Here is a 117,637-nt window from a genome sequence, read left to right on the forward strand (position 1 = left end):
CCCTAAAAATGTCATCCTGATCTCTTGCTCTGGAAAAAATAAAATTGTATTTATCGTCAAAAGAGATCCAGGCCAGTGTAAGGGAGGAAGATTTTTTTCTTCCGTCCTTCAAGGTCTTCTAGCTGGTTTAGGAATTAAATTGACATGAGACAGTTTGACAGGAGAAAAAACAAAGTTTTATTGCATGAACACAGTGGCCAAATAATGACAGTGACACCTCAAGAAATAACCAAGGCATCTCTGAGGAATTGACAGGGCAAAGAAAACTTGTGTTTGGGAGCTTCGATTCAGAAGGAATTCTAAACAGAATTTGGGCTGGGGTAGTAAATTAGGAAAGGGTGACAAGGGGTGTTTACACAGCCCTCTCTGCTCTATGGAGGATGTCTCTTTACTTCCTGGTATAGGGAGGGTAACTTTCACGATTTATTTCTTGCTTTTTTGGAGACAAAGGGGACTCAGGGTGTTTTTTTTTTGTTTGTTTGTTTGTTTGTTTGTTTGTATTGGCTGTTAAGTAATTTTTATTTAAAATAATCAATATGCCAGGGTGCCTGGGTGGCTCAGTCAAACATCTGACCCTTGAATTCAGTTCTGGTCACGATCTTATGGTTTGTGAGATCAAACTTGGCATCAGGCTCTGCACTGAGAGCTCAGAGCCTGCTTGGGATTCTCTCTCTCTCTCTCTCTCTCTCTCTTTTTAATTTTTTAATGTTTATTTATTTTTGAGAGAGACAGAGCGCAAGTGGGGGAGGAGCAGAGAGAGAAGGAGACAGAATCTGAAGCAGGCTTCAGGCTCCGAGCTGTCAGCACAGAGCCCGGCATGGGCTCAAACCCACGAACCTAGAGATCATGACCTGAGCCGAAGTCGGATGCTTAACCGACTGAGTCACCCAGGCGCCCCTCTCTGTCTCTTGCTCTCTCTCTGCCCTCCCCCGCTAGTGCTCTCTCGCTCTCTCCAAATAAATAAACATTGAAAAATAAATAAAAATGAAATGAAATCATCAATATTCCAAAGTGGCACATTTTGGAGTCGTCTGTCCTTGGCCCCTATACCAGACTGAGGGCTCTATGGTTCTCTCTTCAAGATGTGTTTCGTAATGGGGTGCCTCCATGGCTCAGTTGGTTAAGCATCCGGGTCTTGATTTCAACTCAGGTCATGATCTCACGCTTTGTAGGCTGGAACCCTGCATCGGACTCTGTGCTTTCAGGGTGGAGCCTGCTTGGGATTCTCTCCCTCTCTCTGGGTTCCTCCCCGACTCACGCTGCTTCGGTCTCTCTCAAAATAAACAAACTTAAAAAAAAAAAAAAAAAAACATGTGTTTTGTAGATGCTTTGGGAGGTGTTAATATCCTGAACATTACAAGCAATTTCTAATACTGAGTCCTATGCTTCGTATTGCACATGATTCATCTTCTTTTTACTATGGCAACCATCAGTGTTTTCAGCATCATCCTGTGAAAGAAATTAAACAATTGGTGGGGGCCTTTGTAAGACGTATGCACCTTGCCTACCGTGCCTAATGGATAAGCATCGCTGCAGGATGGGTCAGAGATCAGCTGAAACATGGTGATTGACCAAGTCACGTTTAGAAAAGATGTCAAGGGGGGGGGGGCGCCTGAGTGGCTCCGTCAGTTGAGCATCTGACTCTTGATTTCGGCTCAGTTTGTGAGTTTGAGCCTCGAGTCAGGCTCCATGCTGAAGCATGGAGCCTGCTTGGAATTCCTTCTCTCCCCCAAAAATAAAATGAGCATTTTTTTTAAAAAAAAATTTTTTTTAAAGAAAGAAAAGATGTCAAGGGATGGCGATCCCACGGCCTCTCTCTGACTTTAACCAAGATGTTTCGTCCTCAGGCTGACTCTTCCGGATTATGCAGGCCTCTCCCTCCCTTGGCTAGGATCCCGATGATGAATTTTCAGTCTTGGATCGGTTGTTATGTGGGAGAAATACAAGAGTTTTCCTCACGGCTTGCATTAGACTAGCTAGAGCAGCTGTGACGTCTCAGACGTGTCCTCGCACATCTCAGTCCGCAGTGTACTCCCCCGTCATCTAACCCACAGTCCCTCGTGTACCCCAGGCGAGCGTTGCCCGAACTCCATACCACCCACGCTAGTATTTATTTACAATTTTAAAGCTAAATTTAATCTACTTTTTATTTTAAACTTCAGGTGGGGCCCTATTCTTTTTTTTTTTTTAATTTTTAATGTTTCTGTATTTTTGAGAGAGAGAAAGGGACAGAGTGCAAGCAGGGGAGAGGCAGAAAGAGAGGGAGACAGAAAATCCAAAGCAGGCTCCAAGCTGTCAGCACAGAGCCCAATGTGGGGCTCGAACCCGTGAATCGCGAGATCATGACCTGAGCCGAAGCCAGGCACTCAACCGACTGAGCCACTCAGGCGCCCCAAGGGGAGCCCTATTGTAAGCGAAAGTAGCCAGGAATCATGATCTGGTGTGACAGGTTTATGAGAGCAAATCTGGAGCCAGACTACAGAGGTCTAAATCCTGGCTTCACTCACCACTCGCTCTCTGGCTAATCTGGCAAGCTGCGTATTCTTACTTTGCCTTGGTTTCATCATCTTTAAAATGGGAATGACAGGGGTACCTGGGTGGCTCAGTCGGTTAAGTGTCCGACTTCGGCTCAGGTCATGATCTCGCGGTTCCTGAGTTCGACCCCACATCGGGCTCTCTGCTGTCAGCGTGGAGCCTGCTTCGGATCTTCTGTCTCCCTCTCTCTGCCTCTCCCCTACCTGCATGCGCTCTCGCTCAAAAATAAATAAGTATTAAAAGAAGAAGAAGAAGCATGTAATAACAGTGACCATGCATTAAATGCCTATTCTAGGCCACACAGAAGGACAAGCACTATAGAAGTTATAGTCACCGGCACAACAGGGTCGAATTCATATTTTCAGCATCAGATCATCCTGGCTTCCTCGTGTAGAATGGTCGTGGGAGAGAAAAGGTGAAAGCAGGGAGCCAGGAGGCTAATGCAACATTCTGCTTTAAGATAACAGTGGTTAGGGTTAAGGCATGCGGGAAAAGTGAAAGGTTTGGGGATGTGTGTTTCAGGTGGAGTTAAGAGGATTTGCTGATGGATTGGAGGCTTGGAGCGAAGAAAGAGGTTACATGCATTCTTCACTCATTGGACCCTCACGAAAACCCAGTGAGGTAGGCACTGTCATTCTCCCCGTTTTTCGGTGAGGAAGCTGAGAGACGGGCTCATGCATTGGCCCGGGATTCACAGCGAGCCAGGCTTTGGACCTGCACTCTTAACTGTCTCTTCCCGGTTATTAGTGGCCTTTTTTTTTTTTTTTTTTTAATTTTTTTAATGTTTATTTATTTTTGACAGAGAGAGAGAGAGAGAGACAGAGCATGAGCAGGAGAGGGGCAGAGAGAGAGGGAGACACAGAATCCGAAGCAGGCTCCAGGCTCTGAACTGTCGGCACAGAGCCCGATGCGGGGCTCGAATTCACAGACCGTGAGATCATGACCTGAGCCAAAGTCGGATGCTCAACTGACTGAGCCACCCAGACACCCCGTTAGTGGCCTTTTCCTGCTCCCCACGATGCACCTCTTTTCCTATTTCGTTTCTTCTTATGCTCTTTAAGTACTTTTTCCCTCCTTTCTCCCTTGACTGAGGATAAAACCCAGGGATCTCACTGAGACCAGTGAGGGTCAAATAGTTAAAGACGCAAGTGAGCGAGTCCCGTCCTGTGGATTCCCTAGATGCAGCAAAGGGCTTGAGGGCCTTTCCATGTTCTGAATCACCACGAAGACCACATTGGTGGGCCACAGACTCAGTGGGTCTATCTCTCTGGTTAATGTGCCAAAAACACAAAACGAAACAAAACAACCGATATTTGTAAATGCAGACAGAAAGTTTAAGGGTTTTTTCCATTTTATTTAATTTTTTTTAATTTACATCCAGATTAGCATATAGGGCAACAATGATTTCAGGAGTAGATTCCTTAGTGCCCCTGACCCATTTAGCCCATCCCCCCTCCCACAACCCCTCCGGCAACCCTCAGTTTGTTCTCCATATTTACGAGTCTCTTTTGTTTTGTCCCCCTCCCTGTTTTTATATTATTTTTGTTTCCCTTCCCTTGTGTTCATCTGTTTTGTCTCTTAAAATCCTTCTATGAGTGAAGTCATATGATATTTGTCTTTCTCTGACTAATTTCGGAAAGCTTAAGTTTTTAAGTATTATTATTTTTCCTTTTAGAGAGAGAGTGCACGTGGGGGAGAGGGGCAGAGGGAGAGAGAGAGAGAGAGAGAGAGAGAGAGAGAGAAAATCCCAAGCAGGCTCCATGTGGAGCCCGACATGGGACTCGATCCCACGACCTGGGATCATGACCTGAGCCAAAATCAAGAGTCAGATGCTCAACCCACTGGGCCATCCAGGCGCCCCACATACAGAAAGTGTAAAAGAAAATATAGCATCACTTCAGAGCACACTCACACGATTTTCAGAAAAAGAAAGGATTTGTGGGGCACCTGACTGGCTCAGTTCGAGGAGCGTGCAGCTCTTGATCTTGGGGTCATGAGTTTGAGCCCCACGTTGGGTGTAGAGATTATTTAAAGAAATAAAAACTTAAAAAAAAAAGAAAAAGAAGGATTAGTGAGCTGTTAACCCTCAGAAAGGGTTTCCATATCCTTCCTCATGACAGACTCTAGGGTTTTTCTTTGTGATTTGGCCTATTGGGGGCAGGAGCGGGGGAGGCTACATCATTCGGCGTGTGTATCGTGCCAAAGGGGGACCCAAGTCGAATGAGCGGCATATTCGTAGATATCCTGAATCTTGAGTGTTCGCAGTAGATGTGCCCTTACCCGAACTCTCCTGGTGCTGCCCCCTCCACTCTTTTTTTCACTAGCTCCAATCTTGTGTTCGAAGCCCTGTTTGCCTGTCCTAAGAGCGCTCTGCTGTACCATGAGTATGGGTCTCTCCTGCCTAGGCAAAGATACTCAATCTCGGACTAGCAGATTCTGCCCCGTGTTTATTTTCACCCGAAGACTCTTCTGACTTATTCAAAAGCCTCCAACATTGTGTAAAATCAAAGATAGGCTTTCTGAAAATCAGCCCTGGGCCAGGCAGCAGCTAGCTGTGAGTGAGTATTGGAGAAGTCCCTTATTTTTCCTTATGTTTCTGGACGTGACCCACGTCTGCAAGAGGAGATATTTAGATTTTGGACATTCAGATATTAAGACTCGTTCTTAGGAATCTGCCAGGCAGGCTGGCAATTCCACAATTCTATCGATCTATGCTCAAAAGAAGCTTATCAGGCTTCTATGAGTTTGCTCCCTTAAAAGAAAAAAAACAATAGCCTTTTCTATTATCTTATTAACGCTGTTCCCCATAGATCATTAAAATGTCTTTTGTCCAGAGGTGGCCGGGTGGCTCAGTCGGTTGAGTGTCTGACTTGATTTTGGATCAGGTCACGACCCCGGGGTTGCAAGATAGAGCCCTGCATGGAGCTCCACGCTGAGTGTGGAGCCTGCTTAAGTCTCTCTCTCTCTCTCTCCCTCTGCCCCTCTCCCCTGCTTGTGCTCTCTCTCTCTCTCTCTCTCAAATAAAAAAAAAGAGGGGTACCTGGGTGGCTCAGTCGGTTTAGCGTCCGACTTTGGCTCAGGCCATGATCTCATGGTCTGTGAGTTCAAGCCCCACATTGGGCTCACTGCTGTCAGTGCAGAGCCCGCTTTGAATCCTCTGTCCCCCTCTCTCTTTCTGCCCCTACCCTGCTCACGTGCGCTCTCTCTCTCATAAATACATTTTGAAAAACATTAAAATAAATAAATTAATTATTTTTTTAAAAAAGCCCTGGGTGGCTCAGTCCATTAAGCATCAGACTCTATGGTTCGTGATGAGTTCCAGCCCTGCATCAGGCTCTGCACTGACAGCGTGGAGCCTCCTTGGCATTTTCTGTCTCCCTCTCTCTCTCTCTGTCCCTCCCCAGGTCGTGCTTGCTCTCTCTCTCAAAACAAACCAACCTTTTAAATAATAAAAAAAAAAAATGAAATATAAAAAAAAAAAAAGAGCTTAAAATGCCTTTCTTCCAGAGTGATAAATCTTTGAACATGCTCTGGGCCCAAATGTTAATTTCACATACATTTCTTTAACATTTGTGCATACTGTGTACAAGACATTATGCAAATACTTTCCAAATAGTAACGGATTTTTCTTCACTACAACACTCAGTGGGAAGGACCCCATGCAGTGTAAGTGTTTTTGGAGGCACTAGGCACTGGGCAGGAATCTGCAGTTGAACTCTGACATGAATTCATTACTAAGACTCTGGGGCACTTAAGCCTTCTCAAGTGGCACAGTGCGTGTCTTGCAGAGTGCATATGACCACCCGGAGAGCCAGACCAACCCAGCCCCGTGATTCTACCTACTCCCAGAGCTCTAGGTAGCATGGAGGGCTTTGACTTCAGCAAAATTACAAATACAAATTCGAGCCATCCGGGCGCCCCAAAAGCCATTCCTTTTACGATATATCTTATTAGTGCACACAATTCTTTTTTTTTTTTTTAATGTTTATTTATTCGTTTGGGGAAAGAGAGAGAGGAAGCGCTCATGAGTGGGGGAGCGGCACAGAGAGAGGGAGGGAGAGAATCCAAAGCAGGCTCCTCGCTGTCAGCCCAGAGCCCGACTTGGGGCTCGAACCCACGAACCACGGGATCATGACCTGAGACGTTATCAAGAGCTTGATGCTTAACCAACCGAGCCCTCCAGGTGCCTCAGTACACACACTTCCAATGGCAAATATATTCTTTGCCACTCAAATACTGTGCAAAATTTATATTTGTAAATATTTCACATAATTTTGTGGCCACACCTGGACATTTGTGCACCAGCAGGGTCCCATCTGCCACAACTGGTGGTGAGAAAGCCAATAGTCAACGTCTTACGTGTTAGTCCGAAGGCTTTGAACCTGAAGCCGACACACCGTCACTGAGGCCAGATACTCCAAGAGGACCCTACTCGGCGGCTAGTTATACCTCCACCAGATCATAGATCCCCGGGGACCCCAGCACAGTCTGCAGAGAAGCAGAGCTACATCGACAGCACTGAGGACAAGGAGCCTTCACCCAGACGCAGCAGTGATGAAACTGGTCGTTTAGGAGTCAGGGAGGACCAGGAAGGACGGCACGGTCAGTGCCTGGACGGTGACAGGTGCTTCAACAAACTCTACGAAACGAACTTTCTCTGGGACAGCAGGATGGACTGAGCTGTATCTGCTGCTCTTAGTTTGGGGCCCTGGGCCTCCTCCTGCCCTTGAAGCCAGGCATTCAATATCACGATCTCTCTCTTTGCCTTTCCTCCTCTCCAGATGCGAACCCTCCTGTGATCCTCGCAATTGCATCAGAAGATGAGGAGGAAATACACTGTGAACCTAAGGAAAGAGCAGCAGCGCCGGCAAAAGGCCACGGCCGTGCAGGAGCTCCTGGCCCCATGGACAAACAGGACCCAGAGGGTGCTGGGTTGAAGCTCAGGCAGCTTGGGGACGGGCAGCAGCCCCACTCCCACGCCACTTTGAGCCCGTTGCGGCTGCAGGAGCAGGAGGGCGTTTTACAATGAATTCCCCGCTTGCACATGTTGCCACGGTAACCGGCATGCACAGGCAGCATCTGCTTTCCCGGGAGCACTGGTTGAATCCACCCTCATTCTCTCTCAGGGAGCCTCATTTTCTCCCTTCCTGAGCCAAAGGCTAGGGGGGGGGGCCAAGGCCACTAGGGCTCTCCTGACCTCAGGCACCAGGGTGGAGGCAATGCTTCCTGGGCACCAAGGTAAATATTTTCATGCAGCATTAAAATGAATCAAGCAGTGTGGGTGGTACCTGGGTGGCTCAGTCAGTTGAGCATTCAATTCTCGCTTTTGGCTCAGGTTATGATCCCAGGGCTGTGCGATCCAGCCCCACGTGGGGCTCTGCAGTGACCGTGGAGCCTGCTCAAGATTTTCTCTCTCTCTCTCTCTCTCTCTCTCTCCCTCTGCCCCTCTCTCCCACTCACGCTCTCTTTCTCTCTTTAAAAAAATAAAATAAAATGAATCAAGCAGGGAAATGTTAGCACGATGCTAGCTAGGTTTTTGTAAACAGTCTTTGAGTGAAATCAGGGTGAGGAGAGTAAGGGGTGGCCAGCTGTCTAAGCGAAGGGTCAGATTCTGCCTTTCTTTAAAATTGTGACACTTTGTTCATAGTAATGATTATTTTTTTTTAATTGTGCAACAGGTATGTTTTATCAGGAATCTGGAGTTTTTGATGCCCTTTCAATTTAGTGTGGAGGAAAAAAACATTCCTAAAGCAAGGCCTCAATCTGAATACTACAGAACAATGTACTGGGGGAGAGGTGTTGTAGAATAGGTATGTACGTATGTAAGTAAACTCTACTCCCAACTTGGGGCTTAAGCTCATGAATCCTGGATCAAGAGTCACATGCTTGGGGCGCCTGGGTGGCTCAGTCGGTTAGGCGTCCGACTTCAGCTCGGGTCATGATCTCACAGTTCGTGGGTTCGAGCCCCGCATAGGTCTCTGTGCTGACAGCTCAGAGCCTGGAGCCTGCTTCGAATTCTGTGTCTCCCTCTATCTCTGTTCCTCCCCCGCTCATGCTCTGTCTCTCTTGCTCCTTCAAAAATAAATAAAAACATTGATAAAAAATTAAAAAAAAAAAAGAGTCGCATGCTTTACTGACTGAGCCAACCAGGCACCCCTGGAGTAGGTATTTAAAAGCATGCATGAACTGAATGTGATGTATTTCATTTCCTCTACAACTCCTGATACTGAATGTTTGTGATTCACTCACCTCAGAAGGGAGCTTGCAAGATGCATATGCATGTGACTAAAGCCAGCACCCAGGCTAATATATCTGAAAAAAAGTATGTGGTGAGAAATAATTAGCCATGTTTGGAAAGTAGGTTTTTTGTTTGCTTTTGAAAAGGAGTTTATTTTTCAGTAATCTCTACACCCAGTGTGGGGCTCAAACCCACAAACCCGAGATCAAGAGTCGCATGCCTCATGGGCTGACCCAGCCAGGCGCCCCTGGAAAGTAAGTTTCGAACCTTGGGTCTTTGTGAGTGGAAAATAGGATATATAATCCCCGGTTTATGGGACTTTCCCATTACCAGAAGGAATATGATTTCTTCAAAGTAAAAAAAAATAATAATGAGGGTCACCTGGCTGGCTCAGTTGGAAGGGCATGCAACCTACATTTATTATATTTATATCTACTTTAATGTTTATTTACTTTAGTATTCATATTTATATGTAATATTTAATGTGTAAATTTAATTTAATTTACTTATGTTTATTATCGATAAGGATAATATATTAATGAATAAGGATAATATATCAATGGTATATAAATATTATATATAAATATATATTTTCTCTTTTTTTTTTTTTTTTTTTTTAGTAGGCTTCACACCCAGCGTGCAGCCCAACGCGGGACTTGAACTCGCGACCCTGAGATCAAGACCTGAGCTGAGATCAAGAGTCAGACGCTTAACTGACTGAGCCACCCAGGTGCCTCCAAACCACGTATTTGCATGTGCATATGCATGTATATATAAATTAGGGTGGACTTCTGTGCGGAGACCCTCGATAAGATGGGGGGTAGCAATGTCCCTGCCATAGAATTGGTGAGAGGACATAACATATTTAAGTACCTGGCACAATGTCTGGCCACAGCAGCAGCCCTCAGAAATGCCCACTACTACTATTTCATAACACGTCCTATTAGCACAGCATAACCCGCGGTGTAGGTGGCATGACGGAAAAAGGCATGATTAGAAATGACACATTCTCGGGGCGCCTGGGTGGCGCAGTCGGTTAAGCGTCCGACTTCAGCCAGGTCACGATCTTGCGGTCCGTGAGTTCGAGCCCCGCGTCGGGCTCTGGGCTGATGGCTCAGAACCTGGAGCCTGTTTCCGATTCTGTGTCTCCCTCTCTCTCTGCCCCTCCCCCGTTCATGCTCTGTCTCTCTCTGTCCCAAAAATAAATAAACGTTGAAAAAAAAAAATTAAAAAAAAAAAAAAAAAGAAATGACACATTCTCTGGGCGTCTGGGGGGCTCAGTTCGTTGAGCATCTGACTCCTGATTTCGGCTCAGGTCATGATCTCACTGTCAGGAGATAGGGTTCCGTGCTGTAAGACCCCATTGGGGATTCTCTCTCCCTCTCCCCCTCCCTCCACTTCTCCCCTGCATGTGCGTATGCACACGCACACTCGCGTACTCTCTCTCTTAAAATAAGTAAACGTTAAAAAATTAAAAATTATAGAAAAGAAATTACACATTCTCATTCTTTTAGAGACACTGAAATATCTACGAATGCAACGATGTGGTGTCTCTATTTGCATCCAAATAATTATGTCGAACTGGTTAGGGTATTGATGAAACAAGGCAGGCTGTGAATAAGTTGAGACTGAGATTAGTCCATAAGGTATGTCTTGTGATTCTCTCTGCTTTTGTGTACGCTTGACATTTCACATAATAAAAAACATGTTTTTATGTTTTTTTTTTAAGTTTTATTTACTTAAGTAATCTCTGCGCCCAACGTGGGGCTTGAACTCATGACCCCAAGATCAAAAAGTCACATGCTCTAGGGGCGCCTAGGTGGCTCAGTCAGTTGAGTGCCCGACTTCAGCTCAGGTCATGATCTCACAGCTTGTGAGTTCGAACCCCGCATCAGGATCTGTGCTGACAGCTCGGAGCCCGGAGCCTGTTTCGGATTCTGTGCCTCCCTCTCTCTCTGCCCCTCCCCCACTCACGCTGTGTCTCTCTCCTTCAAAAATAAATAAACATTAAGAATTTTTTTTTTTTTAAAGTCACATGCTCTTCCAACTGAACCAGCCAGGCGCCCCTAAAAAACATGCTTTTAAATGATCAGGGTTATAAACTCAAATGCTGACAGACGCAGGTGACAGGGACCAGCAAGGAGAGTGGAGACTGGTGAACTGAGAAAGAACAGATCTTTTCCAAAGGGGATGGCCAGTACTCAGCTCCAGCTGAGTGTACTGGGGGGAATGTTGGGCCAAGGCTACTAGATTTTCCAGTTTGTTTGTTTTTTTCAAGACTGGCCCCAAATCCAAATGTTTATATGAAACCTTCCATTCTTTAAATGTTGGCAACTAACTGGGGCGTCTGGGTGGCTCAGTCAGTTGGGCGTCTGACTTTAGCTGGGGTCACGATCTTGCGGTTCGTGAGTTCGAGCCCCGCGTCGGGCTCTGTGCTGACAGCTCAGAGCCCGGAGCCTGCTTCGGAGTCTGCGTCTCCCTCTCTTTCTGCCCCTCCCCACTCACACTCTGTCTCTCAAAAATGAATAAATGTTAAAATTTTTTTTTTCAGTGTTGGCAACTAACTGAAATATGTATCAAGAAGTGTGCTGGTCTCTCTCTGCCCCTCCCCCGTTCATGCTCTGTCTCTCTCTGTCCCAAAAATAAATAAACGTTGAAAAAAAAAAAAAAAAAAAAAGGGGCGCCTGGGTGGCGCAGTCGGTTAAGCGTCCGACTTCAGCCAGGTCACGGTCTCGCGGTCCGTGAGTTCGAGCCCCGCGTCGGGCTCTGGGCTGATGGCTCAGAACCTGGAGCCTGTTTCCGATTCTGTGTCTCCCTCTCTCTCTGCCCCTCCCCTGCTCATGCTCTGTCTCTCTCTGTCTCAAAATAAATAAATGTTAAAAAAAATTTTTTTTAATAAAAAAAAATTTAAAAAAGGGATTTGACATTTATATTTATGTATTTTTAAAAATTTTTAATGTTTATTTTTTTAAATGTTTTTATTTATTTTTGAGACAGAGAGAGACAGAGCAGGAGCAGGAGAGGGGCAGAAAGAGAGGGAGACACAGAATCCGAAGCAGGCTCCAGGCTCTGAGCCATCAGTCCAGAGCCCGACGTGGGGCTCGAACTCACAGACCGCGAGATCATGACCTGAGCTGAAGTCAGACGCTTAACCGACTGAGCCACCCAGGCGCCCCTAATGTTTATTTATTTTTGAGAGAGAGACACACACACACACACGGAGCGTGAGCAGGGGAGGGGCAGAGAGGGAAGGAGACACGGAATCCAAAGCCGGCTCCAGGTTCTTCTGAACTGTCAGCACAGAGCCCAAGGCAGGGCTCAAACCCATGAACTTCAAGATCACAACCTGAGCCGAAGCCGGAGTCTTAACTGACTGAACCACCCAGGTCCCCCTACATCTTTTTGTTTTTTTGTTTGTTTTTTTTTCAACGTTTATTTATTTTTTTGGGGACAGAGAGAGACAGAGCATGAACGGGGGAGGGGCAGAGAGAGAGGGAGACACAGAATCGGAAACAGGCTCCAGGCTCCGAGCCATCAGCCCAGAGCCTGACGCGGGGCTCGAACTCACAGACCGCGAGATCGTGACCTGGCTGAAGTCGGACGCTTAACCGACTGCGCCACCCAGGCGCCCCCCCCTACATCTTTTTGTAAAAAAAAAAATGTTTATTTATTTATTTTGAGAGACAGAGAGAGAACACGAGCAGGGAAGGGGCAGAGAGAGAAGGAGATAGAGAGAGAATCCCAATCAGGCTCTGTACCGTCAGCACAGAGCCCGACTTGGGGCTCAAACTCAGGAACTGGGAGATGATGGCCTGAGCTGAAATCCAGAGTCAGACGCTTAGCTGACTGAGCCACCCAGGTGCTCCTGACATTTATATCTTAAAAAAAAACAGTCTACCCTCTTACCAAATTTCATGTATCAATATGGTATTGTTAATGTACTCACCATGCTGTACATACGGTCTCTAGAACTTATTAATCTTGCATAATTAAAATTTTGCACCCTTTGTCCAACATCTCCCCATTTTCCCAAACCTCAGCTTCTGAAAACCACCGTTCTAATCTCTGTATAAGGTGAATTCTTTTAGATTCCACATATAAGTGAGATCATGCAGTATTTACCTTTCTGTGTCTGGCTTCTTTCTTTCTTTCTTTTTAAAATTTATTTATTTATTTTGAGATAGAGAAAGAGAACCAGCAGGGAAGGGGCAGAGAGCAATGGAAACAGAGGATCCTATGTGGGCTCGGTGGTGACAGCACCTTTGTCTCATGCGGGGCTGGAACTTGAGAACCATGAGATCGTGACCTGAGCCGAAGTCAGATGCTTAACTGACAGAGCCACCCAGGTGCCTCCTGGCTTATTTCATTTAGCATAACGTCCTCCAGGTTCATCCAAGTTGTTGTAAATGACATTCCCTAATTTTAAAAGGCCAAATGATATACCATTACACACACACACACACACACACACACACGCGCATTTATTTATTTCACCACATGGAGCCATGAACAGTGGTGATTCTACAAGTTTCTGGGTCATAATGGTCTAATATATCAAACACAATTGAAAGAAAACTCAATGAATTTTACCCTTAACACCAGATTACAGCAGAGGGACACGGTGTACCAGGCTCTAGACTGGAATTTAATGTGCAAATGATACAGCTTCCTGGAACAAACCTGAAGAGTCCATGGTGTCCCAAGATAGGGCAGTGAACACAAAATCTGCTTAGCTTTTTAAAAAAAAATCTTTGGGGCGCCTGGGTGGCGCAGTCAGTTAAGCCTCCGACTTCAGCCAGGTCACGATCTCGCGGTCCGTGAGTTCGAGCCCCGCGTCGGGCTCTGGGCTGATGGCTCAGAGCCTGGAGCCTGTTTCCGATTCTGTGTCTCCCTCTCTCTCTGCCCCTCCCCCGTTCATGCTCTGTCTCTCTCTGTCCCAAAAATAAATAAATGTTGAAAAAATAAATAAATAAATAAATAAATTAAAAAAAAAATCTTTATTTTTGAGAGAGAATAAGTGGGGGAGGGGCAGAGAGAGAGGGAGACAGAGGATCCCAAGCCGGCTCTGTGCTGACAGCAGAGACTCAAATGCGAATGCGGGACTCCAACTCACAAACCATGAGATCCTGACCTGAGCTGAAATCAAGAGCCAAAGGCTGAACCGACTGAGTCACCCAGGCACCCCGGGTCTGTCTATAACTTCCTCCTCTTCATTCTTTTTTTTTAAAGTTTATTATTATTTTTTTTAGTACTCTCTATACCCAGTGTGGGGCTCAAACTCATGACCCGGAGATCAAGAGTCACGCGCTCTTCCCACTGAGTCAGCCAGGCACCCCACCTCCTCCTCTCTCTAAGGCTGGAATTCTATATGCAAATAACTCCATTGAGATCTCTATTTCATCATTGCAGATGCAACAAAGTGTAAGTTCTAAAATTATTGAGGTAATCAGGGAAATCTAAATGTAGGCGACTGGGCGATGATTTCAAGAGATTATTGTTGTCACTGTGCTTATGTAGCTGAAATTTCTATGTTTGTTTTGGAAAGTCCATACAAATAAAGATGTAGAGATGAAAACACATATTGTCTTGAGGTTCTTTTATTTTTTTAGAAGATTTTTTAAATTTTTATTTAAAAAAATTTTTTTTAACGTTTATTTATTTTTGAGACAGAGAGAAACAGAGCATGAGCGGGGGAGGGGCAGAGAGAGAGGGAGACACAAAATCCGAAACAGGCTCCAGGCTCTGAGCTGTCAGCACAGAGCCCACACGGGGCTCGAACTCACAGACCACAAGATCATGACCTGAGCTGAAGTTGGACGCTTAACCGACTGAGCCACCCAGGCGTCCCTAAAGATTTTTTTTTAATTTTTAAAAAATGTTTATTTTATTTGAGACAGAGCACGAGCAGGGGAGGGGCAGAGAGAGAGGGAGACACAGAATCCGAAGCAGGCTCCAGGCTCTGAGCGGTCAGCACAGAGCCCGATGAGGGGCTCAAACCAACAAACCGGGAGATCATGACCTGAGCCGAAGTTGAAGTCTGACGCTTAACCAACTGAGCTATCCAGGTGCCCCTATGTTTTTAAAAAAGATTTATAAAAAAATTTTAAAGTAATCTCTACACCCAATGTGGAGCTCGAACTCACAACCCCGAGATCAAGAGTCGCATGTTCCACCAACTGAGCCAGCCAGGCACCCCTTGAGTTTCTTTGAAATTGTCACAGCAAGAAGAGAAGAATGAATGGAGGAGAGGAGGATAAAAGGAAAGAATGGACAGAAGGAGGGAGGAGAAGATGGAGGAAGGAAAGAGAGAGGAGGAAAGGTAGGGAGAGAAGGAAAATGGAAGGGAGGTAGGGGAGGGGAAGGGAGGGAGGGAAGGAGACAGGAAGGGAGAGGAAGAAGGAGAGAGAGAAGGAAACTGTTTTTCCAAACTTCATTCCGACTTCCTAAGAATTCTGTGAGTTGACCATCATTAGTTTAGTAAACAGTGGTAGTAATAGGAAGAGTTGCCCTATTTCCAGTTGGGGAAACGGAGGCACAGAGACAGGAAGGCTTGCCAGTGTCATGAGGTGAGAATATACCGTGAAAGCAGAAGAACACGGCTGTGCCCGGAAACCAGACACGTGTGCTCCACCCAACTCCAGAGCCCGCTCGCTTTCCTCAGCCCCCTGTTGTCTGCTATAATATTTATGAAGGCGGAAGGGGGGGGGGTTAGGGGCGCGGTCGCCACTCTAGCTGATGAAAGGTGCACACATCACCGTAATGCCACCACACACACAGACGTTTACATTCCAATTCCAGGGGACGCCTCATGCACCTTGTGGACCGATGTGGCCTCCAAGCAGGGACTCTGGCTCTCCACCTTGATCCCCTAGCCCAGTAACTGCAGTGAGCCGAACCCAGAGCCAGCTGGGACTCCCCTCCAAGAACCCCATCCTAAAGCACTGTTTTCATGAGTCTCGCTTGCCCCAAACTTACAGGGTTCCATCCTCCCAGATGCACATATCCCAACACCGCCCTTGAATTCGACCCCAACGTAATATTTAAACTTGATTTCCCTGCTGGATATGGAGTTCTCTGCAGACTCTTCTCTAGCTCCCTCTCGAGGTCACGCTCCACAGCCACCCTGGCTGTGTCTGGGTTTCCCGAGATCAGCTTTCTACTTCTTCCTTCCTGGGGTTGCTCGTAATACCCTCTCCTATTGTCTTTGTTGGCACGGACGTTTGTTTATTTAGAGAGCACGCACGCACGAGTCGGGTAGGGGCAGGGAGCCGGAGAGAGAGAATCCCAAGCAGGAGCCACGCTGGGCCGGAGCCCCACATGGGGCTTGATCTCACAACCACGACTTCACGACCTGAGCCAGTACCAAGAGTCCGTCGCTTAACCGACTGAGCCACCCAGGCGCCCCTCTCCTCCCCCCTTTGACTGCAGTTCTGCGCACGGCCCGCTTAGCATTTACCAAACTTTGGCTCACTCTGAGACGTGAGGGAAGCCCCACTACTCCCCGAAAGCCAACTCCGCTTCTACCGGGGGCTGCCAGGGACAGTCTTCAGAGGTTTGGACCCTTGCCCACTTCCACCGAGCTGCATAACCTTGGGAAGGTCACCCAACCTCTCCAAGCCTCCGTCGCCTTGCCTCAGTAAGAAACAGTGATGCCTCGCACCACTCTCCTCCCCTCCCCGCGGACAGCTGCCAGAGTCGTCGGCCAGGCCCCGGTGCGCAGCCAGCACTCACGGGAGGTCACCGGCACGGGCAAGCACGGCCACGTTCACTCCACAGGCTCGCGCATCCACCCAGGGGCAGGGGTTATGCTCCACGTCCGGCACCTCCGATCACAGCGAGGGCCCAAGCACGGCCTGAGCCCCCTCAGCCCTGACCCCTTACCTCCAGCACCAGCTCCGGTCGTCTGAGCCCGTCCTGTGGGCCTCACTTCCGTTACCTCGTACACTTCTCAGCTCAGGAGAGGGGGGACCATCGTGATCCCCATTGTACAGATGCGGCACGGGAGGCACAGGGATGTCAGCTGATTTCCCTGGGCCACAGAGCAACTTAGCGGGGGTGGGGCTCCACCATTTTCAGCGTCTTTCTCTCCTGTGGGCTGATCCCTCTGCTCAGACTGGGAGAAGCCAGGGCACAAAGGCTGAGTCTGCGCTGGAGGCACTGCCCACACTAGCTGCCACGGGGCCCTGGAAAGCACAGCAGGCCCCGAGGTTTGGTGACTGGAGCCCAGGTAGGTACAAACAGACATGTAGCGGGGCGCCTGGCTGGCTCAGTTGGGGGAGTGTGACTCTTGCTCTCAGGGCCATGGGCTCGAGCCCCACGCTGGGTGGAGAGATTACTGAAAAAAAGAGTTAAAAGAACAAAGACCCCAAATGACGTGTAGCCCTGGAGACCTGACGGTCACGAGAAAACTTCCTGTCCTCGTTGTCAACTGCCAGAGAACAACCAGCACCTGTCTTCTCTCACGGACCCTTGCGAATAAAGAAACACAAAATTGGCTGGAATCAGAAATGTGAGACGGTGCGGTGTGGCCACCGGAAATACTTCATGTCTGTCACCTCAGTTACTCCCGCAGCACCCTGGTGAGGTGGTGGCTATTGCTGTCCTCGTTATACGGAGGAGGACACCTGAGGAAACTGAGACTCAGCAACTCAACAGGTGCGCCAGCTAGCCAGGGCGAGCAAGCCGCGACGCAGACCCCGGCAGGCTGGCTCCGGAGCGCCCACGGCCATAAACCCGGCACATCGAACCCCGGTCGTGGCTATTTTTGCTTAGGACGAGGCTCCGTTGGGTTGTTAAGGTTTGCAAAGTGTGAAGTGACTGAAGAAAATACTACCACAACTGATGCCAAGGTGGGGCGATAGTTGTCTCGGGACACGGGAGGGACTGAGATGGAGCCAGCGGGAAGGCTCCGTGGGAACGGGAGACACGAGAGAACGCGCCCCCTCAGCGGTCACGGATAATCGCAGCTAGTCCAGCACGAGCAGAATGAAAGCCCTCGTAGGTCGCTCCCGCAATAACTAATCTCGAGTCGAAACTGGGCATAGGGTGTCCAGCCGAGGCGGGGGAGGTGCCTGCGGCATTCAACAAGGGCCTCCCTGAGGAGGAAACATCTGGTTAAAGTCGTCAGGAGGACGCAGTCACCTTGCATCCCTTACCACCTCTTTGAAAACGAATTGGTCCGCAAACCTCTTTTAGTTAGTTTCTTACCCATCCTCCAGGGGCATGAGGCAGGGGCCCTTATCCCTGAGGCTCAGCGGGTGAGGTGACTAGGGCCCGTGACGCATTTAGGAACCCACAGCAATGATGGAGCGTCTGAATTCAAATGGGGGTGAGGAGAGTGGCCGTGGGGTAAACGAGGGATATAAATCGAGCACGTTGTCGAGCATAAGGCCCATTGTGGGAAGCTGTTTTCAATATTTAGGATATTTTAACGAGTCTTGGAACATCAATAAAACAGTTCTGGCGGGGAAAACCACAGAGCCCTCAATCTGGTCTGCTCCCTTTTATTTGACAAGAAATAAGCATGCATACCATTAAGTGGAGTTCAGTATTTGCTTACAGGTTTCCTCTGTTGATGTAAAAGTGACATACAAAAGAGTGCACAAATCTCAAACTTACATTGGTTGAGTTTTGACAAACTATATAAAACTATGTAGAGTCACTCTTTATCACGGATTCCTTGCTATACCCCAAATCTCTTGTCCCTTGTCTCTTTACTCACCTGGAGAAACCAAAACCCTACATAAATTCAACTCTCCGACCAATAAAATGTATCCCTGCCGTAAGAAAAATAAATAAATGAAAAAGGAAAAGGAAAAGAAAAAGAAAAAAAACAACCAACAAGAAACGAAATTTATTTAGGGGTGCCTGGGTGGCTCAGTCGGTTAAGCATCTGGCTTTGGCTCACTTCATGATCTCTGGGTTCATGAGGTCCAGCCCCCCATCGGGCTCTCTGCCTTCAGCACAGAGCCCCCTTGAGATCCTCTGTCCCTCCCGCCCCGCTTGTGCTCTCTCTCAAAATAAATAAACTTAAAAACAAAAGAAGTAAACTTCATTTATTCCCTCAGCAAGGGCTCAGGAAGATCTTTCTAGAAAACCCGAGAGGCTGAAGGAAGGGAGAAATGGCGGCGGGAAATTACCCGCGTCCCAAAGGTCCCAACCCTGGAGGGACACGCATGCTTGTACAGAGAAATCTATAGCTAGAGGCATAGCTGCTGTGCAGGAATGCTTCAGGAGAGGCGGTTACAATGAGACAAAGAAACAAATATTTGAAAAAGAAAAATTGCAAGAAAAAAAAAGCAGGAGCTTTGTGCACTTTGAGCAGCCTTGAATGCACTGTGCAGGCACCGAGATGTAGCTTCATGACTAAAATTCTGGAGGCACCGGACTTTCCCAAGGGGCACGTGTGGTTTTATTTGCATAGTGCATCTGAGCACCAGGCACGATCAGCAACCCCAAGCCCCAGCTCCTGTTCCCGGGTACCCGGGAGTTTGGCGGGCTCTAACTTCGGCATCTCGCTGAAAAAACTCAGAGTGTGCCACCTCAGAGCTGATCACATTCCTTTGATGACTATTCCCTGCTTTGTACCGGCTGCTAGGTCCAGAGGTTGGGGGGTGGGGGTGGGGCTGGCCCAAGAGAGATTGTCCCAACATTTCTGCCAGGTCTCGACCTAGGGTGAGGTCTGTCTCTCACCCTACGGAAATAGGCAAACACAATGCCGCACAGCCCCTTGCTCGGGAGTGGGGGAGACATGCCGCCAGTCTGGGGGACACGAGCTAAGTTACAACCGAAGCCGCCAGCTCTGCTTACCCATAGTCCCCTCCGATGCCTTAGAGCAAGTGCTCCCCACCCCAGCCCTCTTGGCAGGAGCACCCGCCCACTTGGTGCCCAAGCCCAGCCGCATGCGCACCTCGGCGAGCCCAACCCCCACTAAAGGGTGGTATATATAAAGCGCCTAGCCGGACGCTGGGTAGCTGAACTCGACGGCACGGCAGCGTAGCCACCGCTTCGTGTGTGACCCGGCGATCCAGCAGATCCAGACGCAGATCCACACAGGACGGCAGAGGGATACTATGGATCCTCTCAACCAATTCAAGCGCGAAGTCACGGGCTTCCCCAGCCTGGGAGTCGACGAGGACCGCGAAGAGCTGCGTGGTCTGTGCCCGTCGGGACAAGCGTCTTCGCCACGTCCCAGAAATGAAGGGTCCCTGGGCGAGGGGAGCGGTCTGGCCACCCCTCAAATGCCTGCCCTGGTCTCCTCCCCACAGCCCGGGCTCTGATGCTGATATCTGTCTCTGGATTTCTTCTTTTGCAGAAAGCAAGCAAGTGCGGATGTCGCTTACCAGAAACGGAGAGGCGGAGAAAGCCAGGGCCGAGTTCGCACCTGAGCAGCAGGCGGCAGGCATACGAATCAAGGAGGAAGAAGACAGCGGCGACGACGGTGCTGGTTATGGCCACAGCAATGGCAGAGAAGGGGCCGGCAACGTGGGCGCTGGATATCCGCGGCCCCCGGACCGCGAAACCCGCGATGTGGGCTGCGGCCGCAGCCCACGGCAGTTGGAGCTAGTGGAGCCGAAGCAGGAGGAGAATTTGCTCCCCGCCGCGGCTCCGGCTCCGGCTCAGGCTCCGGCTCCGGCTCCGGCTCAGGCTCTGGCTCCGGCTCCGGCTCAGGCTCCGGCTCCAGCTCCTGCTCCAAGAGGGAGGCAGCCGGCGGGCCCCCGCATCGTGTTCACCCCCCTGCAGGTGCGCCACCTGGAGAGCTTGTTCCGCTACACCCAGTATCCCAGCACCATCATGCGGTAAGTGGGCTTCTGCGCTGGGCGCCGGTGCGGGGTTCGGGGGGAGTGGCTGGGGTTGGTGGGGACGGCGCGGGGGGGGGGCGGGAAGAACGGGGTGGGTCTGTGGCGGGGGGAGACCGCGGCGGAGACTGGCGGGGGGAGCGACGGCGGGAACGGGATGGCGGCGAGTGGGGGGGGGGGGGGTGGCGGCGCGGAGGCTTGTCACGTGTCTCTCTCCTCGTGGCTGAAGTAAAACCTACCGGGCCCTCGAGGCTGCCGGTCCCGCGCCTCCCTTGGTTTAGGCGGGAGCTGAGGGCTCTGCGGGTGGGGACCAAGCGGGACGTTCAGGTGGAGTGGAACATCTGGAGCCGGGAAACTGTCCGCTGCGGCTAATAGAAGAAAGTCCTAGAAAGTCCTACTAGAAGCGGGGGGGGGGGGGGGGGGGGGGGGGCGAGAAGTCTGAGACGCGGGAGCAAACGGGCTAGTAGGATCCCGCCTTTGCTTAAAATGGTGATAAATCTGCTCGTCGTGGATTATTTCTGCACCGGTTTTTAGTGTTATTTTTAAATTTTAGTGTTATTTTTAAATTATTTACGTATTTAAGGTAATCCCAACTCACTAAAGCAATCCCAATTTATGTATTTTAAATACACCCAACGTGGGGCTGGAACTCATGACCCTTGACGTCCAGAGTCACAGGCTCCTGCAACCGAACCCGCCAGTCGGCCCTGCCCTGATTTGGATATTTTTAAATAGTGCGCCGGAAAACGGTCTCGAGTAGTGAATGTTCTGCATTCCCTTAACCTTTGCTAGAGGTCTTTAAAAATAAATTAAAATTTAAAGAAGAAGAAAAGGGGCGCGGCTGGCTCAGTCCGTAGAGCATATGAATTTTGATCTCGAGTCGTGAGTTCGAGCCCCATTTTGGACCCGTAGCCTACTTAAGAAAACCGTAAATCGGGCGCCTGGGTGGCTCAGTGGTAGAGCGTCCCACTTCGTCAGGTCGAGAGATCTCTCAGCGTTCTGGGATTCCAGCCCCACCTCTGACTTTGCCTGAAATGCTTTGGATTCTGTCTCCCTCCCTGTTCACCCCTTCCACGCTTGCGCGTGGCGCTGTCTCAACTATAAATACACATTTAAAAAAAAGAAAAGAAAAAATAATAAAATTGAAAAAAAAATTAAAATTAAATCGTGCCGACGGAAAAACTGCCCTCAAAGGAAGCCTCAAGCTACCCCTTACAGAATAGTGGGGGTGGGGGTGGGGGGGGGAGTGTGTGTGTGTGTGTGTGTGTGTGTGTGTGTGTGTGTGTTGGGGGGTGGATGGTGGATGGCAGGGGGGAAGTTAGTGATAGAAAAATGTAACAAAGCACGACCAAGGAATAAACAGCAGTTTGTGCCATCCTTTAGCCTCTGGTGGGCATGTACTCTTAACTGGGTTCATTACTGATAGATAAAGAGAGATGGGAGAGGGGACAGGATGGGAGGGGAGGGGAGAGACAGAGACAGAGAGAGAACACATGTTGTTTTAGGGCTCTAATTTATCATTATTTTTTTATTAAAAAATTTTTTAAAGTTGATTTATTTTTGAGACAGAGAGAGACAGAGCATGAACGGGGGAGGGTCAGAGAGAGAGGGAGACACAGAATCTGAAACAGGCTCCGGGCTCTGAGCTGTCAGCATAGAGCCGGACACGGGGCTGGAACTCACGGACCGCGAGATCATGACCTGAGCCGAAGTCGGACACTCAACCAACTGAGCCACCCAGGCGCCCCTTAGGGCTCTAATTTAACCCATAAATTGGGTAAGAGCAATGACTGAAAGTCCCCACAGATAGTTCCTCAGTCAGATTCTTTTTCATTTTGGTGTTGATAACACTAAAAGAAACTGAATTAGAATGTCATGTGTTCTTGGGGACTGTGCCTCCTTTACCCATCAAGACTTGGCTTCCCTTAAATTCTTTGTCAACTGAACCTCACTGTAAATCCTGAAATGGCGTGACTTTTCCTAGTGCAGAAACTGGCTCATAAAATGTCACTGACATCTCCCCAAAAACAATTTTTCAAACGATGAGTGAAAAATCCTATGTTTTAACTCACCGCCAACTCCATATACTGATCCTTGCGATTTTTCTCCCTCAGCCTGGAACTTTCGAGATTCATGAATGTGCCTGTAGCCAGAGTGCAGGTCAGTAAACCCGAAAAACACAATTTCGCTGGGAGCCATTTTAAACCTGTTTCAGGATTTGGGGCACCTTGGTCACAGACTTTCTCACGTTTCTGTGTTTTCGTTGCCTTTTTTAGATTTGGGAAATAAGTGTTGAGCTTTTGGGTCTTGCGGAGGGGAGGGTGGGATACATAAAGCCCAGGTTTTGGAAATTGCCCATTACCAGAGGGAACATGATTTCCTAAAGGAATGAAAAAATTGGTATAGTATAGTATCCCTTGCACACACATATATATACACCTTTGTCTAAGCTACACCTTACTGTATGTACCTTCATAGGTCACTAAAGTAGACTTATAATACACATATTTTTATAATTATATGTCACATGTATAGTATACTGATTTTTATGTGCAATATATATTTACGTGCTAATATAACTATATATGTATTTTACATATATTATAAATACAAAAATATGTGTGTGATGTAGTAAATATAAATTATATAAGATATACAATACATTTAATTCATAGAATAATGCTTATATTTATCTAAAGTAGAAATACACTTAATATATAAATGTACATATAAAAAATACGTAGTATATTGCACGTATATTCCTTTTTTAAGTTGAGAGAGAGAGAGAGAGAGAGAGAGTCTGTGCGAGCAGGAGAGGGGCAGAGAGAGAAGACCAAGCAGGTGCTGAGCTGTTAGCACAGAGCCTGACATGGGGACTTAATTTCCCGAACCCTGAGATAATGACCTGAGCAGAAATCAAGAGCTGGACGCTTAACCAACTGAGCCACCCAGGCGCCCTATGTGGTGGTTTTCCTTTAGAATATGATCTTTTGCTCTAGGATCCAGACTAAAGCAATTTTATTTTTTAATTATAAAATTCGTTTGATTTATTTTTTAAATTTTATTTAAAAATTTCAAAAATGTTTTTTATTTTCACTGCTTACTGCTTTTAGTTAAAGTGCCTGGGTCTCCTGTTGTTGGTTTCCTTTTGTTTTGTTTTGTGTTTTGTTTGTTTTTTAACATCTATGATTTGTTACTCTAGGATTTGGAGTAAGGCAGTTTTATTTTTTAATTAAAAAATTATTTTATTTCAACATTTTTAAATTTAATTAATTCCAATTTGGAGCTGTTGCTTTTAAGTGTTTGGTAAAGGGGTGTGGAGAGTGGCAGGCCTCCACTTTAATTTCCCAGAATTCTTTGATCTGTCAGCCTGAAAACATAGTTAAAGAGTAGATTGTGCATTATGGTAGACGTGGGAGGGGGGGAGTCGCAACCTTTGAAATCTGCCCAAGACAAAATAAACTCAAACCACAATTTCAAACAAGGTTGCATCAACTCAACAAAGGGGGAAGCCAGTCTAACGAGGTGGAGGGTAAGGGGAGAATTATTTGGGGACATCACTCACGTTCCAATTTGTGAGAGTACCAAACGCATTAGCGAATGGTCCTTCGAGGAATGTCTAACACCTGAGAGTTTGGTCTTCTTTTTCTGTTTTTAAGTGTACTTATTTATTTTGAGAGAGGGAGAGACAGGGGGCACAAGAGCAGGAAGGGGGCTCCCAGCTGGCCGCTGTCAGCGTGGAGCCCTCTTGGGATCCTCCGTCTCCCTCTCTGTCTGCCTCTCCGGCCTCGCCTGCTCGCGCTCTCTCTCAAAAATAAACAAACGTTAAGAAAATTGAATCTCTTAACTGCCATACATACCACGTGGCAGTGTTAAGTCTAGTCGTCACGTTACATTATCTTCCTGGTACGTATTTATCTCAAAAGTGGCAATTTTTACCTTGTGACCGACTCTAGGCCCTTCCTCCACCCACCCTTCTAGCACTCACAGATCCGATGTTGCTCCATGAGTTTGTTGAGCTTTTTTTCAGATTCCACATATAACTGAGAACATAAGGCGTTTGTGTGAAGAACATTTTAATGGGTGTCCCCTCGACTATTTTGCGAATACAGTTAAGAGTTGTTTTGATAACCCACCTCAGTTAGGCTGCTTTGCACTTGTGTACACTTGGCCTCTGGTAAACTTGGATCCCCCAAAAGGAGCTCCCAGCACTGGTTTCTTTAGACTTTTCATATTCAAGCAGCAGAAAGACCAAGTAACTACTAAGCTGGGAGAGGGAAAATGAGGCAACAGAGAGAGTAGAGGACCTTAGTCTCAAGTAACCTTTGCCAACTGGGAATGTCTACAAATATTAAATACAAAGGAATTCCATTAATACGATGTGGAAAGGACAGTGGAGTCCAAAGGACAGGTGTTTTGTTTTGTTTTGTTTTTTGTACTGTTCATAGCTGGCAGATAGGCGGCAGGAGCCATTTTGTGACTCCTCTCCCACATGCTTAGCTGTCTTCCTAAAGTGTCAGTTTCGCCTTGTTGCCTTAAGAATACCATATGATTTCACTTATGTGTGGAATCTTACCGAACAGACAGAACAGAAGCAGACTGTAATACAGAGGAGACTGGAGGTTGCGGGGTAGGGGGAGAGGGACGGGCAAAATAAGTGAAGTGGATTAGGAGGCGCCAAGTTCCAGTCATGTAGTAAATCAGTCCCGGGGCTGAAAAGTACAGCAGAAGGAATATAGTTAAAATACAGCAATGACTTTGTATGGTGATGATGGTGATTACACTGATCGTGGTGAGCATTTTGTAAGGTAGAGGAATGACGAATCACTGTGCTGTCCACCTGAAACTACTATAATATTGTATTGTCAGCTATGCTTCGACTCAAACAAGAAAGGAGAAGGAGGGATGGGATGGGGCTCTCCTGGTTGAGGAGAGGGACTTAGGGGGCCCTGCCCTGCTGGGCAGCAGTGGCTCCTGTCCAGGGTCCTGGAACTGTAGCCAGAGCAGAGGGCGCTGACCGGGTGCTGAGCCCAGGGAAGGCTGGAGAGTGGGGCAGGGTGGACGGTGCAGAGTGGACAACGGTGGTGTGCCTCTTTGCCCCCGAACTGTTGGCTGGGCAGAGATTTTGAGAACTTGAGTAAATGTGGTCCTAGTCAGGCTAAACCTTCGTTGCCCCCGAAGTGTAAAACATCCAGGTGCTGTCCGGTGCTTCAGCTTAACTTGTGTCCCAGCAAGACAAGCCACAGGCTCCTGGGCCCTCCAAGCCCAAGCCTCGCTCACAGTACCATCCTTCAACTACGAAGAGGTTTCAGAAAATGAATGACCCTTTAGTCATCCTTCAAAGAAACCTTTGGTTTCAAAATCCCACACGTGTCTATGGATTATTTACTGCACACTGAAGACGGGCTTTGCAAACTGGGGGTTGTCGCCCCAGCAGGACTTTATGCTGAGCTTCCCCACAAGCAGGGTGACACTAGCCTCGTGATTAGGAGTCAGTGGCAGCTGGACAGCTGAGGGCCAGCTGTCAGGACACAGCCCAGCACGTGTAAGAGTAACAGCAGGGACGGAGTGCCATTCCTCAGCTACACCTGTTTGTCAGGGTGGGGAAAAATAATACGCAATTGGGAGGACAGAGTGAAAGCAATAAGCCAAGCCACAGCCTGGCACATAGTGGGTGCCGTCTGAGGGTGAGCTGAAGGGAGACCCCTCGGTGGTAACTTTCCTAGGATAATTTAGCAACAAGGAAGTAGCTTCCCTGGTGCAGTTTAAAACCCTGAGGGTGTAGAGAGTAGCCTGCTGTTTTGTTTTTTTTTTTTTTTTTTTGCATGTATGACATTCAATGCTCAACATACTAAAACGATCCTTTTTTCTCTCTGATTGAAGGTTTGGTTTAAGAATAGGAGGGCCAAGTTGAGAAGACAGCAGAGGGCACTGAGGTACAGAAACGTGCCTCCCATGGCCATGGTCCCCCCTTTCAACTTTAACGTGGGTGGACCCTACCGTGGCATCTTCAATCGGGGGCCAGATTGTGTGTGGATGCCTCAGGAGCCAATGATGCCTGGGCCACCTCGCCCGCCCATGCCACCCTTTCCTCCTATGTTCCTGCCTCCTCCTCCCTGGTTGCATCCACCACCTTTCCCTCCCTGTGGCTGCCCTCCACTGTTTCGTCATTGTGGCTGCCCTCCACCTTTCCCTCGCTATGGCTTTCCTCCTATGGCCCATCCTGGTGCTGTACCACCGTGGCTCTTCCTTAATCCTTTTCCCAAAGAATGGGATCTGTGGCAGTTTTTTTCCGAGGTGTTTTTGAGCCAGTTTCAAGTTTCTGTATCTGTCGCCATAACGAATAGTTCATTCAATGTGTGCTGAATGTATTAAAGAGAAATCAAATTCACTGACCCTCTATTTTAGGGCACTTTTTACATTTTCAATAAAGTTGTGAATTCTCTACAATTGTTTTTGCGTGTGGTGTGGGGTCAGTCAGTTGCATGGGCAATGCCATTCATAGGGAAAGGCGAGGACACCTGCTCTCACGCAGTACTGTCCCTGAACCACCATCGGCAGGCCGGGCACATCCCCGAAGGTGCCCACGTGCCCGGGGCAGGGTTACAGAGACCCACCCTCTCCTCGGCCACCCAGTCCTCCCACCCCGCGTGCAAGCCCGACCCCGCAGAGGTGCAGGACCGGGTGGCGTCAGACCCTAAGGAGGGACCGGCGGGCTTCCGGGCGGGGCTGGGCCCCAGTCGCCCCGAGGAGCTGGGGCACAACCGAGCACTGGCAGGGAAACTCGGAAGGGGCTACTCACAGCTCCCGGAGAAGCGGCAGCCGGGTGTGCATCTGGTGCTCTCCAAGTTGCGTCCGGCGCCTGCCCCGCGGGCGGACCAGACCGGGCCGCGCGGCCTTCCAGCGGGAGGGTCCGGCGCCTGCGGAGGCACCGCGAGGCGAGACCCCCTTCCAGGCCGGCGCTGGGCTCGCTCTCTCTCCCCTGTCCCCCACTCCCCAGGGGTGCAGGGCCCGGCATCGCTCGGCCCCCAGCTCGCAGCTGCCCGGCACCTTTCCGCGAAATCCTTCCTATGGCCCGCCGTCCTCGCGTGCGGTCATTTCAAGTCCGCAGCTGAGAAAGGACCTGGGTCTTTGTCCCCTCGGACTTGGGGTGGCGGAGGGGCTCCTGCGGAACCCAGACCGTGTACCTGGTGCCCGATCGGGTTGTTTACACTGGCACACACAGCCCTTCTCGTTGCCAGGACGACCCCGGCCCCGGGGACGAGTTTTACCGGTGCACCCAAAATGTCTCCCCCCGTCCCCCAGGTTTGGGTTGTGGCGCCGCAGCGGGGTCTGTGAGCCGGGGCGTCGCAGATCTCCCGGATCTGATATCGGGGGCCACCCCCCCCCCCCCCCCCCGCGGTGGCGATGGTTCCAGGCCGTGGCCTCGGGTTGGCGGAAGCGTAGGCTCCCATCGAGGCTGGTCCCCCGCCCCCCGCCCCTCCCCCAGCGCTGAGAAGCTGCAGGCTGTCTGCGTAGCCGCCGCCGTGACTCACCTTCTTCTTCCCTGCCGGGACCTGGACGGCCTGGGTCTGTAGCCGTGGGCCCTCCACCCAGGCTCCGCAAGCCCATCCTACATCTCCCCGGGCAGGTGTGTTTGCAGGAACAGTCTGGGCACCATCGTCGTTTCTGACCCCAGGATCCTTGCGTGTAAATAGCAATTTTTGAAACCACTTCTGGTATGTATCTTGGTTGATAATCGCGCTATTTCTTTTATTTGTGCATTTTAATAGTGCCAGACGCTGGAGGGAAACTGGGTATTTTAAAAATTGTATTAAGTAGTATTCTATTTTACAGCTTTCTATTTTAACGTCTTTGCCTTTGTTATATATTGTAGTCATTTTGTGCATTGTGTATTGTATTTCGCAGTGCATTTTATATTCTATTTTATCGTTATTTTTATCTAATTTATTATTTTATTTTAATTTTGAGTGTATATTTTTGTTTTTTATTTCAAAAAATTTTAATTGAAGTGTACTGGATCTAAAAAATATTAATTTCACATTCACAGCGTAGTGATTCGACAATACGCATTTGGAAATGCTAGCCATGGGGGTGTAGTTAACCATCTGTCACTATACGAAATTTGTGCCATATTATTAAGTATATTTCATAATCTATACTTTTCATTTGGAGTCGTATTTAATTTTTTAACTGGAAGTTTGTACCTCTTATTCCCCTTCACCTATTTTGCCCATCCCCCCAACCCCTCCCTTCTAGCAACTTCGTTCGTTCTCTACATTTTTGATTCTCTTTGTTTTGTACATGGATTTTTTTAAAAAGATTTCACTTAAAAGTGAAATCATTTGGTATTTGTGTTTCTCTGTGTGACATTTCACTTAGCATAATACCTTCTGCGTCCATCCATGTTGCCACTAGTTGGTAAGGTTTCATTCTTCAGTATGGCTCAGTAAATATTCCATTGTGTATACATTCAACCTTTTCTTTATCCGTTCATCCATAGAGGGATACTTAAATTGATTCCTTGTCTTCGCTGTTGTAAATAATAGTGCAATAAACATAATAGTGAATATATTTTTTCATATTAGTGTTTTTGTTTTCTTTTGGGTAAATGCCCAGAAGTAGAATTACTGTATTGCATTTTTAGTGTTTGAGGAACCTCCACACTGTTTCCCATAGAGGCTGCATCAATTTACATTCTCACCAACAGTGCACAAGGCTTCCCTTCCCTACACATACCCATGTATCACTTGTTTTTTCTGCTTGCGACACTGGGCATTCTGACTGGTGGTAAGCGATATTGTGGTTTTGACTGCATTTCTCTGATATTTAGTGATGTTGAGCATCCTTTAATGTATCCATTGGTCATGTTTTTTTTTTTTTTAAGAAAAATGTTTATTTAGGCACTCTTCCCTTTTTTGATTGGTTTTTTGTTTTGGTGTTGGGTTATATGCGTTGATTATAAATTTTGAATATTAACCCCTTATGAGATATACAATTTGCAAATATTTTCTGTATTCTGGAGGTTGCCTTTTTTGTTGTTGATGATTTCCACTGCTGTGCAAAAGCTTTTTAGTTTGATGTAGTCCCATTTATTTATTTTTGCTTTTATTTCCGGTGCCCGGGGAGACAGACATATCCAGAAAAATACTGCTATGGCTGACGTCTGTAAATTTACTGTGTTTTTTTAAAGGAGTTTTATGGTTTCAGATCTTAGATTTAGGGCTTTAATTTATTTTGAGTTTATGTTTGTGTATTGTGCAAGAGAGTGGTCCAGTTTTATTCCTTTGCATGTAGCTTTTCATTTTCCCAGCACCATTTATTGAAGGGACTATTTTTTCCCGTTGTATGTTCTTGTCTCCTTTGTGATCGATTAATTGACCATATAAGCTTGGGTTTATTTCCGGGCTGTTATGTTGTATTGACCTATGTGCCTGTGTTTTTGCCACTTTGCTTTAATTACTATCGCTCTGTAGTATAGTTCGAAATCTGGGATTGGGATACCTCCAATTCGTTCTTAAGATTGCTTTGGCTAGTCTGATTCTTCCGTGGTTCCAAGATATTTTAGGTTCATTTGTTCTGACTCTGTGAATCCATTCCCAATGACATGGATGGAGCTGGGGAGCATAATGCTATATATATATACTCATATGCAGAATTTAAGAAGCAAACCAAATGAGCAAAGGAAAAAAAGAGAGAGAGGGAACAAGCCAAAAAATGGACCGTTAACTGTAAAGAACAAACTGTTGGTTACCAGAGGGGAGGTGGGTGGAGGGATGGGGGAAAGAGGTGACGGGGATTAAAGACTGCACTTGTCTCGTTGAGCACTGGGTGGCGTATGTAATTGTTGAATCATTATATTGTACACCTGAAACTAACGTAACAAAACACACTATGGTATTTTCATAGTGATGGCATTAAAGCTGTGGGTTGCTTTGTGTATTATAGACATTTTAATCATATTAATTCTTCCAATCTCTGATCATAGTATATCTTTCTATTTGTTTCATCTTCAATTTCTTTTTTCATTAAAATTTTTTTTTCCTTTTGCTTATTGAAGTAGTTGACATACAATGTTATTAGTTTCAGGTATACAACTTGGTGATTGGAGAATTCTGTACATAATGCATTATGTAATGCTCATCACATAAGTGTAGTTATCTGACACCACACATTATTACAATATCATTGACTATATTTTCTATGCTGTACCTTTCATCTCTGTGACATGTATTTTATAACCGGTAGTTCCTCTTTTTTTAAAAATTTTTAAATGTTTATTTTTGAGAGAGAGAGAGAGAGAGAGAGACGGAATGTGAGCTGGGGAGGGGCAGAGGGAGAGGGAGACACAGAATCTGAAGCAGGCTCCAGGCTCCCAGCTGTCAGCAGAGTGCTCAATGTGGGGCTCAGACTCACGAACCGCCAGATCATGACCTGGGCCGAAGTTACGCGCTTAACCAGGCGCCCAGTAGTTTCTTCCTCTTAATTCCCTTCACCTATTTTGCTATTCCATCCCTTACCCCCTTTCCTCTGGCAACCACCAGTTTTTTCTCTGGGTTTATAAGTCTGTTTCTGGTTTATCTTTGGGTTTGTTTATGAATTTGTTTTTTAGAATCCACATATAGGTGAAATCATACGGTATTTGTCTTTCTCTGACTTATCTTATGCAGCATAATACCTGTAAGGTCCACCCATATTTTTGTGAGTGGCAAGAATTCATTCTTTTAAAATTTTTATTTATTTTCAGAGAGAGAGTTGGGGGGGCATGAGCAGTGGACGGGCAGAGAGAGGGGGAGAGAGAGAATCCCAAGCAAACTCTGTGCTGTCATGCGTAGCCTGACTCAGGGCTTGATCTCCTGAACCATGAGATCATTACCTGACCCCAAATCAAGACTTGGATGTTTAACCCACTGAGCCACCCAGGGATCCCAATTTCACTCTTTTTTATGGCTGAGTGATATTCCATTAAAATGTGTATTTCACATCTTCTTTATTCATCTATCAGTGGACACAGGTTGCTTCAATATCTTGCCTCTGTAAATAATCCTGCAGTAAAGATAGGAATCCATATATCTTCTTGAATGAGTGGTTTTACATTCTTTTGTATATACCAGCAATGGAATTATTGGATTATGCGGTATTTTCTTTTTCTTTTAATCTTTATTTATTTATTTTGAGAGAGAGAGCGCGCCAGTAGGGGGGAGAGGCAGAGAGAGGAGAGAGAGAATCCCAAGCAGGCCCCATGTTGTCAACACAGAGCCTGATGCGGGGCTCGATCTCACAGACTGTGAGATTGTGACCTGAGCCGAAATCAAGAGTCAGACCCTTAACTGACTGAGCTGCCCGGGCGCCCCTGGATCATACCTATTTTCTATTTTTAGTTCTTTGAGGAACTTTCATAGTGTTTTCCACAGTGGATGCACCAATTTACATTTCTGCAAACAGTGCGCAAGGGTTTCCTTTTCTCTACACCCTCACCACCAGTTATTTCTTGACTTTTTGATATTAGCTATTTTGACTGGTGTGAAGTGATATCTCAGGTTGTTTTGATTTGCATTTCTTGAGAACTAGTGATGCTACGTATTTACCATCTGTATGTGGTTTTTGGAAAACGTACTGTTTTAATTACGATAGCTTTGCAGTATAACTTGAAATCTGGGATTGTGATATGTCCAGCTTTGTTCTTTCTCAGGATTGCTTTGACTATTCGGGGTCTTTTGTAGTTCCATACAAATTTTAGGATCATTTGTTCTAATTTTGTGACAAATACTATTGGTATTTTGATAGGCGTTGCACAGAATCTGTAGATTGGTTTGGGTAGTAATGGACATTTTAACAATATTAATTTTTCTAATCAGTGAGCAGGGAATATATCTTACCGTTTATTTCTGTTGTGTTCAGTTTTTTTTTAAATCAGTGTTTTATGGTTTTCAGATTATAGGTCTTTCCACTCCTTGGTTAAATTTATTCCTAGGCAATTTTTTTCTGATGCAATTGTAAATGGGATTGTTTTCTTAATTTTCTTTCTGACATTTTGTCATTATTGTGTCTAAACACAATAGATATCTCTATATTGATTTTGTGTCCTGCATGTTTATCGAATTTATTTATTAATTCTAGTAGTTTTTTTGGTTTTTTTTTTGTATACATAGTATACTCTATAGTGTATAGGGTCACATCATCTGCAAATAGTGACTGTTTTACTTCTTCCTTACCAATTTGGATGCCATTTATGTATTTTTTTTGTCTGATTTCTGTGCTAGTACTTACAATACCGTATTAAGTAAAAAGGATCCTTGCCTTCCTGATCTTAAAAGAAAACCTTTCAGCTTTTTAATATTGAGTACAACGTCTGTTGTTTGTCATACATGGCCTTTATTGTGTGACGGTATGTTCCTTTTATACCTGCTTTGTTGGGAGTGGTCCTCATGAATGGATGCTGAATTTTATTCAATGTTTTTTCTGCATCTATTGAGATGATCCTATGTTTCCATCTTTCATTTCGTTTTTTTAAGTTTATTTATTTAGAGAAAGAGAGAAAGAACATGTGGGGGGGGGAGGGGCAGAGAGAGAGAGAGAGAGAGAGAGAGAGAGAGAGAGAATCTCAAGCAGGCTCTGCACTGTCAGCACAGAGCCCAATGCGGGGCTCGAACCCAAGAACCGTGAGATTATGAGCTGAGCCAAAATCAAGAGTCTTTTTCTTCTTGATGAGACTGGAGAAAGGTTTATCAATTTTATCTTTTCAAAGCATCATTTCCTAATTTCCTTAATCTTTAATATTGTCTTTTTGGTCTCTAGATCATTTATTTCCACTCTTTATTATTTCATTTATTCTGCTAAATTAGAGCTTCATTTTCTCTTTTACTAGCTCTGTTAGATACATGGTTAGACTTTTTTGAGATTTTTCTTGTTTCTTGAGGTAGACCTATATTGCCATAATCTTCCTTCTTAGAACTACTCTGCTATGTCCCATAGGTTTTGAATTGTTGTGTTTTCAGTTTCATTTATCTCTAAGTATTTTTTATCTTTCCTTTTTGATTTCTTCATTGACCCATTGGTTGTTTAGTAGCATGTTGTTTAGTTTCCACATGTTTTGTTTTTCTGCGTCTTTTTTGGTAACAGGTTTTGTTTCATAACTTTGCGATCCATCTTTAAAAGATGCTTCTGTTATGATTTCAGTCTTCTAAAATTTATTGAGACTTATTTTGTGGCCTACCACAAGATCTATCCTGGAGAATGTTCCATGTGCACTTGAAGGTGAATTCTGCCTTTTTCTTTTTAAACATTTATTTATTTATTTATTTATTTTTGAGAGAGCTTGAGTGTGCGTGCGTGCGGACACAGGGAGGAAGGGGCAGAGAGAGGGAGACAGAGGATCCGAAACAGGCTTGGCATTGTGAGCACAGAGCCCAATGTGGGGCTCGAACCCATAAGCCATGAGATCATGACCTGAGCCGAAATCGAGAGTCAGCTGCTTAACCCACTGAGCCACTCAGGTGCCCCAAGCTGTTTTGAATGGAATGTTCCGTGTATCTCTGTTAAGTCCATCTCGTTTAATGTGTCATTGAAAGCCACAGTTTCAGGGGCCCCTGGGTGGCTCAGTCGGTTGAGCACCCCAACTTTGGCTCAGGTCGTGATCTTGTGTTCATGAGTTGAAGCCCCATGTCGGGCTCTGTGCTGACAGCTCAGAGCCTGGAGCTTGCTTCGGATTCTGTGTCTCCCTCTCTCTCTCTCTGCCCCTCCCCCACTCGCACTCTGTCTCTCTCTGTCTCAAAAAAAAAAATGTCAAAAAAAAAGCGCCACTGTTTCATTATCAGTTTTCTGTCTGGATGATCTATCCATCAATGTAAGTGGGATGTTACAGTCTTTTATTATTGTTTGCTGCCTATGTCTCCCTTTATGTCTGTTAATATTTGCTTATTTAATTAGGTGCTTCTATATTGGATATACAGATATTTACAAATGTTATATCTTTCTGTTGGATTTATGCCTTTATCGTTATGTAATGCCCTTCCTTCTCACTTACTACAGTCTTTGATTGATTGATTGAAATTCCAGTGTAGTTTCAGGTGTACAATATAGTGACCCAACAGTTCTATGCATTACTCATTGCTCATCACGGTATGTGTACTCTTAATCCCCTTCACCTGTTTCACCTATCTCCCCCACCCAACTCCCCTCTGGTAACCATCAGTTTGTTCTCTATAGGTAAAAGTCTGTTTTTTGGTTTGTCTTTTTTTTCTTTGTTTTGTTTCTCCAATTCCGTACGTGAATTAAATCATGTAGTATTTGTCTTTCTCTTACCGACTTACTTCATTTAGCATTATACTCTGTAGATCCATTAATATTGTTGCAAATGGCAAGATTTCATGGTTTTTCATGCCTGAGTGATATTCCATTGTGTATGTACACTACTTTATATATGTTCATATATACATGTTTTTCTTAAATGTTTGTGTTTTGAAACAGAGAGAGCATGAGCGGGGGAGGGGCAGAGAGAAAGGGGACAGAGAATCAGAAGCCAGCTCTGTGCTGATAGCAGTGAGCCTGATGCAGGGCTTGAACCGTGAGATCGTGGCCTGAGCTGAAGTGGGACGCAACTGACTGAGCCACCCAGGCATCCCTATAATGTATATGTTTTTAAAGTAATCTCTGCACCCAGTGTGGGGCTTGAACTCATGAGCTGGCGATCAAGAGTCACATGCTCTACTGACTGAGCCAGCCGGGCATCCGGACGGACACCATTTCTTTTTAATCCATTCGTCCATTGGTGTTCACTTGGGCTGCTTCCATAGCTCGACTATTGTAAATAATGCTGCAATAAACAAAGGGGTACATATATCTTTTCAGATAAGTGTTTTTGTATTCTTTGGGTAAATACCCAGTAGTGGAGTTTCTGAATCATACAATAATTTTATTTTTAATTTTTTGAGGCACCCACATACTGTTTTCCATAGTGGCTGCACCAGTTTGCATTCCCACAAACAGTGCACGAGGGTTCCTTTTTCTCCACATCCTCGCCAACATCTGTTGTTTCTTGCGTTTTTGATTTTAGCAATTCTGACAGGTTTGAGGTGATAGATCTCATTGTGGTTTTGATTTGCATTTCCCTGATACTTAGTGATGTTGAGCTACAGTCTTTAACATCTAATTCTTCTGATATAATCATTGCTACCATTGCTACCCAGGTTTTTGTTATGTTTTGTTTGTTTTTTGCTTCCATTTGCATAGAATATTTTTTTCCATCCCTTCTCTTTCAGTCTCTTTTTGGGTCTGAAGTGAGTCTCTTGTAGGCACCATATAGATGGATTTTTTTTTTTTTTTTTATCAATTCAGTCACTCTGGTTTTTTCCCCCCCCGTATGTCTTTCCATTGGCGCGTTTACTTCATTTACATTCAGGATGCTTATTGACATGTATGTACGTATTGCTCTTTTGTTCATCGTTTTCTGGTTGTTTCTGTAGTTGCCTTTTCTTTCTGTTCTTGCTCTGCTCCCTTGATGTTTGATGAATTGCTTTAGTGTTAATGCTTGGATTCCTTTGTCTTTATGTATTGTGTGCCTATTCTAGGTTTTTGGTTTGTGGTTATCGTGATGTTCATTCATAACTTTCTATGCATGTAGCAATCTGTATTAAGTTGGTGGTCACTTAAATTTGAACACATTCTGAAAGCACAACATTTGTACCCCCCTTCCAAGTTTTATATGAAGGATGTCATATTTTCTGTGGTTTTATTTTGTGTATTCCTTGACTAATTGTGCAGATATAATTGATTTTATGACTTTTATTTTTTATCCTTCATGCTTTCTAAATAAATGATGGACCTCCTATCTCTACTATATGTTTGCTTTCACCAGTGAAATTTTTCCTTTCATAATTTTCTTCTAGTTATGGTCTTTGGTGTTTTACGCTTAAATGTGTCCATTGAACATTTCTTGAATAGTTGTTTTAGTAGTGATGAGCGGTTTTAAGCTTCGTTTGTCTATGAAACTCTTTGTCTCTCCTTCAATTCTGAATACTCTGCCTTGCCAGTAGAGTATTTTTGGTTGTAGATTTTTTTCTTCCTTTAAGCACATGGAATATATCTTGTCACTGTCTTTTGGCCTGCAGTTACTGCTGAAAAGTCAGCTGATAGCCTCAATGGGTTTCCCTTGCATGTAACTGCTTTTCTCTTGCTGCTTTAAGATTCTCTCTTTAATTTTGACATTTTACTAATTGCATGTCTTGGTGTGGACTACCTTGTGTTCATCGTGTTTGGGGCTGTCTGTGCTTCCTGAACCTTGATGTCTGTTTTCTTCCCCAGATTAAGAAGTTTTTCAGCTATTATTTCTTCCAGTTAGTTTTCTGCCTCCCTTCCCTCTCTTCTCCTTCCAGGAGGCCCATTATGCAAATGTTACTATGCTTGATGTTGTCACAAAGGTTCCTTAACCTATCCTCAGTTTTAAAAATTCTGTTTTCTTTTTGCTGCTCAGTGTGGTTGCTTTCTGTTACCCAGTCTTCCAGCTTGCTGATGCATTCTTCTGCATCCTCTAACTTGCTGCTTATTTCCTCTCTAGTGTATTTTTCAGTTCAGTTATTGCATTCTTCAGGCCTGATTGGTTCTTTTTTTTTTTTTTAATTTTATCTATTTATTTTGCGAGAGAGAGACAGTGCAAGTGGGGGACAGGAAGACAGACAGGGAGGGCGAGAGAATCCCAAGCAGGCTCTGCACTGCCAGCAGAGAGCCTGATGTGGGGCCCAAACTGACAAATCGTGAGATCATGACCAGAGCCAAAATCAAGAGTTTTGTTGATTATCTTCTTTGCTGTGGAGAACATTTTATTCTGACGCAGTCACAATAGTTTAGTTTTACTTTTGTTTCCCTTGCCTCAGTAGACCTACCTAGAAAAAAGGTGCTATGGCCAATGTCAGATAAGTTACTGCCTGCCCTTACAGGATTTTTATGGTTTTAGGTCTTTAATCCATTTCAAAATTTTTAAAATGTTTTCATTTATTTATTTATTTATTTATTTTAAATTTTTTTTTTCAACGTTTATTTATTTTTGGGACAGAGAGAGACAGAGCATGAATGGGGGAGGGGCAGAGAGAGAGGGAGACACAGAATCGGAAACAGGCTCCAGGCTCTGAGCCATCAGCCCAGAGCCCGACGCGGGGCTCAAACTCACGGACCGCGAGATCGTGACCTGGCTGAAGTCGGACGCTTAACCGACTGCACCACCCAGGCGCCCCATGTTTTTATTTATTTTTGAGACAGAGACAGAGCATGAGCAGGGGAGGGGCAGAGAGAGAGGGAGGCACAGAATCGGAAGCAGGCTCCAGGCTCTGAGCTGTCAGCACAGAGCCCGACATGGGGCTCTAACTCACAGACTGTGAGATCATGACCTGAGCTGAAGTCGGACTCCCAACCGACTGAGCCACCCAGGAGCCCTGGTCTTTAATCCATTTCAAATTTATTTTTGTTATGGTGTAATAAAGTGGTCCAGTTTCATTGTTTTGGATGTTGGTTTTCAGTTTTCCCAATGCCATTAGGTGAAGAGACTGTCTTTTTCTCATTGTATATTCTTGCCTACTTTGTCTTAGATTAATTGACCGTAAGAGTGTGGGTTTATTTCTGGGTTTTCTATTCTATTCCACTGATATATGTACCTGTTTTTGTGCCACTACCCTACTGTTTTGATTTCTGCAGCTTTGTAATATAATTCAAAGTCTGGAATTGTGATGCACCTGCCTTTGCTTTTTCTTTTTCTTTTCTTTCTTTCTTTTTTTTTTCCTAAAGATTTTATTTAATTTTAAGTAATCGTAATACCTACCATGGGGCTTGAACTTACAACCCTGAGATCAAGAGTTGCATGCTCTACTGACTAAGCCAATCAGGCATCCCTTTGCTTTTCTTTCTCAAGATTGCTTTGGCTGTTCTGGGTCTTTTGTGGTTCTATACAGATTTTAGGATTATTTGTTCTAGTTCTGTGAATAATGCTATTGGCATTTTGATAGACATTGCATTAAGTATGTGGATTGCTTTGGGTATTAAAGACTTTTTTTATTAAGTAGGCTCTACGCCTAATGTAGGGCTTGATCTCACAACCCCAAGATTAAGAGTCACGTGCTCTACTGACTGTACCAGCCAGGTGCCCCCTAATATAGACACTTGAACAGTATTTGTTCTTCTAATCCATGAGCACGGAATATCTTTTCATTTTTTGTGTCATCTTCAATTTCTTTTGTCAGTGTTTTATAGTTTTTGGAGTATAATTCTTTCACATCTTTGGTTAGGTTTATTCCTGGGTGTCTTATTATTTTTGGTGCAGTTGTAAATGGGATTGTTTTCTTAACTTCTCTTTCTTCTGATTTATTATTGGTGTATAGAAATGTAACAGATTTCTGTACATTTCTAGCAGTTTTTTTTAAATTTTTACAAATGTTTTATTTATTTTTGAGAGACAGAGACAGAGAATGAGCGGGGCAGGGGCAGAGAGAGAGGGAGACGCAGAATCCGAAACAGGCTGCATGCTCTCAGCTGTCAGCACAGAGCCCGACACTGGGCTCCAACTCGCGAACTGCAAGATCATGACCTGAGCCGAAGTCGGACTCTTAACCGACTGAGCCACCCAGGCGCCCCTCGAGCAGTTTGTTTGGTGGAGTCTTTCAGGTCTTCTCTATAATCTGTAGATAGTGAAAGTTTTACTTCTTCTTACTGATTTGAATGCCTTTGATCTCCTTGTTTTGTCTGTTTGTTGTCACTAGGACTTCCAGTACTATGTTGAATAAAAGTGGTGGGAGTGGATATGCTGGTCTAGTTCCTGACCTTAGGGGGAAAGCTCTCAGTTTTTCTTATTAAGGAGGATGTTGGCTGTGGGTTTTTCGTCTATGGCCTTTATTATGTCGAGGTATGTTGCCTCTAAACCTACTTTGTTGAGGGTTTTTATCATCAATGGATGTTGTACTTTGTCCAGTGACCGTATGGTTCCTATCCTTTCTGTTACTGATGTGATGTATCACGACTGATTTACATGTATTTAACCAACCTTGCAAGGCAGGAATGAATCCTAATTGATCATAGTGAATGATTTTTTAAGGTACTCTGGGATTCTGTTTAGTGGTATCTTGTTGAGGATTTTTGCATCTATGTTTATCAGAGACACCGGCTTCTAGTTCTCTTTTTTGTGGTGTTTTTACCTGGTTTTGGTATCAGGGTAATGTTGACATAGAATTAATTTGGAAGTTTTCTTTCCTTTTCTAATTTTTGGAATAGCTTGAGAAGAATAGGTATTAACTCTTTAAATGTTTGGTAGAATTCATATGTGAAGCTGTCTGGTACTGGAATTTTTTTTTGTTGGGAGTTTTTTTGATGTGATTCAATTTCTTTGCTGGTTATCGGCCTGTTCATATTTTCTCTTTCTTCCTCTTTCAGTTTGGGTAGTTTTTTTGGCAAATGTTTTTTTTTTTTTTTAATGTTTATTTATTTATTTTGAGAGAGAGAGTGTGTGTGTGAGCGGGGGAGAGGCAGAGAGAGAGAGAGAGAGAGGGAGAGAGAGAATCCCAAGCAGGCTCCGTCCTGTCAGAGAACAAACCATGAGATCATGACCTGATGTTAGAAAGCGGTCCAGTTTCATTTTTGCATGTAGCCGCCTCGTTTTCCCAGCATCATTTATTGAGGACACTGCCTTTTCCCTATTTTATATTATCACTTCCTTTGCATAGATTAATTGGTGTTGTAAATGTGGGTTTATTTCTGAGCTACCTATTCTGTTCCATTGAGCTCTGTGTCTGCTTTTTTGTGTGTGCCTGTACCGCACTGTTTTGATTACTGTAGTTCCGTGGTATAGCTTGAAATCTGGGAGTATGTCACTTCTAGCTTTGTTCTTCTTTCTCAAGAGTGCTGTGGCTACTCAGGGTCTTCTGTGGTTCTATACAAATTTTAGGAAAATTTTCTTCTAATTCTGTGAAAAATGACATTTGTATTTTGGTAGGGATTGAATTGAATCGGTAGATTGCTTTGGGTAGTATAAACGTTTTAACAGTATTAATTCTTCCATCCATGAGTATGATTTATCTTTCTCTTCATTTGTATGCAATTTCTTTCATCAGTATCTTAATAGTTTTCAGATTACATATCTTTAGCCTCCTTGGTTGCATTCATTCTTAGGTATTTTATTCTTTTTGATACAATTGTAAATGAGATTATTTTCTTAATGTCTCTTTCTGCTATTTCATTATTACCGCATAGAAATGGAACTGATTTCTTTTTTCTTTATTTTTAAAGTAAGCTCTACGCCCAATGTGGTGCTTGAATTCATAACCCTGATATCAAGAGTCACATGCTCTACCAACTGAGCCAGCCAGGCACCCCTGGAACAGATTTCTCTTTTTATTTTTTAAAATTTGTTTTCTATGTTTTTAGTTTAGAGAGGAAACGCATGAGCATGGAAGAGGGGCAGAGGGAGAGAGAGACTCTTAAGCAGGTGGAGCCCTATGCGAGGCCCGATCCCATGACCCTGGGATTGTGACCTGAGATGAAATCAAGAGTTGGACACTGGGGCGCCTGGGTGGCTCAGTCAGTTAAGCGTCCGACTTCAGCTCAGGTCATGTTCTCACGGCTCGTGGTTCGAGCCCTGCGTCGGGCTCTGTGCTGACAGCTCAGAGCCTGGGGCCTGCTTCAGGTTCTGTGTCTCCCTCTCTCTGGCCCTCCCCCGCTCACACTGTCTCACTCTCTCTCTCAAAAATAAATAAACATTAAAAAAATTAAAAAAAAAAAAAGAGTCGGACACTCAACTGACTGAGCTACCCAGGTGCCCCTGGAACAGATTTCTTTATATTGATTTTGTATCCTGCAACCTTACTGAATTTTAAAAGTCAGTTTTAATAGTTTTTTTGTGGGGTCTTTAGTATTTTCTATATATATCATCATGTCATTTGCAAATAGTGACAGTTTTACTTCTTCCTTACTAATTTGGTTGCCTTCTATTTCTATTTCTTTTTCTTTTTTTTTTTTTTTTTTTTTTTTTTTTTTTTGGTCCTACGGTGTGGTTTGAACTTGTGGTAATATGTTGGAGAAAAGTGGTGAGAGTTAGCATCCTTGTTTTGTTCCTGGTCTTAGAAGAAAAGCTTTGAGTTTGCCATTGAGTATTATGTTACCTGTGAGTTTGTTACCTATGGCCTTTATTACATTGATTTATGTTACCCTTATAACCATTTTATTAAGGCTTTTTGTCATATAAGCAGTAAAGACAAAAAAAGAAAAGATGCAAATCACTAAAATTGAAAATAAAAGAGGGACATCACCACAGATGTTACAGAAATAGAGTGAGGGAATACTATGAATAATTGTATGCCAACAAATTAGGTAACATAGATAAAATGAACAAATTCATGAAAAGACACAAACTACTGATGCTGTTTAAAGGAGAATCAGAAAATTTGAATGAATGTTTTAAAAGTAAAGAGATCAGGGGTGCCTAGGTGGCTCAGTCGGTTAAGTGTCCAACTTCAGCTCAGGTTATGACCTCGTGGTTCCTGGGTTCGAGCCCTGCATCGGGTTCTGTGCTGCCAGCGTGGAGCCTGAAGCCTGCTTCAGATTTTGTGTGTCTCCCTCTGTCTCTGCCCCTCCCCCCCCCCCTCTCTCTCTCTCTCTCTCTCAAAAATAAATAAACATTAAAAGTAAAGAGATCAGATGGGTGGCTCAGTCTGTTAAGCGGCCGACTGCTGGTTTCAGCTCAGGTCATGATCTCACAGTTTGTGGGTTCGAGCCCTGTGTTGTGCTGGCTTGGGATTCTCTCTCTCTCTCTCTCTGCTTCTCCCCTGCTTGCTTGCTCTCTCTCTCTCTCTCTTTCTCTCTCTCTCTCAAAATAAATAAATGAAATATTTTACAAACGTAAAGAGCTTATATTAGTAATAAATTTCCCACAGAAAAACAAAAGCAAACAAAAAGCATTATTATCATAAATGGATGTTGAATTTTGACAAATGTTTTTTCTGCATCTGCTGAAATGATAGTATGATTTTTATCTTTCATTTTATGAACGTGAATCACATTGATTTATATGAATATGAGTTATCTTTGCATCCCTGGAATAAATCCCACGTGATTGTGGTATAAGGTCCTTTTAATTCAACTTCCTAATATTTTGTGGAATAATTTTGCATCTATGTTATTAACAAGGGGTGTTTGCCTCTAATTGTGTTTTTGGTAATGTCTTTGGTTTTGGTATCAGGTAATAACTCCTCTGTGGCATGAATTTGGAGGTGTTCTTTTCTTTCTCTTTAGTTTTTGGGAATGGTTTGGGAAGGATGGGTATTAACTCTTCTTTAAATGTTTTGTAGAATTTGCCTGTGAAACCATCTGGTCCTGAACTTTGTGGGGAGTTTTTGATTACTGATTCAAATTACTGATTTTATTACTTGTAATTGTTCTGTTTAGATTCTCTACTTCTCATTCCATCTTGGAACGTTGTGTTTCTAGAAATTTATCACATGTAATTTTTCATAATTGTCTCTTACACCCTTTGTATTGCTGTAATGTCAGTTATAACTTTCTCTTTCATTTATGAATTTATTTGAGTCCTCTTTTTTTCCTTGCTTGATGAGTCTGGCTAAAAGGTTTATCAGTTTTATTTGTCTTTTTAAATTTTTTTTTCAACGTTTATTTATTTTTGGGACAGAGAGAGACAGAGCATGAATGGGGGAGGGGCAGAGAGAGAGGGAGACACAGAATCGGAAACAGGCTCCAGGCTCTGAGCCATCAGCCCAGAGCCCGACGCGGGGCTCGAACTCACGGACCGCGAGATCGTGACCTGGCTGAAGTCGGACGCTTAACCGACTGCGCCACTCAGGCGCCCCTTATTTGTCTTTTTAAAGCACCAGGTCTTCGTTTCTTGAATCTTTTTAATTATTTTTTTATTCACTATTTCATTTATTTCTGCTGATTTTTATTATTTCCTTCCTCTTACTAACTTTTAGTTTTTTTTGCTCTTCTCTTTCTAGTTTCTTTAGGTGTAAGCTTAGATTGTTTGAGATTTTTTGTTTGTCTCTTGAGATGGGCTTGTATAGCTATAAGCTTTCCTCTGAGAACTTTTTTTGTTGCTTTCTGTAGATTTTTGGAATATTGTATTTCTTTTTTCGTTTGTCTCCAGGTATTTTATTTATTTATTTATTTATTTTGAGTTATTCAGTGACCCATTGTTTGTTTAGAAGCCTGAAGTTTAGCCTCTGAGTGTGTTTTTTCATTTTCTTGTAATTGATTTCTAGTTTCATACCGTTTTGGTCAGAAATCATGCTTGATACAATTTCGGTCTTCTTAAATTCTTTGAGACTTGTTTTGTGTCCTAACATGTGATCTATCCTGGAGAATGTTCCGTGTATACTTGAAAAGAATGTGAGATTTTGCTGTTTGGGGATGGTATGTTCTGTACATATATGTTAAGTTTATCTAAGTGAATGTGTTGTGTAAGACTGCTGATTCCACATTGATTTTCTGTCTGGATGATCTATCTATTCATGCAGGTGGAATTAAAGCTCTCTACTATTATTGCATTGTTACGAATTTATCCCTTTACGTATGGTAATATGTGCTGTATATATTTAGTGCTCTTATGTTGGGCCTGTAGGTATTTACAAATGTTGTATCCTCATGTTAGATTTATCCCTTTATCTTTACATAATGCCTTTCTGTTGTCGCTTATTACAGTCTTTGTTTTCGAGTCTATTTTTGTGTTATGTAAGTATTGCCACCCCAGCTTTCCTTTTGTTTTCATTTGTATGGAATATCTTTTTCTGTTACTTTTCTTTCAGTCTGTATGTGTCTTTGGGTCTGAAGTGACTGTCTTGTAAGCAGCGTATAGATAGATCTTGTTTTTCTGTCTATTTAGTCACATTCTGTGTTTTTGTTTTTGTTTTTTTTTTTTTTTTTCAACATTTATTTATTTTTGGGACAGAGAGAGACAGAGCATGAACGGGGGAGGGGCAGAGAGAGAGGGAGACACAGAATCGGAAACAGGCTCCAGGCTCTGAGCCATCAGCCCAGAGCCCGACGCGGGGCTCGAACTCACGGACCGCGAGATCGTGACCTGGCTGAAGTCGGACGCTTAACCGACTGCGCCACCCAGGCGCCCCACATTCTGTGTTTTGATTGGACAATTTAGTTCACTTACATTGAAAGTAATTCTTCAAAAAAAATTTTTTTAATATGTATTTACTTTTGGGAGAGCACAAGCGGAGGAGGGGCAGACAGAGGGGGACAGAGGATCCGAAGTGGGCTCTGCGCTGACAGGCCGACAGCAGCGAGTCCGATGTGGGGCTTGAACTCACGAACTGTGAGATCATGATGGGAGCTGATGGCAGATGCTCAACCGACTGAGTCACCCAGGTGCGCTTACATTGAAATTAATTATTGGGGTGCCTGGGGGGCTCAGTTAAGTGTCTGACTCTTGATTTCTGTTCAGGTCATGATCCCAGGGTCGTGGGATTGAGCCCTACATCGGGCTCCATGCTGAGTATGGAGCCCACTTAAGATGCGCGCGCTCTCTCTCTCTCTCTCTCTCTCTCCCTCTGCCCCTCTGCCCCTCTCCCCCCATCTAAGATAAATAATTTATAAAAATAAAAATAAGTAATTATTGATAGGTATGTACTTATTGCCATTGTCTTATCGTTTTCTTCTTTTTGTGTGTGGTTTTGTTTTTGTAGTTTTCTGTTCCTTTCTTATTATCTTGTTCTCTTTGCTGGTAGCTTCTGGACTTCATTTAGTGTTATGTTTTGATTCCTTTTTTTTTTTTAATTTTTTGGTCTCTGTTACAGGTTTTTGGTTCGTGGTTGCCATGAGTTTCATATATAACCTACCATGTATACATACAGCAGTCTTTTAAGTTGATGGTTGCTTAACTGAACACATTCTAAAAGCATTGCATTTTAATTCAGGTAGATCCACTATCTTTACTATGTTTTCTTTTATCAGTGAGATCTTTACTTTCCTACTTTTCTTACTTCCAGTTATGGCTTTTTCTTTCTTTTCCACTTAAAGAAGTCCCTTTAACATTTTTTGTAAGCGTAGTTTATTGGTGGTGAACTCCTTTAATATTTGTTTGTTTGGAAGACTGTTTTTCCTTTCCTTCACTTGTGAGTGATAACCTTGCTGGGGAGAGTATCGTTGGTCCAGATTTTTTCCTTTCAGCACTCTGAATATATCCTGCCACTCTTTTCTGGCCTGTAAATTTTCTGTTGAAAAACAGCTGATAGTTTTACACAGGCTCCCTAGTATATAACTATTTGCTTTCTCTTGCTGCTTTTAACATTCTCTGCTTATCTTAAATTTTTGACCTTTTAATTACTTGTGTCTTGGGGTGGACCCCTTTTGCTTCATCTTGTTTAGGGTTTTCTGTCCTACCTGTATCTATCTGTAAGCAGCATATAGATAGATCTTGTTTTTCTGTCTGTTCAGTCACGCTCTGTCTTTTGATTGGACAGTTTAGTTCATTTACGTTGGAAGTAATTCTTTAAAAACAATTTTTTAAATGTGTATTTTCTTTTGGGAGAACACAAGCGGAAGAGGGGCAGAGAGAGGGGGACAGAGGATCCGAAGTGGGCTCTGTGCTGACAGGCCGACAGCAGCGAGCCCAGTGTGGGCTCTTTTCCCTTCCCTAGGTTAAAGAAGTGTTCGCTTATTATTTCTTCAAATAAACTTTCTGCCCTGTTCCTTCTCTTTTCACCTTCGGGGACCCAGATAACGTGAAGGTTATTACACTTGGTGGTGTTCCGATGGCCCTTTAGCCTGTCCTCATTTTTTAAAATTATTTTTTCTTTTTGCTGTTCAACTTGGATGAACACCACCACCCTGTGTTCCAGATCACTGATCCATTTTTCTGCCCCCTCTAGTCTGCTGTTGATTCTGCTGAGTGTATTTTTCATATCAGGGGGACGTTGCGGTGGGGGGAGCGGTGCTAGCAAGGTGGATGGAGACTGTCAGATCTGGCGCCCACTGGCACGGGAGGGCTAGGCAGAAGGAGGGCAAGAAAAATGGTATCCTCTAGGGCTTGCATTTCTTTAGACAGTTCCTACAGATCCCTTCCCTTTCAGCACATCCCCCCAAATTAGTCACATCTCCTGCATGTGTGTCATAGCTTTTCAAACTATAGCCTGTGTGCTTTATTTTGGGCTGAGTGATCGATAGTGTGCTAGTCTTTTAAGAGCAGAGGTTTCCTTTTCTATAGCCCTCTGGCTCTCCCAGAGGTAAACCCTGGTGATTTTCAAAGCTCCCGCATTTAAGCCTCTTAGGCTTCCCTGTCTTTCAAAGGCAGACATTATGGGGGCTTGTCCTCCTGGTGCAGGGTCTCTGGGCAGGGGGCAGGCGCCTGATAAGGAGCTTGACTACCTCGGTCCCTATGGAGGACCTGTGCATCTGTGACATCCCTCTTTGCGGTTTTCTGCACTAGGGTATGTGTCCTAACCTGACCGCATTCTCTGTTCCTCCTACCCTTTTTGCTGTGGCTTTTTCTTTATAACTTTAGCTGTGAAAAATTTTCTCTGCTAGCCTTGAAAAATATTCTCTGCTAGCCTTGAGTTTGTTCCCAGAGAGAGTTACTCTGTATGTAATTGTAGTCTTTGCGTGTTGGTGGAAGGAGGTTGAGCTTAGGATCCTCCTACTTCTCCATCTTGATTTCACCCCCTCCCTCTTTTTTTGTGGTGAGGACATTTCAAGATCCATTTTATTATGAGCTTTTAGGTGTATAATAACATATTGTTAACTGTAGTCACCATGCTGCGTATTGAGTTCCCAGAATTTACTGATCTTATCACTGGAAATTTGTACCCTTTAACCACCTGTTGACTTGGCCAATTAAGTGGCTTGCTTTTGGCAAATTGATTTTTTTTAATGTTTATTTACTTTTGAGACAGAGTGTGAGTGGGGGAGGGGCAGAGAGAGAGAGGGGGACAGAGCATCCAAAGCGGGCACTGTGCCGACAGCGGCCAGCCTGATGTGAGGCTTGAACCCGTGAACCACGAGATCATGACCTGAGCGGAAGTCAGATGCTCGACCAACTGAGCCACCCGGACACCCCTGGCAAATTGATTTTTGATTGATCAGGAGCCAAATCCATGACTTCTAACACCAAGCAAAGCTGAATAGAACAATATTTCTATCATCATATACTTGCCATCTAGTTGGAAAGATAAGACATATTCAGGTGAAAAGGTAAAAGATTCTTGAATTCATTCTGATACGGGGCGAGGGGTGCCCACACCACCGATTCTCAGACACCAGTTGAGTGCTCTGTAATTCAGATCAATTCAGACACTGTCTACGCAGAGATAGCATCATATCTCACAGGTTAAGGGTTCCGCCTCTCGAGACAGCCCCCCCCCCATCTTCCGACACAAGTCTAGGTTGTCACCTGTGCTTCCGACCAACTGTTCTGTGCTGGTGTCAGTCTATCAACAACCAGTGTTGTACTTGCACTATCCTACTTGGTTGCACTATCCTAATTGGTTCCTATTATGATTGCAAGGTGACCTTCAGCTATAAATATCAGGAAACCTTGAAAATGGGGCATAGAGAGGACTTGGATCAAACAGCCATTGCTAGGTTCCTCCCTGTCTACCGTACCTAGTTCATACTACAGTGTAGTTTTCGATGATGATAATTCTTTTTCCGGAGGAGGGCCTCTTTCTGAATTCTTTTAGACAGTTAGGGGGTAGGTCAAAATTTCTTCCTCAGTCTTTTGGGCCTTGATTGTTTTCAGTTTGTAATAATCTTTGTACCAAAGTGGTACATCTTAGGATGGCCTGCCCTTGGTCCCTGCAGTCCCCTTCTGTGAAACTTCCCTGGATGTTTCACACATTAAAAGGTTCCACTGGTAGGTGCTTCCATTTCCGTAAATCATTTTCTTAGTCCTGACAGTGGACCATTTCGGTTAGTCATTTCAGGGAGGTAGTGATGCATGTATTCTCAGTTAGGCCTTATGGTTCAAGTAATAATGTATGAAATGAGAGGCGTTTCTATGGAAACAACAGAAAAGTGTGGTTAATGATTGGAGCAAGTTATAAGCCAGTTTCTGGGTTCTGAGTTGAGAACATTTCTAGATGTTAGGGACGAAGCATCTTTAGATAGAGTGAAAGCAGGCAGTAGCATTCTGATAGACTTTCCTGGTTTGTACTTCCAATGTCTCTGGTGATCCTTTGAGTGACCCACAGAGCAGCAGGCATGGAGATGGTCTGTATATGAGCTATCGTGGTGATTTTCTGAAGTTTATAGCAAGTTGTTAATACTCAATTTTCAGGGCTTCAGGAAAAAGGACAATTTTAGTTCTCAAATGATTCCATGACAACAGGATGGGGAAAATTGGAAATGTTAGCTTGAAGAGTTGTAGCCAGACATTGACGGAAACCAGAAGAACGCAGGATCTAGTCTAGTTTACAAGTAGAAAACAAGACCTCAAAGACAATGAACAGAACTAGATACTAATATTCACAAAGGGGTGTTACTAAAACATAATTTTTGTCTCTAAAATCACCCTCATTTTCCAAAGACAGCCAAACTAAGATTAATTTGTTTGCAAAACCTGGCCTGATTATTTATAGAAAGACAGCAAGAATAGCAGTGGATGATATAGGCTCTTTTAAACCCACTTTGCTGGAACTTTTCATAAGGAATCTGCAGATTGGACTTTTAAAAGCCTCTTGAGGCCAAGAAGCCAAGCCAAATACTTATCTTCAGACTATGCCTGCAGTACCTATAGATTTGGTAATTCCTTTCTTCTTAAGGTTCTCCAAAACTCCTGAGATTCCTGCACCTGCCAGGAAGTGACCTTCTTTATTCACCTGGTAAGGCTACAGGGAAACCCTGTAAGGAGGATATCAGGCTGTTTTTCCAAGGGGCTTTATTATTGGTCCATAAAGTCTATCTTAGTTCCCTAAAGTTACTAGTTATATGTGAGTCCTTGTACACCCCTCTGAAATAGGACATTCCAGTCAAAGCATTGGTAACAGAACTGATGTTTCCAATTGTGTAATGTTACAAGGAGAACAGATTTCTTATTTAGTTTATGCAAATAAATATATTGCCACACAAAAAAATGAGAATACTCACCAAGAGTTGCCGAGTTCTGGAGAGATTAAGGAGAAAAGGATAAATGTTTCAATTCTTCCTACAAAAATCTAATTTATCAAGTTGTTGTTAAGTCATAGTTTTCTTAAGAGAAAAATTTCCTTAAACCTGGAAGAATAAAATCTTTTTATTTGTTTATTTTTTAAAGTTTATTTTGAGAGAGAGAGAGCAAGCACACGGACGCACGAGCAGGAGAGGGGCAGAGAGAGAGAGAGGGAGAGAGAGAATCTCAAGCAGGCTCCACGCTGTTAGCGCAGAGCCCGACGCAGGGCTCCAACTCACAAACCACTACTAGCTCATGACCTGAACCAATATCAAGAGTTGGACACTTAACTGACTGAGGCACCCAGTTTCCCCCTTCTTTTTTATTCATATATGCTTTTTTTTTTGAGAGAGAGAGAGAGAGAGAGAGAGCAGGGAAGGGGCAGAGAAAGAGAGAGAGAATCCCAAGCAGGCCCCGCACTGTCAGCTCAGAGGCTGATGTGGGGCTCGAACTCATGAACTGTGAGATCATGACCTCAGCTGAAATCAAGAGTTGGACGCTGAACTGACTAAGCCACCCAGGTGCCCCTGTTTATTTTTATTTTTTGTGAGAGAGTGCACTTGCACGTGCAAGAGGAAGAGAGACCGAGGGAGAGGGAGGGAGGGAACCTTAAGCAGGCTCTATGTTCAGCATGGAGCCCAACACAGTGCTGGATCTCAGGACTGTGAGGTCATGACCTGAGCAGGAATCAAGAGTCGGAGTCTTAACCAACTGAGGCACCAATGCATCCCTAACCACATATGTTAATTGGAATTCTTAACCTTTAGAAACCTTTATTCCTAGTGAAAACAAAGTAGTAAGCAAATGTGAACTGTTTGTTACAGCAGCATTCTTTAGATTGGCAAATTCATCAGTACGTTTCATAATTTCTATAAACGTGCTTCTTTATAGTACAATCTTTCAATAAAGCATGAAAATATTCATTAACAGACCCAAATTTATCTTCAGTTTCTCTGTAATTAGAAGACAAAGGCAGGTAAACCTCTGCTCAGTAATGAATGTTTTATTATTTTATCTTATTTGGAAATGATGTAGATTTTTTTTTAAGTTTGATTATTTACTTTGACAGAGAGAGAAAGGGCACTGAAGGGGCAGAGAGAGAGGGGGAGAGAGAGAATCACAAGCCGACTTTGCACCATCAGCGTGGAGCCTGATGCAGGGCTTGAACTCGCAAACCATGAGATCATGACCTGGGCTGAAATCGAGTGGGATGCCCAAGTGACTGAGCCACCCAGGCACCCTGGAAATGATATAGATATTTAATGAATTTAACTGAACACCTTACTTAACCTAACTTATCAAAAGTTTAGGATTTCAGGTCACCAAAATGATTTGTGCAAACTATTTAAAAAGTTTATTTACAAACCTGTTTTTTATTTACACCTTTCTCAGTTTATTTGTTCTTTTTTTTTAATATGAGATTTATTGTCAAATTGGTTTCCATACAACACCCAGTGCTCATCCCAACAGGTGCCCTCCTCCATGCCCAGCACCCACCCTCCCCTCCCTCCCACCCCCCATCAACCCTCAGATTGTTCTCAGTTTTTAAGAGTCTCTTATGGTTTGGCTCCCTCCCTCCCTAACTTTTTCTTTCCTTCCCCTCCCCCATGGTTTTCTGTTAAGTTTCTCAGGATCCACATAAGAGTGAAAACATATGGTATCTGTCTTTCTCTGTATGACTTATTTCACTTAGCATAGCGCTCCTAAATGTCCATCAACTGATGAATGGATAAAGAAATTGTGGTTTATATACACAATGGAATACTACGTGGCAATGAGAAAGAATGAAATATGGCCTTTTGTAGCAACGTGGATGGAACTGGAGAGTCTTATGCTAAGTCAATTTATTTGTTCTTAACACTCACGGTTAGATTACCTGCAAAAACTTCATTAGACATGAGCCAAAGTTGACCATTATTTTTTGCTGACAAATTTTGCAACAGAGGTAACTTGAATTTATTTGCCTTTAAGTAAACTCAGGCAGAATAAAAGTTTTATATTTAATGCTAATAACTCTAAAGATATGTCTCTTTTAATTAAACCAACAACATTAAATTAGCTTTAGTACTGAATATTTTCCAAGATCACATGAACCTGAAATTCATTTGGATTATGTTTTTATTTTATTGTTGGGAATTTTTATGAATACTAAATTTATATAAACATTTAATTTTCTATAAGCCAATTAAATAGTTTTTCTATAATGTTCATTTTTGAGAGAGAGAAAGAGAGAGAGCTTGCGTGCACCTGTGAGTGTGAGGGGGGTGGGGCAGAGAGAGGGGGGCACAGAGAATCTGAAGCAGGCTCCAGAGCCTGATGTGGGGCTCGAACTCGAGAACTGTGAGATCATGACCTGAGCTGAAGTCAGATGTAACTAACTGAGCCACCCAACGCCCCAAATGAAGTTCTTTTACAAATTAATTTTAGCAATGCCATGGGGAGGTAGAAAGATATTTTTTTTTTTTAATTTTTTTTTTCAACGTTTATTTATTTTTGGGACAGAGAGAGACAGAGCATGAACAGGGGAGGGGCAGAGAGAGAGGGAGACACAGAATCGGAAACAGGCTCCAGGCTCTGAGCCATCAGCCCAGAGCCCGACGCGGGGCTCGAACTCACGGACCGCGAGATCGCGACCTGGCTGAAGTCGGACGCTTAACCGACTGCGCCACCCAGGCGCCCCGCAAGATATTTCACATTCACATCATTTGTGTGTGTGTGTGTATAGACAGACAACATAAATAGACATACAAGGATATTATATAGCTTTTGTTTGTACTAGTATTGATGTGGGAAACAAAGGCAGAAGAAAAAAATTAATTTCCCTTACAACTTCTAGCCCACTGACAAGTCCTTGAGACAGGCAGAGTGACCTTCCCCTGGGAGCTCAGCTGCCTCAATTGCTCCCTTTTGCTAGGGGCAAAAGGGAATCGTAGTTTAACATTATGCTCACCTCCAGGATCCTGTATGTCGACTTTAACATATAAATATTCCCTTGGAAACTTCCTTTATCTCTACCCACCCCCAAGATATATGTTCGCAATCATACTCCAAGCTTATGGCCCCTGATACACATCTGAAGGGTCTCATGACTGAGTTTTTAGTAAACGGTGACAGATACATGACCTTTTCCTAACAGCACCTAGCCTCTCAAGGTCCTGGAAACTGTCTCCAAAATACATTAGAGACTTATGCTGTCCCTGACCCCCTCCCAAACTGAAGGTATATAATCAGTCACTCTTCACAGCCTCGGCGCAGCTTTTTCTGCCCATGGGTCCTGTCCCCGTGCTTTAATAAAACCACCTTTTTGCACCAAAGACATGTCAAGAATTCTTTTTGGCTGTTGATTCCCAACCCCAACACTTCAAACCACATCGGTATCTTTGGAGAGGACGTTCTAGGCCCAATTTCCAAATATCTCTCTATTTCTGCTGAAAAACTTCTGCCTTAAGTTTGCATTTGAAAGAATGGCTCTTGGGTCCTAGGGAAGATGGGGGTAGGAAATTTACATCACAGAGGCACAGAAAGTATCCTTGTTTTCTCCAAGGTGGAGTTTTTGGGGGGAGCATATTTGCCTGTTATCAGAGGTGCTAGAATGTGGGCCCAAGAGCCCTTTTTAACAGTTTTGTTTTTAAAAGGCCTCTCTCTTCCCCGTATTCTTCAGTCTCAGGTGATTCTGGGTTGTGTTTACATTTCAAAATCATAATAAGATCTATAATTTCAAGGGACAGAGAAAAAAATGCAAATTCTCTTCTGAGAGTTTCAAGGTAATTGCTATTTAATATTTTCGTTCTTTTTTCATAAGTACTGAACAGTTTTTGTTCTAATATTCTAATATAGTATCTTTATATTATCTAGAAGTATTTTGAAAGGAATAGGCTAGGTTTGGGGTTTTGTTTCCAGAGTTGCATTTCCCGTTTTGTACAGATTTGCAAGAGAAAGACCGTTGTCTCTCATTCCCCCAAAGAACTGGATTACAGACTGACTCTCTAGGGCATTGACCTACTTCTTTAACTAAAGTTGCTCCCATCTGGGAGATTTTTAACTAAAATGGGAATTAAGAGATTTATGCCTTCGTGATATCTGTATAAAGCATGTTAACAAAAACCTTCTTTTGAGTATGCAATTCAGCTTCGGCCTCGATTAGCCCCTGAATATTGACCTTTAGCTCATCATTTGTAGGCTGGCCTAAGAGAAATTCTGTTCCGCTATGATGGGGTGGGGTGGGGGGTTGTGAATGGCCACTAAGCTAATTCCTCTCGAAATTTGGTAGAATCTTCTCAAAGTGGAGGTTAAAGGGCTTTATAATTTAAAAGGTCTGCTGCCTTCCAGGGGACCTGAAATTTTTTTCGGTGGGGGTCTAGGGTGCATCTGTAAAGGATATTGTTTGCGTAGGAATGCCTGAAGCTGCCCAGCCAAGACTACAGAGCCCTGGAAATAGGAGCTAAGTGAGCCTTGCTGCTAGTCTCCAGTGCTTTTGTTGAATTCATTTCCTGGCTTTTAGCATTTACAGGAGCAACCTGTATACTTTGGGTCTTGACTTTAGGCTGGTGGCTGTCTAAATTTTGCAGGGGAAGTGAAGTTAAAATAGGAAGATGGGGCTGGATTTTAACAATGGGAATTTACGTTGGATGTAGACATTAATTTTTATTCTAGGTCTAATCTCTATTCTTTCATCTTGTCAAGGGAGCCCCGAAGGCCAGCTGTTCTACTAATAAGACAATTGAGAGTTCTCTGTAATTTTTCTTTAAAAATTTTTTTAAATTATTTTTCTTAATGTTTATTTATTTTTGAGAGAGGGAGACAGAGCACAAGCAGGAGAGGGGCAGAGAGAGAGGGAGACACAGAATCCGAAGCAGGCTCCAGGCTCTGAGCTGTCAGCACAGAACCCGACGCGAGGCTCGAACTCACGGACAGAGAAATCATGACCTGAGCCAAAGTCGGAGGCTTGACCGACTGAGCCACCCAAACGCCCTTATTTTTTTTTTCTTTCAGATATAATCAATGTCAAAGATCCATTGTCTGGCCATTGACAAGTAGGATCTATTAATCTTAATAGTGACTTAAACCAAAAAAGCCTTTTAATGGCTCAACAAGGGATGTAAGAGGAATACCCAAAGGCAGTGTAAAAAAAAAAAAAAAAAAATACAGCCCAAACAAGGTGCAGAAAGTTCACTTCCCCACGTTAGGGTAAGAAAGCAAAAACCCTCGTTGTACAGGTGGTAAGGATCTTGTATTGAAAACAGTATCTCTGGTGTCCCACTGGAATGTGAGATGCTTACAGTCACAGAGCTACTAATCGATGACACTGGGCAGGTGCTAATGGAATGGGACTTTTCCAGTACTAACGAGCAAGGAAGGTTGAAATAACAGAGGTTCCTTATGGGCTGGGACCGCTTACGGCAAACTCCCCTGAGATCTGGCACAGTTGGGCAAGAACTATAAGGAAGCCTGTTTTTTTGATTAATTTGTAGTTAAAATTTATTATTTATTTATTTATTTTTATTTTTAATTCCAGTATAGTTAACATACAGTGTTGTATTAGTTTCAGGTGTACAATCTAGCAATTCAACAATTTTATATATTATTCATTGCTCATCAAGATGAGTATACTCTTAATCTGCTTCACCTGTTTCACCCATCACCCCCTTCCCCTCCCCTCTGGCAACCATCAGTTTGTTCTCTATAGTTAAGAGTCTGTTTTTTTGGTTTGTCTCAATTTTTCCCTTTGTTAATTTGTTTTATTTCTTAAATTCCACGTATGAGTAAGATCCTGTTGTTTTTGTCTTTCACTGACGGGCTTATTTTGCTTAGCATTATACTCTCTAGCTCCATCCATGTTGTTGCAAATGGCAAGCTTTTTTCATTCTTCTTTATGAATGAATAATATTCCATTGTGCATACATTCCACATTTCTGGGGCTGCTTCCATAATTTGGCTCTTGTAAATAATGCTGCAGTAAACGTAAGGATACATATATCCTGTTGAATTAGTGTTCTCGTATTCTTTGGGTAAATACTCAATGGTACGATTACTGGATCATAGGGTATTTCTATTTTTAATTAAAAAAATGTTTTTTTTATGTTTATTCATTTTTTGAGAGACAGAGCATGAGTGGGGGGAGGGACAGAGAGAGAGGGAGACAGAATCCGAAGCAGGCTCCAGGCTCTGAACTAACAGCACAGAGCCTAACGCAGTGCTCGAACTCATGGACCGTGAGATCATGACCTGAGCCGAAGTTGGATGCTTAACCGACTGAGCCACCCAGGCGCCCCTATTTTTAATTTTTTTAATGTTTATTTATTTTTGAGAGAGAGAGACAGAGTGTGAGTGGGGGAGGGGCAGAGAAAGGGAGACACAGAATCCAAAGCAGGCTCCAGGCTCTGAGCTGTCAGCACAGAGTCTGACACGGGGCTCGAACTCGTGAACCGCAAGATCATGATCTGAGCCGAAGTCAGAGGCTTAACCGACTGAGCCACCCAGGTGCCCCTATTTTTAATTTTTTGAGGAACCTCCATACTGTTTTCCATAGTGGCTGCATAAGGTACCATGTTTTTAATCAGCTATTCCAAAACACAAGGAATTACATATTTGACCCCCTTTTGAGTAGAAAAGGGTGACTTGCCAAGCAGAAGTTCACCCACTTTTTTTTTTTTTTAAAGATTTCCCTAAATTCAGATCTACAGCCGTTTCAGCTGTCTGCCGGATACATACTGGTACATGCATTTTCCAGTTGGTAGAGACCAGAGAGAGAATATTCTCACTGGTCATAAAGCCAAGCTCTCAGAAGATAGAAAAAAATGAAAGGAAAACCTCCTGTTTTTTCTCATACACACATAATAGTTTTAGCTAAGCCTTGGGTCTTTCAGAGCCAAGCTAATAACCTCAGAGGGATGTGCTGAAGCCTTGGGGATTGTGTTTTATGGTGTACCTCATTGCATGGAAATTTCCTTGAGGTTGGTGGGTGACCTAGTGTCAATCTAACCCATTCCATGGTTAATTTATCCTAATATAGGAGTCTTTCACAGTGTCAGGATGGCAGAATGTTCTAAGGCGCCAGGCTCCAGCTCCCCCTTCCCAATATCGGAGTCTTTGAGTTGGGTGGGAAGCACTCTAACATCTTTTACGTGCTTTACCCACGCCCACTAATTTTGCGGCTTTGACTCTCAAGATGTCTGTTAGCAACAGCCTTTACTTCATGTGCACGTTAACCCACAGCAGAGTTTGTCTAAAGAGAAATGTGCACTCACTGGTCTGTGAGCCTGCCTCAAATGGCAGGCTTATTAGGGTCTATGCCTGCATTCTTACCCTATGGTTTTTCCTCCTTAAGACAAATGACACAACAGACAAAGGCAAAGAAAAACCAAGACCATCATCTGGGAAGAAATGGATCAGTACTCTACCAAATGTAGAGTCCCTAAGCCACAAATATGTTTTCCTGCTAACCTAAATATACATATATATATATATATATATATATATATATATATATATATATGACTCTCATCACTCTTGCTTCACTGGACTCCACAGATGGAGATTCCAGGAGGCTGACGTGGTAAGAAATCTTACCTTCTGCTGGCCGTATATCAGTTGCCCAAGATCTCTAAGCTGCGGAATTTTGGGAGCAAATATCCAGTGGAAGCTTGTCCTGCCAAGGGTAAAATTTACTCTACCCTTCATGGGTCTTCTAGTTGGTCTAACAATTAAATTGACATGAGACATATTAACAGGAAAAAATTGGGGCACCTGGGTGGCTTAGTTGGTTAAGCATCTGACTTCAGTTTATGATCTCACTGTCCATGAGTCCGGGCCCCAAGTCGGGCTCTGTGCTGACAGCTCAGAGCCTGGAGCCTGCTTTGGATTCTGTGTCTTCCTCTCTCTCTCTGCCCCTCCCCCACTCGTGCTCTGTGTGTGTGTGTGTCTCTGTCTCGAAAATAAATAAATGTTAAAAAAATTTTAATAAAAAAAAAGGACAAAATCAAATTTAATTACAAACATACAGGGAATCCACACAGACATGAAATACCAGATAGTCAGGCAAAATGAGGTAAATGTGTCATCCAGAACTAAGGAGAAGGGGATGGGGTCTGGAACTTGAAAGTGAAGGAAAGCAATTCACAGGAAGATGAAAAAGAGTAAATATTTGGTGAACAAATGTTTGTTGGACCATCTAGAAATAATGGGTCACAGAGAGAACTTTTTGATCAAACAGGTCTTGCTAGGTTCGTCCCTGTCTGTCATAGAATGTAGTTGTCTGTATTGGTTATTCTCTCTTTCTGAAGGAATCCTCTAATTTTTTTTAGGCAGTTAGGGGGAAGGTCACATTTTCTTCCTGAGTCTTTTGGGTCTTGATTATTTTCAGCACAAAATAATCTTCCTGCCGAAGAGGCACATCTTGGGGTGGCCTACCCTTGGCCACTACTGTGTGGAAAATAAAAAACACATACTTAAACAAACAGTGGGTCAAATTAGAAAATACAAAGGAAATTAGAAAATAATGTCATCTGCAAGTAGAGATAGTTTTACTTCTTCCTTTCCCACCTGGATGCTTTTTACTTCTTTTCTTACCCCATTTACTTCTTTCTTGTCAATCTCCATCACACTGTTGAAAAGAAGTGACAAGACTGAGCATCCTTGTCGTCGTTTTGGTCTTATTGGATAAGCATTCAGTCTTTCACCAGTAAGTTTGATGTTCGTTGTGGGATTTTGGTAGATGCCCTTTAACATGTTGAAGAGATTCTTTTTTTTTTTTTAAGTAATATCTACACCCAAGCCAACAATGGGGCTCAAACTCACAAACCTGAGATCAAGAGTCACATGCTCTTCCAACTGAGCCAGCCAGGCACCCCAAGGAAATCCTTTTTTTTGTTCCTAGTTTGTTGTATGTTTTTACTATGAAGGGCTGCTGAATTCTGCCAAATGCTTTTTCTGCATCTACTGAAGAAAATTATGTGTTTTTTATGCATTTTTCTATTGATTTGCTGTATTACATTAATTTTCAGATGCTAAACTAACCTTGCATTGCATAATACATTAGTACCTTGCGTTATTAACCTTATATTACTACTGGGATAAATTCCTACTTGGTCATGGTGTACAAGCCTTTTTATATATTGGTGGATTCAACATGTCAGCATTTTGATGAGGATTTTTGTATCTATATTAATAAGAGATATTGGTTTGTAGAGTTCTTTACTTTAGATATCTTGGTCTGGGTTTGGTATTGAGGTAATACTGTCCTCATAGAATGAGTTGGAATGTGTACCCTCCTTTCTATTTTATGGTAGAATTTATGAAGATTTGGTATTGATCAACCTAGTTCTGGGCTTTTCATTATTGAAGTTTTCTTTGTTATTAATTCATTTAATTGACTGTCTTCTTTTTCCTTTCTTTCTTTAAAAAAAAATTTTTTTAAGTAATCTCTACACCCAACATGGGGCTTGAGGCTTGAACTCACAACCCTGAGATCAAGAGTCAAATGCTCTCTGGACTGAGCCAGCTAGGCCCCCCATCACTCTCTTTACTTTGTGTGTGTGTGTGTGTGTGTGTGTTTTAGAGAGAGAGAAAGAGCACATGAATGGGGGAGAGGGAGAGAGAAGGAGAATCTCAAGCAGGCTCCACGTGGAGCCTGACGCAGGGCTTGATCCCATGACCCTGGGATCACGACCTGAGTCTAAATAAAGAGTTGGATGCTCAACCTACTAAGCCACCCGGGCACCCCACTCACTTTACTTCTTATAGGTCTTTCAGATACTCTACTTCTTCTGGAGTCAGTTTCACTAGTTTGTGTCATTCTAGGAATTTGTTCATTTCATCTCAGTTATCTAATTTGTTGGCTTAGTTATCTAATAAGTTGTCCATACTATTCCGTTATAATTATTTCTTATTTTTATAAAATTATTAGTAATCTTCCATTGTTCGCTTCTGATTTTAGTAACTTCTGTTTTCTCTCGCGTGCACTCTTTTTTTTCTCCCCCTCGGTCTAGCTAAATGTCAATTTTGTTGATATTTTCAAAGAACCAACTTTGGGTTTTATTGGTTTTCTCTATTTTTTAACTTTTATTTCATTAATTTCTGCTCTAACCCTTATTTCCTTTTCTGCTTGCTTTGGGTTGAGTTTGCTCTTTTTATTCTAGTTTCTTAAGAAGATTGTTAATTTGGGGTGCCTGGGTGATTCAGTTTGTGAGTTTGAGTTCCGTGTTGGGCTCTGCACGGGCAGCACACGGCCTGCTTGGGATTCTCCCTCTCCCTCTCTCTCTGCCCCTCCCCCACTTGCTCTCTCTGTCTTTCTCTCAAAATAAGTAAACTTAAAAAAGTTAAAAAATAGATTGTTGATTTGCCATCTTTCTTCTTTTCTGATGTGGACATTTAGAGCTGTAAATTTCTCTCTAAATACTGCTTTAGCTGCATTTAATGTTTTGGTAGGTTTTGTTGTCATTTTCATTCATCTCAAATTACTCTATTAAAATTTCATCTCAGAATTAATCTCATTTCCATTGTGATTTTTTTCTTTGATCCATTGGTTATTTACAGTGTACTTTAATTTTCACATATTTTTGCTTTGCCCAAATTTCTTTGTTTTTAATTTCCATTTCCATGCCATTGTGATCTGAGACATACTTTGTATGATTTTAATTCTTTAAAATATATTGAGTCCACACCAAGCCACATAATAGTCAAAAATTAGGGGCACTTGGGTGGCTCTGTCGATTAAGCATCCAACTCTTGATTTTAGCTTGGATCATCATCTCATGGTTTCATGGGTTCAAGCCCTGTGTTGGGCTCTGCGCACTGACCACACGGAACCTGCTTGGGATTCTCCCCCTCTTTCTCTGTCTCTGCCCCTCCTCCACTCGAGCTCTCTCTATCTCAAAATAAATAAATGAACTTTTAAAAAATCAGAAATTAAAGCTGGTGAGAGGATCTTAAAAGCAGCAAAAGAAGAAGAATTAGTTGCATACAAGACAATACCCATAAGACCATAAGCTGATGTTTAGCAGAAACTTTGCAGGCCAGAAGGGAGCGGCATGATATAGTCAGAGTGCTGAAAGGAGGGGGGTATAGGTCAGGGGAAGAGCATTTGACTGCAAAGTGCTGAAAGGAAAAGCTTACCACCCAGAATACACTACCCAGCAAGGTCATCATTCAGAATTGAAGGAGAGTCCCAGACAAACAAAAGTTAACAGAGTTCATCACCACTCAGCCAGTCTTACAAGAAATGTTAAGAGGACTTGTTTAAGTAGAAAAGAAAAGGTTATAACTAGAAGTAAGAAAATTATGAGAGGAAAAGATTGCAGTGGCAAAAACAAACATGTGGTAAGGTAGTAAAGTAGATCGGTCACTTACAAAGCTAGTATGAAGGTTAAAGCACAAAAGTAGGAGAATCAATTCTATCTACGAAAATAAATCAAAAAATAGGAGTCATGGCTTTGGAAGTTCTTCCCCATGATCTCCTTATTTACTGCAAATAAGATTTACAAAAAATATTAGTTAAGGGATACATGAAATAAAATGGTGGGAAGTATGACATCATTTACAGAAAACGGAGGGGGGTGTAAAAATGCAGGGCTTTTAGAACGTGTAGACTTAAGTGACAATCAACTTCATACAGACTGCTGTATGCATGGAATGTTATAGATGAACCTCATGTAACCGGAAACCAAGAACCTATAATAGATACACAGAAAAATAAAGGAATCCAAGCATAACACTAAAGAAAGTCACCCCACCACAAGGGAAGAGAGCAAGAAAGGAAAATGGAAGTACCACAAGATAACCAGAAAACAACAAAGTCACTATAAGTACAGACTTAGCAATAATGACTTTAAATGTGAGGCACCTGGGTGGCCCAGTCAGTTAAGTGTCCGACCTCGGCTCAGGTCATGATCTCGTGGTTGGTGAGTTTGAGCCCCGCGTCGGGCTCTTTGCGGGCTCCTTGCTGTCAGCGTGGAGCTTTGGATCCTCTGTCTCTCCCTCAAAAACAAATCAACATTTAAAAAAATAATAATCACTTTACATGTAAACAGACTACATGTTCCAATCAAAAGACATAGGGTGACTGAATGGATAGAAAAAAACAAGACCCATCTATCTATATGCTGCGTACAAGTAACTCACTTCAGACCTAAAGACACATAAGGAAAGTGAAGGGGTGGAAAAAGATATTTCATGAAAATGGAAACAAACAAAAAAGCTGGAGTAGCAGTTGTACCCCTCTATGCACCCAACACAGGAGGTGTTATATATAAAACAAATATTAACAGATATAAAGGGGTAATTGACAATAATAGTAGGGAACTTTAATGCCCCACTTACATCAATGAATAGAGCATCCAGACAGAAAATCAGTAAGTAAACAGTGGCTTCAAAGGACAAATAAGACCAGGTAGGCTTAATAGATACATACAGAACATTCCATCCCAAAGAAGCAGAATACACATTCTTTTCAAGTACACTTGGGACATTTTCCAGGATAGTTCATATTTTAGGCCACAAAACAAGGTTCATTAAATTTAAGAAGATAGAAGTGATTTCAAACACAATTAAAAAAAAAAAAAACAGAAACAGACCCATAAATACTGAGAACAAACCAGTGGTTGCCAGAGAGGAGGTTGCAGGGGGATGGATGGATGGGGTAAAAGGGATTAAGAGGTACAAAATTCCGGGGCTCAGTCGGTTAAGCCTCCAACTCTTGATCTCACGGTTTGTGATTTGGAGCCCCACATCAGGGCTGAAAGCACAGAGCCTGCTTGAGATTCTTTCTCTCTCCCCCTCCCCTGTTCATGCTCTCTCTCTCTCTCTCAAAATAAATAAACTTAAAAAAAAAAGAGGTACAAACTTCCAGTTATAAAAGAAATGTCATGGGGATGACCAGTACGGCATGGGGACTATAGTTAATCATACTGTAATAACTTTGTACGGTGACAGATGGTAACTATACTTACCGTGAACATTTTGTAATGTGTATAAATGCCAAATCACCATGTTGTACATCTAAAGCTAATAAAATATCATGTGTCAACCGTACTTCAATTTTAAAAAGAAAAGGTTCAGTAAGGTGCTTCAGGCTGCACGTTATCAAGTAATGGAGCTGGTTTTGTGCGCAGACTCCATCCATATGCCTCATACTCCTATGGCTCGCCTCTCCAGGATCTGGTTGCGGAGATCCCTCGGGCTGGAAATAGACCTGCCTTATAAAGCTCCTACTGGGTGCTTCCATCCTGGTGGTTAGTCGGCCCTCCGCAAGGATGGCTGCTGGGGAGGAAACTAAACTTCTGAATTCTCCGTGACTTAATTTCTCACACCGGCTGCCAGGCTGGGCGCTCCCTGGGTCTGGATTCCTTTCCATCCCACACAGCGCCCCCTAGTTGGTCCTCGTCTCGTATCCCAGCAGCCCAGGACCTGGGCATCCTTCTGCTTCTCCATCCATAGAGGCTGGGAAGCCAAGGTGCACACTGAATACATGCTGACTCGTCTTCGCTGTTCTTCCTCCTCTACCTCTGCCTCCACTCAGTGCCCTCCTCCTCCAAGCCAGCACCCCTACCCTGGAGGCAGAGGTGGCCATTCCCTGAATTGGAAGCCAGTGGGTTGGGCCGGGGACCTGTAGGGCCTGGAGAATCAGATGGGGCAGGACACGGTCTGACGGTGGCCAGTGACTGCAGGAGTCAGGAGCCTGGGTTGGGACTCTTGTGCTCCCCTTCCGGGGGCTGCCACCTGCCCAGCACAGCAGATAGTGGGTTCCTTGTACCTTGTACCTTGAGCTGCCAGAGTCTCAGGGGCTGTGGTTGGAGCATGATGCTCATCTGAGCAAATAGGTTTCACAGGGTTGAGCGTAGAGGGAAAAGAAAAGGGAGGAAATGGGGAGAGGTGAGTATATGGAGCACTTCCCGGGAGGCCCTGCATAGTGGTCAAAGCCTGTGGGATACCAGGTAGCTGCTGACTGCCCCACTTAAGCGCACACGTGTTTGCATCATGCCCGGAGGAAGTGATCTGGATGCTTTCCTGGCGGTCCGTGGGGCAGAGGAATGAGCCAGTTTCAAAGAGGGCCTTCTCCATGCCAGCCATCCCATTAATGGGAAGGTTCGGATTTTAGAGAATTAATACTCAACAGGCATTGCAAGGCATCGTAGAGGTAGGAAAATTGAAGTCCAGATAGGAAAATATACTTGGCCAAGGTCAAACTGTGAGTTAAGGACAGAGCTAGATACATGCATTAACTCATTCATCCATTTATTTATTCATCAGGCATTGTTTGCATATCTATCGTGTGCCAGGTACTGTGCTAGATGCTGGGGGTACAGCAATGGTGAGACCAGCCAGGCCCTACCCTCCTGGATTGCCTAGTCCCCAGTACAGACAAGTAAATGAGCTGATTACCATTTAGATTTCTGGGATTGGGGGGTCAAGGATCAAACAACTCCCTATAGACCAGTTCTGCCTTTACTTCCAGCCTCTTTTGCTCCTGCTCCCTGCTCCCTTGGGTTCTGGTCACGTGGGCCTTCAAAACACACCAAGCTCGGGGTGCCTGGGTGACTCAGTTGGTTAAATATCTGACTCTTGATTTTGACTCAGGTCATGATCCCAGGGTTGTGGGATTGAGCCCTGTGTTGAGCTCTGTGCTTAGTGTGGAACCTGCTTAAGATTCTCTCTCTCTCTCTCTCTCTCTCTCTCTCTCTCTCTCTCTCTCTCCCCCCCTCCCTCTCCCTTTCCCTCTCCCCTTCCCTCTCCCCCTCCCCTCTCTCCCCTACTCTCTCCTTCTCCCTCCGTCCCCCTTCCTCCCTCCCTCCTTCTGCCTCTCTTCCTCGCTCATGCTCTCTCTCTCTCTCTCTCTCTCTCAAGTAAGTAAGTAAACAAACAAACAAATACACGCCAAGTTCATTGCCACCTTGGGTCCTTTTCACTGGCTGTTCTCTCTGCCTGGAATGCTCTTTCTACAGGTCTCTGTATGGATGCCTTCTTCACAGCCTAATAACTCTGCTTAGATGCCACCTCCTGTAAAGCCCTCTCTGAGCCCCTGAGCCAAAAGCCCTCACCCCCCCCGTGTTTGGTTGTTTGCGGTCTTGTTGAATCTCTGTCTCCCTCCTAGCTGACAGCGCTCAGTACTTAAACAGTGCCTGGCACGTCGTAAGTACTCCGTTACTATCTTCCAGTAGTCTTAGGAAAGGCTCAGGATTCCTTTTCTTCCCATAAGGCCCCTGAGCACCTTGGGTCTGAAATCCTTACAGAGGACAAACACTCTCATTTCGCAAGTAGTATATTGAGTTGCAGAAAGAGGCAGTAACTGCCTGAATTCATAAAGTTCTAGCAGTCTCTTGCCTCACCCTCGTGCTCCCCCAGTCTTGGGGACATCACAGCCAGTTCTTCAGACATTTCTTCTCATTGCAGAGAGCAGTGCCCCGAGAACCCGAGAGGCCATTATGCCCCAAGGACACTCAGTCTGAAAGCAACTAATTCTCTCCATTTTTGTTTAAGTGGGAAGATCTTTGCCTTAATTTCTGAAAGATTGCTTTGCTGGATGTAGGATTCCTGTTGGCAGTTTTGTGGGTTTTTTGAGCACTTGGAGTGCTGTCTGACTGCATCAGGCGGAGCATGTGTACACCAACTCCCCATGGTCATCGGTTGGGGGCTGTTCCTGGGAGCATCTGTTCCCCAGTGTTGCCAGCCTTCCCCACACAGGCAGAGGGGCTTCGGACCGTGGAAGAAACATGAGGCGGTTGGACTTTGGGCCAAGCGCATATGGCCGAGGAGGTGTGGTAGGACATGCACATCAGCTGCTCTAGACGACCTGTCAAGGTGACACGACAGCGGGGCCGTGATTTGAGCTCAGGGTCATCTGATGACAAATTCCACGTTCTTAGCCGCTGGTTGGTTCCGTGAATGGAGAGGTTGGAAAAGAATAGCAGAGGTCTGCTAGAGGGTTGGTCAAAATTACTTACCTAGACTGCTTCTCATTTACATATCCCACACATTGTTAGAGACCCCTGCTCTGTGCCCATCCTCTGGCTGGGCTTGCTGGTCACAAAGATGAACCAGGCATATTTCCTGCCCTCAAGGTAAATATGTCTGCTGGGCGATAGTCGTCTAAGGGGATGAACCCACACTTTACTGCCCCATCTTGTCTGTGTTGACTAGGGAGTCCTTCCTGGAGGAGGTGTTGCCTTAGCACTGGAGAGGACTTTTGGGGGTATCAAGCTTATTCCTTTCACTTTACAGGCGAGGGAACCCAGGACTGCAGCAGAGAAATGGCCTGTAAAAGAGGGCATGCAGAAGGCATTCTGGAGGCCAGCCTCCCGAGTGGCCATGCCCTCCCCTGGGCCCCAGTCCCAGATGCAGACAGTGCAGCTATCCCAGATGCAGCTGCTTGGTGCCTATGCCCTCCGCCCTACCCAGAGCTCTTTCCTTCAGAGGGAGACCAGGCTCTGCTCTGAGCCTCAGCCCTGGGCCATTTTTCCTTAAGAAAAAGAAGTGAGCAACCTCTTCTGAAGGCATTTAGTGTACAGGTGTAGGGGAAGGTGTACGTGCATCAGGGGCTGGGGGTTGTGAGAGGGCATCCTAAAGTTTGGTGAGTTGCCTCTTCTCCTCGTCAGGATTTACCTCGTCCTCAGTTGAGTCCTGGAGGGGAGATGAGCCATAAGGAAAAAAAAAAAAAAAGGTGAAAAGAAAGAATTTATCTTCGATTTCCAAACTCTACAGCATGAATTTCTCGAAGAAACTTAACAGATGCTATCTACCCCCCCCCCCCCCCCCCCCGCCCCACACACACACACACACACAGAGCTTTTGCAGATATAATAGGCCTGTCTTCTGGGGGTCTGGCCCTGATGATGACCTGTGACACAACTCGTAGTGGGTATTTGGCCAGCGGTACATTTGAATTCCCTTGAAATGAGTTGTTGCGGTGATGTGCTCTGGACCCTGTCCTTTACCCCGCACTTCAGGGGTCCGGGCCGGTCCCTTCATTGGTCAGATGAGGACTGCAGGCCCAGAGCAGTGGAGCAGCCTGTTCGAGGGAGCCCCGAGAGCTCTACCCAGAGAAGGCCGGCCTCTGCGGGGGGGGGGGGGGGGGGGGAGGGCCTTGTCCTCCTTTCTGTGTCCGAGATCATTCACTTATGGGCAACACACACCAGCCGGGTTCATACCCTAAGCACTTCCCACACCATCCTGCCCAGAACTCTTTTATTTAAAGGGTTGAAGACACAAGGCCCCTCCCCAAACCCTGGCACTAGACCGGTTTGCCTCTCAGAAACGTAAACAGCCTTCTCAAAGGTGTTTTTGCAGGCCTTGACAGAGTGTTGCAATTTAGACTCTTCTTCCAAAAGGCCAAGTGTGATTCCATTACAACTCTCATTCCTCCCAATCTTCTTACAAATATGTGCCTATCAGCGGGCAGTACAGCACTTGAGCAACAACCAGCTATGCACTTAGAGTGAATTAACATTCTGAGAACAACAGGCCCATGGCTTGGAAGCTGTTCTACCAATATTTTAGACTCCAGAAAAACAAAGCACTCCTTCTGAAAGCACGTTCGGTCAGGTTACACAAAGAGATAACAAGAGATTTCAGATTCCGGCATAGATAGCATAATTGGTGTCCTTGTCTCCCTCCAAAGCACAGCCCCCAGACAGAATTAGGGCCCTTATGAGAACGGCAGAGTTGGATCATAATTTTCTCTTTCAAGGCCAAGAATCTTTGTCTGGGGAAAATAATAGAGATAAGGCAGAGAACAAGGAGGAGTCTCTGTCTGGTACCCCTTGAATAAGGGGGGCCAAAGAAAATGAAACAAGGGATGTTTTGAACTCCGAAGTTGAAAAGAAGGTTGTGAGACCTAGGGCAGAAAGAAACCCATGGCAATGGCCGAGCCCAGACCTTCCCTTGGGGTGTGGGAACAAAGGTGGTAAGTGGGGGCTGACAGGTGGGTACCACCCCCGGGAGGAAGCCAGTGGGGCACAAGTGGGTAGCTCTAGCCTGCTGGGCTTTACGAAAGAAAACCTGCGATAGGAAACAGATTCATATGTAAATCTGTCGATCCGTGTGTAAATTCAGATTAATATGTAAATTGGCCCCTAACATCTCCTTCCACAGTTCCCATCACAAAGCCAGGCAATAGGGTACTCAACTGGTCATCCTAAGTGAGAGGTTTCGGTTGGATTAAAATATTTATGAAGAATGAAGGAAAGTCAGGACTGAGAGGAAGTTGGGTTTGTTTGTTTTTTTTTAATGTTTATTTTTGAGAGAGACAGAGAATGCGAGCAGGGGAGGGGCAGAGAGAGGAGAACAGGGCTGAGAGCCCAAGGTGGGGCTTGAACTCACAAACCAGGAGATCATGACCTGAGCCAAAGTCAGATGCTCAACCGACTGAGCCCCCCAGACTCTCCTCAGAGGAGGTTTTACAGTGTGATTTTCCCTGGCCTAGGTCCTCAACCCTAACACCCCAAGAAACACAAAAGATGGTTCTATTTCTTCACCTAATCAGGAGAAATTCCCAAGGATGTCTCACGAGTTCCATGGAGCCACGTCAAAATCTCATCTCCAATAGGGAGTCAGACAGAAATATTGTAAATAGAGGCTAAATTGGTTCTTTTGGTACTTAATAATATAAAACTTCGGGCGCCTGGGTGGCTCAGTCGGTTGAGCTTCAGGCTTCAGCTCAGGTCATGATCTTTTGGTTCGTGGGTTCGAGCCCCGTGTTAGGCGCTCTGCTGACAGCTTGGAACCTGGAGCCTGCTTCGAGTTCTGTATCTCCCTCTCTCTCTGCTTCTCTCTCTCTCTCCCCCTCTCTCTCTCCCTCTCTCTCTCTCTCTCTCTCTCAAAACATTAAAAAACTTTTGATATAAAAACTTAGACATTGGACTCTCACCATGGCCAAATTGTTAGGTGAGTAGATTCTATAGTCTCAAAACTTTGCTGAAGTCTCCACTCAAGGGAGTGTTCGGTGTTCGTTCGTTCTGAACTGGAAGCAAGGAGGCTAGCTACCAGCTGTGAATCCTGGTCGACGTGTGGGATGGGAAGGGATGAGGAGGTCATCTCCATAGTCCCTGAGTTGCTGTCCCAGAGCAGCAACCACAGCCAAGTCCGTAAGTCATGGTCCATTCACCTCACCGTGCTTTTCTTCACCTTGTGAAACATGGGAAAGACTCACTCCGTAGGCAAAATAAAAATGATGCTTTGAATAACTCTGTTCATACCCTCCCGGTACTTTCAGGCACCGTACACAGACTGGCTTATTCCCTCTCATAACTGGTAGCCTTGTGATATTGTACAGCGATACCTCAGTTCGCTAGAATCGCATTAGAGGAGAACTTCGGTTCATCAGGATCATGTACTTATTGCAGGAAAGGCAAATAGCCACAAAAATCACTTTTACTTTGCTGAGTCTTCTTCTTTTTTAAGCCGCTGTTTGCGTTGTGTTGTGTTTTATGCATCTGCTTAGAGGCAGTCCCGGGGGTCAGCACACATTCAGCCTCATAACCTTTATCTTTTTCAACTACAATCATGGCAGTGAAGTTTGATCTCAACACGCTGGACTCATTTCTGACCCTCTGCCTTTGCTCGCGCTGCTCCCATCCCAACCCCTTCCTCATCGGGCTTCAGCATCTGGGTCTTGCCTCGTTTCCTCTTCGCGTTTTCTGTCTCCTTTCACTCACCTCCTTCTTCTTTCTTCTTTCTCAACCTCACCTGGCCTGTGGGCCCAAAGCGTGGATCACTCGTTGAGAGACAGCAGCTGTGACTTCGGCTTCCCACCGAGAACGGTTTTGTGGGTGGCGTTCTGAGGTTCCCTGCCTGCACCGCGAACACTTGAATTTTCGGATCGGGTGTCCTACTTGTTTCCTCACCGAAGCTAGGGTGGTGCTTTACACGGAGTAAAAAACGAGCAGCGATGAGAGCAGCAGCTCGGATGTTTGGCAGGCCTACTGCGGGCCAAGTACTGCGCTGAGCAATATGCGTGAGCTAGGAGTATTTGCTGTTTTGCAGATGAGAAAACAAAGACAGGGAGAAGTTAATCATTTGTCCAGATCACACAGCTGACAAGGGGTACAGTGGAATAGACTCATCGTACGTTCCGCTCAGTCCACTCCGTTTGAGAAGAAAATGGCTGCATGCGTATTTTCACGTATCTCTTCAATAGAAAATGAGAAGATAAGTGACAACATGGTTTTCTTGTTTATTTCCTGTTCTTTAGAACATTTCATTAGCCAGAGTAAACCTATTTCTGGGGCATTCTGTTGAATTAAGGATATACTTTAAATATACAAGCATACCTTGGAGATATGGTGGGTTCAGTTCCAGACCACTGCAATGAAGCAAATATCACAATGAAGCAAGTCAAATTAATTTTGTGGCTTCCCAGTGCATATAAAAGTTATATGTAGTCTATACTGTAGTCTATTAACTGTGCAGTAACGTCATGTCTAAAACACGTACATAATTAATAAATACTTTATGGCTAAAAACTGCTGGCCATGATCTGAGCTTTCAGCAAGTCATAATCACTAATCATAGATCACCGTAACAGATATAATAATAATAAAAAGGTTTGAAGGATTGTGAGAATTACCAAAATGTGACACAGAGACACAAAGTGAACAAATGCTGTTGGAAAAACGGTGCCAGTAGACTTGCTCAACATAAGGTTGCCATAAACCTTTAATTTGTTAAAAAAAAAAACACATACACACACACAACTGCAAAGTGCAATAAAATGAGGTATGCCTGTATAACCATGCAATATTTGTGGATAAAAATTTAGCGGAATAAACCATTGGGCATGTGCTAGAGATTTTTCTTTTGTTCTTCTATTTGCATCATTTAAATAGAGTCCCTTGGGGGCCCCTGAGTGGCTCAGTCGGTTAAGCATCCAACTTTGACTCAGGTCATGATCTTGCTGTTCGTGAGTTCAAGCCCCATGTGGAGCTCTGTGCCGACAGCTCAGAGCCTGGAGCCCGCTTTGGATTCTGTGTCTCCCTCTCTCTCTGCTCCTCTCCCGATGGTGCTCTCTCTCTGTGTCTCTCCCAAAAATAAATTAAAAAAAAAATTTTTTTTAATTAAAAAAAATCCATTCCCTTTTCTATGCTTCAAGCTGCTCTTTTTTCTTTCCAAATCTTCGACCCATCTATTTATTGTCTGTCTTAGAATGTAAGGGAACATGTAAGATAAACATCATACAATAAGGAAGATGGAAATTAATTTTTTTTTAAAAAAAGAGAAGGCCATCTCCCTTTCCTGAGTGAATGGTAGTCAGTCTGTGGACACACAATATCATTGCAGTTTAGAAGTCTTATACACTAAAAAGCAAGACCAGGGGCGCCTGGGTGGCTCAGTCGTTTGAGCGACCAACTCTTGATTGTAGCTCAGGTCACGATCTTGTGGTTCCTGAGATTGAGCCCCTCATCGAATCCCCTGCTTGGGATTCTCTCCCTCCCTCTCTCTGCCCCTTCCCCACTCGTGCTCTATCTCAAGATAAATAAATAAGCTTAAAAAATTTTTTTCATGTAAAAAAGGAGATGTTTTGTGTGTGTGTGACACACACACACAATGGAGTATTCAGCCATAAAATATAATGAAATCTTGCCACATGTGACAACATGGATAGAACCAGAAGGTATTATGCTAAGTGAAATAAGTCAATCAGAGAAAGACAGATATCATAGGATTTCACTCATATGTGTAATATAAGAAACCAAATGAACAAAGAAAAAAAGAGACAAACCAAAACACAGATTCTTAACTATAGAGAACAAAGAGATGGTTATAAGAGGGAAGGGGATGGGGGATGGGTCAAACGGGTGAAGGGGATTGAGAGTATGCTTGTGATGAGCACTGAGTAATGTGTAGAATTGTTGAATCACTGTGTTGTACACGTGAAACTAATGTAACACTGTATGTTAACTATACTGGAATAAATTTTTTTTTAATAATAAATGATTAAAAAAATCAAAAGTAAAAAAAAATTTTCCGCAACATCTTATGATACGTATTGGCATTCGTTAATGTCATGTAGGCCAGTAGCTACTCTAGCATATCCCCTCTGTTTACTGATAAGCATTTCCCCTTTGAGCCAGCAATAGTCTAAACGATTAGTGTTTTTGTAGCTTGTTCTGATAAATATGGGGTCATGTTGAATCTCCTACTTACACACTTATTCGACTGTTCTTTTGCTTTCTTACTTATTTTTCCATTTTAATTGAAACTGTGTTAAAATCAGAAAATTACTTGGAGCAAATTGTCATATGTTACATATCTGCTGATCTAATCTACCCATCCAAGAGCATATCTGCGATGGATCCTTTTGCAAATAACACCTCAATCTTACGTGTTCTGCCAGTACTCCTAAAATCTCTCAGTGGCCCCTCATCTCTCCTTAGCAGTGGGGTTCAACTCTCTTTGTACCGCTCAGTAGCTAAGTGAAAGTTGTCCAGAAGCTTCTCTTTACACTGACCTCGTTTCGCTCTGCCTTTAACCTTCTTTCTGTGAGGCCAGTAAAGGTTAGGAGGCCTGATCTTGGTCCCTTTCTTTCTGATGTCTGGAACTTAGAAGACAGCTTTCTGAAAATACGTTGCTTCCGTTTGGTAGAGTTGGTATCACTCCGTCTACGCCTGCTCACCCATTTTTGTCCTTCCGCTAGCATCCCTAAAGCTCTTGGGTTTCAGGAGATGCTCAGAAAAAGTAAAAAAAAAAAAAAAGGCGGGGGGGGGGGAAACCCGGGGGGTTGGGAAGCTTGAAGTTGCACTCACATTTTCCCACTCTCGGGATCAGACTCGTTAGATTTTCAGAGCATCCAAAGACTTTTCAACCAGACTTTCGACCACCTTGAATCACTTGCTGTTAGTTCACGTGTGCGCTGTGGACTGGATCGTGTTTTCCCCAAATTCAGATGTTGAGGCCTTGTCTTACTTGTCATCTAGGGCCGCCACAACACACCACAGACTGGGTGGCTTTAAACAGTAGAAATGTATTTCTCACATTGCTGGAGTCTGCAAGTCTGTGATCAAGGTGCGAGCGTGATCAGCTTCTGGTGAATGCTCTCTCGTGGCTTGTAGGTGGCCGTCTGCTTGCGTGGCCACACAGGGTGCAGGGGTGGGGGGAGGGGCGGAGGGAGAGAGAGCTTGAGCTTTCTGGTATCTCTTTCTTAAGGGCACTAATCAATCACATCATGAGGGTGGGCACCCCACCCTTATGTCTTCATTAAACCTAATTCCCAAAGGCTCCATCTTCAAATATCATCACATTGGGGATAAGGGCTTCAAAATACGAATTTAAAGGGGACACAGCTGGGGCGTGTGGGTGGCTCAGTTGATTAAGCGTCTGACTACGGCTCAGGTCATGATCTCATGGTCTGTGAGTTCGAGCCCCGCCTCGGGCTCTGTGCTGGCAGCTCAGAGCCTGGAGCCTGCTTCTGATTCTGTGTCTCCCTCTCACTCTGTTCCTCCCCACTCACACTCTGTTTCTCTCTCAAAAGTAAAGAAACATGTAAAAAAAACTTTTTTTAATAAATAAAGAGGATAAAGGGGACACAGCAAGCCCTAACCCTCAATTGGTCTGTATTTGGATATAAGGCCTATAAGGAGTTAATTTAGGTTAAAAGGGGTCAAAGGATGGAGTCCTGATCCAATAGGACTATTATCTTTATAAGAAGATATAAAGATAATTTATATCTTTATATATATAAAGGGGTGCCTGGGTGGCTCAGTTTATTAAGTGTCTGACTCTCAGTTTCAGCTGAGATCATGATCTCATGGTTTTGTGAGTTCGAGCCCCATGTCAGGCTCTGTGTCAGCAGCACAGAACCTGCTTCGGATCTTCTGTCCCTCCCCCGCTCATGCTGTCTCCGTTTCTCTCAAAAATGAAGAAACTTTAAAAAGAAAAAGATTAAAACAAAGGAAAAGGAGAGACATGGGCAAGTTTGATCTCTACACACACACACACACACACACACACACACACACACACGGAAGAAAGGACACGGTGGGAAAGCCCTCACCCCTCAGCTAAGTTCCTGTTGCTGCAGCTGTTAGTTGAGGGTGGAGGAGACGGTCATCTGCTGAGGGTAGAACAGTCTTGCCAGGCTGCTCATCCCAGACTGAGGAGAGACTAAAGAACGGGGAGAGGAGACATGTCTGGAGGCACAAAACCTTCTAGAACTGGTTCTCCACAGCCCTTTGTCATGCCCATTTGCCCAAACAAAATGGCAATAGACTCTGTTTAAAAACCACATGGCAGGGGCGCCTGGGTGGTGCAGTTGGCTGAGTGTCTGATGCTCGATTTCAGCTCCGGTCAGGATCCCCAGGTCGTGAGATTGAGCTCCAAGTTGGGCTCTGTGCTGGGCATGGGTCTGCTTGGGATTCTCTCTCTCCCCCTCCCTCCACCCCTCTCTTACTCATGGGCCCTCTCTGTCTCAAAAATGAATATTTTTAAAATATAAAAATAAAAGCAACATTGCGGTGTGTGCGTATGTCCAAACTCGTCAAAACGTATGCTTCAAATATGTGCGATTTTTATGATTGAGCATACTTCAGTGAAACTGAAAGAAAACAGAATTTTTGGCTCATTGGCAGATTTGGCGAGCTTTGGTGGATTAGTCATACGGTAAGTCGAGCCTTCAAAGAATGGCCCGCTTGTTTGCTTGGTCGCTCTGTGACTTGGCTGTTGGTACAGTGAGTTGGCTTGGAGCCAAGTCCGTGACTTCTAGCACCAAGCAAATGAGGTGGGACCGTTATCCACTGAAAGATCCTCTTTATTTTTTTATTTTTATTTTTATTTTTTTTAATATGAGATTTATTGTCAAATTGGTTTCCGTACAACACCCAGTGCTCATCCCAACAGGTGCCCTCCTCCATGCCCAGCACCCACCCTTCCCTCCCTCCCACCCCCCATCAACCCTCAGTTTGTTCTCAGGTTTTTAAAAAAATTTTTTTTAATGTTTATTTATTTCTGAGACAGAGAGAGACAGAGCATGAGTGGGGGAGGGGCAGAGAGAGAGGGAGACACAGAATCCAAAGCAGGCTCCAGGCTCTGAGCGGTCAGCACAGAGCCCGATGCGGGGTTCGAACTCACAAACCGTGAGATCGTGACCTGAGCCGAAGTCGGTTGCTCAACCGACTGAGCCACCCAGGGGCCCCTTGTTCTCAGTTTTTAAGAGTCTTTTATGTTTTGGCTCCCTCCCTCTGTAACCTTTTTTTTTTCCTTCCCCTCCCCCATGGTCTTCTGTTAAATTTCTCAGGATCCACATAAGAGTGAAAACATATGGTATCTGTCTTTCTCTGTATGACTTGTTAAACTTAGCATAACACTCTCCAGTTCCATCCACGTTGCTACCTAAGGCCATATTTCATTCTTTCTCATTGCCAAGTAGTATTCCATTGTATATATAAACCACAATTTTTTTTTTAATATATGAAATTTATTGTGAAATTGGTTTCCTAAACCACAATTTCTTTATCCATTCATCAGTTGATGGACATTTAGGCTCTTTCCATAATTTGGCCATTGTTGAAAGTGCTGCTGTAGAACTTCACGGAAAGCAGTGCTTTATCATGAGAATTCTGGGATTTTATCGTCACCTAGAGTTTCCCTTTTCATGACCTTTCCTAGTTCCTTTGTCCCTGTGCCTTCCTAACAACAGGCTAGCTGGGCAGAGCGGGCGGGAACTGTCAGGACTGTGGGAAAGTCTCGGGTCCGGGTGGTCAGCGGGGTGGCGGGAGGGGATGCATCGCAGGGCCTTGCTGTGCAGCACCACTCTCCTAACAGTCCCCGATACCTGAGTGACCACATGTTTGCTGGGAGCTGCTACAGAAGCCCCGGAAGAAATCTTTCAGCCTGTGTTCCCCAGAGTTCCCAGAAGGAGAGTTTGTGCGTGCTGCTTAGTAACCATCTTCAACCAATGGAAAGTAGAGCCGAAACATTTCTGCCTGCTTCCGCTCTGCCCTGGGCGGGGTGGGGGGTGGGGGGACGGGGAATGGGAGACTGTTGCGGGAAGGAGAGTACGGTCAGTCCCGGTATCTGACTTCAGTAACAGGACCAGTCTATAGTGTTCATGCTCTGTTTCTTTCCAGCAGGAGGTGAGCCTTCAGGGCTGTGCCGAGATGAAGAGGAGAAGGGATAAGCCTCGCAGCTGGTATGTATTGGGGGTTCTAGCTGTTTGCCGGCCACTGGGTTAAGGGTTCAGTATGTGATAGGCCATTTACTTCTCACAACAGACATCAATAGTTTCATACTAAATTTCAGAAAACAGGGATGAAGAGCATTAACTTGGCCAAGACGCAAACCCAGAGCTTCTGTGCTTTTGCTTGGTTATTCCTAGATTCTGAGATCAGGGCCCCCGTTGGGTGCTTGGCGGTTTCCTTTAAAGCCAGAGGTACCTGGCTGGCTCAGTCGATAGAGCATGCGATGCTTGCTCTCGGGGTCATGAGTTCATGCCCTGCGTTGGGCAGGGAGCCTACTTTAAAACAAAAAAGTCTATTTTTAAAAAAGGCTTATTTATTTTGAGAGAGAGAGGGGGAGAGAGAGAATCCCAAGCAGGCTCCGTGCTGTTAGCGCAGAGCCCAGCGTGGGGCTCAGTCTCACAAACTGTGAGATCGTGACTTGAGCCGAAGTCAAGAGTTAAATGCTTAACCCACTAGCTACCCAGGCGCCCCCCCAAAAGTAAAGTCTATTAAAAAAACTTAAAGATACCTTTTATGAAACACAGCTGATGAGAGTATACTGTAACGATTATCAGTGCAGAATCAGGAGCAATTTACAAAGCGCTTTTTTTTTTTTTTTTTTTAAAGTACGCTCCATGCCTAGTGTGGAGCCCAATGCGGGGCTTGAACTCACAACCCTGAGATCAAGACCGGAGCTGAGATCAAGAGTCAGACTGCTTAACGGACCGAGCCACCCAGGCGCCCCATACGTAGTGCCTTTTTTTTCCCTTCAAATTTCCTTGCCTATAAAATGGAGATAGCAATAATGCCTATTGAATAGGATTTTTCTGAGGATTAAATCAAATAGTTCATTTTAAGATTGAGAACAGTACCTGGCACATTGTAGCCTTTCTCTTTGAGGTTTAGATGTTATTCCTGTTGTTTGTTAGTAGTAGAAGGAGTATAACTGATATTCTTTTAAATGGTCCTTGTTGGTGAAATAAAAAGATCACGATCTATGTCAGAACCCAATCTTACCATTCAGTCCGTGAAATCTCCACGGCTGGGAGCCCCTGCCCTTAACCACTGTGCTTTGTATGTGGAATGGTGGAATTCTTGAGTTGAAACGTCTGGTCTCAGTCCCAACAAAGAAAGGAGAGTACTTCACTAAACGTCCTCTCTGTTCAGGGAGAAATGCTGAGCTCGCTGCCCGGAGGACACCACACCCCCCTGGGACTGCCTCGCAGAGACTGCGCTGCGGAGGCGGCCTAGAGAGGTAAGAACATGGGAGCGGGGAGGAGGTGTGGAAGGCAGTGTGGCTCCCCGGGGAGAAGACGCACTTTGGACTCCGAGGGTTTCAGACCCCAGATCTGCCACCTACTGGCTTTGTGACTGCAGCTGAGGCGTCATCTGTACCATGGCTCTTAATGGGAGTTCACAAGGCCGAAAACCAGGCGAAATGAAGATTCATGCATGTGGAGCACCCATAACGGGGCCTGGTGTGCTGTAGGTCTTCAGTAAACATTAGTTAGCCTAGTCATGACGATTCAGAGACTGCCCACAACAGACAGAATAAAGAAGTAGGGACACTGGAAGGGGCCCACGTTGGAACCAGAAGGCTTATATAAACAATTTGCTGTCCTCCCAAAATGCCCCGTGGCTTCTGCTGCCGTCTCCTGACACCCACGGCCCAGGTGCCCCGTGCGATCCTCTGACTCTTGCTGATGGACTTGCTACCACGTTATACAAGCATTTGGGTTCCAACGTGGACCATTGGTCCTTCTCTTTAGCTCCTGACACCTCGGCCGAAATTGGTGGGTGGATCACATTAAGCGGACAGAGGGACTGTGAGAAAGCCAGGGAAGCGATTCCCTCACCAGCGTTTACTGTTCTCTGCTGCGTGGAGCTGAAGTTGTCAGAGACTCTGCAAACTCAGTTGCACCCAGTGACTGTTCTCAGATCTAAGCAGAGCCCTGGTGCCAGCGGACAGCCTGCTGTGCGTTGTGCTGTTGAGACTCCTGCTTCCTCTAAGAAAGAATGTCGAGCTCTTTGAGATTGCTGTGTCCAGGGATCTGAGGAGACCTTAGTAACTTGACCAGTTTGCCTCCGTGATGAAAGAGGTAATCTTGGTAAACTTGATGAGGGAAGGTGGCTCCTACCGAGGTGCCTCGCTACGACCCCCTCCTCCAGAGCGCCTTGATGGTAGCCACTTGCCTCAAGAGGAGGAAGAAGGGAGAGATGAGAGGGTAGGAATACCAGAGACCCTCTTCTTCCTCAGCCGGGTACTCTTTGGGCTCTGACAGACTTGGCCCACATGTGATGAGTACGCTTAATAAAAAACTCATGTGCAGCAGCCTCGCAGAAGGTGTGGAGGCCCCGTAACCCACCCCGGTTGTCCCTGGGTCTACAGTGAGGGAATGGGAGCCATATGTGATGAGATTGTTCACCAGACAAAGATTTTTAGGTTTGTACGTGCTGCTCCCGCATGTACAAATTATCAAACCCAATTAAACCTCCACCCAGAGCTCGCTTCAGCAGCACATAGACTAAAATTGGAATGTTACGGAGAAGATTAGCATGGCCCCTGCACAAAGATGACACGCAAATTCGTGAAGCGTTCCATATTGTTTTAGTCAGTCAGAGAAAGACAAATATCATATGACTTCACTCATATGAGGACTTTAAAAGACAAAACAGATGAACATAAAAGAAGGGAAACAAAAATAATATAAAAACAGGGAGGGGGACAAAACAGAAGAGACTCATAAATATGGGGAACAAACTGAGGGTTACTGGAGGGGTCATGGGAGGGGGGATGGGCTAAATGGGTCAGGGGCACTAAGGAATCTACTCCTGAAATCATTGTTGCCCGATATGCTAACTAACTTGGATGTAAATGAAACAATTAATTAATTAAGAAAAAACCTCCACCCAGTGAAACCTCAAATGTGGTTAGGTCAGTTGGTCAACAACAAACACAGTCTGGATCTTTACTGAGAAATGTCTGGGCACTGAAAAAGTGGCTGCTGCAAAAATAGGAAAGGCTTTTACCAAAGACCGCTCTGGGCCCGGTCACTCAGTCCTCAAAGGAGGAGATTGGTCTGCTGCCCGCTAAGGAACTCTGGGCCGGTACCGGGTCCTGGGGGACTTGATAGATGGTCCCACTATGGTCTGTATGGTGATGGCCCTCTGCCTCTCCTGGTGAATCAGGAGATGAATCAGAGAGCCCTGCGTCTTAATGTCTTAGTTCAGGACAGAATTATTGGCCTGCTATTGGGTTTTGGTGGACACTGAGCACATGATCGATGGCTGTGAAGTAATCTGAAGACCAGAAATCCCACTCGTATCACAGATCTAGCAGATATCTCAAATCACCTGGTGGAGGTGGTTCCAGAGTCTTCCAAACTAAAATACAAATGGTACATACTGGGATGAACAAAACTCAGCCCAGATGAGGTCTCCTAACTCCAAGATAATATCACAGGAGCATCCGTCTGGTTCCCTGATGTATTGCCCAAGGAGCCACTGCCCCCACTGGCCCAGTGAGGACCCACGTGTGAAGGCTTCCTGGACCACAATGGGCCTGGCTCACTGTCCGCTCCTCCCGGTTAACTCCTAACCAGCAGGAACGGGGTGCAGCTGCCATCCAAGCTGAGGGAGACGTCTCCCCTGGCCGGGTGTGGTAAAGGTTGCTCAGTATAACGGGCAGAGCTTCGTGCAGGGTGAATGGCTGGCCATCCAGGCCACCTCAACAAAGGAGGCTTGCTGTGTTTCCACCGACTGATGTACTGTGGCTAATGGCCTTGACATTTTTTCAGGCCTCTGGCAAGACTCAGATTGGCGTGTGGAGCGAGCCTCCCCGTGGGGGCAAGGCATTTGGGTAAAAATCAGTTCTGCTTCTTGGGATTCGTGTGGATGCTCGCCAGAAAGACCCCTACGCGGACGAGGGGGAACATCACAAACGAGCAGACTGTGCTGGTCGACTAAACATGGAGACTGAAGTGTCTCATTTACTCCAGAGCAGGCAGATGTGCCTCTGGGGTCCACAGGAGGATGGCCGAGTGGGAATTCAGTGTAGGGAAGGAAAAATTCTTTCTCTGCTGCCCTTCAAGGTCTTCCAGCAAGAGTAAATTAAATTTCATAAGACAGATTAATGGGAGAAAAAGCCAGTGTCGTTATGTGGGCACAGAGGCCCAGTAATGAAATTGAGACATCAAGAAATGACCAAGGCAGGCAGTATTTCTACTATTTAGACAAAGAGACAAGAAACTTGTGAGGAATTGACAGGATAAAGAAAGCAGGTGTTAGGAACTTTAATTAGTAGGGACTTCTGGGGCGCCTGGGTGGCTCCATCGGTTGAGTGCTGACTTCAGCTCAGGTCATGATCTTGCGGTTCGTGAGTTCGAGCCCCGCGTCAGGCTCTGTGCTGACAGCTCGGAGCCTGGAGCCTGCTTCGGATTCTGTGCCTCCCTCTCTCCTCCTCCCCCACTCACTCTCAGTCTCTCTCTCTCTCTCTCTCTCTCTGTCTCAAAAATAAACATTTAAAAAAATTTTTTAATTAGTAGGGAATTCTAAGCAGAATTTAGGCTGAGGTAGTAGATTAGGAAAAAAACCCCAGGGTTTGTTTCTACAGCTTTCTGAGCTTTAAAGTCTCTATCTCTGGTCCTAACGATGTGTTTTTTTTTTTTTTTTTTTTTTTACCTCTTAGGACAAGGAGGGTATTTTTCAGAGGGGAGATTGGTTTCCTGCTTTCCTGGGGACAGGACGGTTTGAGTGTCCTCGCATCGGCAGTTTCTTAACTTTTATCTTAAATTATCAGTATGCCAAAGTGGCACATTTCGGGGTGGCCTGTCCTTGGCCCCACGTCAGAAACCATCCTAGACCGGGCCTACGTGCGTGGACTGCCACAGCTGTCAGAAGAAAACATAGGGAAGAAACTCCTTGATGTTGGTTCTGACAGTGATTTATTGCATGTAACACTGTAGCAGGGTTCTTGCCCAGAGAGTCGGGACCCCGAGGCTTTTCTTTCCAGGAAGCAACTTTATTCGTGCCGGCACCACTCAGTTGGGTTTGTACCCGAAGAACTGAGCCCCGAATGCCACGAGGCATAGTTTTTTATATATTTTTTACTTCCTTGTCTCCCATATATGGTTACACACAAACATGCAGTCTGATTAAGTGGTCTCATGTTACAAGGTCGTGAGGGACGTTGTCAAGTACGCGTATAGCCAGGTTGCCTTGAGGGTTTTTTTCTTTCCTTAGGGAGGGGACCCTACCACACTCCCGGCTTTGGTGCTCGGACCCCTCTATTTTGGGTCAAAGAGCATCATCTTGGTTTAGAGGTTTATATTTTTATAACATCATTACATGAGTGGCCGTATTTTTCTAAATTATGGCCTCAGTGAGACTGGAGAGACTGTACAACCAGGGGAGCTAAGCAGGGTAGGATTAAGCAACCTTCCAGAATTAGGAGGAGGGTAATTTTTTTTTTTAATATATATTTTTTTCGTTTTTATTTATTTTTGAGACAGGGAGAGACAGAGCGTGAATAGGGGAGGGTCAGAGAGAGGGAGACACAGAATCGGAAACAGGCTCCAGGCTCTGAGCGGTCAGCCCAGAGCCCGACGCGGGGCTCGAACTCACGGACCGCGAGATCATGACCTGAGCCGAAGTCGGCCCTTTAACCGACGGAGCCACCCAGGCGCCCCAGGAGGAGGATAATTTTTATGAGAGTTTTGACCCCCCCAAAAAAGTTGAAAACCATCTTCCAAATAACTCCCTGGGGTTTTAACTATTCCAGGTCTGGACGGGGACATGAGCAATTCTTTTCATTTGATTTGTGATCTCTTCTATGACTTTTTTTATTATTGTTTACCTGTAGGCAGCAGTTGCCTAGGTTAAACTTTTTATAAACTTCTCCCTCCGAAGTAAGCAGGTAATCTAAGGCCAACTGATTTTGATAGATAGCATTGTGTATTTTGGTTTTCTGCTTGGCTAGTAAGTTAAGAGCTCTGGCAGTTTTATTGGTTATAATTATTATAACCGCTTGCAGTCTGATGATGCGGTTTAGCATGTAAATGGGAGTGCGGTAGCCCCAGGACCCAACCTCTGCCCAGCTGGCAGGGCCATAGTGCTGGATTATATGCTGCGGGGTGGGGGAGGGGGGCATTTATCATCTTTTTAATTGCCAATTTGTAAGGCACACCACTTTTTTTTGTCTCCCTGTCCCCATGCACGTGGACTCCCAATTGTTTCCCTCTGGCAAGTGGGAGCAGGAAGAAAGATGGACGAAGAGTTCCCAGCACCCATGACCGTGACCAGCCTGAGGGAAGTGCTGTATAGGCTGTCCTTCCACATATCCAGTCTAGTCCCCCTGGGGCCTGACATTTGATGGCTGCGTGGACACTGTCCCGGGCCTCTCAGAGATGAGGGAAGTCGGACAAGGGGTGGGGATCTGGCTCAAGGTGCTCTGGGGTCCCCCACCACTGGGTTTTCCAGGTGGTTGAGTTATAATACCTTTGGCCTAGGCATGGTAAGTTTTTAACAGAGATGACGATGAACTTTTTCCCCACCAGGCAAGGGTTTGGGTTTTTTGAGGACCCAAACCCTGGTAGTAGAACTGGGGTATTTTGTTTTACTATAAGATTTGTGGGGATCTAATTTTCTAGTCTCTTATGGCCATTGTTTCCCCATGTTGGTACCACGAAGTATCCTGTCCCCAAAAGGAAGGTGAGTGCTAACAGAAACCCCTCACCACACTTCCAGCCAGCCGGGGCGGCGTCTGCCTATCCTATGGCAAAGAGTAGAGCAAGAATCACACTAACAGTGACAGACAAGGGGCGGCAGTGCATCACGGTAAGGAAACAGATATAGAAAACAAGGACAGTCTATTTGTTCCACCGGACCGTCGATTCCCCAAGCTTCTGCCGTGCATAGATGAGTCAGCTTCCGGAGTGACTGAAGCAGGGCTGCAGGGTCCCCAGGCCTCTGGAGCTGCAGATTGCTTCTTCCGTACATTCAGCTTGCACGGCACCCATGGATCAGGAGCGCACTCCCAGTTTCGAGATGCCGGCTTCACTCTGCCGTGATGGATCCAGGGACCCACCTCTGTTACCTTTACTGCAGTAGGGGTGGACAAAATGACAGTGATCGGGCCCCTCCGGAGGGGTTTTAGGGGTTGGATGTTCCACGCCTTTATCCATATTGCATCTCCTGGTTTAAAAGGATGAGCGTCTGTGGTCAGACTCGCAGGTAATCGCTCCCTAACCCAGCGGTGAAAGGTGGTTAGGGTAGAGCCAAGGGCCCCGCCATCTGTTGCCTTAAGGTTAGACTGCCCATCTCATTTAGACGCCCCCACATGCCCTTGATCATGGGGGGACGGCACCCATAAAGGATTTTATGAAGGGAGAACCCCGTCTGCTTCTTTAGCCTCCCACCTGCAGCTGCAGTCTGCCCCCCTGAAGGTCCCTTACCTCCCCCTGCCTAACGTTACCCCTTTCCCTAGTCATTCCTCCCCTGGAACAGGGCCTGTAACTGCTGTTAGGGAACAGGGACGATGACCGCTCTGACTTCTTCAAGCTGAGAAGGGACGGCGTGGGGGCACAGCAGTTAGAGTCTGCCCGAGGGTCGGTCAAGTGGCCCACGGTATGGTTCTACAGGGAGGCTGGCAGGCATGAGGCGGCATAAACATTAGCAGGCACCAAGAGAAAAACGTCAAGGTTATACTCGCCAACAAGGTGGCATCTTAAGATGATGTCCCCAGTTTCCAAACCTGTCAGACAATCTAGGAGAGACCCTGCTTTGTAAATAACGTACGTCAGGGCATCTCTCATAACCCAGGTGACGGAGGAGCGGGAGCAGTAAGTAGTCCGTGGTGGTTCGGCCCTAACTTAATTTACAAAAATGTTTTTTCAAGCATCTAATGCTTGTGAGGTGTTATTTAGAGTTTTGCTGAGTGTAAGCAAACAGTCGGCTTTATTCTGGGGTGTAAAACTTTTCCAAGAGCCAGGAGTTCTAGAGAAAGCGTTAAGGCAGCCATTTACCATTATTCATTTGCAAATTTTTAGGTAAGCCAAATCTGGGTATTATTTTATAAAGCAGAACTTGTATTACTTTTTGTGCCTTTTCTGTCTTGGAGGAGAAGGCCTTTACTCCATTCGTAAAAGTATCAATCCGTACCCACAGATGTTGGGATTCCTCTGACCTTGGCACATGAGTGAAACCTAATTGTTAGTCTTTCCTAGACAGTCTCCAGTTCCTGGGTTGCCTGGGAGAGCAAGCTTGTGGTTGAAAGGATGGTTTTTAAGACATACTTCACAGGCTGATACTACTTGGCATAACTGTCCTTGACAGATTTTTTTTTCCAGCAAACATCCTTTGGGCCATTTGATAAGTTTTGTCCCTCCTTAAACGAAAGGCCTAATGTTGTGTTTTAATGATCTTTTTTCAAGCTCTGTGAACTTGGTAATAGTAATTGCCCTGCTCTGTTTGTAACCATTTCAAGGGAGGGAGACAGTGTCTAGGAGTCAGACCCCAGTTTGTTTTTGGGGGGAGAGTAGGTGGGATTGAGTCTCCGTTAATAATTGATGTAGCAGGGAAACTATTTTCCTGAACCCTGGTATCTACAGCCTAAATGAGATGGGCAGTCTAACCTTAAGGCAATATCCAGTGATTTTCCAAAACTCATAATACAATTGTTTATTTGGTCTGGAATTAGTAGTCCTGTAGTCTCTGATTTAGTTATAATGTCCCTTCCTAGCAAGGGAGTAAGGCTCTCTGGTATTATCAAGAAAGAATGAGAAAAAATTTCCCATATGTATCCCAGGGGCTGAGAGAAAAACTTAGAAGTTTTCCGGAGCTGCCTCTAATCGTCATGCTGCGTTTGGACGGTTGGCCTGGAGAGGAAAGGAGGACAGAAAAGGTAGCTCTGGTGTTAAGAAGGAAATCAACCAGTTTTCCTTCTCTACTTAGAGTTACCCGCGGCTCTGGGTTTCTGATAGACAGTTGGTTTAGGGGAGCCACCGTGAAGAGCCCGAGGCCCCGTCAGTCCCTTCCAGGGACATTGGTTATCTGAGCCCTCACAGATAGAGGTCTCCGAGGGCATTCGGATCTCCAGTCACTGTCTCCACACAAGGGGCACGGCTTATGAGGTTTTTGTTTTGGTTGTCCCCTCTGAGGGCATTCTCATTTTAGTGCTCTGAACAGCCATATAAATGGCACTTGGTGCCAGGACCTCCGGAAGTCCAGTCTGACACAACGAAGGCCTCAGATTTTTTTAAGCCTGCTTTTCTGTTTGTGTGGGTTTTTTTATTCTTCTTCTCCTCTTGATCTTGGTTGTAATATACTCAATTGGCAGCTCGTAAGAGCTCCTCCAGGGTCCCTTCCGGACCAACAGCCAGTTTTTACAGTTTTCTCTGAATATCTGGGGCCCATCAAGTGACAGGTTTGTCTTTTAGAATCCTCTCAGCCTCAGGGTGTTAGGGGAGATAACCATATATTTAATGAGAGCCTCCCTTAACCTTTCCAGGAAGGCCACCGGGGTTTTATTTTGTATCTGAAGATAGTGGTGAAATCAGTGTAATTTAAAGGTTTACCTTAGACCTCCTGACCATATATAAAGTTTTTTTTAAGATTTTTTTTTTTGCAAACTTTTAACAACTTTCCTTTGCTTTTAGATTTTGACCTAAGCCTTTTTTTTTAAACAACCAGTCTCATTTAGGACAAAATTCCTCCTTTTTTTTAACATTTAACAAAAAAAAAATATTTCCATTTTTTTATATATCTACTCCTTTACGCGTAGAGTTGTTTTTAAATTTTATTCTTTTTTTAAAAAAATTTTATTCTTAACTACATTTAGCAGAATTTTAACTCTTAGAAACCTTAGTTTCCAGTGAAAACTAAGTAGTAACCAACTGTGAACTGTTACATTAGAATTTCTTAGATGGCAAACGTATGAATCAATTAAGCACAAAGCAGTTTTTCAACAGATCCAAATAGCCTTGGTATTTCTGCAACAAGTCAAAAGCACAGACCTGCATCTAGTAATTAGTGCTCTAGCCTCTTGTTAGATATCCAATGAATTTAATCCCAGTTTGTTATGCAAGCAAAAACTTTAATGTTTTAGATTACCAAAGACTTTGAAAGCTATCTTAACAATTACCCGTGAAAACTACGAGACAGATAAAGTTAACCATTACTTTAAGTCATCTTTTAGCTAACAAATTGGAACAGAGATAACATGAGCTTATTTGACCTTCAGCAAATCTAGGTAGAATAAAAGTTGTCGTTTTTTTAAATGTTGACAAACATTGTCTCAAACCGACAAACTTAAATTGGCTTAAACACAATACATTTTACTTGGGTCCACTTAAGACCGTTTGTTCCCCATGGTTAATTTTTCCCTGGACCAGTTGGTAGGGTAATCTGAAGTTGGTGATCTTGGCTCCAGGACATCTAGGGGGGCAGGGGGAGCTGATGGTGTCTGACGCATCGAGGAGCCAGTTGTGCGGGCCGCCCCCCAGGTGGTGCAGAAACAGGAGGGGGGAAGAGAAGGCAGAAGACGCGAGGTGCCAGCAGAAGGCAGAGAAAGAGAATTCCCAGCTTTAAATCTTGTCCGCTCAGACAGAGCAGCAGACTCCAGGTTTCTTTTGTTTTGTTCTCCGCTAGTGGAATTAGGCAGTCCGTGTCGGTTCGGAAAAGTCAGGGAATTTCCCCGAAACAAGGGGAGTTTCGCAGCTGCTTGGGAATGTTCCTTAAAGTCCCTGTTCTGAGGTAGACCAACCAGAGACAGTTGGCTCTAATTACCGTAGTCATTGACCCAGGAAACGAACGAGAGACAAGTCCCCCACACACAGTCACATGGCAACATCCCACCGCCTCCAACCTGCCACCCAGTGCCCAGCGCCTTAGAGTTGCAGCGTCGTTCCTCGTCCTTTGTAGAACTACCAGGGCAACTCAGAGGTGATCAGGCTCCCCTTCTGCCTCTTAGGGGCAGGTCTGCCAAAACGAACCTGGGTTCTTACCAGTCTGACGGGTGGCGCTCCTTAAGCTGGTTCCTGGCCTCACGGGTCCCGTTGGCGCACGTGGGGTCCTCGCCCCAGCGAGGCACCTCTCCCGGCACTCCGAGGTTTGTATCCCGGTGGCGAAGGAGGTGGAAACGCACCAGCTCCGAACCCCGGGTGAGCCCCCAAGTAATAGAGCGGGATTCTCTCACAGAGAATCATGACCCCGAGGCTTTTCTTTCCAGGAAGCAACTTTATTCGTGCCGGCACCACTCAGTTAGGTTGGTACCCGAAGAACTGAGCCCTGAACACCACATGGCATAGTTTTATATATATATATATATATATATATATATATATATATATATATATATGTTTTACTTCTTTGTCTTCCATATATGGTAACACACAAACATGCAGTCTGATTAAGTGATCTCATGTTACAAGGTCATGAGCGATAGTGTCACATATGCACATAGCCAGGTTGCCGTGAGGTTTTTTTTCTTTCCTTAGGGAAGGGACCCTACCACAACACAAAAAGCACATTCAACAAAGCAGGTATAAACAAGGGGGACTATATCAAACTAAAAAGCTTCTGCACAGTGAAGGGAACCATCAACAGAATGAAAAGAAGAAAATATTTGCAAACCATATATCTGATAAGAGGTTAACGTCTAAAATATGTAAGGAACTTACATAATTCAATAGTGAACAAACCAGTAACTGGTTAAAAATTGGGCCAGGGCGCCAGAGTGGCTCAGTCGGCGTCCGACTCTTGATTTCGGCCCAGGTCGTGATCTCACAGTTTGTGAGTTCAAGCCCTATGTTGGGCTCTGTGCTGACAGGACAGAGCCCACTTTGGATTCTCTGTCTCCCTCTCTCTCTCTCTGCCCCTTCCCCACTTGTGCTCTCTCTCTCTCTCTCTCTCTCTCTCAAAAAAAAAAAAAAAGAAGAAGAAGAAGAAGAAGAAGACCTGGATAGACAGTTTCCCGGAGAACAGGTGCATGAACAGGTTCTCAGCATCACTCATCATCAAGGAAATGCAAATCGAAACCACAATGAGATACCGCCTTCTAGGGGAGCAAAATTTGCCACCCCAAAATGTGTCTCTCTGGCATGAGGATTAATTTAGGCTGATTAGTTTTAAGGAACAGAAGACCCAGGAGCTTTTTCTTTTTACCTCTTTTTGAACTGCCTAAAAGAATTTAGATAGAGGACTTCGTCCAAGAAAAGAGCTACCATCCCTGTAATTACAGTGTAATGCAAAGTCGGTGTGGTAGACAGGGAGAGACCTAGCAAAGTGTTTGTTAAAATTCCTCTGTGCTTCATCTTGTGTCTTTATGGCTCAGGAAACATTTGTTTCCCATTTATTTTTTTTTTTCATTTTCCCGTGAATGGCTTTCCTTCCCTTAGAAGTCTCAGACCCCTACCCCTTTCTCCTTAGTTCAGGATGACGTACGTACGTCATTTTGCCCATCTTTGGAATCTCTTATGTTTATGTGGATTCTCCGTAGGTATATAATTAAATTCGGTTCTCTCCGATTGCTCTATCTTGTGTCATTTTGATTATTCAGCCAACCAGCCAAAAGAACTCAGAGGTGAAGGGGGAAATTTCCCTTTCTCCAACAACCTCACACCTGTGGGGATGGCTACTATCAAATAGACGAGAGAGAACAGGCGGTGAGGATGTGGAGAAAAGGGCACCCTCGTGCACTGTGGGTGGGAATGTCAACTGGTGCAGCCCCTGTGGAAAACAGTATGGAGGTTCCCCCCAAAATCAGAAATTGAACTACTATATGATCTAACAATCCCACTTCTGGGTATATGGAATCAGTATTTGGAAGAGATATCTGCACTCTGTGTTCATTTCAGCATTATTCACAGTAGTCAGAACATGGAAATAACCTAAGCATCTGTAGATGGATGAATAGATAAAGAGAATTCATCCATCTACAGACGTCCGACGTATATATATATATATATACACACATATATATATGTGATGTGAGAGAGATGTATAATGTGAGATATATATATCTGCTGTCATCTGTGACAACATGGGTAAAACTGGAGGACATTATGCTATGTGAAATAAGCCAGACAGAGAAAGACAAATACTATATGATCTCATTCATATGTAGAATGTAAAAAAATTAAGTCAAACTCACAGAAACAGTTGAATGGTGGTTGCCGGGGGCGGGGGGGGGGTGCGGAAATCAGGGGATGTTGGTCAAAAGATAAAGAAGTTCTGGGGATGTAAGGTTTGGTGTGGTGACTGCAGTTAATAATACTGTATTGTATACTTGACATTCGCTAAGAGTATAATTATTTTTCTTTTTTTCAGGTTTCAGATATTTAGTGATTCTGTGCATTTAGAGGGGACGTATTTCCTGGGTAAGTGGCAAATTGTGCAGATGTCTTCTGGAAGACCTTCGTTGTAAGCAGCTTTATGGTGGAACATTTCATTTCGAAGTCTGCACCTTCTTCCTTCAGCTTGCCGTGATCTGCGTTCACAGAATAGAACCTGTATTGATTATCGCGACCCAGTTTGCTCCAGGTTTCTGGATTGAATAAATATCAGGCGCAAGACCTACAGCGCTGCCCCAGTACCTCTAGCTCCACTAAATACGAAGAGAGGGATCAGGCTTGGCTGCTTCTCGGAACATCTTGGAAGATCTGGCGGAACGTGGTGGTGGCAGACGCCTAGGGTCTGGAAGGAGGGAAGAACGAATCTGCAAGGCGCAGGTGCCCAGAGAATAGATCTGAAGCCTTCTTGCTACACACGAACAAGGTAACTGTGTGAGGTGACGGATGCGTTAAAATTAACTTAATTGTGGTCATCGTTTCACAGTGTCTACATATATCAAATCGTATTGCACACTTTAAGTATATACAATATTATCTGTCCATTATAATTAAAGCTGGGAAAAATTAAAAATAGTGTCAGATCCATCCATTGATGGTTCTGTTGAGCTGAACTATCTCTTTACTGCTTGTCTGCCTACTGGATCTGTCAGCTACTAATAGAGGGAGTGTTGAAATCCCTCACATTAATAGTGGATTATCTATTTCTGCATTTTTATCAGTTTTTGCCTCTTGTATTTTGACGCTTTGTTGTAAAGTGCGTATATTTCAGAGATTATTGTGTCTTCTTGGAGAATTGACTCCCTTGTTATGTAATACCCTCTTTACCCCTGCTGAGTTTCTTGTTCCAGTGCCTTTTTTTGTCTGAAATTCACGTAGCTACTCCAGCTTTCTTTTGACTCGTGCCGGCTCGGTTCACCTTGCCCTACTCTTTTACTTTTAATGCATATGTGTTTTTATATTTAAATGGGGTTTCTTGTGGACAGCATATAGCCGGGTCTTGTTTTGCATCTGCCCTTACGGTCTCTTCTTGCAATTGGCGTATCTAGACCACTCCCTTTTGAAGTGATTACTGGCACGGTTGGATTTACATCCACCATGTTCGTGAAAATTTTGTACCTGCTTCACTTATTCTTTGTGTTCTTTTTAATCTTCCTGTTTCTGCCCTCTCTTTTAATTGAGCATTTTTTATTGTTCCACTTTCTCTTCTCGCTCAGCGTATCAGTTATATTTCTCTTTAACTTCTTGGTGGTTTCCCTAGACCTGGACTGCGCGACGTAAGTCTCCAACCGGTCCAGGTCCGCCTTCAGGTGACACTGCAGCGTGGGCGTAACGGACTTCGCAGCCTCTCACCCCATCCCTTACTAACACTGCTACGTTTATTGCACTAACCTACCTGCTATCACCGCGCAGTATGTTGTGGCCGGTATTCCTTTGAACAGTCGTCCATTAGATTAAGTAAGACTAAGAAAAATAAAATACGCGATTGTGATCTTCACGTGTTCCTTCTGTGACCCCTTTCCTTTCGTTTACGTAGATCCAAATTTCTGACCAACGCCATGTTCCTTCTCTCTGAAGAGCAGCTTTTAACGCTTACCCGCAACGGCAGTTCTCTCAGTTCTGTTAGCCTGAACGTTATGGGCTGAATTGTGTTCCCCTCCAAAGTTGATATGTTGAAGCCGTGACTCCCAGCACGACTGTATTTGGAGACAGGGCCTTTAGAGAGGTGATGAATGTCCACCGTGCTGATGAGGGTGGAGCCCGGCTGCAGTATGACTGGCGTCCTCGTAAGAAAAGGAAGAGACGCCAGGGATGGGCACTGACACAGAGGTAAGGCCATGTGAGAAGACAGCCATCTCCAAGCCAAGCGGAGAGGCCTCCGAAAAGGCAGCACTGATCTTTGCACCTTGATCTTTGACTTTCAGTCTCCAGAACTGAGAGAAAATAATTTTGTTGTTTAAGCCCCCAGTTTGTGGTATTTTGTTTTGGCGGCCCTAGCAGACTACTACACCAACAAAGTCTTTATTTTCCCTTACTTCTGAAGGATGGTTTTTCTGGATATAGACTCCTTGGTTGGTGGGTTTTTTTTTTTTTTTTCCAACCCTTTAAATATTTCGTGCTACCCTCCTTGCTTGCATGATTTTTGAAGCAAGTCCGGTAGAATTCTTACCTTTGTTCCCCTCTAGGTAAGATGTTTTTCTTCTCTGACTTTTTAAAAGACTTTTCCTTGGCTTTATGCAATTTGAATATGATCTGCCTAGGTGTGTGAGTGCGCGCGTGCCTGTCTGTGTACGTGTGTGTATTGGCATTTATTCTGTTTGGCGTTCTATGAGATTCCTCGATTTGTGCTGTGGTTTCCGTCACGGATTTTAGAAAAATCCCAGCCATTATTATGTCAAATAGTTGCTTTTTCTCTTTCTTCTGCTTTTGACAGTCTCCTTATACATGTGCTGTATTTTGGTGATTGCCTCACAGTTAATAGATAGTCTGTCCCAATTTTTATTATTTTTTCTCTTTACAACTCAGTTTGGGAAGTTTCTGTTGACCTATCTTCAAGTGCTCGGATTCTATGCCCAGCCCTTTCCGATCACCTGACGCGTCCATCAGATGATGTAGACTATTTCTGTTATAGTGTTTTCTGTTTCTAGTATTTCCTTTATCTTCTTTCTTAGGGTTTCTGTCTCTCCGTTATTATATGTACACTATCTGTTCTTGCATGTTGTCCGCTTTTCCCATTAAAGCCCTTTTTTAATTTCCCATCTGATGATTTCACAATCTCTGCCGTATCTGACTGAACCTGGTTCTGACACCCACTTTGTCCCTTCAGATCGTTTCTTCTTCCCTTGTGTCATGCCATGTAACTTTTGTTGTTGTTGAAAGCCAGTCATGAATTATCAGGTGTCAGGGAGTAAATTGGCCGTTCGTATGAGAGTTATTTTTATCTGGCTAGGAGATCTGCTTTATTTACTCTTTTCTGTACCTGTAGTGTCAGAGGATTCAGTTTCCACGAGTGTCTTTGTTTTTTGTCCCCCAGCATCTTTCGTTTCCCTCGACAACCCTTCTGAAGTAGAATCTGAGCCTTGGCGCTCTCTGAGCAGTAATCCACTGCTATTAGGCAGGAGCCCTGTTGATGTTTGCTCAGGTCTGGACTGAGAAGCATCCTGTAATCCTGGGATTAGGTCTCAGTCGTTCAGTGTACCTGTCCCCCTGGGCCGGGATCTTCTCCGGTGTTTCTCAGCTTTTTTCCCCCACCTTATGTGAAGAAGGAAGGCTACAGGGGGCCTGAAGTTTGGGGATTTCCCTCACCCCAAGTCCAGGGAGGCTTCTCCCTTGCTGGGTAGGCCTTTCTTGTGGGGAATGCTCTTGGCTTCTTTCAAAATGGTTACCTCTCGCCTCTCCCTGGCCCAACAGGAGGCAATTTTGCTCTGATCGTTACCAAGAAAACCTGGTGAGGATTCTAGAGGCAGACACCATGATGGTGGAGGGAAGGGCTACCTTAGATGGCCCCCCTGCCAGGAGTTCTCTCAGGCCAGTCCATGCTCAGCACCCCCCCCCCCCCCCACACACACACACACAGGTCAGGGAAGCTGCCATGTAAGTTACTGCCTCGGGTTTGCTGAGTTGCATTCATGGTAACCTGTGGTTTCTAGAATCCCCGGCTCCTTCAGGTTTGGGGTGTGGTTTGTCCCATGAGCTCAGTTCTGTGACATGTCCAGAAAGAGTCACTGGTTCTGTTTTCCTCGTTGTGAAGGTGGGTGATGAGTTGCAAGCACTTTACGTATTCGAGTCGAGTCTTTCCTTTGCGTTTTAGACGTTATTTCCTTAGCTCTACGGACATATCTGGTAAAAGTCTTTATCTAGTAATCCCATGCCTGTGCTTCCTTAGGGACAGTTCTCTTGATTGCCCCCGCCCCCGCCCCCCCGCCATACATGGGCCATACGTTCTAGATTCTTCACGTGCCTCGTAAAATTTTACTGAAAACTGGACATTGTGAATATCATAATGTGGCAACTCTGGAAATCAGATTCCCCTCCTGGCAGGCTCCGTTGTCGCTGCCTGTTGTAGTTATCGTTTATTTAGGACTTCTCTGAATTAATTCTGCAAAGAGTATTTTTTGTATATGGCCACTGAAGGCTTAGCTTAGTTAGTGGTCGGCAAATGGTGGACAGAGATTTCCTTCAGTGCCTGGAACGCATCAATCTCCCGGTCATTTCCGAGAGGCTCAGTGTGTGTGTGGCTTTCATCATTCAGTCAGGCAGTTTACAAGTCTGTAGTAACCTTCACTAGCCTCAAGGTCAGCCAGGGTTGGGAAGTTAGGGCTTCCTCACACTTTCTTGAGCATGCACAATGCCCTAAACGTGTACTTGGCCTTCTAGATTCCCAGGAATATGTCAGAACTTTTCGAAGCTCCTGTGGACTGTGGTGGCCCAACCGATTCTGTTAAGCTTTGTGGTTAGTCTGGTAAACTTCCCTCAAAGGTTACCTTTCGCCTTAGGCATCCCCGGCCCCAAACACCTTCCAGTGAATGTTTTTGGCCAGTGCCCTCAAGAAGAGATTTTTTTTTTTTTTTTAGCATTAGAGGAACTCCTAGTCAGTTCAAATAAAGACGAGTCTTTGGAGGAAGGTCTTCCAATGATCCATTAGGTTAAATAATGAATATTTGGGGGGAATGAGGCTTTAAAAGAAGACCACTCTGCTCCTTCCTATACTGAAAGGGAGTACACATAATCCTGTAGACTATGGATTATAATGGACCTGGGGGGTAGGAAGAATGGGGAGTAATTGCTAACAAGTCGGATTTCTTCTGAGCATGAAGAAACATTCTGAAATTAGCGTTGATGAGTGGCACAGCCTTGTGAATATACTAAAAACCACTGAATTATGCACTTTAAGATGATGTGTGAAATATGTCAATATAAACAAGAATTGAAGTTCTGATACATGGGTGAACCTTGAAAATATGATGCTAAGGGAAAGAAGCCACACAGAATAGGCCTTATATTTTGTGATCCCATTTGTTAGGAATGTCCAGAATAGTGAAATCCATAGACAGAAAGTAGATGAGTGGTTGCCAGTGGCTGGAGAAAGGGGAAGTGGTGAGTGATTGCTAATGGGTATGAAGTTTCTTTTCGAGGTGAGGAAAATGTTCTGGAATCAGATAGTGAGGATTGAGGCGCCAATTTGCAGATACAGTATACTAAAAACCACTGAATTGTACATTTTAACAGGGTGAACATCGTGGTATATGAATTATATCAATTAAAAAATGTTGTTTTAAAGGAAAATGTAATGCCATAGAGAGCATAAATGCGTTCATGTATTCAAAAAATATTTATGGAGTATGTACTGCTTATCTGACCTGTCTAGGTACCAGGGACCAGGAATTGAACAAAAGTCCTTCCCCTCATGGCCTGGCAGGTGCAGTCTGAAGAGTGCGTGACTCTTGATCTCGGGGTCGTGAGTTCGAGCCCTGCACTGGGTGTAGAGATGAGTTAAAAATAAATCAGTAAATAAACTTAAAAAAAGTCCTTCCCCTCCTGGACAGTATATTCTGGTATTAGAAGAAAAGCAGTAAGATAAATAGCTAAGAACTAGGGTCTCGGGCAGTGCAAAGGGACAAATAAAGCAGGGAAGGAAGAGTGGTGTCATTAGATTTTAGACCACCTGAATAAGCAGATGGCATTTTAGCCAAGATCCGAAGGGTGGTCAAAAGGCGAGCCATGAGAATATCTCAGGGAAGAGCCTTCCAGGCAGAGGGAGCAGCACGCGCAAAGGCCCTGAGGCGCAGCTGGGCGCGACAGTTGAGGAACAGCAGGGGGAGGAGTGTGGCTGGAGTGAAGAAGGTAAAAAGGGAGAAGGGAGGTGGAGTCGAAGCCATAACAGTGGCGAAGGGGAAGCGCTCAGACTGCATTGGTTCTTGCAGGCCCCTGTCAGGAATTAACTTTCATCTTGCGCTCAGAGTGACCAGTGGGCTTTCCAGGGTCAGAAATTCCCATCTGTCCCTTTCACATGATATAGGAAGTTCCTTTTTTGGAACAGGCTCTCCCTCCTTAGGCCACTAAGCCCCACAGCGAGTGCCAGCGTGAACACTGTGTTTAACAGAGTATCAGAGATTTCTCGGGACATGTACAGTTATGAGATAATGCAGACACTGGAAAACAGGATCGTGCTTTTCACCGTCAAAGACTGTCACAGTCTGATTGTGGAAGTCAGATGGGGCGCAGTGTTCACTTATTCTAGCCGTTGATATCATCTCCTAGGGTTTCTGTACTCGAAGCTTTTGATAAAGCCAGAGGCTGTCTGCATCTTGCCGGTTGACCGAGCTGACACGCTCAGCTTCCTGACGCGAGCTCCCCGGTTTGCCTCTGGCCCGGTTGCACTTTGTGCATTTACTTTGTGCTGTCCACTTCGTCTCTCCGCGGGCTGTGAATTTCCCCCTGGGGGTGAAGAAAGGGTTCTGGAAATAGTGAGGATTGATGCACAAATTTGCAAATCGACTAGAAACCCCTGCATCGTACATCATAACAGGGTGACCATCATGGTATGTGCATCGTACCTCAATAAGAATGTTATTTTTAAAAAGACAGAATAATGCCATGGAGAGCATAAATCCGTTCATATATTTTAAAAATGCCTGTGGAGCATTTACCGTTTACCTGCCATTTATTTCTAGGGACTGGGGACTGAGAACGGAACGAAAATGCTTTCCCCGGTAGGCCATATATTCTGGTATTAGAAGAAAAGCAGGGAGGTCGCTTTTCTTAACAATATCTCCGATCGCTTCTGTGAATGACTCTGAAGCACACTCAGGAGTCTCCAATAATTTGTTCTCTGGTTTCCTGATGGTGCTTCACGTATGATCTAGTCCGTTGTTCCTGCTCATGAGGGTCCCAAAAGGCAACAAGTGAACTTCCCTCAAAACAGACCAACGCGGTGATGCTTTGTTCAGAATTGCCAAAACCTGGAAGGAACCAAGATGTCCTTCAGCAGGTGAACGGGTGAATAAGCTGTGGTACGGCCGGACGGTGAAATATTATTTAGCATTAAAAAGAAACGAGCTACCAAACCATGAGAAGACATGGAAGAACCTTAAATGCGTTATCACTGAGTGAAAAGGCCAGTCTGAAAAGGCTCCGTGCTGTAGGATTTCCAGCTATAGGACATTCTGGAAAAGGCCAGACCGTGGAGATGGGAAAAAGATCAGTGGTGGCCGAGGGTTGCGGGTCAGGGGAGGAGGAGTAGCCGGAGCACTGGATTTTTCGGGCAGTGCAGCGACCCTGTGTGACACCTCGATGATGGCTGCGTGTCCCTGTACATTGGTTCAAATCCATAGAATGTACAGCATTAAGAGCCGCCTGGTTGATTCTCCAGACTCGTGTGGAGTCTCCTCCTCACTCCCGCTATCCAGCCACATGGCCTCTTCTAGAAAATATGAACCCTCCCCACCTCAGGATCTTTGCCCAAAACCTCGCTCCTGGCGTATTTCCTACTTATTCTTCAGGGTCGGCTTTCATGTCCCTCCCTCGGAGTGGCCTTTCTTGACCTCACAAACCTAAATCTGAATCTATTATATTCTCTCTCCTTGTGCCGTGTTCCTCACATGGACACACTTACCACCCTCTGTGGATTTATTAGTTTACTGTCCGCATCCCCAGTTGGGTGGCAGATTTCATGAGTGTAAGGGAGGCACCTGCCGTGTTCGCTGATGTATTCCCAGCACGTAGCCCGGGGCCCGACGGGAGGAGATGCTCAGTTGACCTGTCGAATGCGGGAATAAATGAGTGGACTCTGTGAGGTTGATGTTATTAGCTCAGAGTACTTCAGCGATTTACCTGCTGCCACACAGCTAGCAAGGGGACAGAAATGGAGGAGACCTCAGAATTACAGTTCCTAGGTGAATATACCATCTAGAAAAGTATTTGCTAAGGGGATGGAAAGTAGGGGTGGGGGGTGGGGGGGTGGGGGGCGTGGAGCTGGCAGGTGAGAAGATTCCAGACCAGTGACTCTCAGGGAGATGGCCCCAGGCGTGTTGGGGGGTGGGGGTGGGGGGATGGGGTGAGAATGTGCAAGATGCATATTCAGTATTTTACATTTGTTGAAAAATACCTTCTGTTTTCATAAAACAGACCGCTGAAAGACTGTCCCTTCCCTGGCTGGGAAGGAAAATAGGAAATAGGGCGCCTTTTCCTCTAAGGGCAGATTTTTCAGTTTCCCAGAAGGAAGCAGGTTTACAAGGCCATGGGGAAACGGCTGCCCAAGGGCATTCTAGCACTTACCTAAGCAGAGTGGAGGGCAGGAGGGCAGGAGGGCGCAGGCGATGTCGGGGCGCGGGCCGTGCCAGGACCCTGTTCGCACAGGGAGAGCAGGTCGGGGTGACAGCACCCCACAAGCTGCACGCTCCACCCCCATCTCACAGACCGCCCTTCCCACCCTCCAGGCTGCACGTGGCTTCGACTCCCCACGCCCCTCCAACCGCAGCCCCCACCCCTCCATCCGCACCCAACCGCAGCTCCGTTTCACCCCCCATCCCCGCCATAGGCTTCGCATCGGCCCAGTCTTGCCTCATCCCACCGCCCAGACTAGTCTCGTCGCCCTCCTCTGCCGGGCGGCGGTGCCCGCGCTTGTCTGTGACGCTAGCGTGCTGGCGTGTCCGTGAGGGACAGGCTCGCGGTTAACAGCCATGCGCAAGGGGGGAAGCCAACGTTGTGTGCAGTAGGGCCGGCAGCCGGGGTTGTGCTTGAACGGTTTGCTTTTGTTGGTTCTTTGGCTTGGATTGGGGGCGGGGGGCTGGTTTTTCTGTGTGCGTCTGTCTGTCAATGTATAGGTTCCAAATCGTTTTTCTGGGAAAAGACCCTTATTTTTCTAGAGTGATTTGACCCATTTTTTGGTGAAATGCATTAACTTTCCCCTTTCGAAAGACTGATGGGGAGGGAATAATGGGAATGACTTCATATGCCAAAGAAAACAGATAAGGTGTGAAGAGACGTTTTATCAACATTTAAATCTCCACGTGCCGTTTTGGTTTTGTTTTTAAGAACTTCGCCAGGAATGAAATTGACTAAGTCAAAGAATGTTAGAGCTGGAAGAAACTTTTGAAACGAAACCAGCTTCCCATTATTATTTACGTAGAACAAGAGGCCCAGAGAGGGTAAGTGACTTGTCCAAAGTCACAGAGCACTTGAATGCCGTTGGGGCTGATTTCCAGCCTGGAGCTCAAGTGGGAAGCGCAGTATCTCTCAGTGAAAAGACAGTCGTGTGATTTTTTAAAGATTTTATTCTATTTTTTATTGTATGGTTATTGTAAGAGAAGTTGGGAGAATTTAATGTTTTAATTTGCCTGGAGTTCCTACCACTTCAAAATGATCCTTGTGAGTATTTTTGCTGTATAATTTTCCAGACTTTCTAATGTATGTGTATCCTGGTAAAAAAAAAAAAAAAAAAAAAAAAAAAGCGCCGTATTTATTAAAATTGGTTCACACTGTGCACACTTCTTTGCAATGTAATTCGTAACAGATGCATAACTATTGTATTGAATGGATGTACCTTCATTAACTTGATCAGTCCCTAAGATAGACATATAAGCTTTTTCAAATGTTAAGCTCTTATAAAAGATGCTGCATTAAAGATTCCTGTTTGTACATCTTTTGCTGAAGTGGCGTCTCCTTATTGATCGGTATGAATTTTTGTACGAATGTAGTGCCGTGGTGTATGTAGGCTGGGTGTGAACCCTGGCTCTGGAACTTACTACCGTGTGTCTTGACACAAATCACCACCTTTCTAGGCTCCAATTGCTTCATCTTTAAGCGGAAGCCGTCATACTACTGATCGCCTGGAGGTGCTGGGAGGATTAAATGAGATAATACATGTAACATAATTCGTGCCTAGCACATAGCAAGTCCTAAATCAGTATTAGCTAATATTATTGGCAACACAAGAAGATTAGTTCTTCAACATAACGCCAGAGTTTTCGATTCTTTCAAAGAGAGTAATCAGTTTCATAAGGAAGTTTTTAGGTGTAAAACTAAGGTAGCTAAATATTTCCTGCTTACAACTTAATGTGTCCAGAGGATAGATAAATTCTTTTTTAAATTTATTTTTGAGAGAGAGCGTGAGCAGGGGAGGGAGATACAAAATCCGAAGGAGCTGTCAGTATGGAGCCCGACACGGGGCTCGAACTCACGGACCGTGAGATCATGACCTGAGCCGAAGTCGGACGCTTAACCGACTGAGCCACCCAGGCGCCCCGATAAGTGATAAATTTAAGTGAACTGTGGGCTGTTGAGCTGTTTGCCGTGTTCTGGTTATACAGCTTACTGCCGGTCAAAACAGAAAAGCGTAGCTTTTCATTGAAGGTTCTTAAATAGAAATCGGCCGTTTTGTGATAACCGAAACCGCCGCTGATACCTCGTCCTCTGGAAAGTGCTCAAAGCACAGCTTACGCCATAAAAGCAGCAGGATTTCTAAGCTACCACCTGCAAAGCTTCCCAGTGCCTCAGATAATTGGGGCAGGGGACGCCTGGGCGGCTCAGTTAAGCCCCCGTCTCTTGATTTCGGCTCGGGGCCGGGTCTCCGATTCAGGAGTTCAGGAGTTCCGGTTCAGGAGTTCCAGCCCCGAGGCCGGCTCCGCGCTGATAGGGCGGAGCCTGCTGGGGATTCTCACTCTCCCTCCCTCTCTGCCCCTCCCCCGCTCGTGCTGGCTCACTCTGTCTCTCTCTCAAATAAATAAACAAATGTAAAATAAATAAACGTAAAAAAAGAACAAAAACTATTTTGAAAAATTGGGGCAGGTTCCAGGAGGTGAAAGCGAAGTGAGGACAGTCGTCACGCTCTGAAGTCTGGCACAAGACCAGGTGCTGCTGCCACTCGCGCACAGCGGCACCGACCCTCCGGCACACCTTGTTGCCGTGGGACAGCAGTGGCCCCGGGCGACCTGAGCTGCCGCAAGATCTCCGACGCCCCTGCTTCCTCGCCCGGTGTGCGTGCAGCCCCGCGGCGAAGGGCACCAGCTCCTTCCCCCACGGCTGGAGGCAGGGAGGGGCAGACGTAGGTTTCGCAGTGTCTTCACAGCTTTGACTTTGTCCTCATGGGTTCAAGGGAATCCTTGCGGGTTCCAGTTTGCCCCTGGTACGGACTGACCCCCCTCCTGACTCCTTGACTCCAGGACCAAGCCGATGTTGGCTGAGTGCTCACCGTGGGCCTTATCTTTATTACTCTAAACTTCACAGGGGCGCCTGGGTGGCTCAGTCGGTTGAGCGTCCGACTTCGGCTCAGGTCATGATCTCAGGGTTCATGGCTTCACGCCCCGCATCGGCCTTTGTGCTTCGGATCTTCCGCCCCCCTCTCTCTCTCTCTGCCCCTCCCCCGTTCTCTCTCTCTCAAAAATAAAACATTTTGAAAAAAGCAAAAATAAATAAACTTCACGACATGCGGGTGGGGGCAGGTTCCATTCTACAGATGTGGCGAGTGAGGCACACGGGGAGGCCAGCCAGCTTGCCCAAGGTCACACAGGGAGTCAACAGCGGGGCTGAGCAATCTGCCTCCATAATTTGCGGCTCTTTCCCTGGTGTGGGCTGACCTCCATCTCCAGACCATGCGAACCCACAGCGCGGTGGCTGGGCGGGACGTCCTGACGTGCCCCACGCTGCCTGGCGCACGCCCTTTTTACTCGGCAGCCAGGACAGGCTTATCGGCTGAAGGTCACAGGTACAACGAGGTGCAGGAGGGACCTTATTTTCACCAGCAAACATCCTGTCCCTCTTGCACACCACCGGAGGATAACCATCTCTCTCTCCTCTCGTGGGCCTGTGTGAGTAAATAATTAGGAAGTGGCTGAAACAGTAAACATAAAGCAGTGTGGTACGGTCATCCGTGAAGTTCCGCTGGAAATAATCCGAAAGTGTTCCTGCCGGTGATGTAAGTGGCTGCTATTCTCAAAGACAAACTTCCAAAGAGCACATTAAAGATGCGAGCACTGGGGCGCCTGGGTGGCGCAGTCGGTTAAGCGTCCGACTTCAGCCAGGTCACGATCTCGCGGTCCGTGAGTTCGAGCCCCGCGTCAGGCTCTGGGCTGATGGCTCGGAGCCTGGAGCCTGTTTCCGATTCTGTGTCTCCCTCTCTCTCTGCCCCTTCCCCATTCATGCTCTGTCTCTCTCTGTCCCAAAAATAAATAAACGTTAAAAAAAAAAAAAAAAAAAAAGATGCGAGCACAGGTACCTCCTCTCCCCCAGGTACCTCCTCTCCCCCACAGCTGCACTACAGTGTCAGTAAGAAGGAGAAATTTAGGGCACGCCCGGGGCGGGGGGCTCAGTCGGTTAAACATCTGTCCGACTCTTGATTTCGGCTCAGGTCGTGATCTTGTGGTTCGTGAGATCAAGCCCCGTGTCAAGCTCTATGGCTGCCGGTCTGGATCCTGCTGGAGAGTGTCTCCCTCTCTCTCTCTCTGCCCCCTCCACCACTCTTGCTCTCTCTCAAAACAAAATGAGAATGAGAAATTTGAGGAATTTATAAATGGGATGAATTAATGACAAAAAATGATTAATGGATACCTCCAGGATAAAGGCACCTAAGAAGCTGTTTAATCAAATTCCCTTGTTCTCTCAAAGGCAGATTTGCTGACATGGCATGCTCAGCCTCTCTCTACCTGCCCTTATTTTTCTTCCAAGTGGCTAGTGGAAGAAGGGCCTCAAGTCCAATGAGCAGAGCCACTTCATTCATCAAGACACCGCACGGCTTGTCTGAGTGAGGCAGCCCTAAATTTCTTTTTAAAAGGGGATGATGTGGGGCGCCTGGGTGGCTCAGTCGGGTAAGAGTCCGACTTCGGCTCAGGTCATGATCTCACAGTCTGTGAGTTTGAGCCCCGGGTCGGGCTCTGTGCTGACAGCTCAGAGCCTGGAGCCTGCTTCAGATTCTTGTTCCGCCCCCCCCTCCCCCCCCCCCCGCCCCTCACATGCTCATGCTCTGTCTCTCTCAAAAATAAATAAACATTAAAAAATAAATAAATAAAAGGGGATGATGATAATGGTGGCTGTACAGGTAAAAACAGGATAAATCACTTACAGTTGTCAAGCACAGACCCACTGGTTAGAAGCTATTCGCAATATTCAGGATATTAACACGTCCCAGGGTACCTGTAAACACCTCATAAAGAACCATAAAGCCATCAATCTGGCCTGGCTCTTATCTCACGCCTTTCAGTGGGGAACAAGAATTCAGGAAGGTAGTTGGGGGGTAGGGGTGAGGGGGTTGGAATATAGAAACTCTCTGGTCTACAACACAGGCCCAGTAAAGGGCACACTTGAGCTGTTGGAGGGCGCCCTGCCGCCACGGGAGCGGAGCCCAGCAGAGGATGCGTGCTCTACAGCTGTGTCCAAAGTCAAAGGAAGGCCCCCTTGTACTGGAAGCGCTCTTGAATGCACTAGGCACTGGGCAGGGGGTGACACTTGCACTCTGACGTGGGTTTATTATTAAAACCCTGGAGTACTTGGGCTTTCTCAAGGGGTGTGTGGCGTTTCCTGCAGGGTGCATGGAGCACTCAGAGGGCTCCGCTTTCAGCGCGTTATTGCAAAACCCCAGAGCAAGCAAGCAGCCCCCCAGCTAATCGTTTCGTCTGAATCGCCAGCCCGGCTCGTGGACTCTGGGTGCGAAGGGAGCCGAACCAGAGAGTCCCGTCCATTAACTACCGACTTCTCGGCGGGGAGAGGCGCGCTCAGAGCCCACGCGGCGAGGGCGACCACCGTCGCTTCCATGCTGGGGCTGCCAGGGGCCCCGCGCTTTCTCCAGCCCTCCCTCTGAGTCCCTCGCCCTGGAGGAGCTTAGGGCGACAGCCCTGCACCGACCTCGGTGCAGCGACAGCCCGGCGGTGAGACGTTCTCGCCACACTTCTCCCAGGGCCCTGGGGGCTGGTGGGACGTTTCGTGCCCCGCCCCCAGCCCCGCCCCCGCCCCGACCCCGGCTGGCTGGCACCGCCCAGCAAGGCCCCTGCCCCAGGGTAATGCCCCGGGTAAACGGCGAGTTAAAGACCTCGGGCACGCCCCCTCCCGCAGCACGCTTCCGGCAAGCGCTCCGCCTACCTCGTGGCCACGCCCCAGCCTCGTGTGCTCCCCGGCAGGTCCCGCCCACCACAGCTGGGACGCCGGGTCTCACGAGCTGGACTCGAGCGAGACCGGGAAGAGCCACGGGGTGAGAGCCTGGGCCGGGACAGGTGCTTTGGCTAACATCAGACGTTAACACCTTCCCCTGGGAGAGGCGAGTTACGGGACGCCGCCGCTGCGCTCTGGTCGCGGCCCTTCCCCGCCCTCTACCCTCTCTGCCTTTCCCCCTTTCCAGATAGGAAGTCTTGTATCTCAGTGAAGGTAGAGGGAGAAGAGGAGGAAATGTGGTCCAAAGTGGGCCAGGGTGGAGGCGGGGTGGGAAGAACGAGGAGGCGGCGGCGGCCCGGAGCCCAGGAAGCAGCAGCTGGGCTGTCCTCCTGAGGTCCCTGAGGAGCAGCAGCAGCCCGGGGACAGGCAGCAGCGCCCCTGCCACACCACGTTCCTGGCCACACCCCCTCCCCGGCCGCTTTTACACCGCACGGAATACTCGCACGCGTCCCTTCCGTGTACGGCGTGCTTCTGGAGATGCCTGGTTCTCCAGGGGCTCGGTTGCCTCTGGATAGCTTCCGGAGACCCCCCCCCCAACCTTCTTCAGGGCCAAAAGCCATCTAGCGGGCCCAAGGCCACCCCGGCCCCCATCCCAAGACTCCGGGGTGGGAGCCGACTACTGGGCATCAAGGTAAATATTTTCATGCAGTATTTAAATCCAAGTAGGGAAACATTGGCAGGAAGCCAGTTTTAAATAATGTTTTAGTAGAGCTGTGGACGATGCACGGTGGAGCAGGTACAGGATCAGGTCCTACCTATATTTAAATTTTGATAATTTTGGGGCACCTGGGTGGCTCAGTCGGTTAAGCCTCAGACTTCAGCTCAGGTCATGGTCTCATGGGGCGGGTGCCAGCGGAGCCCCACGTGGGTCTCTGTGCTGACAGCTTAGCCTGGAGACTGCTTCAGATCTTGTGTCTCCCTCTCTCTCTGCCCTTCCCTGGCTCACGCTCTCTCTCGGCCTCTCAAAAGTAAATAAATTTTGATAATACTTAAGTCATGAGTTATTTTTGCAATAACTTGTTCATGTTAAATACTGCATTAAAACATGTATGTTGATTGCGGATTTACTTGGCCCCACATGAAATTTTGCATGGGACCCAAAACTGTCCCCTAAAGCCAGCCTCAAACTGGGTATTACAGAAAAGTGTCCTGGGGTAGGGGGAGGGGTATGAAGGGGATAGAAATTTTAAAACAAGCATGAAATAACATCCGTATATTTAATCCACATCTCTGAAGACCAAAACACTGGTGATTTTCTCCTCTCAGAAAGGAGCTTGCAATAAGCATGGGTGTGAATGAAGCCAGATGCAGGTGAGTCCATCTGAAAAAAGCACGTGGGCCAGACAGCCATTCTAAAACGTGCTTCGGGGCTTTTGTCCTGGACATTCTCACGTTGGTTTGTTTCTATTGCTTTTTTCCATTACTGAAATATAAGTTTTGAATTGGGGGACTTTAAGGGATAGAAAATGGGATAAATTCCAGTTTATGGAAACTGCCCATTACCAGTGGAAACGTGAGTTCCTAGAGGAAAAAAAAAAAAAATTTTTTTCCCACACCTGTACTATACATGCACGTATTTTTCTTTTTTTGCACAAAGCTCAATTCCTAACAGCAATCCTTTGGGATGGATGGTAACCCTCCATAAAGGAATATCTCTGTCTCCTGTGTAGTCATGTTGGGACTCCATCTGCCCCGGAAGTGTTTACATTAATGCACTGAGGAGCTGGGTTAGAAGAGTTCAATTGTACTCAATTCTTTAAAATGTTTAAAACCAAGCAGAACCTCTGAACTAAAAGGAGTAATTTTTGTAAGTATGTTGGCACTGGTGCAAGGGAGTAATTCGTTCACAGAATACAGGCCAGGAGTGCCTAATGTCTGCTTAGTTATGTTGAAACTGAAGGAGGAAGAGAGCTTCAAGTCCAAGTCCTCCTATTGTTGCTTTTAAGCATTCAGTAAAGCAATGTAGGAAGTGGCATCCCTAAATTTGTCTAAAACAAAACAAGGAACTACGAATGAGCTTCCACTGACCTCAAAAGGGTGAAAATGGCAGTTCTGATGTACACATTGCAGATACCACACAAGTTCGATGTTATGAAACTACCAAAGGCAGAAGTGCATATTCTCTTAATTTCTAACATCTAAGGATCTTTTTCCCCTTTTGGCAGTACAATTATGAACAAGTGGGTTTTGTGGAATTTGCTGGGGGGGTGGGGCAGATCTGTACCTGTGTTAATTTGAAACCCTTTTTCATTTTCCCAAGCGGTGATGACTTGTAGGTCAAGGGATCAAAAAGCGACTAGTTGAGATGACAGAAAACCGGAAGTTGTATCACAGAAGTATTGGTAGGGGGAACACCAGGAGGAGCTTATCGCCGGCTTTTCTGCAGAGCGTGTGTGAGTGCACTGTTGGAAACAGGCTGCAGAACTAGTGATGGGGTGTCTGAAAAACAGCTCAACAAAGCAGGCCACGTGAGGCCACAGCTGGCCTCACCAGTCTGGCCAGGGCTTGGGAGGCCAGGCCTCTCTGCTTTCTCAAACAGGCAAAGCAAACTCAGAGAAAACGAAAAAAAGTTGCTGACTTGCTTTCACTGGGTTTACATACTGGTCTCTTAATGGAGTTCTGAAAGAAGAGCCACAAGAAAGAAAAAGGGAAGAAAATGTTCTCATCTACTTCCAAACTCTTAATGTATGCTTTTCCCTTTCTCTTTTGCAAATGTAAGAGACTCGTTTTATGAACCAGTACTGGGAATAGAGACCCAATAAATTGGCCCAGATGACAGCCCGCTGTGGGCTCTGGCTATTTATGGGTTTGACCACTGGTACATTTGAATCTCCCCCAAATGAGCTCTATTACACTGGCCTTAAGATTATATACTCACGCGGAGGAAGGATCCTAGATCCTGAATCTGAGAGCACAAGTGAGGAGTCAGACAGGGAGAGGAGACCCACAGTGTCACAATTTATAGTTGGGAGACTTCCAAAAGGATGAAATACAATGTAAATTCCATTAACCAGGGTGCTGAATGGACAGTGAGGTCAACTGACAGTTTTTAAAATTAATTTTATTGAGACATAATCAACATATAACATTAGTTTCACGTGTACAACACAGTGATCTGTATACATTGCAAAATGATCACAGTTAAGTCTAGTTAACATCTGTCATCAGTTACAAAAATTTTTTTCTTGTGCTGACAACTTGAAGGTCTACCCTCTTAGCAACTTTCAAATATGCAAAGTAGTATTATCTTTTTAATTCTTATTTTAGAGAGACAGAGAGTGAGAGTGGGGAAGGGGAGGAAAGAGCGAATCTTAAGCAGGCTCCATGCTCAGCATGAAGCCTGATATGAGGCTCAATCTCACGACCATGAGATGATGACCTGAGCCGAAACCAAGAGTCTGATGCTCAACCAACTGAGCCACCCAGGCGCCCCGCAATGCATCGTTAATAACTATAGTCACCATGCTGTACATTACATCCCCATGACTTATTTTATAACCAAAAGTTTGTACCTTTTAACCCCCTTCACCCATTTCTCCCACCCCCTCCCCACCTCTGGCAAATGCCAGTCTGTTCTCTGAGTTTGGTTTCTTTTGTGTGTGTGTATGTGTCTGTGTGTGTGTGTGTGTGTGTGTGTGTGTGTGTGTGTGTGTTAGCTTCCACGTGTAAGATCATACCATGTTTGTCTTTCTCTAATTTAGCACAATGTCCTTGAGGTCCATCCATGTTGTCGCAAATGGCAAGATTTCACTCTCTTTTACGGCTGGATAATACTCCATTGTGTGTGTACGTGTACACACAGGACATTTTCTTGATCCATTCATCCACTGATGGACACTTAGGTTGTTTCCGTATCTTGGCTACTGTAAATAATTCTGCAGTGAACGTGGGGGTGCCACCCGTCGACCTGATTCTAAAATGCCTAACGCCACTCTCCTGCCATAGGAACTGGTGATGGGAACTGGGGTCTCCTCGTGACGGAGAAGAGCCAGCAGGACCCAGGGTGCTCCACCACTCTGGGCAACACCACCTTCCACCCAGAATCCTAAAGCGGGGGCTAGAATCAGGTCAGTTGACGGGGTCCTGAACCCAGGAACGGTGAAGGGTGGGGGCAGGCTGGCACATGCAGAATTGATGATGGCATGCCGCTTTCCCCCCAAACTGCTGACAGGGCAGAAATGGAGCTGTAATGAATTTGAACTTAGTTCAGCTTAGCATTAAAGGCTAAAATACCGAGACAGCGTCCAGAGCTTCAGCAAGTCTCATATTCCAGCTAGAGGAGCCACAAGCTTCCTTAGCCTCCTTACCAGACCACCTTTTTTTTAACGTTTATTTTTGAGAGAGAAGAGACAAAGAGAGAGAGAGAGAAAGAATCCGAAGCAGGCTCCAGGCTCTGAGCTGTCAGCACAGAGCCCGACATGGGGCTTGAACTCACGAACCGTGAGATCACGACCTGAGCTGAAGTCGGATGCTCAAGTGACTGAGCCACCCAGGCGCCCCCATCCCAGACCACCTTTTTAACTCTCATGAGGTTTCAGAGGATGACTCTTTAGTCGTCCTTAAAGAAACCTTCTAAAAATCTAATGTGCACCTACTGATTAGCTACCTCAGACTGAAGATGGGCTTTACAAATAAGGGGCTTTTATTTTATTTGAGAGAGAGAGAGAGAGATAGACAGACAGACAACACATATCCCAAGCAGGCTCCACGCTCCACGCAGAACCTGACACAGGGCTCAATCTCATGACTATGAGGTCATGACCCGAGCTGAAATCAAGAGTCAGACACGACTGAGCCGCCTAGGCGCCCCTCCCTCAGACTGACTTTCAAAAGGACCTGCTTTTTACCATGCTCGGCTCTGCCCATCAGCAGGTAGCTCTAACGAGGAGGGGGCAGAGCATCTGGATGGCTGATGGTCTGCTGTCAAGACGGTAACACTGCTTTATGCTGTTAGCAGGCAAAGCATAACAGCAAGGACACCATGCAATTCACTAGTCTTGCATCCAAGACCTGGAAAATCATTAAAGAACATTTAAAGTGGGAGAATAAAAGCAAAGCAATGAGCCTAGACCAGAGCTGGGCACAAAGTTCATGCTCACGAAGAGTGAGCTGAACAGAGAGAGTGCAGTATTAACTTTCCGAAGATATTTTAGCAATAATGAAATTTCTCCCATTGTGGTTTAAAATCTCAATAGCATATAGATTGGTACGTTGTGTTTTTCTATTAAGACAGTAATTTTTCAATATACTAAACCAATCCCTTTTTTCTCTCTGACTGAAGGTTTGGTTCAAGAATACGAGGGCCAAGTGCTGGCGACATCAGAGGGTTTTAATTCTCAGAAATATGTCCCCGTTGCCATGGGTCACCTTTCCGTCATAATCTTACATGCGCCCTGTAATGCTGCTTTTCTTCTGGAGCCCAAATCGAGAGGGGTTCTTCTGGTGCCCCTGCAGCCCAGAACACCCATGGCTAATCTATTGGGTGAGATAATGGTATTGTGTTTAAGTAAGAAAATGATTAAAAAAAAATTATTTTAGAGACAGAGAATGCAAGCAGGGAAGGGGGGCAGAGGGAGAGAGAGAGAATCCCAAGCAGGCTCCACACTCAGCACAGAGCCCGATGCGAAGCTCAATCTCATGACCGTGAAATCATGACCCAAACTGAAATCAAGAGTTGGACACTCGGAAAAGGGTCGAGATGGTAGAGCAGCATGGAAGTCCTCAGCTTCTCTCATCCCTGAAATGCAGCTAGATCAGCACCAAACCATTTTGCACACCTAGAGAATTGACCTGAGGATTAACACAACAATCTGTATAACTTGAGCCACAGAACTCGGCAGGTACATGGCGCAGAGGTGAGCTGGGGGAGAGAGAAGCCCTGGAGGGTAAGGAGCTGTATTTGCAGAGAGAGGACAGAGAAAGGGGGGAGAGTACAGGAAAAGCACTCCCCACACAAGTAGCTGGAGAGAAAGAGAGTGGGAACACCCACAAGTGATGGAACTTTCAAGGGAGAATGGAGAAAGGAGAGAGTGTCAACACCACCAGGACTCTATAAACAGGGGAAAGCAGTGTCGGAAATTCCGCAGCTCAATACCTGGTGGTGCTCCGGTGGGAAGGGCGAATCACCTTGCAGGCAGCGAGGTCTGAGGGGTCTGCAGGCTACACAGGGAGAGGCAATTCCCCTGCTGGGAGGACATTTGGTAGAGGCCCTATAGCCTCCCCACAGGCAAAGGTCCCAGCAGACCCCAGAGAACAGCCACGTTTGCTGGTACTGGAACAAAAATGCCAGGGGGCGGTGAAACCTGGCACTGGCTGTGTGTTGTGTTTTGCCATAATCTCTAAACCTCTGCTGTTTCGGGATCCCACAAACATTCCTTGGGGCAAGCCGGCACCCAGACACAATCGCTGAGCCTCTGCAACAACACAACCGCACGAACGTTCCCGGGGGGCAGCTGGCACCTGGCCACTGCATGGCGAGACCCTCCCCCAGAGGGATGGAGTGGGTCCAAGTTGCAGGGCTCTCTGAGGTGAGGGGTCTGGAAACACAGCTCCATCTGAGATATAATTCAGGAGGGAAGTGCTGCCTGGCGGGCTGATGGCTTGGACAACATGGACAGTGTGGAAGCGGAGAGTGGACAGAAGCCGGAGACAAAAGAAGGGTGCTTGACTTCTGGTCAGTGAGAGCACAGATTTCTAATACCAGACCGGGGAGCTGGGTGATGCCATTTTCACCTCTCCTGCACATGCATATACACTGCACCACACCAATCCACCCCAGCAAGTTATGCGGTGCCACCTAGTGGAGAACGGAGCTATTACACCAAGCACCGCGCAACTGCGCCAACCAACCTCACCACACATCTCTCCTCCTGCTTAGTGTAGGAACTATAAAGTGCTTCATAGTTAGACTTCTAGGGAAATGGATGTAATTTCATTCGGATTTCATTCTGTTTGTTGGTCCATCTATTTTTTTCATTTCTTATTCTTTTCGCATTCTTGGGTACAGAAAGAGAAAAAAATTATTTTTATTTTCCATTAACATTTTTTTAATTTTTTTACTGTGTTGTTTATTTCTTGTAAATTTTTTTATTCTGTTTTACTTCATTTTATTCTATTTTATTGTATACATCTTTTTAAGGTTTAAACATTTTCTTTTTTTCTTTTCCTTTTTTTCCCTTTTTTCTCTATTCTATCAAGTTTCTTCCAACAAGACCAAAACACCTAGGATCTAGCTTCCTTTATTTGATTTTTTCGTGTTGTTTTAATTTTTTAATTTTAATATTCTATTTTATTAATTCTTTTTCTTTCCCCAAAATGACAAAACAAAGGAATTCACCCCAAAAGAAAGAACAGGAAGAAATGACAGCCAGGGACTTAAGCGACACAGATATAAGCAAGATGTCTAAACTAGAATTTAGGATCATGATAATAAGAATACTAGCTGGGATTGAAAAAAGCATACAATCCCCTTCTGTGGAGATAAAAGAAGTAAAATCTAGTCAGAACAAAATGAACAATGCTATAACCGAGATGCAAATCTCAAATGGATGCCATGGCAGCAAGGATGGACGAAGCAGAGCAGTGACTCAGTGATATAGAAGACAAAATGATAGAGAATAATGAAACAGTAAAAGAGACGGAAACTAAGGCAAAAAAGCACAACACAAGAATTAGAAAACTCAGTGACTTATTGAAAAGGAATAACATCCAAATCATAAGAGTCCCAGAAGATGAAGAGAGAAAAAGGGGTAGAAAGTTTACGTGAGCAAATCACAGCGGAAAACTTTCCTAACCTGGGGAACATATAGACATCAAAAATCCAAGGAGCACAGAGAACTCCTATTAGATTCAACAAAAACCGACCATCAACAAGACATATCATAGTCAAATGCACAAAATACACAGACAAGGATAGAGTTATGAAAGCATCAAAGGAAAAAAAGTCCTTAACCTATAAGGGAAGACAGATCAGGTTAACAGTAGACCTATCCACAGAAGCTTGGCAGGCCAGAAAGGAGTGACAGGATATATTCAACATGCTGAATCAGAAAAAATACGCAGCCAAGAGTAGTTTATCCAGCAAAGCTGTCATTCCAAATAGAAGAAAGGAGAAAGAGTTTCCCGAACAGAAAGTAAAGGAGTTCATGACTACTAAACCAGCCCTGCAAGAAATTTTAAGGGGGACTCTCAGAGGGGAGAAAAGACAGAGAAAAAAAGACCAAAGCAAAAAAAGACTAGAAAGGACCAGAGAACACCACCAGAAACTCCAACCCTACATGCAACATAATGGCAATGAATTCATATCTTTCAGGATTCCATCTAAATGTCAATTGACTAAACTCCAATAAAACACAAAGAGTAACAGAATGGATAAGAAAACAAGATCCATCTATATGCTGCTTACAAGAGACTGATTTTTTTAATGTTTAGTTAATTTTGAAAGAGTGTGAGTGGGGGAGGGGCAGAGAGAGAGGGAGACACAGAATCTGAAGCAGGCTCCAGGCTCTGAGCTGTCAGCACACAGCCCCACACGGGGCTTGAATACACAGAAAGCAAGATCATGACCTGAGCTGAAGTTGGATGCCCTACCGACTGAGCCACCTAGGTGCCCCTACAAGAGATTCATTTTATTTTTTTTTTAATTTTTTTACATTTATTTTTGAGAGACGGAGTGACAGCATGAGCGGGGGAGGGAGCAGAGAGAGAGGGAGACACTGAATCCGAAGCAGGCTCTAGGCTCTGAGCTGTCCACTCAGAGCCCAATGCAGGGCTCGAACCCACAAACCGTGAGATCATGACCTGAACCAAAGTCACTTAACTGACTGAGCCACCCAAGTGCTCCAACAGACTCATTTCAGACCTAAACACACCTTCAGACTTTAAGTAAGGGGATAGAGAAACATCTATCATGCTAATGGTCACCAAAAGAAAACCGGAGTAGCCATAGTTATATCAGACAATCCAGATTGTAAAATAAAGACTGTAACAAGAGATGAAGAAGGGCATTATATCATAATTAAAGGGTCTATCCACCAAGAGGATCTAACAATTGTAAACATTTATGCCTCCCATGTGGCAGAACCCAAATATATAAATCAATTAATCACAAATATAAAGAAACTCATTGATAATAATACCATAATGGTAGGGGACTTCAACACCCCACTTAGAGTAACAGACAGATCATCTAAGCAGAAAATCAACAAGAACACAATGGCTTTGAATAACACACTGGACCGGATGTACTTCACAGATACATTCTGAACATTTCATACTAAAGCAGCAGAATACACAAACTTCTCGAGTGCATATGGAACATTCTCCAAAATAGATCACACGCTAGGACACAAATCAGCCCTCAACAAGTACAAAAAGATTGAAATCATACTGTGAATATTTTCAGACCACAACGCTATGAAACTTGCAATCAAATGAAACTTGGTATCAACCACAAGAAAAAAATCTGGAAAGACAACGAATAAGGAGATTAAAGAACATCCTACTAAAGAATGAATGGGCTAACCAAGAAGTTAAAGAGGACATTAAAAAGTACATGGAAGCCAATGAAAATGAAACCACGACAGGCCCAAACCTCTGGGATGCAGCAAAGGCAGTCATAAGAGGGAAGTATATAGCAATCCAGGCCTTCCTAAAGAAGGAAAAAAAGTCTCAAACACACAACCTAACCTTACACCTAAAAGACCTGGAAAAAGAACAGCAAATACAACCCAAAACTAGCAGAAGACAGGAAATAATAAAAATTAGAGCAGAAATCAATTCTATTGAGAAAAAAAAAAAAACAGATCAATGAAACCAGGAACTGGTTCTTTGAAAGAATTAACAAAATTGATAAAACCCCTAGCCAGTTTGATCAAAAAGAAAAAGGAAAGGACTCAAATAAATAAAATCAAGAACGAAATGGGAGAGATCACAACCAACACAGCAGAAATACAAACAATGATAAGAGAATATTATGAGCTATTATACGCCAATAAAATGGGCAATCTGGAAGAAATGGACAAATTCCTAGAAACATATAAACTACCAAAACTGAAACAGGAAGAAATAGAAAATTTGAACAGATCCATAATCGGTAAAGAAAGTGAATTAGTAATCAAAAATTTCCCAAAAAACAAGAGTCCAAGGTCAGATGGCTTCCCAGGGGAATTCTACCAAACATTTAAAGAAGAGTTAACACATATTCTTTTGAAGCTGTTCCAAAGAATAGAAATGAAAGAAAAACTTCCAAACTCATTCTACAAGGCCAGCATTACCTTGATTCCAAAACCAGACAAAGACCTCACAAAAAGGAAACTATAGACCAATTGCCCTGATGAAACATGGATGCAAAAATTCTCACCAAGATACTAGCCAACCGGATCCAACAGTACATTAAAAAATTATTCACCACGACAAGTGGGATTGTTATACCTGGGATGCAGGGCTTGTTCAATATCTGCAAAAAAATCAATGTGATTCACCACATCAATAAAAGAAATAATAAGAACCACATGATCCTCTCAATAGATGCAGAGAAAGCATTTGACAAAATACAGCATCCTTTCTTGATAAAGACCCTCAAGAAAGTAGGGATAGAAGGATCATACCTCGAGATCATAAAAGCCATATATGAAAGACCCACCGTTAATTTCATTCTCAATGGGGAAAGACTGACAGCTTTCCTCCTAAGGTCAGGAACACGACAGGGGTGTCCATTCTCACCACTGTTATTCAACATAGTATTGGAAGTCTTAGCCTCAGCAATCAGACAACACAAAGAAATAAAAGGCATCCTAATCAGCCAGGAGGAAGTCAAACTTTCACTCTTCACAGATGGCATGATAATCAATATGGGAAACCCAGAAGATTCTACCAAAAAACTGCTAGAACTGATCCATGAATTCAGCAAAGTTGCAGGATATAATATCAATGCACAGAAATCGGTTGCATTTCTATACACCAATAATGAAGCAGTAAAAAGAGAAATCAAGGAATTGATCCCATTTACAATTGCATCAAAAACCGTAAAATACGTAGGAATAAACCTAACCAGAGGTGAAAAATCTATACACTGAAAACTATAAAAAGCTCATGAAAGAAACTGAAGAAGAGACACAAAAAAGGAAAAAGATTCCATGCTCATGGATTGGAAGAACAAATATCGTTAAAATGTCGATACTACCCAAAGCAATCCACATATTCAATGCAATCCCTATCAAAATAACACCAGCATTATTCATAGAGCTAGAACAAACAATCCTAAAATTTGTATGGAACCAGAAAAGACCCTGAACAGCCAAATACAAATCAAAACCACAATGAGATACCACCTCACACCTGTCAGGATGGCTAACACTAACAACTCAGGCAACGACAGATGTTGGCAAGGATGTGGAGAAAGAGGGATGCTGTTGCATTGCTGGTGGGAATGCAAACTGGTGCAGCCACTCTGTAAAACAGTATGGAGGTTTCTCAAAAAAATTAAAACTAGAACTACCCAATGACCCAGCAATTGCACTACTAGGTATTTATCCAAGGGATACAGGCAGCTGTTTCAAAGGGGTGCATGCACCCCCATGTTTATAGCAGCACTATCAACAATAGCCAAAATATGGAAAGAGCCCAAATGTCCCATCAACTGATGAATGGATAAAGAAGATGTGTGTGTCTGTGTACACACACACACACACACACACACACACACACACACACACACACAGACTGGAGTATTACTTGGCAATCAAAAAGAATGAAATCTTGCCATTTGCAACAACATGGATGGAACTAGAGGGTATTATGCTAAGCGAAATTAGAGAAAGACAAATATGACTTCACTCATATGTGGAATTTAAGATACAAAACAGATGAACATAAGGGAAGGGAAGCAAAAACAGTATAAAAACAGGGAGGGGGACAAAACTCAAGAGACTCTTAAACATAAAGAAAAAACTGAGGGTTGCTGGAGGGGTCGTGGGTGGGGGAATGGACTAAATGGGTAAATGGGCAAGGGGTATTAAGGAGAACACTCACTGGGATGAAAACTTGGTATTATATGTAGGGGATGAATCACTGGATTCTACTCCTGGAATCATTATTGCACTATATGCTAACTGACTTGTAAATTACAAGTAAATTAAAAAAAAGAGTTGGGATGCTCAACTGACTGAGCCACCCAGGCGCCCCAAACTGTCTTTTTAAAAAAAAATTTTATGTTTATTTTTGAAAGAGACAGAGTGTGAGCGGTGGGGAGGGGAGCAGATAGAGAGGAGACAGAATCTAAAGCAGGCTCCAGGCTCCAGGCTCCGAGCTGTCAGCACAGAGCCTGACGCAGGGCTCATGAACCATGAGATCATGACCTGAGCCAAAGTCGGACACTCAACCGACTGAGTCACCCAGGCGCCCCAAAAATGTTTTTTAAAGAGCTGCAGAGGGGCGACTGGGTGGCTCAGTCGGTTGAGCGTCCGACTTCGGCTCAGGTCATGATCTCGCGGTCCGTGAGTTCCAGCCCTGCGTCGGGCCCTGTGCTGACAGCTCAGAGCCTGGAGCCTGTTTCCGATTCTGTGTCTCCCTCTCTCTCTGACCCTCCCCCGTTCATGCTCTGTCTCTCTCTGTCTCAAAAATAAATAAACGGGGGCGCCTGGGTGGCGCGGTCGGTTAAGCGTCCGACTTCAGCCAGGTCACGATCTCGCGGTCCGTGAGTTCGAGCCCCGCGTCAGGCTCTGGGCTGATGGCTCAGAGCCTGGAGCCTGTTTCCCATTCTGTGTCTCCCTCTCTCTCTGCCCCTCCCCTGTTCATGCTCTGTCTCTCTCTGTCCGAAAAATAAATAAACGTTGGAAAAAAATTAAAAAAAAAAAAAGAGCTGCAGAGATATTTAACATCAAAGTATGATATTTGTAATTTACCTTGGATAACTCAGCAAAAAACCCATATTTAAAACAAATACGTAAAAATGCTAACAGATGTTAAACCTGAGTGGCAAGTATATGCTATTAATTATCCTCATAATGAAAAGGATATATTCATAATGAAATATATTCATAATGAAAAGGGAGGTAAACCCCATGTGTTTAGGGCAGGGGGCACACTTTCTAGGAGCTCAGTCTAATGGAGGTGATGGAGGTAAAGAGAAAAATAGAACCTGGAATGATACAGGGAAGCATGGGGTACTCTGGGCATACAGAGAAGTGTCAAAAGCAGGCGGACTTGGGGAGGGTGATTAAGGAATGGATGACCAGGAAAGGGGGGCTCTTAAGCTGGTTCTAAAATCAGTTTTATTACATAAGTAAACATTTATGTTTAAAAAACATCAGAGGGGTGCCTGGATGGCTCAGTCAGTTAAGCCTCCAACTTCAGCTCAAGTCATGATCTCATGGATCGTGAGTTCAAGCCCCCCGTTGGGCTCTGTGCTGACGGCTCAGAGCCCAGAGCCTGCTACAGATTCTGTGTCTCCATCTCTCTCTGCCCCTCCTGTGCTCTGTCTCTGCCTGTCTCTCTGTCTCTCTCTCAAAAATAAACATTAAAAAATTTTTTTAAATAAGTAAAGTCAGTTTTATTACAAAAGCACTGCATGCCCGCTGTTGAAGTGAGGAAGGCACGCCGCACGCAGGGAGAGACTGGCATCACAGGCAGATGGACTTCTGTACCAAGTAACAGAAGCGAGAGAAAGAACACAGACTACTGAGGAGACGGAAAGCACGTCTCAGGCTACAGAGGACGCTGCAAGAGTGACAGGGCACGTGTGATTAGACAGGGAGCCAGCAGGGTCCAAACTTTACCCTGAAGGCCACAGAGAGCCACTGAAGGATTGTAAGTAGGGGACAGACACGCTCACACTTGTGCTCTAAGGAAGTTCGCTCTTCCAGCAGTGAGGAAGAAAAGTGACAACGGGGGCCAGGAAACCCAGGTGACATCAGAGGAAAAGACACCTTCATGTCATGTGTCCCCAGAGGTGGCACCCTCTGGCAATCATCAGCCAGGAGAGGAAACAAAAAGGTGGCTTTTTGAGAGGCACCACCCCACAGGGGGTGTCTTCCATAAACCAGCTGCTGGCCCGAAAGGGTCCTTTATGATGTGCCTTTTTATTTATTTATTTATTTATTTATTTATTTATTTATTTATTTTTAATTTTTTTAATGTTTATTTAGTTTTGAGAGACAGAGAGAGAGAGAGAGAGATGGAGTGTGGGCGGAGGAGGGGCAGAGAGAGAAGGAGACACGGAATCTGAAGCAGGCTCCGGGCTCCGAGCTATTAGCGCAGAGCCCGACGCGGGGCTCGAACTCACGAACCGCGAGATCATGACCTGGGCCGAAGTC

The 117,637-nt window shown here is 45.0% G+C and overlaps 1 protein-coding gene, 3 long non-coding RNA genes and 1 other non-coding gene across 6 annotated transcripts; 4 read left to right on the plus strand and 1 right to left on the minus strand.

The window, feature by feature from the left end:
• Positions 1-3,055: 3,055 nt before the first annotated feature.
• LOC123595233 lies at positions 3,056-9,436 on the plus strand. Of its 2 annotated transcripts, XR_006711088.1 has the most exons (4): positions 3,056-3,156; positions 7,317-7,590; positions 8,214-8,345; positions 9,394-9,436. It is a non-coding gene; the product is annotated as an uncharacterized LOC123595233 (long non-coding RNA). The 2 variants fall into 2 exon arrangements; XR_006711087.1 differs by lacking the exon at positions 9,394-9,436 and having other exon boundaries at positions 8,214-8,493.
• Positions 9,437-19,819: 10,383 nt separating this feature from the next.
• LOC123594435 (homeobox protein ESX1-like) lies at positions 19,820-27,018 on the plus strand. Its single transcript, XM_045471187.1, has 4 exons — positions 19,820-19,927; positions 20,088-20,571; positions 22,686-22,731; positions 26,455-27,018. Exons 1-4 carry the CDS (start codon positions 19,846-19,848, stop codon positions 26,935-26,937), a joined length of 1,095 nt encoding a protein of 364 aa, XP_045327143.1. The 5' UTR covers positions 19,820-19,845; the 3' UTR covers positions 26,938-27,018.
• Positions 27,019-27,585: 567 nt separating this feature from the next.
• On the plus strand, positions 27,586-98,825 carry LOC123595232. The gene is made up of 4 exons (XR_006711086.1): positions 27,586-28,289; positions 75,754-75,815; positions 77,011-77,098; positions 89,167-98,825. It is a non-coding gene; the product is annotated as an uncharacterized LOC123595232 (long non-coding RNA).
• LOC123595485 lies at positions 78,345-78,451 on the plus strand. Its single transcript, XR_006711188.1, has one exon. It is a non-coding gene; the product is annotated as a U6 spliceosomal RNA (small nuclear RNA).
• On the minus strand, positions 91,047-107,674 carry LOC123595234. Its single transcript, XR_006711089.1, has 2 exons — positions 107,633-107,674; positions 91,047-91,098 (listed from the first exon to the last, which is right to left on the minus strand). It is a non-coding gene; the product is annotated as an uncharacterized LOC123595234 (long non-coding RNA).
• Positions 107,675-117,637: the final 9,963 nt, after the last annotated feature.

This window comes from Leopardus geoffroyi, chromosome X, assembly GCF_018350155.1.
Source record: "Leopardus geoffroyi isolate Oge1 chromosome X, O.geoffroyi_Oge1_pat1.0, whole genome shotgun sequence".
Lineage (NCBI taxonomy): Eukaryota > Metazoa > Chordata > Mammalia > Carnivora > Felidae > Leopardus > Leopardus geoffroyi.

What these genes read in the sequence shown, in the direction of transcription:
- LOC123594435 (XM_045471187.1), top strand. Translation starts at nt 19,846, where the DNA reads ATGGATCCTCTCAACCAATTCAAGCGCGAAGTCACGGGCTTCCCCAGC. An exon ending in TATCCCAGCACCATCATGCG is followed by an intron (nt 20,572 to 22,685) that starts GTAAGTGGGCTT and finishes TTTCTCCCTCAG; the next exon opens with CCTGGAACTTTCGAGATTCA. An exon ending in TGCCTGTAGCCAGAGTGCAG is followed by an intron (nt 22,732 to 26,454) that starts GTCAGTAAACCC and finishes CTCTGATTGAAG; the next exon opens with GTTTGGTTTAAGAATAGGAG.